Genomic DNA, 144179 nt, shown 5'->3' with positions numbered 1-144179 from the left:
AGTCTGTAGTGACGCCTCAAGCACTGAGATGCAGTGCCTTAGACCGCTGCGCCGCTTGGGATCCCATAATATATAATGTTAGAAACTTCTAGGATCTCACATCAAATAATACTTGCTTTTTAACCAATTCTCAATACACACAAATCTCTTCAAACATTTTCCCAACGGAACCAAAACCACAGACTGTAATTTCCCGGACACTCTAAAATAACCTCACAATCTTCATACCATTCCTTGATATTCTATGACTTAATTCTGTTATATATCGTAACTTCTTATCCTAACTTATATCAAATTATAATATCCATTTTTACAACTTATTATGCACCCCTAAGATTCAAATTACTTTCTGCTCTTTGTTCATAAAATAGCCCATGTTGTCCCATTCAATTACTTAACTTCGTTAGCTGACTTTTTCTCCTTATTACTTATATTTCCTTGCCATCATGCGCTCATTAAATCGCATGCTTTATACGCCTCTTTCATATAATGTAAATCGCATTTCGTGTTGCTTACGACAATATTGTCAATGATATTTTCGCGCTATTTGTAACTTGTCCCTTTTTTTTTTTTTTTACAAAAAACTACCTTACTCATGATCTATCCATGCTGATAAATCACCAAGATATGGTCCCACATTGAAAAACCCTAATTTACATTACTTTTACAAAATACTTATTCTAAATGCGGATTTGCCTGTAATAATTTTGTCATTTCCTGTCTCTCTCTTCGAGTTAAATGAAGCTCTGGTTTACTCTTGATGGTGACTGTGTTTTTTCTGATACCGGTCTATTAAACTTGCCATTCATTACTGCTATTAGTTCATGCATTATTAGTAATTAAATACTGAAATCAAATCCCCATCCTGATCTGTGTTAAAATGTTGTTTGCCTATTTTTATTGGTGCTATGATTCACTATGTTACATTGCATCTGCTCTGAGTCTTTCACAAAAAATTATTCTCTCCTAACCAAGGTATTCAAATCTAATGATGATACTACACATCAGAGGTCCGTAACCTATTTCTTTAATTGTATTTACCAAGGTATTAAAATTATGATACAACACATCAGAGGTCCGTAACCTATTTCTTTAATTCTCTTTACCAAGGTATTAAAAATGATGATACTACACATCTCTCTATTTCATGATGATACTACACATCCCAAATAGTTATTTCATGACTTATTTCATGATGATACAACACATCTCTCTTGTATTCTTTTTTGTCTTTGTACTCATTACTCTTAACACTGTGTTTTGAATCATAGCACCATGTTATTGTCTAATTTGATCATTATCCTTACATCTCTTACATAACTCAACACCACTCATCGTCCCCCTTAAAAATAGTGATTTTTTAAAACGTTCATTACAGTTTAGCTTTACCACAGATAAGCAGAACTTGACATAATCAAATAAATGAAAGTCTGCTTACCTGTTAGTTTGGCTGTAAACTGCATCCTGTTCGTTTAGATGCCAATCTGTTATGATGAGTTTCTCGGGAATCAAGTAATTAAGGATGTAAGGATATACTTAGAGACTTTTGATGGGGAGTTCATATAAGATATTTAATAGGTACCATGGTTTGTTATAACAGAAGACATAGCTTTGCCTCTTGCTATTCCAAACTCACTTAGAACAAAGACATCCTCTCAGCTTATATACAGTGGGGGAAAAAAGTATTTAGTCAGCCACCAATTGTGCAAGTTCTCCCACTTAAAAAGATGAGAGAGGCCTGTAATTTTCATCATAGGTACACGTCAACTATGACAGACAAAATGAGATTTTTTTTTCTCCAGAAAATGTCATTGTAGGATTTTTTATGCAAATTATGGTGGAAAATAAGTATTTGGTCATCTACAAACAAGCAAGATTTATGGCTCTCACAGACCTGTAACTTCTTCTTTAAGAGGCTCCTCTGTCCTCCACTCGTTACCTGTATTAATGGCACCGGTTTGAACTTGTTATCAGTATAAAAGACACCTATCCACAACCTCAAAAGAGTCACACTCCAAACTCCACTATGGCCAAGACCAAAGAGCTGTCAAAGGACACCAGAAACAAAATTGTAGACCTGCACCAGGCTGGGAAGACTGAATCTGCAATAGGTAAGCAGCTTGGTTTGAAGAAATCAACTGTGGGAGCAATTATTAGGAAATGGAAGACATACAAGACCACTGATAATCTCCCTCGATCTGGGGCTCCACGCAAGATCTCACCCCGTGGGGTCAAAATGATCACAAGAACGGTGAGCAAAATCCCAGAACCACACGGGGGGGACCTAGTGAATGACCTGCAGAGAGCTGGGACCAAATTAACAAAGCCTACCATCAGTAACACACTACGCCGCCAGGGACTCAAATCCTGCAGTGCCAGACGTGTCCCCCTGCTTAAGCCAGTACATGTCCAGGCCCGTCTGAAGTTTGCTAGAGTGCATTTGGATGATCCAGAAGAGGATTGTCCCAGACCTGCTGTTTTCAACTCTTAATGATCGGCTATGAAAAGCCAACTGAGAGACCTGAGCACCTAGGACCATACGCCGGGACTACCGGCCGTGGTGACTCCTTGCTGTCCCCAGTCCGCCTGGCCTTGCTGCTATTCCAGTTTCAACTGTTCTGCCTGCGGGTTATGGAACCCCTACCTGTCCCAGACCTGCTGTTTTCAACTCTTAATGATCGGCTATGAAAAGCCAACTGAGATTTATTCCTGATTATTATTTGACCATGCTTGTCACTTATGAACATTTTTGAACATCTTGGCATGGTTCTGTTATAATCTTCACCCGGCACAGCCAGAAGAGGACTGGCCACCCCTCATAGCCTGGTTCCTCTCTAGGTTTCTTCCTAGGTTTTCGCCTTTCTAGGGAGTTTTTCCTAGCCACCGTGCTTCTACACCTGCATTACTAGCTGTTTGGGGTTTTAGGCTGGGTTTCTGTACAGCACTTCGAGATATTAGCTGATGTAAGAAGGGCTATATAAAATAAAATTGATTGATTGATTGATTGATTGGGAGAATGTCATATGGTCAGCTGAAACCAAAATAGAACTTTTTGGTAAAAACTCAACTCGTCGTGTTTGGAGGACAAAGAATGCTGAGTTGCATCCAAATAACACCATACCTACTGTGAAGCATGGGGGTGGAAAAACATCATGCTTTGGGGCTGTTTTTCTGCAAAGGTACCAGGACGACTGATCCGTGTAAAGGAAAGAATGAATGGGGCCATGTATCGTGAGATTTTGAGTGAAAACCTCCTTCCATCAGCAAGGGCATTGAAGATGAAACGTGGCTGGGTCTTTCAGCATGACAATGATCCCAAACACACCGCCCGGGCAACAAAGGAGTGGCTTCGTAAGAAGCATTTTAAGGTCCTGGAGTGGCCTAGCCAGTCTCCAGATCTCAACCCCATAGAAAATCTTTGGAGGGAGTTGAAAGTCTGTGTTGCCCAGCGACAGCCCCAAAACATCACTGCTCTAGAGGAGATCTGCATGGAGGAATGGGCCAAAATACCAGCAACAGTGTGTGAAAACCTTGTGAAGACTTACAGAAAACGTTTGACCTGTGTCATTGCCAACAAAGGGTATATAACAAAGTATTGAGAAACTTTTGTTATTGACAAAATACTTATTTTCCACCATAATTTGCAAATAAATTCATTAAAAATCCTACGATGTGATTTTCTGAAAAAAAAATTCTCATTTTGTCTGTCATAGTTGACGTGTACCTATGATGAAAATTACAGGCCTCATCTTTTTAAGTGGGAGAACTTGCACAATTGGTGGCTGACTAAATACTTTTTTTCCCCACTGTACACTCTGTTACACGTTTCTTCACGAACATCTGGTACCCATCAGTGGACACTCCCTTCTTTGATGTTATTACCCTTTACCCCAAGTCAGTATATCCTGTCCATCAATCATTCTAAGATCAACATCAGTAATCTCCTTTGACATAAGGAATGCAGACTGTGGCACCAAGCCACTTATCTACTAACTCTAACCTGGTTTTCCACAACACTATAAAAACCTAATATCAGTACGCAAGTAAAACACCATGGGACCACGCAGCCGTCATACCGCTCAGGAAGGAGACGCGTTCTGTCTCCTAGAGATGAACGTACTTTGGCGCGAAAAGTGCAAATCAATCCCAGAACAACAGCAAAGCACCTCGTGAAGATGCTGGAGGAAACAGGTGCAAAAGTATCTATATCCACAGTAAAACGAGTCCTATATCAACATAACCTGAAAGGCTGCTCATCAAAGAAGAAGCCACTGCTCCAAAACCGCCATAAAAAAGCCAGACTACGGTTTGCAACTGCACATGGGGACAAAGATCTTACTTTTTGGAGAAATGTCCTCTGGTCTGAGGAAACAAAAATAGAACTGTTTGGCCATAATGACCATCGTTATGTTTGGAGGAAAAAGGGGAATGCTTGCAAGCCGAAGAACACCATCCCAACCGTGAAGCACGGGGGTGGCAGCATTATAATGTGGGGGTGCTTTGCTGCAGGAGGGACTGGTGCACTTCACAAAATAGATTGCATCATGAGGAAGGAAAATTATGTGGATATATTGAAGCAACATCTCAAGACATCAGTCAGGAAGTTAAAGCTTGGTCGCAAATGGGTTTTCCAAATGGACAATGACCCCAGGCATACTTCCAAAGTTGTGGCAAAATGGCTTAAAGAGAACAAATTCAAGGTATTGGAGTGGCCATCACAAAGCCCTGACCTCAAGCCTATAGAAAATTTGTGGGCAGAACTGAAAAAGCGTGTGCGAGCAAGGAGGCCTACAAACCTGACTCAGCTTTGTCAGGAGGAATGGGCCAAAATTCCCCCAACTTATTGTGGGAAGCTTGTGGAAGGCCACCCGAAACGTTTGACCCAAGTTAAAACAATTTAAAGGCAATGCTACCAAATACTAATTGAGTGTATGTAAACTTCTGACCCACTGGGAATGTGATGAAAGAAATAAAAGCTGAAATAAATCATTCTCTCTACTATTATTTCACATTCTTAAAATAAAGTGGTGATCCTAACTGACCTAAGACAGGGAATTTTTTACTATGATTTAATGTCAGGAATTGTGAAAAACTAAGTTTAAATGTATTTGGCTAAGGTGTATGTAAACTTCCGACATCAACTGTATATACGACTATGAATTATAAACTTCTTCATAATTATCAGTATTTGAAATGACCCTCAACTCGGTATAATAAATGACCTTAAATACATCATCCAATGTCTCTCAGCTTTCCAGTGTGGGTGATCAAATCACACTAGAAAGCCAGAACAAGAGGTCAGAGGTCATTCAAATCCTTCAATGAAGTGTTTCATTCTATAGTAGACTAATCATTAATAACAGTCAAAATATTTCATACATTTCGTATCCCAAGTGTACATTAAGTCCTTAGTACAGTTATTTTCAAAATAAATCACGTGTTTACTTAAAACTCACTCATAAAATAAAAACCTCAGAAAATTCCATGTGTGTGCCCGTTTAAGATATCTAATTTCTAACCCGTGAAAACCCCCTAAAATTAAAAATTAAAACACTATCCAACTAGGTGGGTTGTGTGAAAACCAAATGTAAATGGCCAGGCCTTATTTAATTTGGTAGCTCCCTTCACTGCCTACTCCGGATATCTTACTACTTATAAAACTGCCAAATTTAACTAACATCTCTCCCCAAGACCACATACTCGGGAACATCTGAAAAAAATAATGAAACCCCCTTCTCCTGTAAGAAAGAGTATACATATTGATAACATTCACTCTTAATCAGTAACAATCATGACGACGATAATTCCACTATCTTCCCTCACATCTTAATTGATGTTTAAATTGAATTCCTCGTTTCTACTCCAGAATAAGATGACCTAAAATCTCTCACAAGTTGAAAACCACCCAAGGTTCTCTGATTTTGCAATGAGTATTTTTTATTGATCACCCTTTAGACTCCACTGTCCATAATTCACACAAGGATTATTCAACCCCAAAATTGGCTCCATTTGCTCCCATGTCAAATTATCATGGTATCGTTACTGGATCAACAAAATAGGAAATAGCTGTTTCGCCTTAGATTGTTCCTGTCAACCCTCTACATGTCATATTTTATCAGCCGCCAATATAATAAATTACTACGCTTAAGGAATCAGTGATATTTTATCCAAGGCATCTATTAAAAATTGTTTGAGACTTTGTCTCCTACTTTTCCCTCAACATACATACTATAGGGGACTTCCATCAAACCTGGAAGAGAGAATCGTATTTCGTGTTGCTTACGGCGATATTGTCAATTATATATTTTTGCGCTGCCTGTAATTTATCCCTTTTAAAAAATACCTTCTGGAGGATACTCATTATCTGTCCATGCTGATAAATCACTGAGATATGGTTCCACAGAGAAAAACCCTAATTTACTTAACATCCATTCGCGCGGTGTCTGATTTTTGATAAAAAAAAAAAAAACATGTTTAAAATGTGGATTTGTCTGTAATACTTTCGTCATTGCCTTTCTCTCTTCTAAGTAAATCAAGCTCTGATTTATTCTTAATTGTCATTGTCTTGCCAGATACCGGTCTACTGAGTTTACTCCCCATTATTTTTTATTAGTTCATCCAATATTTGTAATTAAATATTTGAATCAAATCCCCACCTTGATCCTAATAAAAATTTTGTTTGTCTATTTATTCATTGGTGCCATGATCCAATAGACTTAATTGTATCTGCTCGATTCTTTATGCCGTATGAGTTATTGTTCTCTCTCTCTCCTGAACGTTTTGAGTAATTCACAAATGACTAATTATCTCTTATAGAACTTTTACAAAGGACTCTAACCTTCAACCAACACATTTAAGGCACTCAAAATCCACACTTCATAATGTATTTTTACACATTAAAGGACTCAAACCTAACACTTTATGATGATTCTACACACCAAAGGACTCAAACCTTTATTTTCCTATCTTTATAATGTCGTACACATTAAAAGGACTCAAACCTAACACTTTATGATGATTCTACACACCAAAAGACTCAAACCTATATTTCTTTATCTTTATAATGTCGTACACATTAAAGGACCCTGCGCCCAATCTTGTTAAACCCACTCTCCTTCTCCTCTGTTGTTTTTACTCATTACTCTGAACACACCCTGTTTTGAATCATAGCACCATGTCATTGTCTAATTTGATATTTCTCCCTACATCTCATTAAATAACTCAATACAACTAATCTTCCCCCTTTTAAAATATCGAATTTTAAACATTCTTTACAGCTCAGCCTTACCACAGATAAGCAGATTTGAACACAATCCCAAAAAATAAATAAAAGTCTGCTTACCTGTCGGTTAGGCCATAAACTGTATCCCATTCGTAGACGCCAATCTGTTATGATGAGTTTCTATGGTATCAAGTAATTCAGGATGCAAGAAGATATTTAACACTTAGATGGAGAGTTGATACAAAGTATTTAATACATACGGTACCGGGTTCAGCATAACAAATGGCACGTGCGTTGCCTCTTGTCATCCGAACTACTAGACAAAGAGATCTCTCAGTTTATATACTTCAGGGTAAACAAGTTCTAACCAACAGCTGACAACCATCAGTGGAGGACATTCCCAACCCCGATGGTATCAACCGGCACCCCCAGTATATTCAGTATATTCCATCGATCAATCATTCTAAGATAAACACCAGTAAGCTCCCCCGACATACTGGAATCCTTGTCATTCAGACTCTGTGGCACAAAGAGTGACCTATCTAATGGATTTCACCTCATTCCAAAAACACTGTGAAAACACCTCATATCAGGAACGTAACAAAATGGGGGCTCGTCCGGGATATTGTTTCGCATGAGTATGGTAGTCGCTCTAGTCACCTACTCTGAAGCTTGGCTCTGCCCAGATATTTGAGTGTTCAAAATACACTTGTGGTAGAGTTTCTGTCACTGACCTCCACCCTGAGGTTGGTGGAATAATTTTGAAAGTTGCAGAAAAACACAGCTTCTCAAGCAGTTAATAAAATTAAAATAAAGCCATGGACTTTAAATTGGAAGCATTTGTGTAAAACCCTACATGGGAGATGCTAGATAAATGTACGAAGGTCGAATCTGCTCATCATTGCAGTTTTTTTGTGTCCGCCAGTTTGTCATTACTGCCGAGAGAAAGGACACATTGTCTCTGTGTCCTAAGTTGAAACTGAAAAATGAGAGAGAGAAAAAGCTGTTTCTTCTTGTGGGAGCACTCCAGCCCATTAACTCTCTGGTTGGGATTGGAGTATTTCTTAAACATGATTTTGGATCAGATGTGTATGAACCCTTTGTTTCAAACAGGTTCTGTTTCTGCAGAGTGGCGATGCTGTTAAGCAGCTGGTGAAGATACAGCGAGACTCTGGGGCAGCCAAGTCCTTCATTTTGGAGGGTTTTTTGCCTTTGTCTGACACTTCAGCAACTGGTTACAGTGTGTTAGTACAAGGCGTGTAGATAGGTTGCATTCAAAAGCTTGTGAGTTTAAGGTAACTATAGAATAAAAAAAATATGTATATTTTAGAACACCTACTCATTCAAGGGTGGTGAGCAAACTTGTCCAATAAAAATATAGGATATACAATATTTGTTGTCTTAAGGGGGAAGGTGTTTTTTTATTATCTATTTAAAAAAAAAAAAATCTTAGGGGTAGATCAGCTTTAATATTGCAGATAGATTGTAACTTCCATCAATGTAATTGTCTGCATCACTTCCAATCCCCCATATGTTTTTTTTCTCTCGCAAATATATATATATCTATACATACATACATACATATACACATACATATACATTTCCTTTTTAAAAATATATTTCCCTTTATTACTTTCCAACCCCACCACTCCTTCCCTAATTGGAGTAAACTAGTGAACAACAATGCTTAGGCCTCTACTTCCAGCTTATACATACTATATACATTTTATGGACACAGTCAATTTACAATAATTATATTTTGTTTGTTTTTACTCCTGAACTTCCTCTACCCTCAACCTCTCCGATCATTTCCATGATGTCCATCCGGTTTGCTTCTATATGCCATATCTTTGTTTGTAAATTGAAAATATATTTTTTTGCTAAAAGTATTATTATATTATTGATCGATTGACTATGACTTTTCAGATCACCCAGTAATACTATCTGCAGGGTTAGTTCCAGGTAAATATTGCAATCCTTTAGCCATTCCTGGACCTGTGTCCAGAAACAAGCTACAAATTGACAGTACCAAAACAAATGATCTAATGATTCTGTCTCTTCGAAGCAAAATCTGCAGAGCTGGGAAGATTGTATCCCCCATATAAATAACATTTTATTGGTAGCAAGAATTTTATATAATAATTTAAATTGAAAAATTCTAAGTTTAGAATCTGGCGTCGTTTTGCGTATCAGTTCATAAACACTATGCCATGGGATCGGTACATCAAAAATCTCTTCCCAACTATTTTGCAATCTATATGGGACGGCTGTCAATCCTTTGGTCCTTAAATGAAACTGGTATACTTTTTCATTTATCACAGTTTTCTTTAACCAATTATGTTCTTTAATGCAAGGCCGACAGACAAGTTCCTATACTTTTTCCCCCTTCCACTTTCCTCTTCCATTTTTGCGGTAATGCTGCAATTATTTGGTTGTAATTTTGGGTAGAGCAGACATTTCCATATGTTTTTGTTAGCTGCATGTGCGACATAACTCCACCAGTAATACTGATGATATCATTTACAAAGATTATACCTTTTTTAAACATTTTGTCAAAAAAAAAGTTTCTTTTATCAATTAGTATATTTGAGTTTAACCACAATATTTGTTGCATTATTTGTTCTGTTGTTTCTGGAGGATTAAATTGAAATTGCAACCAACTTTCTATGGCTTGTTTTAGAAATAGTGATATTTGGGAGATGATTTCCTTTTCAAATAACTGAAAGTGTGAGGTTGTAATCTGAATAAAGGGAAAAAGGCCATTCTTGAACATTGGGTGAGACAATCTTACTAATTTGCTAGAGAACCAGTTCGGATTTAAGTATAACTTTTGTATGACTGAAGCTTTTAGTGATAGATCTAATGATTTAATATTTAATCATTTATGTCCTCTGAATTCATATTCATTACATAAATAGGCCCGTTCCAAATCAAATGGAATATTTTTTTCTCATATAATTTAAAAAAGTATTCGCTAGGCGTAGGCAAGACCATAAGCAAATAGGTAAATTGGGATAATACTAAAGAGTTAATCAAGGTGATTTCTCCACAAATTGACAGGTATTTACCTTTCCATGGTAGCAAGATCTTGTCTATTTTTGCTAACTTTCTATTAAAATGTATTGGAGTGAGATCATTTATTTCACTTGGGATATGTATTCCGAGTATATCCACATCACCATCATACCATTTTATTGGTAAACTATATGGTAATGTAACATTTTTATTTTTTAGTAATCCAATACGTAATATAGTACATTCATCATAATTTGGTTGTAATCCAGAGAGGTTAGAAAATGTATCTACATCCTCTGTGAGGCTGTGGCGGGATTCAAGTTGTGGATTTAAAAGAAAACATGAATCATCAGCGTACAATGACACTTTTGTTTTTAAGCCCTGGATTTCTAAACCTTTGATATAATTGTTGGATCTGATTTTAATAGCTAACATCTCGATGGCCATAACAAATAGATATACCGATAGTGGACAACCTTGTTACACTCCTCTTGACAGTTTAAAACTTTCGGAGAAATAGCCATTATTTACTATTTTACACCTAGGGTTACGATACATGATTTTAACCCATTTTAGAAGAGATTCTCCAAAATTGAAATGCTCCAGGCATTTATATATAAACCCCAATCGTACTTTATCAAATGCCTTTTCGAAGTCTGCTATGAATAGCAGGCCTGGTTTCCCAGATTTTCCATAGTGTTCTATTGTTTCCAGTACTTGCCTTATATTATCTCCCATGTATCTTCCATGTAAAAAACCTGTCTGATTAGAATGAATAATGTCCGACAATACCTTTTTCATTCTATGAGCTATACATTTTGCTAGAATTTTTTAATCACAACACTAAAGTGTAAGGGGCCTCCAGTTTTTTTTATGGATATTTGTATTTTCTACTTGAGTGTCTGATAATCTACCATTTACATAGGAGTTGTCACGATCATCGACTGATGAAGCGGACCAAGGCGCAGCGTGATAAGCGTACATTCTTTATTTGTACTTACACGAACCAAAACAATAAACAAACGATACGTGAAGTCCTAGGTTACAACACAAACCTCTACGGAACAAGATCCCACAAAACGAACATGCCAAAAGGCTGCCTAAGTATGGTCCCCAATCAGAAACAACGAGCTACAGCTGTCTCTGATTGGGAACCACCCTGGCCAACATAGATATAAACGATCTAGAACGAAAAACATAGAAAACTAAACAATGAAAATCCACACCCTGGCTCAACATTTAAGAGTCCCCAGAGCCAGGGCGTGACAGTACTCCCCCCCAAAGGCACGGACTGCGACCGTGCCAACCAAACACAAGAGGGTAGGGGCCGGGTGGGCATTCCGCCTCGGAGGCGGATCCGGCTCCGGGCGTGACCACCACTCTCTCTCTACCCCCCCGTAGCGCCCCTGGTCTGGCCCCGCTGGACACCGGTGGAGCGGATTACTCTGGCTCCGGTGTGGAGCAGCTGACCGGTGCTGGACCAAGCACCGGTGGAACAGGCACGGACCGTGCCGGACTGACGACGCGCACCACTGGCTTGGTGCGGGGAGCAGGAACGGGCCGGACCGGGCTGGCGACGCGCACCACTGGCTTGGTGCGGGGAGCAGGAACGGGCCGGACCGGGCTGACGACGCGCATCACTGGCTTGGTGCGGGGAGCAGGAACAGGCCGGACTGGGCTGACGACGCGCACCACTGGCTTGGTGCGGGGAGCAGGAACGGGCCGGACCGGGCTGACGACGCGCACCACAGGCTTGGTGCGAGGGACAGGAACAGGCCAGACCGGGCTGGCGACGCGCACCACAGGCTTGGTGCGAGGGACAGGAACAGGCCAGGCTGGACTGTGGATACGGACTGGAGGTCTGGAGGGGAGAGCTGACACAACCCGTCCTGGCTGAATGCCTATTTCCACACAATCTGTGTGAGGTATCAGCACAGGACGTACAGGGCTGTGCACTCGTACTGGCACTACAGCACGTGGCACTGGCGCAGGATATCCGGGACCGAGGAGGGGTACTGGAGGCCACGAGCGTTGAGCGGCACACTCCGTCCTGGCTGCATGCCCACCTTAGCACGACACGTGCGTGGTGCTAGCACAGGGACGTACGGGACTGTGCCGGAACACTCGCGGCACAGTACGTGGCTCCGCAGAACATGGAACCTGCCCAGTCTCACGCTGCCTAGCCTGAGTACGGGGAGTTGGCTCTGCTCTACCTCCAGGCTCCGCCAACCACCCTTCCAGCCCCCCAAACCTGATGGCCTCCTCTCCTAGTCCGCCGATTCGCCCTGTAGCTGCCTCCAGCAGCCCCGTCGTCCACGCCGTGTGCCCCCCCCAAAAAAATTTTCTTGGGTTTGCCTCTCGCGTGTCCGTCGTCGGCACGGTTGGCGCCGTTTCTCCTCTCCTGCCTGGGCATTTACTTTTGCCCATGGCCCGCGAATATGTCCTCCCAAGACCAACATTGGCCCACCTGCGACAACGCCATACTCTCCTCCTGGGCACGCTGCTTGGTCCTCCTTTGGTGGGATCTTCTGTCACGATCGTCGACTGATGAAGCGGACCAAGGCGCAGCGTGATAAGCGTACATTCTTTATTTGTACTTACACGAACCAAAACAATAAACAAACGATACGTGAAGTCCTAGGTTACAACACAAACCTCTACGGAACAAGATCCCACAAAACTAACATGCCAAAAGGTTTCCTAAGTATGGTCCCCAATCAGAGACAACAAGCTACAGCTGTCTCTGATTGGGAACCACCCTGGCTAACATAGATATAAACGATCTAGAACGAAAAACATAGAAAACTAAACAATGAAAATCCACACCCTGGCTCAACATTTAAGAGTCCCCAGAGCCAGGGCGTGACAGGAGTGGTTAAAACATGCTAATAGCAGTCCTCTGAGTATATCAAAAAAGGTTTGGTATACCTCGACTGGTATGCCATCCAACCCTGGACTTTAATTGCATCCAGAAGTTCCTCCTCTGTAATTTCACCTTCACATGAGTCTTTCTGTATGGCAGTTCATTTTACATTATCAATATAATTTTTTTTTCCACAATTAGCTTCAGTTAGAGGAGATGGAGGCGACTGAAACAAAAACATATGCTTAAAGTACTTTGTTTCCTCCTTCAAAATATAATTTGGTGAATCATGGGTGACTCCGTCATTTGTAACCAGTTTCAGTAAATTATTTTTGTTTAACATTCCTATGCTCAAGATTAAAAAATAATTTCGTGCATTTTTCCCCATATTCCATCCAGTTTGCTTTATTTTTATAATATATTACACTTGATCTTTCTTGAATAAGTTTCTCTATTTCGTTTTTCCTCTAATTTATTCTGAGCCTCTATGTTACAGTGTTTATTGCTATCTGTTCTGTTAGACCTATTTCCTTTATTAGTATGGACTCTTTTGACCTAAATTGCTTTTGTTTTCGAGGTGAGTACTGAATTGCATGGCCTCTAAAGGCACATTTAAAGATGTCCCATACAATAAGGGGATTTGCTGTACCTATGTTATGTCGGAAAAAATCAGTTATAAATTCCTCTGTCCTAGTTAAAAACAAGTTATCATCCAATAGGGTTTGATTACATTTCCAAATATCCTCGCCCACGTGGAAATTCAGTAAGAGTAATGTATATGCCAATTATATGATGGTCCGACTGCGTTCTGTTCCCTATCAACACTTTTTAAACTTTTGGTGCCAACGAGAATGACATAATGACTGTCACGATCGTTGACGAACGAGAAGGACCAAGGCGCAGCGTGATATGCATTCATGTTTATTATATATAGAATAAACACAACTAACAAAGACAATAAACTAACGATACGTGACGTCCTAAGGTACACACAACAAACCTCACACGGAACAAGATCCCACAACCCACTAGTGCCAATAGGCTACCTAAGTATGGCCCCAATCAGAGACAACGAGCTACAGCTGCCTCTGATTGGGAACCACACCGGCCAACATAGATCTACACATTCTAGATCTAAACATAGACAATCAACATAGCACAACACGACACAGAAAATACACACCCTGACTCAACAAATACGAGTCCCTAGAGTCAGGGCGTGACAGTACCAAAGGTGCGGACTCCGACCGCGCCACATAAACATAACAGGGTAGGGGCCGGGTGGGCATTCCGCTTCGGAGGCGGATCCAGCTCCGGGTGTGACCACCACTTACTCTCCACCAGTGGCGGCTCCTGAAAAAATTCTCAGGGGGGGCAATTTTTCTGATGATTTAGGTGACCTACACACATTTAAAAAAAGATATGTCCAGCAACAACATGAAGACAGGGGCAGCATATACAGTGGGGCAAAAAAGTATTTAGTCAGCCACCAATTGTGCAAGTTCTCCCACTTAAAAAGATGAGAGAGGCCTGTAATTTTCATCATAGGTACACGTCAACTATGACAGACAAAATGAGAAAAAAAAATTCCAGAAAATCACATTGTAGGATTTTTTATGAATTTATTTGCAAATTATGGTGGAAAATAAGTATTTGGTCAATAACAAAAGTTTCTCAATACTTTGTTATATACCCTTTGTTGGCAATGACACAGGTCAAATGTTTTCTGTATGTCTTCACAAGGTTTTCATACACTGTTGCTGGTATTTTGGCCTATTCCTCCATGCAGATCTCCTCTAGAGCAGTGATGTTTTGGGGCTGTCGCTGGGAAACACAGACTTTCAACTCCCTCCAAAGATTTTCTATGGGGTTGAGATCTGGAGACTGGCTAGGCCACTCCAGGACCTTGAAATGCTTCTTACGAAGCCACTCCTTCGTTACCCGGGCGGTGTGTTTGGGATCATTGTCATGCTGAAAGACCCAGCCACGTTTCATCTTCAATGCCCTTGCTGATGGAAGGAGGTTTTCACTCAAAATCTCACGATACATGGCCCCATTCATTATTTCCTTTACACGAATCAGTCGTCCTGGTCCCTTTGCAGAAAAACAGCCCCAAAGCATGATGTTTCCACCCCCATGCTTCACAGTAGGTATGGTGTTCTTTGGATGCAACTCAGCATTCTTTGTCCTCCAAACACGACGAGTTGAGTTTTTACCAAAAAAGTTCTATTTTGGTTTCATATGACATTCTCCCAATCCTCTTCTGGATCATCCAAATGCACTCTAGCAAACTTCAGACGGGCCTGGACATGTACTGGCTTAAGCAGGGGGACACGTCTGGCACTGCATGATTTGAGTCCCCTGGCGGCGTAGTGTGTTACTGATGGTAGGCTTTGTTACTTTGGTCCCAGCTCTCTGCAGGTCATTCACTAGGTCCCCCGTGTGGTTCTGGGATTTTTGCTCACCGTTCTTGTGATCATTTTGACCCCACGGGGTGAGATCTTGCGTGGAGCCCCAGATCGAGGGAGATTATCAGTGGTCTTGTATGTCTTCCATTTCCTAATATTTGCTCCCACAGTTGATTTCTTCAAACCAAGCTGCTTACCTATTGCAGATTCAGTCTTCCCAGCCTGGTGCAGGTCTACAATTTTGTTTCTGGTGTCCTTTGACAGCTCTTTGGTCTTGGCCATAGTGGAGTTTGGAGTGTGACTGTTTGAGGTTGTGGACAGGTGTCTTTTATACTGATAACAAGTTCAAACAGGTGCCATTAATACAGGTAACAAGTGGAGGACAGAAGAGCCTCTTAAAGAAGAAGTTACAGGTCTATGAGAGCCAGAAATCTTGCTTGTTTGTAGGTGACCAAATACTTATTTTCCACCATAATTTGCAAATAAATTCATTAAAAATCCTACAATGTGATTTTCTGGAATTTGTTTTCTCAATTTGTCTGTCATAGTTGACGTGTACCTATGATGAAAATTACAGGCCTCTCTCATCTTTTTAAGTGGGAGAACTTGCACAATTGGTGGCTGACTAAATACTTTTTTTCCCCCACTGTAAGTCAATACTGCTATACACATTACTTGCTTCAAAAAGGCCTCATGGTTGAATTGGAAATATGTGCACCTGAGCATAATTCACAACAAGCAAGCAGGAGCTTTTGATAGAGGCTACTGAAAACATTGATGCAAGTTATTGGTAATAAGAAATTTTTATAGACTTCCATATTCTGCCCTCTTGTATAGATTTGTGAAAATGAACAGTGATAGACATTTTGCCTGAAAACAGAATTTGAAAATAATGTCTAGAAAAGGTAAACACAGCTATCTGTATGGCTTTGTAAAAATGAACAACCATATTCTGGCCAATTGTATAGATTTGTAAATATGAACAACCATATTCTGGCCAATTGTATAGATTTGTAAAAATGAACATGAACAGATTTTTTTTTTTTTTTTACTTTTTTAAAAATGAAAAATAACTATTTTAAACAACATCAACTGTGAACTGATTTGGGTGTGTGTGTGTTAAAGAGACAGACAGGGAGGGACAAAGAGAGAGAGAGGCTACATTACTTGTACTGAAACTGTTCTAGCTTGCTGCATGATCAAATTCAGCTGATGCGCATAGCAATGCACGTAATGGGCATTCTTGAAATGCTCACGCACCTTTTGCTGCACACCAGCCTTCTCTCCCCTCATCACACTGGCTCCATCGTAAGCTTGCGCAATGAGTTTGACTTTCTCGTCGTCGGCAAAAAGACCGTTCAGTCTCTCCAAAAGCACACTGGCGATTGAGACTGAGGTTGATTCCGAGATGGGAAGGAACTCAAAAAAGCGCTCCTGCACTTTGTGGTTGCTATCTATGTACCTCAGCACAAGCACCAGCTGTGTCTGTGTAGAAACGTCCGTGGTCTCGTCAGCTTGGATAGCTACGAAGTTCGCCGACTTCACCTCCTCCACAATATGTTCCCTCATGACCGCTAGCATACACTCCAGTAGCTCGTTTTGAATGGTCTTTGATGTGCCCTTGAAAACTTTAGCATTTTTAAGATGGTCATCAAACACCTCATCTAATTGTGCCACAAAGTTGACAAGTCCAAGAAAAATACCAGGGTTGGTGGAGCCCTCAGTTTCATCTTTGCCTCGCAAAGCTAGCCATCTTGACAGTTGTACGTGAATTGATTGACGCTGCTACCCGCTCTTTTCTTAGTTATGTTCATGGTTACTTATGTTACGTATGACGGAAAGCGCGTAAGTGCAAGCCCTCCCCGGAACCCATAGAGATTGTATTGAAAGCTCTGATATTTGAAAACAAAAATATTTTACATGATAGTCTATGAGAGACTCCTGGGCGATTTTCAACCTGACTGAAATCGCCCCAAAAGGCGGGGCCATTTGAAGCACGACTTTAGCCTGATTGGACATTTAGTGGCAGATCAGACGTCTAGATTAGAACACTGATAACTACTGTTGCCGTGATATAATTGATTAGAAAAAAAATCCCTTCCTTTTCCCGTTTGGCAGTGCGTCGCCCATATCGCCCTAATGAACACACTGCCCCTGCTCTCCACCTCCCTGTTGCGCCCCTGGTCTGGTCTGGACCTCGGCACGCTGCTTCCCCTCTCCTTCCTCCCACGACGTACCAAGCCCTGTCTGGACCCTGGTGTGGGAGACCCCGAACCTGGAGAGGGGCTGACGTCTGGGTCTGGACTGGAACCGCTGACTGGAGCTGGATCAGGCACCGGTGGAGCGGACTGCTCTGGCTCCGGAGTGGAGCCGCTGACCGGAGCTGGACTGGACCCCGGTGGAGCGGATTGCTCTGGCTCCGGAGTGGAGCAGCAGGCACCGGTGGAACAGGCACGGGCCGTGCCGGACTGGACACAAGCACCACTGGCTTGGTGCGAGGGGCAGGAACAGGCCGGGCCGGGCTGGCGACGCGCACCACTGTCTTGGTGCGAGGGGCAGGAACAGGACGGGCCGGGCTGGCAACGCGCACCACTGGCTTGGTGCGAGGGAAGGAACAGGCCGAACCGTACTGGGAACACGCACCACTGGCTTAGTGCGGGGAGCAGGAACGGGCCGGACCGGACTGGCGACACGCACCACTTGATTGGTGCGAGGAGCGGGACTGGGTTCCTTCATCAACCCCCGCTCCTTCTGCTGCCTAACCAGCTCCTCTCGCCGTGCCTCTACACTTTCCTTCTGCTCCCTCTGAACCAATGGCCCCCCTAATCTGGTGGTCTCTTCTGCTAACCAGCGGAACCGCCCTATCGCGGCCTCCTGCTGCCTCGTCGTCCACACCGTGTGACCCCCAAAATTTTTTGGGGGGGATTGTCTCTCCCCCGTGATCATGGCCTCCATCCCTCTTGCCAGCCTCTTGCTCATCTCCTCCCAAGTCCATCCTCTCTCCTCGGCACACTGCTTGGTCCAGGTCTGGTGGGATCTTCTGTCTTGATTGTTGACGAACGAGAAGGACCAAGGCGCAGCGTGATATGCATTCATGTTTATTATATATAGAATAAACACAACGAACAAAGACAATAAACTAACAATACGTGACGTCCTAAGGTACACACAACAAACCTCACACGGAACAAGATCCCACAACCCACTAGTGCCAATAGGCTACCTAAGTATGGCCCCCAATCAGAGACAACGAGCTACAGCTGCCTCTGATTGGGAACCACACTGGCCAACATAGATCTACACATTCTAGATCTAAACATAGACAATCAACATAGCACAACACGACACAGAAAATACACACCCTGACTCAACAAATACGAGTCCCTAGAGTCAGGGCGTGACAATGACGACTAGCTTGATTGAGTCTCCGCCATGTATATCTCACTAGATCAGGATATTTAAGCCTCCATATATCTACTACAGTGAGAGAGAAAAATTATTTGATTCCCTGCTGATTTTGTACGTTTGCCCACTGACAAAGAAATGATCAGTCTATAATTTTAATGGTGGGTTTATTTGAACAGTGAGAGACAGAATAACAAAAAAATTATCCAGAAAAACGCATGTCAAAAATGTTATAAATTGATTTGCATTTTAATGAGGGAAATAAGTATTTGACCCCTCTGCAAACATGACTTAGTACTTGGTGGCAAAACCCTTGGCAATCACAGAGGTCAGACGTTTCTTGTAGTTGGCCACCAGGTTTGCACATATCTCAGGAGGGATTTTGTCCCACTCCTCTTTGCAGATCTTCTCCAAGTCATTAAGGTTTCGAGGCTGACGTTTGGCAACTCAAACCTTCAGCTCCCTCCACAGATTTTCTATGGGATTATTGTATGAAGACTGGCTAGGCCACTCCAGGACCTTAATGTGCTTCTTCTTGAGCCACTCCTTTGTTGCCTTGGCCGTGTGTTTTGGGTCATTGTCATGCTGGAATACCCATCCATGACCCATTTTCAATGCCCTGGCTGAGGGAAGGAGGTTCTCACCCAAGATTTGACGGTACATGGCCCCGTCCATTGTCCCTTTGATGCGGTGAAGTTGTCCTGTCCCCTTAGCAGAAAAACACCCCCAAAGCATAATGGTTCCACCTCCATGTATGATGGTAGGGATGGTGTTCTTGGGGTCATAGGCAGCATTCCTCCTCCTCCAAACACGGCGAGTTGAGTTGATGGCAAAGAGCTCGATTTTGGTCTCATCTGACCACAACACTTTCACCCAGTTCTCCGCTGAATCATTCAGATGTTAATTGGCAAACTTCAGACGGGCCTGTATATGTGCTTTCTTGAGCAGGGGGACCTTGCGGGCGCTGCAGGATTTCAGTCCTTCACGGCGTAGTGTGTTACCAATTGTTTTCTTGGTGACTATGGTCCCAGCTGCCTTGAGATCATTGACAAGATCCTCCCGGGTAGTTCTGGGCTGATTCCTCACCGTTCTCACGATCATTGCAACTCCACGAGGTGAGATCTTGCATGGAGCCCCAGGCCGAGGGAGATTGACAGTTATTTTGTGTTTCTTCCATTTGCGAATAATTGCACCAACTGTTGTCACCTTCTCACCAAGCTGCTTGGCGATGGTCTTGTAGCCCATTCCAGCCTTGTGTAGGTCTACAATCTTGTCCCTGACATCCTTGGAGAGCTCTTTGGTCTTGGCAATGGTGGAGAGTTTGGAGTCTGATTGATTGATTGCTTCTGTGGACAGGTGTCTTTTATACAGGTAACAAACTGAGATTAGGAGCACTTCCTTTAATCGTTACCTGTATAAAAGACACCTGGGAGCCAGAAATCTTTCTGATTGAGAGGGGGTCAAATAATTATTTCCCTCATTAAAATGCAAATCAATTTATAACATTTTTTACATGCTTTTCTCTGGATTCTTTTGTTGTTATTCTGTCTCTCACTGTTCAAATAAACCTACCATTAAAATTATAGACTGATCATTTCTTTGTCAGTGGGCAAACCTACAAAATCAACAGGGGATCAAATACTTTTTTCCCTCACTGTAGTTCTAATGTATCCATGACATTCATGATTTCCTTAAGAGCATGAGGGTGATTGTTTGTAGTGTGATTTCCTTTACGGTTCATTGAGCTATTTAAAATGGTATTATAATCTCCCACCATAATAATAGAGTCTTGAATTGCTTGCAGGGTTGATAATGTATTATATATATTGCCAAAGAAGTGTGGATCATCATTATTTGGTCCGTAAAGGTTAATGTGCCAAATCTGTTTATGGTCCAATAACATATTTAAAATAATCCATCTACCTTGCATATCTGTTTGGACAATTTGCACATTTGGATTGAAATTACTGTTAATTGATATCAACACCCCTTTTGAGTTTCTTTGGCCATGGGAGAAGTATATTTCACCCCCCCCCCCCCATTCCTTTTTCCACGCAACTTCACCTAGAATTGTTGAATGAGAAAAAAAGAGCAGAAGTAAAATAAAATAACAGTAGGGAGGCTATATATACAGGGGGGTACCGGTGCAGAGTCAATGTGCGGGGGCACCGGCTAGTTGAGGTAGTTGAAGTAATATGTACATGTGGGTAGAGTTAAAGTGACTATGCATAAATAATTAACAGAGTAGCAGCAGCGTAAAAAGATGGGGTGGGGGGTGGGGGGCAGTGAAAATAGTCAGGTTAGCCATGATTGGCTGTTTAGGAGTCTTATGGCTTGGGGGTAGAAGCTGTTGAGAAGTCTTTTGGACCTAGACTTGGCACTCCGGTACCGCTTGCCGTGCGGTAGCAGAGAGAACAGTCTATGACTAGGGTGGCTGGAGTCTTTGACAATTTTGAGGGCCTTCCTCTGACACCACCTGGTATAGAGGTCCTGGATGGCAGGAAGCTTGGCCCCAGTGATGTACTGGGCCGTACACACTACCCTCTGTAGTGCCTTGCGGTCGGAGGCCAAGCAGTTTCCATACCAGGCGGTGATGCAACCAGTCAGGATGCTCTCGATGGTGCAGCTGTAGAATTTTTGAGGATCTGAGGACCCATGCCAAATCTTTTTCAGTCTCCTGAGGGGGAATAGGCTTTGTCGTGCCCTCTTCACGACTGTCTTGGTGTGTTTGGATCATGATAGTTCATTGGTGATGTGGACACCAAGGAACTTGAAGCTCTCAACCTGTTCCACTACAGCCCCGTCGATGAGAATGGGGGCGTGCTCAGTCCTCTTTTTTTTCCTGTAGTCCACAATCATCTCCTTTGTCTTGGTCACGTTGAGGGAGAGGTTGTTATCCTGGCACCACACGGCCAGGTCTCTGACCTCCTCCCTATAGGCTGTCTCATCGTTGTCGGTGATCAGGCCTACCACTGTTGTGTCGTCGGCAAACATAATGATGGTGTTGGAGTCGTGCCTGGCCATGCAGTCATGGGTGAACAGGGAGTACAGGAGGGGACTGAGCACGCACCCCTGAGGGTCCCCTGTGTTGAGGATCAGTGTGGCAGATGTGTTGTTACCTACCCTTACCTCCTGGGGGCGGCCCGTCAGGAAGTCCAGGATCCAGTTGCAGAGGGAGGTGTTTAGTCCCAGGATCCTTAGCTTAGTGATGAGCCTTGAGGGCACTATGGTGTTGAATGCTGAGCTGTAGTCAATGAATAGCATTCTCACCTAGGTGTTCCTCTTGTCCAGGAAGGGAAAGGGCAGTGTGGAGTGCAATAGAGATTGCATCATCTGTTGATCTGTTGGGGCGGTATGCAAATTGGAGTGGGTCTAGAGTTTCTGGGATAATGGTATTGATGTGAGCCATGACCAGCCTTTCAAAGCACTTCATGGCTACAGTCGTCAGTGCTACGGGTCAGTAGTCATTTAGGCAGGTTATCTTAGTGTCCTTGGGCACGGGGACTCTGGTGGTCTGCTTGAAACATGTTGGTAATAGACTCAGTCAGGGACATGTTGAAAATGTCAGTGAAGGCACTTGCCAGTTGGTCAGCACATGCTCGGAGTACACGTCCTGGTAATCCGTCTGGCCCTGCGGCCTTGTGAATGTTGACCTGCTTAAAAGTCCTACTCACATCGGCTACGGAGAGCGTGATCACATAGTCATCCGGAACAGCTGGTGCTCTCATGCATGCTTCAGTGTTGCTTGCCTCGAAGAGAGCATAGAAGTGGTTTAGCTCGTCTTGAAGTCTTGTGTCACTGGGCAGCTCGCAGCTGTGCTTCCCGTTGTAGTCTGTAATAGTTTTCAAGCCCTGCCACATTCGACAAGTGTCAGAGCCGGTGTAGTATGATTCAATCTTAGTCCTGTATTGACTCTTTGCCTGTTTGATGGTTCGTCGGAGGGCATAGCGGGATTTCTTATAAGCGTCCGGGTTAGAGTCCCGCTCCTTGAAAGTGGCAGCTCTACCCTTTAGCTCAGTGCAGATGTTTCCTGTAATCCATGGCTTCTGGTTGGGGTATGTACGTACGGTCACTGTGGGGACGACATCATCGATGCACTTATTGATGAAGCCAGTGACTGATGTGGTGTACTCCTCAATGCTATCTGAAGAATCCCGGAACATGTTCCAGTCTGTGCTAGCAAAACGGTCCTGTAGCTTAGCATCTGCGTCATCTGACCACTTTTTTATTAACCAAGTCACTGGTGCTTCCTGCTTTAGTTCTTGCTTATAAGCAGGAATCAGGAGGATAGAGTTATGGTCAGATTTGCCAAATGGAGGGCGAGGGAGGGCTTTGTATGCGTCTCTGTGTGTGGAGTAAAGGTGGTCTAGAGTTTTTTTTCCTCTGGTTGCACATTTAACATGCTGGTAGAAATGAGGTAGAACAGATTTAAGTTTCCCTGCATTAACGTCACCGGCCACTAGGAGCGCTGCCTCTGGATGAGCGTTTTCCTGTTGATTTATGGCCTTATACAGCTCATTCAGTGCAATCTTAATGCCAGCATTGGTTTGTGGTGGTAAATAGACAGCTATGAAAAATATAGATGAAAACTCTCTTGGTAAATAGTGTGGTCTACAGCTTATCATAAGATACTCTACCTCAGGCGAGCAAAACCTAGAGACTTCCTTAGTTTTTGATTTTGTGCACCAGCTGTTGTTTACAAATATACACAGACCGCCACCCCTTGTCTTACTGGAGTCAGCCGTTCTATCCTGCCGATGTAGCGTATAGCCCGCTAGCTGTATGTTGTCCATGTCGTCGTTCAGCCACGACTCGGTGAAACATAAATATTACCGTTTTTAGTGTCCCGTTGGTAGGATAACCAACCCATTTATTCTCAAATGATTGAAGATTGGCTAATAGAATTGATGGGAGAGGCAGTTTACTCACTCGCCGTCGGATCCTTACAAGGCACCCGACCTACGTCCACGATATCTCCGTCTCTTCCTCATGCGAATGACGGGGATTTGGGCCTTGTCGGGTGTCTGTAGGATATCCTTCGCGGCCGCCTCGTTGAAGAAAAAATCTTCGTCCAATACGAGGTGAGTAATCGCTGTCCTGATATCCAGAAGCTCTTTTTGGTTGTAAGAGACGATGGCAGAAACATTATGTACAAAATAAATTACAAATAACGCGGAAAAACACACATAATAGTACAATTGGTTAGAGGGCTGTAAAACGGCAGCCATCTTCTCCGGCGCCACTATAATAATTATATATGTTTGTAAATTTACCAATAGAAAAATACCATAGTGATTGAGTGTCCATATACAGTGGGGAGAACAAGTATTTGATACACTGCCGATTTTGTAGGTTTTCCTACTTACAAAGCATGTAGAGGTCTGTCATTTTTATCATAGGTACACTTCAACTGTGAGAGACGGAATCTAAAACAAAAATCCAGAAAATCACATTGTATGATTTTTAAGTACATAATTTGCATTTTATTGCATGACATAAGTATTTGATACATCAGAAAAGCAGAACTTAATATTTGGTACAGAAACCTTTGTTTGCAATTACAGAGATCATACGTTTCCTGTAGGTCTTGACCAGGTTTGCACACACTTCAGCAGGGATTTTGGCCCACTCCTCCATACAGACCTTCTCCAGATCCTTCAGGTTTCAGGGCTGTCGCTGGGCAATACGGACTTTCAGCTCCCTCCAAATATGTTCTATTGGGTTCAGGTCTGGAGACTGGCTAGGCCACTCCAGGACCTTGAGATGCTTCTTACGGAGCCACTCCTTAGTTGCCCTGGCTGTGTGTTTTGAGTTGTTGTCATGCTGGAAGACCCAGCCACGACCCATCTTCAATGCTCTTACTGAGGGATGGAGGTTGTTGGCCAAGATCTCGCGATACATGGCCCCATCCATCCTCCCCTCAATACGGCGCAGTCGTCCTGTCCCCTTTGCAGAAAAGCATCCCCAAAGAATGATGTTTCCACCTCCATGCTTCACGGTTGGGATGGTGTTCTTGGGGTTGTACTCATCCTTCTTCTTCCTCCAAACACGGCGAGTTTAGACCAAAAAGCTCTATTTTTGTCTCATCAGACCACATGACCTTCTCCCATTCCTCCGCTGGATCATCCAGATGGTCATTGGCAAACTTCAGATGGGCCTGAACATGCGCTGGCTTGAGCAGGGGGACTTGCGTGCGCTGCAGGATTTTAATCCATGATGGCGTAGTGTGTTGCTAATGGTTTTCTTTGAGACCGTGGTCTCAGCTCTCTTCAGGTCATTGACCAGGTCCTGCCGTGTAGTTCTGGGCTGATCCCTCACCTTCCTCATGATCATTGATGCCCCACGAAGTGAGATCTTGCATGGAGCCCCAGACCGAGGGTGATTGACCGTCATCTTGAACTTCTTCCATTTTCTAATAATTGCGCCAACAGTTGTTGCCTTCTCACCAAGCTGCTTGCCTATTGTCCTGTAGCCCATCCCAACCTTGTGTAGGTCTACAATTTTATCCCTGATGTCCTTACACAGCTCTCTGGTCTTGGCCATTGTGGAGAGGTTGGAGTCTGTTTGATTGAGTGTGTGGACAGGTGTCTTTTATACAGGTAACGAGTTCAAACAGGTGCAGTTAATACAGGTAATGAGTAGAGAACAGGAGGGCTTCTTAAAGAAAAACTAACAGGTATCTGAGTCCCGGAATTCTTACTGGTTGGTAGGTGATCAAATACTTATGTCATGCAATAAAATGCAAATTAATTACTTAAAAATCATACAATGTGATTTTCTGGATTATTGTTTTAGATTCCGTCTCTCACAGTTGAAGTGTACCTATGATAAAAATGACAGACCTCTACATGCTTTGTAAGTAGGAAAACCTGCAAAATCGGCAGTGTATCAAATACTTGTTCTCCCCACTGTTTATATCTATTTAAAAATATATATCTATTCAAATATCTTGCATATCTTATTTTCCAGCATTATCAATTAATATGCGTAATAATGTCGGCAGTTCATGCATAGGATTTTAACCTATCACCCGGATTGCCATTGTATTACATTACATTTTTGACAAGCAATTATTATTTTAGCAGACGATTATTGTGGTTCATCCTATATTCTCCCTATCATCCTTACCCCCCTTGCAACAGATGTGGGATAAACACACACGCACATACTCTAACACACTCAACCCCTTTCCTCCACAACCAACCATAAAATCAGATGCTCAACGGTTGTTACATCCCAGAGCCCAACTCAAGAAAGGACCTGATTTACGAATGCATATACGAATGCATATACAGTTACAGCTGTTTGAGAAAGCATGCAAGATTGAGCAAAAATTGACAACAATGTGAGATTTGATTAATCTATTTAATCTATGTCAAGTCCTAGGTGATGGAGATCAGATCCACTCTCTTCACCTGAGACACAAACACTCTTGCCCCCCATTGTAACCATTTTCCCCAAGCATCTCAGTGCAGTCAGACCTTTGATTATTTTGTGCCACCTGGGCCACAATGATAAGCCCCCTCTCTGATTTTCAGAGTGTGAACCCCTCCCCATGGGTTACTGCAGCCAGTGTTGCCAGCACTCCCACTACCTGGGTGGGGGTACCCCACCGGAATCCCCACCGGCTAGGTACAAGGTCGTCAAGGTTCTCATTAGCAGCTTTGAGAATTTCCTTGTATATTATGCTCTCCCATCAGGGGGCTCTGGCTTTGTAGGACCAACCCTGCCAGGCAGGCTCAGAATCTTGAGGGGGCGGTGCTGCTCAAGTAGGTCTCTGACCGCATTTATTTTTCTGTTTTGGCTGCATATAATCAACTCACAGCAGGTCCATAAAACAGATGGGGACTTCTCATTGGTGTATGGGTCGCTCAGGTGGGTGTCTAGGAGGGGGAAGGTGTTACAGGCTTTGGTTTTTCCATTTCTGTTTTGAGGTTGTACTTTAGCACGTATAGCTCGTTAGCACGAAGGGCGCACCGATTGGTGTCACCTCGTTAGTCAGTATGTGTTACACCTGTGCTGTTTGCTATCTCGTTAGTGGGAAGGTGTTTCACCTGTGCTGGCCCAGGCCGTAGTTAAGAGTGGCTGGCCCAGTGTCCCAGTTGTCTTGATAGATGCAGAGGGTTGACACCTTTGGTTGGCTTGCCCTAGTTTGAGTTCTAGGCAAACAATCCTTTGTCCGATCTTTCATGTTTTGTACCATCTTTTTGGTTTGCTTCCTGTCATTAAGTTTGGTGTGGGTTTTTGTTTTGTTTGCCTTTTCTTGGGCAAATTTAGTGGGTGCTTATGGTGTATGTCTTTTAAGTTCGAGTTGTTGTTGCTAGTCAACTTTCAGTGGACACCCCCATGAGTGTCTTTCAGAATCTCTCCTAAAGCCCCACCTGTTTGGTTTTGGTTTTTGGTCAGTGACACTTTGTTAGTTCCCTCTTCTGTTTGTGTGACATTTTTGGTTTTCTTGCCGGGGAACGTAAGTCATTACACTTATCAACTCTATTAAATAGATCAACAACAAGCTTCAAGTTACATCTTTGGGAAGGTAGGGTATACTACTTGATCATAGCTCCAACTAACTCTCTGCCTGTAGCTCAAGTTAATTTCAAACCTTCAATCAAAAACCCAAAGCCAACATTAACTATTTAACCAAACATTAACATTAGCCCTAACCTTTGGTTGAACATTAACTGACAAGCTCTAAAGCAAACCGTCGTCTGTGAACCAAGATGTTTGGTTAAACTCTGAAACTTACTTTTGCAGTATCAGCGTCTATGTGCACACCCACAGCCCAGTGAGTGGCGGTGTAACTAAGTACTCTGTGAGCCATGCCTCTTGAAATGGGCTCCAGTCCAACAGAGGATTGTAATGAAACTCAGAGGGCGATGTCTGCCAGTCTAGATAGAGGATTTCTAGTCTAGACAGGAGATGTAGAATCAACTCACAAAAATGCTAATTGAGATGGAAGCCATTTTGAACAACCAGGAAGAGAATGTTATCAAGGTCACACCACGTGATATCATTGAATCAGAATGTCTTCTCAAAGGTACAACAGGACACAGTGGCATGTATGGCCTCAGAGATAAGGACCAAAAACGAATGTCCATTAGAGTGGATAAAATTAATTGCAGGGTCTCTGAGGACATGACAGTAGCTGGCCTAGTCTGGAAATGTAAGGGTTACAGTCGCTGACAACTCATCCCTCTAGCTAGCAGCATGTGACAGGGCCATGAGTATTGACCGCCAACAAAGGCTATGCATCATTGAATAGGGATGAGCGCTGACCCATTCCAATACAGAGACGGGACTGCAAGTGGAATGGTCTTAGAACCACTTTGTTCGTAAATGTGCCTGCATTATCCTTAGGTAATGGTAATGCAACCTTTTCCTAAAAGCGCTGCCATTTTCCACCATGAGGGTTGAATAGCTCCCTCTGAAATCTGCTGTATTTGGGTTTATGGGTCTGCAGTCAGAGGTTCAGGATAATTCATACAGACTTTTGATGAGTGACTTTTCTTTCTCTCTGTCTACCCACACACTCCAGTGCCTAAGCATCTAATCAAAATGTCACAAACACACAGGAGCACTCAAGTACTGTAAAGTGCAGGTGAGGACATACAGGCGGATTAAAGTGTGTCTCTTTTCTCATTGGCTGTGGTGTATTGATGCCTTCTCTTACTCACCCTCTCCATGACTTGTGTGTGTGAGAGGAGCTGGCTGACACATCACGTCACATTATTTTCACAGATCTAACAGACCGGTGACAGCGAGAGACACCCACACTCTTCCCCCTCCCTCCCTCGTCACACTGCAGTGTCTCCCTCGGCAGCCCAACACCCACATCCACATTGTGTGTGAGAGGCATCTGTGGGCTTATTTACATGTGTCCACTGGGCAGATTTAGAACGTATCATATTAATATCTGAATAGCAGGCGCTGCCAGGTCGTCTGTTAGACAGGCTTACCACGCTAGTAAATGAAGGCTGAACGGGGGGTTGTCCTCTACCACGGGTGAGAGGACAGAGTTCAAATCAAATCAAATTTTATTTGTCACATGCGCCGAATACAACAAGTGTAGACCTTACAGTGAAATGCTTACTTACAAGCCCTTAACCAACAATGCAATTTTAAGAAATAATACCAAAACAAATACCAAAAAACATTAAATAAAAAAAATAAGAAATAAAAGTTACAAATAATTAAAGAGCAGCAGTAAAATAACAGTAGCGAGGCTATATACAGAGAGTACCGGTACCGAGTCAATGTGCGGGGGCACAGGTTAGTTGAGGTAATAGGTACATGTAGGTAGAGCTATTAAAGTGACTATGCATAGATAATAAACAGAGAGTAGCAGCAGCGTAAGGGATGCAATGCAAATAGTCTGGGTAGCCATTTGATTAGATGTTCAGGAGTCTTATGGCTTGGGGGTAGAAGCTGTTTAGAAGCCTTTTGGACCTAGATTTGGCGCTCCGGTACCGCGCGAACAGTCTATGACTAGGGTGGCTGGAGTCTTTGACAATTTTTAGGGCCTGGTATACATTTACATTTGAGTCATTTAGCAGACGCTCTTACCCAGAGCGACTTACAGGAGCAATTAGGGTTAAGTGCCTTGCCTAAGGCCACATCAACAGATTTTTCACCTAGTCGGCTCTGGGATTAGAACCAGCGACCTTTCGGTTACTGGCACAACGCTCTTACCCACTAAGCTACCTGCCGCCCCAAAAACCCATTGAGGTCCTGGATGGCAGGAAGCTTGGCCCCTGTGACGTACTGGGCCGTACTCACTACCCTCTGTAGTGCCTTGCGGTCGGAGGCCGAGCAGTTGCCATACCAGGCAGTGACGCAACCAGTCAGGATGCTCTCGATGGTGCAGCTGTAGAACCTTTTGAGGATCTGAGGACCCATGCCAAATCTTTTCAGTCTCCTTAGGGGGAATAGGTTTTGTCGTGCCCTCTTCACGACTGTCTTGGTGTGCTTGGACCATGTTAGTTTATTTGGTGATGTGGACACCAAGGAACTTGAAGCTCTCAACCTGCTCCACTACAGCCCTGTCGATGAGAATGGGGGCGTGCTCGGTCCTCTTCTTTTTCCTGTGGTCCACAATCATCTCCTTTGTTTTGATCACGTTGAGGGAGAGGTTGTTGTCCTGGCACCACACGGCCAGGTCTCTGACCTCCTCCCTATAGGCTGTCTCGTCATTGTCGGTGATCAGGGGGTACAGGAGGGGAGTGAGCACACACCCCTGAGGGGCCCCCATGTTGAGGATCAGCGTGGCAGATGTGTTGTTGCCTACCCTTACCATCTGGGGGCGGCCTGTCAGGAAGTCCAGGATCCATTTGCAGAGGGAGGTGTTTAGTCCCAGGGTCCTTAGCTTAGTGAGCCTGGGACTAAACTAGCCACCAGATATTATTGACTTAGTGATTAAGGCTCTCAAATACCATGTCATTCTCTCACTCTCACCATATCTGCATAACGTAGGCCTCCTGTAGCTCAGTTGGTAGAGCATGGCGCTTGCAACGCCAGGGTTGTGGGTTCGATTCCCATAGGGGGCCAGTATGAAATAATGTATGCACTCACTAACTGTAAGTCACTCTGGATAAGTGTCTGCTAAATGACTAAAATGTAAATAACGTGTTATGAAACGTGTTCAACGGGATTTGGAAATGGCATACTTTACCCTTGAAAAGGTCAAAACATGAATCATACCAGGTATAATCAATCTAGCCACGAGACCTTCAACACCCACCCATCTGAATATAACCACAGAGGATTTGTCAATGCATCAACATCTTACAAGTTACTGTCATATTTGAACTTTTCACTGTAGAAGAATGTTGGTCATATTCCAGTCATATTTCAACATCAACAAGGTTATTTCCAGTTCCTTTTTCGACACTGTTTTCATTCCACGTGTTCTTCCCTGATTGAAGGTTACATCACAGATCTGGTCCATATGCTTTACAGTAATGTGTCTCTGTGCTGAGAGTCATCCTGAGGGAGATATTAGTCTGACCCTCAGTTCTCTGCTCCCCAGGGCCAGGATCTCATCCAGACAGAACTCTCAGCTCCGACGACACTCTAATTCACTCAGTTAAGATCGTCCCTTTGCTCAGTGGACTGTTTCCCTCATTTATTAGTTTCGTTTAGTCAAGCGGATCATTTAATGAGGCTCTACAGGTGGCAGGGACAGAGTGCCTGATCAGTGGCCTGCGAGGATACGGGTAACCTCCGGCCCCCAGGGCCCACTACATTTAAATCCATCTCTGCAGAATGGCTGGGAGACTGGCTGTGTGTGCAGGCTGACTGTGGCCCTTGTTGGGCAGTAGCAGACAACGTGGGAGGTATCACTGGGGGTTTGCTTATTAGACAGACAATGGAGAGGGAGGGAGGGAGGAAGGGAGAGGGAGGGGATACAGAAAGAGTTGAGTGTGGCTCTGCTGGAGGGGGGGGAAGAATAATGAAAACAGTTAAATGCATGGGGGTGATAATTGAGACACCTGGTGATTATGCACATTCATCATGCATTATGCATATGTGAGTCAGAGTTAAAGGGCTGTTTTCTCTTTCCTGGAGAGCCATGCAGAGCCAGAGCCAGCTTGGTGAGTGAGTGAGAGAGAGCAGAGAAGAGAGACAGAATGAAAGAAGCCGATGGAAGGGGAAAATAGCAGCATTGGGCTCAGTAACTGCTCCTGAGGGATTCACGCCAGGGCAAGCCCTTCTGTGAAGATGAGCCCACTCCACAGCGCTCTCTCTCACTCAGCACAGGACTGGGACCTCGCTGAAAACTCACGTCTCATTTTCTCTCTCTCTACTTCCTGTATCTTTTCTTTTAACCCTATTCTAGCCTTTCTGTCTGTCTCTTTATGTGGCATTCTATCTTTGTCCTGTTTTATCTCACACCTTTATTTTTCATATTTATTTTTAGCTTTCCTCTATTTGCCTTTACCTTCTCTCCTCCCCACACACTGTCCTCTTCTCTCCTCTCCTCCCCTGCTGTGTTGGGGTGATGTTTATTGCTGTGAGGTTATTTAACTCTCAATCTATCAGTAGCCAACTCTGGTTTCACCAGTGCTGCCAATCTCACTCTGCATGGCCACATCATGGCCCTTACCATAATTTGACTCTGCATTGTCACATCATGTCCCTTACATTAATCTCACTCCGCATGGCCACATGTCCCTTACTATAATCTCACTCCGCATGGCCACATGTCCCTTATCATAATCTGTTTCTGCATGGCCACATCATGTCCCTTACCATAATCTGACTCTGCATTGCCACATGTCCCTTAGCATAATTTCACTCTGCATGGCCACATGTCCCTTACATAATCTGACTGCATGGCCACATAATGTCCGTTACCATAATCTCACACAAATGGTTATTGCGCCAAGCCTCGCGACCAATAATGCTTTTATGTAAGGCTCTTAAAATATTTTAATTAAAGCAAAAATTAAAGCATCATTTGGAGTGGTTGTTAAAAAGCAGATAGCTTTTAAACAGAATGGGAGCGCCGGGATGCTATTTCTACAGGATTCATAGCCCCGTTGTGTAGCAGTGATATTTAATCACAGTCAAATAACATTAGAGTAAAGGAGACTAAACCATTAACTGACGGTCACGCCCAAGAGCAATCAGTCTTCCCTTTTACACAATGCATCACCAAACAAATCTAATAACACATGACAACATCTCTCCTAATGATTACGTTGCATAAGATGTTGCGTTTACTGTAAATACAGCTACTATGTGGATACATTAGTGGTCTATGAGACCTGGCCTCTCAGTTCCCTTTATCTGTAGTTGTTGTTCCCTGCCTGGCGCTGTGTGTGGTATTTCTGTGCTTTAGACTACCTGGTGTGTTTAGAACGGAACACTCTCTCCCCGCACCATTCACAACTCCATTCCTTTAATGAGTTTAATCCTCGGTCCCTCACAGACAGTCCCTCCTCCACCCCGCTTCCCCTCTCCACCCCAGACTCTGCTGCTTAATTATGGGCCCATTTGGAGGACACCTCAGCCACATTGCGAGAAATGGTATCATCAAAAGTTCACCTCTCATCTGACTCCATATCATTAGGATTCATTAGATCCGATAGGTTGGATTGTTCACCAACCAGAGGTGGGAGACGGCTTGACACTGTGGTCGCCACCTCCTTGACTCATTAAACGCTTTAGGAGACGTTCAATATTGAGCCCACAAATCTCTGTCCACATGTCTGATTTGCCCGCTCTTTTCTTTTCCAACCTACTCCACTCAGGGCAGTGAATGTACTAAGACGTTCTGCTGTAGACGCTCTCCCTATATCTACATGCCGTTCAAAGATATTACTGTGATCTTTACGGCCCCTGAGACTCCCAGGATATCTGTGTTACATCTTGGCTTCTCGCCACCTCTTTTCTGTCCCCTCTCTTTAAGAGACAAACACACTCGCACTCACACAAACACTCATGCATGTGCACATTCTCACTCCCACATGCGCGCGCATACAGAAACGCGCACTTGCACACACACACACGTCTCTCTCTTCGGGGCCCCTTTCCTTCCAGTCTCTGTCTGTATTTACTGAGAGGTTTTGGGAGGATGAGAAGCTGTTTTCGGTAGATAAACTCTGAAATCACAGGAGTCATTGTCTGCAGAATATTATCCTAACTCCTCTCCTAATCCATCAGATTAAGGGTCATATTAACCTATCGTTCATATTTGTTTATTTTCATTAATTCCTGGGGAAATAAGGAGACAATCTAAAGAGAGGAATGGGATTTCAAGAATGAAGTCAATACATCACTGTCTCAAATGTCCTTGAAGTCTTTCAAAGAGACAAACTAAATGACTATTCCAAAGCAGTATTCCCTGTTATATGACATGGAACTATTGCATAATGTTTTATAATGGCAATTTTTAGGGATCTGTGTCAATGCCATTTGGTATGTTTGAAAATGTGATATTTTTTAGAACATTTATGGCAGGGATGTCACGCCCTGACCTTTGAAAGCCTGTTTTCTTTAGTTGGTTTGGTCAGGGTGTGAATTTCTATGTGTATATCTATGTTGTGTATTTCTATGTTGGCCGGGTGTGGTTCCCAATCAGAGGCAGCTGTCGATCGTTGTCTCTGATTGGGGATCATACTTAGGTATCTATTTTGCCTACCTATGTTGTGGGATCTTGACTCTTGTTTGGCTTGTTTGTGTGTAGCCATTGTGAGCGTCACGTTACGTTGCTTTTGTTGTTTTGTCGTGTGTTAACTTCGTTAATAAACATTTCACGCTGCACCTTGGTCCAATCCTGTATTCAACGAACGTGACAGAAGATCCTACCACCAACGGACCAAGCAGCGTGGCCAGGAAAAACAAAAAGCCTGGACATGGGAGGAGATACTGGAAGGAAAAGGATCATGGAGATGGGAAGAGATCCAGGATGGTATGGATCGCCTTCCTTGGGAGAAAAGACGGCGACTCCAAAATGCGAAACGACGAAGGAGACCCGAGAGGCAACCCCAAGAGAGAATTTTTGGGGGGCACACGGGGTGGTCGACGAAGCAGCAGGAGGCAGTGAAAGGGCTGACTGTGGAGGAGGTCTATTGTAGAGGTCCTCCAAGACCTGCGGATCAGCAGTATGAGAGAGGAGGCCGCCACATTACGGGAGCTGTTAGAGAAGAGGGAGCAGGAGCTCTCACTTCAGAAGGAGGCGTGCAGGAGGCCCAAAGGGAGAAGGAATTTGTGGATGCACGGAGAGAGGAGCTTGCCAGTCAACAGGAGGAGCTGAGAGAGGAGTTAACCCTCCAGCAGCAGAGAGCTCGGGCCTTAGAGCAGAGGCTGGCGGAGCCAGGTATTGCAGAGCCAAGTCCCCGCACTCGCTTTGAGGAGAGTGTGTCCGTGCAGGCACCAGGCTATGCGCCGGCTTTACGCACTGTGCCGCCAGTGCGCCTTCACAGACCGGTACGGCCCGTACCTGCTCCTCGCACCAAACCAGTGGGGCGCGTCTCCAGTCCGGCACGGCCCGTGCCTGCTCCTGGCACCAGACCAGTGGTGCGTGTCCCCAGCCCGGTACGGCTGGTGCCAGAGCAGTCCAGTCCAGCTCCGGTCAGCTGCTCCACTCCAGTGCTAGAGCAGTCCGCTCTACCGGTGCCTAGTCCAGCCCCGGTCAGCTGCTCTAGTCCAGAGCCAGAGCAGTCCGCTCCACTGGGGTCCAGTTCAGCTCCGGTCAGCAGCTCCACTCCAGAACCAGACGTCAACCCCTCTCCAGGGTCGGGGCCTCCCACACCAGGGTCTAGACAGGGCTTGGTGCATCGCAGGGGGATTGCCGGTCCAGGCCCAGATGTCGGCCCCTCTCCAGGGTCGGGGCCTCCCACACCAGGGTCCAGACAGGGCTTGGTGCATCGCTGGGGGATTGCCGGTCCAGGCCCAGATGTCGGCCCCTCTCCAGGGTCGGGGCCTCCCACACCAGGGTCCAGACAGGGCTTGGTGCATCGTGGGAGGACTGAGAGGGGAAGCATCGCACTGAGGTCCAGACCGGACCAGGGGTGCAACGGGGAGGCAGAAAGGGAGAGGACGTCACGCCCACCGAGGCTAGATGCCCACCTGGACCCTCCCCTGTTAAGTTAGGTTTGGTCCGCACCTTTGGGGGGGGGGGGCGTGTTTTCTTTAGTTGGTTTGGTCAGGGTGTGGATTTCTATGTGTATATCTATGTTGTGTATTTCTATGTTGGCCGGGTGTGGTTCCCAATCAGAGGCAGCTGTCGATCCTTGTCTCTGATTGGGGATCATACTTAGGTAGCCATTTTGCAAATTAAGATAGAGTTTAAAAATTGGATGAAATGCCTACCTATGTTGTGGGATCTTGACTCTTGTTTGGCTTGTTTGTGTGTAGCCCATTAGAACTTCACGTTACGTTGCTTTTGTTGTTTTGTCGTGTGTTAACCTCGTTAATAAACATGTATGCATTCCACGCTGCACCTTGGTCCAATCCTGTACTCAACGAACGTGACAAGGGATGGACAACACACGCACATTGCGATCAAAACATTTTAGTGGCCCCCTTCTTGACAGCGGAGATAAATCTTTTACGTATTCTTTTGCAATTCTACCCATTTTGCCATAGGGTGTAGGGAAATCTTTGCAGTTTTTCAAATGTCTGAGGAAGACTGACTAACAAAATCAAAGGGGGCCCCCCAGCCGGTAAATCGACCATGATACCAAGTTTAGATTGCTGGCCATTAAACTAACTTTGCTATCTAAAACATGTTAGCTGACATGGGTTAATATCAGTGACTGACATAACAAGAGAAAAACTGCTGATGCACATTCAAATTTTGAAATTGCACTTTGTGTATTCTACTATCCTAACTCTCAACAGTAAATTGAGTTCTTTGATGGACATATTCTAAACATCTGGTTACTGGGCATAGACAGCCACTCACACTAACGTTACATACACATACTGTACACTTAACCTCTCTCTCACACACACACACACACAAACGGCACTCAGGCCTCAACCTAATTACCAGGCGGTCTGAGTAAATACCAAAGAATGAAAATGATATCTGCAGGAGCTGACCTGGAGGTCATGGACATTATAAATATAATCTCTACAACCAAAAAGAGGCTGATATTCCACATGGTTACATAATGCAGGAGGAATTACTGAAGAATACCTCCTGTCATTTGTGTGGAGCAGTGATGGAGAGAGAGATGAGGAGAGAGACAGAACAAGGCCAGCTGTTTGGACGTGTGCGTGCATGTGTGTTTGTGGCCCCCCCCCAATGAAGGGGGACTCAGGGAAGGGATGTCCATATTTGTCAGGGAGATCTGGGGGTCCTTTGTGGAGTGTAATAGCTTTGGAAAGCAGATCAAGGTCGCACTCAAGCCGTCGTCTATGATGAGAGCCACAGAGACAGACTGAGAGACACAACATCCCTGCAGCTACCTTGAAAACACAAACTCCTCTAACAACACAAATATTCATCCACCTTTCTCTCCATCTCTCTCCCTCTATCTCTCTCCATCACAACACATAACAGATGCTATTGGATCCAACAAACAAACATTGCATTTTTTAACAACATTGCTAACGTTAATCAGAAATGAATGAAAGCTCCCAACATTTGGTAACAATGTGCCCAACCTTACATCCACAAAAAACTCACTTAGTTTTCATCAGGGGTAACTGTATTAGACCATTGATAGAGAGAGATGAAGAAGTACTTGAAGTCTTGGCAATGTGTGTAATGTCTTCTCCATCTTTATGAGTCTGCATAAAGTGCTGCATGCACACAGAGACACTGTAGGAGGATCAGATAGGACATAGGGGAACATATATTTCCTGTTTCCTGCATTACCCCTGCTCCCCATGGAGACTGCAGGAGGTTTACTGTCACCTGTCAATCAGCCGCTGACAGAGGGTGACCTTGCTCCCCATTCATGAGAAGTAATGTAAATCGACCTCGCATTTTCAACTTCCTTCCACTGCTGGTTTCCGTGGTGATTGCCTTGTAAAAGAGGTGCATTGCCAAATAAAATGGAAGTGTGGCCGATTTTACGCTCAATAACAGATGTGCTACCCATGCAAGATAAACAACGATGACAAATACGATAACACGATGGGTGGGAGCTTTCCTTCATGAGCCTCTTAACTGTAGATACTGCATCTATATGTTTAATGTTAATGACCAACTAAGCAATTTCTCCAGGATGGGTTCACCCAGGAACCGTGTGTGTGTGTGTGTGTGTGTGTGTGAGAGAGAGTGTGTGTGTACTGGATGGATGTTGCGGACCGGGCTTGGAGCACCAGGGCCGGTGGGGGGGATGAGGGGGAGGCTGTCTAACGCAATCTGTCCCTGGTCGAGTATCTGTCACGGATAACGTAAGCCAGCAGCCTCAAGAGAGAGCGATGCGCACCTTAAGCACTCGTTTTCCTCTGTTCACACAAACTCTCTCTTTCTCCACCTCTCTCTCGCTCCCCCCTCTCCGCCTCTGAAGGACAGTCAGATGGATGGGGCGGGAGCGCGACAGAGACATTGTAGCTCCTCGTAGAACGTTAACTGAGGAGAGAGGTGGCTGCATGGTTTCTCTCTCCTCAGTCTCTCTCTGCTTCTCTCTTTCTCTATTCTTCTTCTTCCCATTCCCAGTCGATCTCATTATCTCTCTCTCTCTCTCTCTCCCTCTCTCTCTCTCTCTCTCTCTCTCTCTCTCTCTCTCTCTCTCTCTCTCTCTCTCTCTCTCTCTCTCTCTCTCTCTCTCTCTCTCTCTCTCTCTCTCTCTCTCTCTCTCTCTCTCTCTCTCTCATGAATGTCACCTCTGCTGATGGTTGTGTGGAATTCACACACCACTCTCACACTCACTCGCTGGCTTTGGGTGGGGGGGTGGGGTGTTAGTTGAGGGCTGTGTGGAGAGAGAGCATGCCAGAAGAGGCGGAAGAGAAATCTCTCTCTGTCTATCCCTCTGTTCCGTTCCCGGATTCATTCTTGCGAGTCCATCACTATTCCGCCTGCTGTGCTGCCTCTGGATCTAAGTCTGCTGGATTACCGCTCTATTTCTCCGCTTATTATTCCTGACGCCTGCATTTCCACGGCAGGCAAAGTTGGGCATCCAGAGACTATATGTTGACTGCCTGTTCATTTTCTCTTGCATTTGTATGCTGTTTGAGCTTCAAAATGATTTCACTCTTCACTGGAAGAAGTGTGATTTTTACATGACAGAGATGGTTTACTTACAGGATAGGTTAGTGGTTTTGCTATATTTTGAACTTCGTTGTCGCTGGTGATTTGGTCGTGAGGGACAAGATGAGTGGGGAGGGAGGTTAGAAATGTAGGAAATGTCGATGTCTTTAAATGTTTTATTTTTATCAAACAGAGAAATTCTAACCTCACTCACCCGTCTTTATTTTTTACTGAAGATGTGACGTTACTGGTCTCTGTTTTTTAGTGTTGGTGTATTTATTTCTCGTCACACTGGAGGGTCCCCTTTGGATGTGTGACTGCACTTGAACTCTCAGCTTCCCCAGCTCTTCCCTTTTCCAGGGGGCTCTTAACCTAGACCCTCTCTCTGTAACCTCGCGTAAAACCCCTCTCCCCTCTCTGGGGGCTCTCCCTGGACCTTCCGACCGTTTTCTGCTGCTTGAGGACACATACAGCCCCACCAGAAGAGGGGCTGTTAGGTAGGAAGACACCCCCCTCCCAAAGGTGAGAGGGGGGGGAAGATGGCAGCTCTCGCCAGCTCTCTCATCAGACAGAAACGGGCGGTCAAGGACGACGGACAAAACCGACCGGTAGCCAACAAGAGGAAGCCCTGTCCCAAGAGCAACAAGTCTCTGTGCCAGAAACAGATTCTAGTCCTTATCTCTAAAGTACGGCTATGTGGGGGTCGAAAAAGTCTCAAAGAAAAGAGACCAGGTAAGTCATCTCTCTCTTCTTCCTCCTTTGCCATCTCCTCCCTTTCCTCTCTGACAAGTCATTGATTAGTTGTTGGAATGGTGGTCACATGTAAACACAATATACACTTTGAGGGGTAAACTTTTAATATTTTTTACTTTTATTCATAAATAGAATGTAACACTTGGGCATGTTCCTGTTGGAATTATATAGCAGAATGTTGATGAATGATTGATTTGAGAATGAGAAGATATGTGAGAATATAGAATTTGTTGGTTTTGGGTCAGTTCATGTCAGAATAAAAAGGGGCGCCATATTCTGAGCCCCTTGTTGTAGTATGTATTCCCTAGTCCTAGATAGGGAGGATACATAGAGCGACAACAGAGCTTAATGAGCAGTAGTGAGAAGGAGTCTCCCCTCACACTGCAGTCAGCCTTTCCCTAAGCCTTAGAGTTCCCATTCTGGGTAGTACACAGCTGCTGGGTTCCCACAGACACAGCATTAGAGTTCCCATCATGGGTAGTGGCTAGTTGGATAGTGGGTATGTCATGTGAGGTGGGTTATTACTCTGTCTGACCAGGACCACATGTTGTAGTAGACTACATAGAGAAAGCTCACATCCCACATGCATACATTATTCTTAGTTCATTGCACCTTTTAGACCCATCTTTGAGGAGGTAATTAGAACCACTTATTACAGTGTGTGTTTTGTGTATATTCCAGGTGTGTTGGTAATGTGCACTGTAACTACACCTACTGTTAATATTCAATTATATGTTGAAGACCCTTCAACCCTTTCCTCCCACACTCCAGAGATGATTAATGCATTTCAGATTGAGAGCAATCTAACCTGTGTTCTAATCTACGTAACCTTGCCACTGGCAAAAAATACAATGATCACAACATTGTTATTTTCAATGTCCATTTGGTGGCATTTAAAATGGCTGGTTTCTGTGAATTCTTCTGTGCTTCTGGATAGTGAAGAGTTGAATGTAAAGGTTAATAGCAGCTGCCATATTGAGAATATAACCCGTAGTGTATTTCCTACTTTAGTCTCTCTATATAATCCCTGTTTGGAGGAGAATCAATTTTCTACAAAGGCTAAAATGTCTCCTACATGACATTGCTATCTACCAGATGTTGCTGTATGGTGTTGCAGAGTCAAGAGGTGGTGGTTTGGGACACAGTAAGGAAATGTCAGACAGGGCTCACAATAGAATGCTCTATGTAATCCTTGTTACTTCTTGTGGCCATTGGCGTTGCATTATCAGAGATGTTTATTTTGCTCTGGCATCTCATCTGTTGTGTCAGCTTTAAGTTATTATACGTGACATGCATTGTCTGTGTGTCTTGGTGAGTGTTTGTAGATCAGAATTTACATGCAAGTGTGTTGAAGAATGCTTTTATTTGTGTGTGTGTGTGTGTGTACACACGTCTGTGTATATACTGTATACACACTGAGTTTACAAAACATTCAACTTCCTAATGTTGAGTTGCACCCACCCCCATTTTGCCCTCAGAACAGCCTCAGTTCGTCAGGGCATGGACTCTACAAGGTGTCGAAAGCGTGTCACAGGGATCCTGGCCCATGTTGACTCAAATGCTTCCCACAGTTGTGGCAAGTTGGCTGGATGTCCATTGGATGGATGACCATTCTTGATGCACACGGGAAACTGTTAAGCGAGAAAAACCCAGCAGCGTTACCCCGTTCAAAGGCATTTCAATGTTTTGTCTTGCCCATTCACCCTCTGAATGGCACACATACACAATCCATGTCTCAATTGTCTCAAGGCTTAAAAATCCTTCTTTTAACCTGTCCTCCCCTTCATCTACACGGATTGAAGTGGATTTAAAAATTGACATCAATCAGGGATCATAACATTCACCTGGTCAGTCTGTCATGGAAAGAGCAGTTGTTCTTAATGTTTTGTACACTCAGTGTATGTGTGTGTTTGTGGTGAGTGCTTGCCTACCATATGTATTTGTATGAGTTTATGTGTGTGTTTATGCCTCTGTGTGCCAGTGTGTAAAATCCCTGAGTAATGGATGATAACAACCTCTCCATGAGCCTGAAATAGCACAGTGCTGTATGCCTATTCCTTCAGTGGCTACAGAGTACACTGCTGCCATGCCTCATAGCTTTGTTATTTTAATGTATATTGGTGTTGCAACTGTGAGTGACATTGTAAACAACAGTGAAAAACAACAGGAAAACTCAGATGCTCTCACATATGACTGCGTATTTGCATAACACAGCTTCAGGCCACTAAATGTCTCGTAGTTGGGTTCACTTTAAGGTACTCACTTTGTTTCAGTGTTTATCTTTCATTTTGGGGGTGTGAGGAGAGTGATAAGTGATCCTTCGTCACTTCCTCCATTGTAAATGCATGATAGTTTATTCTGCTATCAAGCCATCAGTATCGGCATGGTAATACTTTCATATTTTTATAATCACATAAGGATATATATTTACTAGGGTCATGAAAACAAAGGATGAAAGTTAAGGATGTCATGTTACCATCAACCATGTGTGATAGTTGCAGAATGCAGCATCAGCCTCTGTTCCCACCTTGCCTCCACCTCTTCCTGTCCTGGTCCCTTTTAAGATGGCTGCCGCCGGCCCACTAGATGAAAGCTCTCTCCCACTGTCAGTGATCTGCAGCGATTCTCCCCTCTCCGTTCGATCCATCTCATTAATTGATACTGATTAATCAATAATCACCCTCTTTGTTTGTCCAAGGAGGAATCTGACCTGGGAAGGGTGGGATATCGAGCAGTGACCCCCTTCTCCCCTCACACACACCCTCTAACTTTCTCTCTCTCACTCACACACACACACACACGATCTCACACACACCCACATGCCATGCACACACGCATGAATATGCACACTCACACACACCTAACCCAGCCGAATGACACCTGGGCAAGATGAGACAGTAATATGAACCGAAGCTAAAGAGGAGTGTATGATCTGCAGTCACGCAGAAAGGAAGTGTAGTATAGTCCCAGACGTCTTCTAGTGCAGAGGTGGTAGGGTATGAGCAGGCATCAGTAGGGCCAATGGACTGCACTTGGGAAAAGTGCTTTGGATCGCAAATCTGGGCCGCTGTCGGAGAGCAGGAGACGAGGTCACGAGGTGAGATCCAGATGAGGATAGCATTAAGCTGACCACAAGCGCTCAGGGCCCTAAAGTCGCTTACTAGACAACATCTGATCACACTGAGCAGTGTAAGGTAGCCCTGCGACAGGGGTCGGAGAGAGAGAGAGAGGGGGTAGAAGGAGGGAGGAAGACAGAGAGAGAGAGGGGGAGAAGGAGGAAGGAAGACAGAGAGAGAGAGGGAGGGAGAAGGAGGGAGGAAGACGAGAGAGAGAGGGAGAAGGAGGGAGGAAGACAGAGAGAGAGAGAGGGAGAAGGAGGGAGGAAGACAGAGAGAGAGAGGGAGAAGGAGGGAGGAAGACAGAGAGAGAGAGGGAGAAGGAGGGAGGAAGACAGAGAGAGAGAGGGAGAAGGAGGGAGGAAGACAGAGAGAGGGAGAAGGAGGAAAGATAGACAGAGGAAATAGAAAGGGCAGTACAAATACAGTGCAAAGAAGAGACTGAGTTAGACCAGGGGGAGGATGGAGGATATGGGGATGGTGATCTGAGTTAGACCAGGGGAAGGATGGAGGATATGGGGATGGTGATCTGAGTTAGACCAGGGGGAGGATGGAAGATATGGGGATGGTGATCTGAGTTAGACCAGGGGGAGGATGGAAGATATGGGGATGGTGATCTGAGTTAGACCAGGGGAGGATGGAGGATATGGGGATGGTGATCTGAGTTAGACCAGGGGAGGATGGAGGATATGGGGATGGTGATCTGAGTTAGACCAGGGGGAGGATGGAAGATATGGGGATGGTGATCTGAGTTAGACCAGGGGAGGATGGAGGATATGGGGATGGTGATCTGAGTTAGACCAGGGGAGGATGGAGGATATGGGGATGGTGATCTGAGTTAGACCAGGGGAGGATGGAGGATATGGGGATGGTGATCTGAGTTAGACCAGGGGGAGGATGGAGGATATGGGAATGGTGATCTGAGTTAGACCAGGGGGAGGATGGAGGATATGGGGATGGTGATCTGAGTTACACCAGGGGGAGGATGGAGGATATGGGGATGGTGATCTGAGATAGACCAGGGGGAGGATGGAGGATATGGTGATCTGAGTTAGACCAGGGGGAGGATGGAGCATATGGGGATGGTGATCTGAGTTAGACCAGGGGGAGGATGGAGGATATGGGGATGGTGATAGATAAAAAGGGAATCGACAAGGGAGAGAAGAAGAAGAGAGAGATAGCTTGGTTTGATAAAGGAGAAGGGGGGAGGAGAGAGATGTGAGTGATCCTGTTATAGAGAGGGCATGTAGAGATGTTTTTGAGAGAGCGAGACCATGGCGTTGAGAGCTAAGGGACCACGGTTACTAGAAAAATAACGTATTTCTACACGCTAAGTGTAGACAGACTGAAGCTTTACAACAAGCACAATCACATATTTTCTGACAGTAGTACAGTCTACAGTCTATTGTACATCCAACAGGCTGTCATGATAGCCATCACATCTGCACAATGATTAAAATGATTACGTGCTTATATCACCAGTGGACCGTATGCAATCCTGTTTTTAAGCTTGGTGTTTTATTTGAGATTTAAAATGTCTTTAGCCATGAGAAACAAGGTTTAAAGAGAACATTTTGTATCTATTTTCAGAGTATGGAATAAAACCTAGGGAAAGAGTCGACACCCAGCAAGTGTCTGTCTGTCTCTGGGCAAAACAATGAGTAGAGGTTACCTTGGCTTTGTCCTACCAATTTCTGGGGATTTTCAACTTTGTACATGAACAACCCCTGTTTCGTCACAAGGCCTACATGACCATTTAGCAAATAGCATCCAAGGACCAGGATGCTGGTATCCATGCATAACCATATTGGATTAGTTTAGGAACAGAGGGAGAATCAATTGCTCTATTCCAGTGTTTGAGAATGAGAATGCTCAAGATGCAAGCATCAGATTACAGCCTTACGCAACAACAAAGATTTGGGGCCGTTCCATAATCTTTTAGGATTGTTGTTTTTGTTCAAAAGGAAAAAAGACAATTAGAAGTGAAGGGTTTGATGTTTTTGGTTTAGAGGTTTAATTTTCTGTCCCTAAAATAAGTCTCCAGGCTGGAGCTTCTAACAGATACAGTGTAAAGTAGACGGAAAGCTTCCAGAATCATGTTGAAATAAAAAAAATGCAGAATGCATAAATCAGATTATTATCATTCTCTTTGAATCGGATCAGGGGAAACGTGGCCTTTGGCCAAACACACAGCAATATTGGAGTACAGTAGCCTTCAGCTGTACTGGCAGTAATGAAGATAGGGGCTGTTGTGGTAATGCTGTTATGGTTTACTCAGAAGGTACATAGTAAAATTGTATTTAAATTATAAGAATAACTGTTTTTCTCATTTCATTAAAATAAGCACCATTACCATTTGGCATCAGGTTGTGTTGAACTGATTGAAGTAAGTACCAGATAGTACTATTACTTCATAATGTCTTACTAAATACTAAATCCCTTTGCAAACGGGAATGTAAAATAAAGTCTGGTCATATATTTGTATTGTGCAGTGCTAAGAGTTGACACTGTGGCTATGCTGTGTGACCCTGACTGTGCACTGTGCTGAGGGTGAGGGTGAGGGTGAGGGTGTTTGTGTTGCCGCTGGCCCTGAGGCTTATTAACTGTCACCCATTTCAGCTGAGGCAATATGTATGCACAGGAAACACCTTTTTGCCTTCTCTCTCCCTAAAGATATCGCAAATGACAAAGAACGCTATCGTAGCCTCCCACATATAACAGCTGAAATTGAATTTGTGGATACTTTGATTAAACCTGACAAGGACAGATTGAGTTTAACCTCTAACAAGAGAAAGACAGAGAAAGAGGGGGGTGGGGGTGGATGACAGACAGAGAGATAAAGATGGAGGGGGTGTGAGAGAGAGAGAGAGAGAGAGAGGGTGTAAAGACATATGGGACAGTTATACAACCCTTGTATGACTGCATCTATGTATCATTCCTGTCCATCTGGATTACGGTAATCTACAGAAAAAAATGTGTGCATTAGCAATGTGCCGTGTGTGTGTGTGTGTGTGTGTGTGTGTGTGTGTGTGTGTGTGTGTGTAGACTCCTGAGTGGCGCTGCGCCTGAGTGGCGCAGTGGTCTAAGGCACTGCATCGCAGTGCTAACTGTGCTACTAGAGATCCTGGTTGAACAGGCTCTGTCGCAGCCGGCCGCGACCGGGAGACTCATGGGCGGCGCACAATTGGCCCAGCGTCGTCCAGGGTAGGGGAGGGAATGGCGGCAGGGATGTAGCTCAGTTGATAGAGCATGGCGTTTGCAACGCCAGGTTGTGGGTTCGTTTCCATGGGGGGCCAGTATAAAAATAAAAAAATGTATTCACTAACTGTAAGTCGCTCTGGATAAGAGCGTCTGCTAAATGACTAAAATGTAAATGTATATATGTGTGTGTGTGTGCTTGCATTTGTATGTGTGAGAGTGTAATTTGAAGGAGTCAGGCGCAGGAGGGTAAATCACAGAATACAGAGTTTATTCCGTAGTACACAGTTACGCTGGATAGCATCAACAGTCCAGGCACACAGGGAAAAATATACACCGGCAATACAAAGTACAGGTAGCTCCGCTGAGCTACACTCATCTCACATGAAACAATCACCCACAAGGACAAGGGGGCAGAGGGAACACTTAAACACATACTAATATGAACCACGTGTGTGTAATTGACAAGACAAATGGAATGATGAGATATGGAGCGGCAGTGGCTAGAAGGCCGGTGACGACGAACGCCGAAGCCTGCCGAACAAGGAGGGGAGGCAGCCTCGGAGGAAGTCGTGACAGTACCCCCCCTCCAGCAGCGTGCCGACCCCGGCCTCGTGGACGGCCAGGAGGACGCGGAGCAGGGCGAGCCGGAGGACGACGGTGGAAATCCCGCAACAGGGAGGGATCGAGGATATCCCTCAACGGCATCCAGCACCATTCCTCCGGACCATACCCCTCCCATTCCACGAGGTACTGAAGGCACCCCACCCGACGCCTCGAATCCAGGATGGAGCGGACGGAGTACGCCGGGGCCCCCTCGATGACCAGAGGGACCTCCCACACCTCAGACTCCTGGAGCGAACAAGCCACCACTGGCCTGAGAAGAGACACATGAAACGAGGGGTTATTACGGTAATCAGGGGGGAGTAATAACCTATAGGTAACCTTGTTGATTCTCTTCAGGACTTTGAACGGCCCCACAAACCGCGGGCTCAGCTTCCGGCATGGCAGGCGGAGGGGCAGATTCCAGGTCGAGAGCCAGACCCGATCACCCAGTACGAAGACCGGGACCTCACTGCGGTGGCGGTCAGCGTTGGCCTTCTACGACGCACGGCACGTTGGAGGTGGACGTGGGCAGCGTCCACGTCTCCTCCGCACGCCAAAAAACAGTCATCCACCGCAGGAGCCTCGGTCTGGCTCTGGTGCCACGGTGCCAGAATCAGTTGGTAACCTAAAACACATTGGAATGGCGTTAGGTTAGTGGAGGAGTGACGGAGAGAGTTCTGGGCATATTTGGCCCATGGCAAGAACACCGACCACTCCCCCGGCCGGTCCTGGCAGTAGGACCGCAGGAACCTACCCACATCCTGATTTACCCGTTCCACCTGCCCATTAGACTCGCAGTTTGTAGGGCCGTGGGGAGACCGGGCAGAGGAAGGAGGCGGCAGGCCTTGGAAAAGCGGTCCACAACGACCACGATGGTGGTGTTACCTAAGGAGAGGGGAAGATCGGTAAGGAAATCAATGCTCAGGTGAGACCATGGTCGTTGTGGAACTGGTAAAGGTTGTAATTTACCCGCTGGGAGGTGCCTAGGTGCCTTAATCTGGGCATACACCCTTACGTCCTTAGCCAAGGTAGGCCACCAGTACTTTCCGGTCAGGCAGCGCACTGTACGACCGATACCTGGGTGACCAGAGGAGGGTGACGTGTGCCCAGTAGATCAGACAGTCACGGATAAGAGCAGGCACGTACTGCAGCCCATTTGGACACTGAGGTGGAGATGGCTCTGTGCGTAACGCCTGCTCTATATCCGCGTCCATTGCCCATACTACCTGCGCCACAATGCAGGAGGCCGGGAGTATGGGAGTGTTGTCTCTGGGCCTCTACTCTGTGTCATACAACCGTGACAATGCGTCTGCCTTCACGTTCTTCGTACCGGGGATGTATGATAGTTTGAAATCAAACCGGGTGAAGAATAGGGCCCACCTGGCCTGGCGAGGATTCAGCCTCCTCGCTGCCCGGATGTACTCCAGGTTATGGTGGTCCATCCAGACGAAGAAAGGGTGTTTCGCCACTTCGAGCCAATGCCTCCACACGGTCAGGGCTCGGACAACAGCCAATAGCTCCCGATCACCAACGTCATAGTTCTGGTTCGCCGGGCTGAGCTTCTTAGAGAAAAAGGCACAGGGGCGGAGCTTGGGTGGCGTGACCAAGCGTTGAGACAGGAGAGCGCCTATCCCTACCTCGGACGAATCCACCTCCACTACGAATGGTAGTGATGGATTGGGGTGGGACAGTACCGGGGCTGAGGTGAACAGACCCCTCAGGTTACTGAAAGCCCTGTCAACCTCAGCAGACCAGCGGAGCCGGGACGGCCCACCCTTCAACAGAGATGTGATGGGAACTGCGACCTTGCCAAAGCCCCAGATAAACCTCCAATAGTAGTTGGCGAAGCCAAGAAAGCGCTGCACCTCCTTAACTGTGGTTGGAGTCAGCCAATTACGCACGGCTGAAATGTGATCTCCCCCCATCTCCACACCTGAGGTGGTAATGCGGTATCCGAGGAAGGAGACGGACTGCTGGAAAAACAGACACTTTTCTGCCTTGGCATAAAGGTCATTTTCCAACAGTCGGGTCAGCACTTTGCGAACCAGGGACACATGCTTGGCGCGCGTAGCGCAATACACCAGAATGTCATCGATGTAGACCACTACACCGCGACCAAGCATGTCCCGAAACACCTCATTCACAAAGGACTGGAAGACGGATGGAGCATTCATCAAACCATAGGGCATCACCAGGTATTCATAATGCCCCGTGGTTGTGCTGAATGCTGTCTTCCACTCATCCCCCTCTCGAACATGCACCAGGTTGTACGCACTCCTGAGATCTAATTTGGTGAAGAAGCGCACCCCATGCATTGACTCGATCACTGAAGGAAAGAGGGGGAGAGGATAACTAAATCTTATCGTCTCCTTGTTCAGTGGTCGATAATCAATACAAGGGCGCAGACCGCCGTCTTTCTTCTACACAAAAAAGAAACTCAAGGAGGCGGGTGAAGTGGAACGATGTATATACCCCTGGCGCAGGGACTCGGTGACGTATGTTTCCAAAGCCTCCGTTTCAGCCTGTGACAGGGGATACACATGACTCCTGGGAGGCAGCGTCTACCCAGAGGTTTATCGCGCAATCCCCCACCCGATGAGGTGGTAACTTGGTTACCTGCATTTTAGAAAACGTGTGCGCCAAATCGAGGACTTTCCACCGTGGTTGCACCAATGGAAACACCTAGACACCTACCCTGACACTCTCGCGACCACCCCGTGAGAACCCTCTGCGGCCATGAGAAGGTGGGGTTGTGGAGTGCTAACCAAGGGATACCCAATACCACAGGGAAAGCAGGAGACTCAATAATAAAAAAAGTGACTTGCTCGCAATGAGTCTTGTGGGTAATCATGGTGACTGGTGCTTTAACTTCCCTAACAAACCTGGACCCTAATGGTCGACTGTCAAGTGCTCTGATGGGGAGTGGAATGGATAGGGGAACCAATGAAATGCCTAAACTGTGTGAGAATGTCCTGTCCATAAAGGTACCAGCTGCGCCTGAATCGACTAGCGTCTTACACTGGGGAACCACCATGTGATCAGGAAAGTAGATGGTATGGTACATTGCGCAGCAGAGTGCTCTGAATGAGTGTGGGTGTTCGATACCTGGGGTGATGCGAGAGTGCCCTGCCTGCCGCCTCCAGACCCAAAAGAACGCTGACGACAATGTGCGGTGTAATGTCCCTTCGTGCCACCAGAGTGACACTGGTGCTGTCGTCCTCCGCTCTCTCGGATCGCGGTTCCACCCAGCTCCATCAGCTCGGGATCCGAGTCGGCCGGGACGTCCTCTGGCTGCCAGCAGGTTGTCCAAACGGATGGCCATGTCCACCAGTTGCGTGAAGGACAACATGGTGTCCCGGCAGGCTAGCTCCCTTCGGACGTCCTCCCGCAGATGGCACCGGAAGTGTTCGATAAGGACCCACTCGTTCCACCGGACCCAGCTGCTAGAGTCCGAAACTCCAAGGCGAAGTCCTGCGCAGTCCTCGTCCCCTGCCTCAGGTGGACCAGCCGCTCGCCCGCCTCTTGACCTTTGGGCGGGTGATCGAAGACAGCCCGAAAGAGGCGAGCGAACTCCCCGTAGTTGTCCAACACCGCTCCTCCTTCGTTCCAGACCGCGTTGGCCCACTCCAGGGCTTTCCCCGAGAGGCAGGAGACGAGGGCGGACTACTTCTCCCGCTCCGATGGGGCCGGCCTGATGCTAGAGAAGTAGAGCTCAAGTTGGAGGAGGAATCCTTGGCAGAGAGCAGCTGTCCCGTCAAACTCCCGTGGTCAGGATATATGGATCCCTCTGGGTGCTGGGGTGTGGGTGGCTGGATCCGGTTGCCCAGCTGGTCTTGACAGATCGGGTCCTCTCCTCTCCAGGCGTTGGACGACCTGAAGAACCCGATCCATGGCTTCTCCCAAGCTGGCTAGCATCGTTGAATGCTCCTGGACCCGTGTCACGACTCCAGGCATGCGCTCCTCTCCCGCTGACTGCATTTCGGGTGGGTGATTCTGTGAGAGTGTGATTTGAAGGAGTCAGGCGCAGGAGAGAAAATCACAGAATACAGAGTTTATTCCGTAGTACACAGTTACGCTGGATGGCGTCAACAGTCCAGTGCGCAAAACAGGCGCATTGGAACAAATACAGGCACACAGGGAAAAATATACCCCGGCAATACAAAGTACAGGTATCTCCACCGAGCTACACTCATCTCACATGAAACAATCACCCACAAGGACAAGGGGGCAGAGGAAACACTGAAACACATACTAATGAGGGAAATATGAACCAGGTGTGTGTAATTGACAAGACAAGACAAATGGAATGATGAGATATGGAGCGGCAGTGGCTAGAAGGCCGGTGACAACGAACGCCGAAGCCTGCCTGAACAAGGAGGGGAGGCCACCTCGGAGGAAGTCGTGACAGTATGTGTGTGCAATTGCATGTGTGTGAGTACATAAGTATGCCCACGCACGTGCGCGCACGTCTATGTGTGTGAACTGTACTTGTGTGTGGTTATGTCACGACTTCCGCCGAGGCTGCCTCCACTCCTTGTTCGGGCAGGCTTTGGCGTTCGTCGTCACCGGCCTTCTAGCCACTGCCGCTCCATATCTCATCATTCCATTTGTCTTGTCTTGTCAATTACACACACCTGGTTCTTATCCCCTCATTAGTCCCTGTATAAGTGTTCCCTCTGCCCCCCTTGTCCTTATGGGTGATTGTTTATTTGTGAGAGTAGTGTAGCTCGGTGGAGCTACTCGTACCTTGTTATTGCCGGGGTAGATATTTCCCCTGTGCCTGTTATTGTTGGAGCTACGGTTACCTTGTCTTGCCAGGGTAGATTTTCCCCTGTGCCTGTTTAGTTTGTCGCTATCCAGCGCTATTTTGTGTACGACGGAAGAAACTCTGCATTCGGTGATTACCCTCCTGCGCCTGACTCCTTCTATCACACTCATCACAGGTTAGTATTTATTGACTTTGTGTCAACTGTACTCTATCTCAGGCAATGTTGGGCTCTCCCCAGGGATCCAAGGCAACACCAACACAAAACCAACACAAAACTCTTCTTATACCACAATGCTAGTGCTACCACAATGTTGTCACACTACTTCAGTTTCTCTATATGCTACAACAATCCACACCTAGAAAACGATATACCAACTCTAGTACCAACCTGCATTCTTCATGATGTTATTTTAATGTACATTCCACCATATACACTGGCCTATTGGCATGATATTCTGCTTCGAACATTAAGGCCCAAACTCCTGACTGAACACAGTCCTCCAGGGCACCAAGGTTAATGCAACACCCCAGTTCTCCAGTTGACAGATTGTTCCACTTACACACCACACTGAGCACTGCTGTAGAGGGACGAAAACCTTCCTTCTCTAGTGAGTAGGAACACCCATGGGACAGCATTTCTCTTCTCTGGTACATCAAATAGAGGCTGAACTTGTGTGGGAGTGCACACGTGTGTGTGTGTGTGTGTGTGTGTGTGTGTGTTGGGCGGTTCAAGGGAAAGTACACAGTAGATGAGGTTTGAGGGTCATAGGAAGCTGTTTGATAGGACTCGAGAGAGTGAAGTGTGTGTATGATGTTGGACAGTTCTCCTGCTGCTTTGCATGGGTTCTCTTCACCTGCCTCAGGTCCTTATTTCTCCAAGTAAGCAGGGTGAGGCATTAAAGTCTGCAGCTAGTTGTTATGGAGAAAGGAGAAAAGAAACCACGGTGTATTGATGTAGTAAGAGCACAGTCTGTGGGGTGCACTAATGTGCTCCCTTTCTTTCTGAGCTGACAGCTCCTCAGACAGTCTTCAGATGACAACTTTATTACTAATTACTAATGACACGGACCTGTCATAATGCCAATGAGGCAGATATTAAATATGTGCATATTTACTAGGGAATAGGTAGGAGTTCTATTTGCGCCGCTGTGTGTTTGACATGTCCTTGTCAACGTCATTAATAAGCAGTAACTTTCGCCTGCCTGCCTTGTTGGCAGGCTTGGCTTGGCTGGCTTCCTGGCTACCTGGCTGGATGGCTGGATGGCTGCCTGGCTGAATGGCTGGCTGGATAGCTGCCTGGCTGGATGGATGGATGGTTGGCTGCCTGGATGGCTGGATGGATGGAATGATGGCTGGATGGCTGCCTGGCTACTGTGTGTGTCATGTGTAACAGTTTTACCATGGCATAATTGAAAGTGAGAGGGGAGTGTTTGATTGGCAAATGAAAAGGTAATTAACAATGCCTTTCTCACACTAATACCGCATGATTTACCCAATCTACCTCTCTCTTTGCCTCTCTCTTCCTCCTAATGTTTCATCCTTTCTGTTACCCTCTTCTCCTCCTCTCCATCTTTTACTTTCTTCATCATTCCCTGCTTCCTTATTGTTATCTGGTTCTCTTTCTCACACACTTTCTCTCTCTCTCTCTTTCCTCACGTAGCATTGATAATTACTAGCGACACTCCAGAGCGCATTGCTCAGTTTGGAGGGAAAAACTTCATTTGAAGTTTGACTGAATACTCCACCACACACACTCACAAATTCACTCCCAATCTTGTTGAAAGAGGAAGACCGAGAGCGAGGACTTGAAAGAGAGAGGGGGAATAATGAGAGGTAGGGAGTCCTTCAAATGAAAGGAGAGGGAAGCCCCTGCAGTTTGGCCCCGGTCACAGAGCAGAATGAGAAATGCCCTTGGCTCCTCAGTCAAGCATTGCTTGTGATTACCCTCCACATTTATCAAGATGAGGTAAGCCACAGAGAACCCCAGAAACCTACAGCTCCCAGGGAGCAAGACAGTAAAACAGCGTGGCAGACACACACTCACAAGGACACTTGCACACACCCCAATCAACACACTACAGTAGTTATGAAACACATACAACAAACATGTTAATTCTACAGGGGTTCATTAATCCCCATTATGTGGAAAATGCTTTGCTACCTCACTGCACCCCATCCAACTTGACTTCAGCACAATGGGTTTTTCTGAGTAATAACATTATTGTACTGCCAGTACTTAAAGTGCCCTTGATGTCCTCTTTTGAGCACTGTACCTGCATTTGTGCTAGTGTGAGTGTGTCTGTGTTTACCGTTTTTTACAATAACTTTGGCACTAATTTCAGAACCTTGACGTCATTTTTCAAAACTCTAGACAAAACTGTCATCACTTGTAACACAGGCTGTCCAATGTTCAAAACATTGCGCATTCATATCGTTAAATAAATCTTGCACAATCATTGGTTCAAAAAACAAATTTATTGTGAAATACCAATGAAACATTAATTTAGATCACCCACACACAAGCAAACGATAGTTTCACTGTGTCATTGTTCGTCCAATCATTAAATATTGTAGTACAAAATAGGTGATACATGTTTCATTATGGTACTACATGTAAATACATCCCTGTAAAAGTACTGCAGTAGTAGAGAGAATACTACAGACACAGTGGAATCATTGAACAAAATCTGAAATATATTGATGAAAACAATACAGTACTGTAAAACATCAAATGCAGTGTTCCTCAACTTGCTTGCTTGTACTGTAAAAAGCAAAACATAGGAGTGATTACTGTACTTCTACATTTTCATCAACTCTTTCTTGTGGATTTGGCCACAGGTTATCATCTACATCACAATGGATGTTTTCATTAGCCAAACATCTTGGAAAAAACCTTCGGGCATGGCGAATCCAGGCCTGACACTGGTCTGCCGTGATGTCATTGCATGCGTCATCCATGGCCTGGAGAAGAGTGACTTGTTCATGAGGGTGCCTATCATAAACCTTCCATCTCCATGTGGAGAAAAATTCCTCAATCGGGTTAAGGAAAGGAGAGTATGGGGGTAAATACAGGGTGGTAAATTGTGCATGAAACCATGCTTGCACCATATGAGCATGGTAGAACCTGACATTATCCCACACAATGACATTGTTCACGCCATCAGCTCTACAGACCTGATTGAGCTCATCAAGGAAGGTTAGAAGGAGAGCTGCATTATATGATCCAATATGAGGTCTAAGTCCCACCACACCATCTTCTGATATAGCCGCACACATGGTAATGTTGGCCCAACGTTGTCCAGGTACTTGGATGGTTGCCCGCTGGCCAATGAAATTCCGACCTCTCCTCCTTGTCTTGGCCAGGTTAAAGCCTGCCTCATCCAAATATATGAATTTGTGATGGTTGTCATCAGCATCCAGCTCCATCACCCTCTAAAAATACATTTTGGAAAGAGATTTACTGATTACTGTACAATGTAGAATTATTAGGGGATTTTATTACAACAGCCATCTTGAAATTGAACATACCTGAAAATACTCAGTCCTCATTTGCTTCACTCTGTCTGCATTTCTTTCAAAAGGCACACGGTATAGTTGGTGAAAAGACACCTGGTGCCTTTTCAGCATGCGTGCAATAGTCGGCAAACTTATGGATTCCACATTGTTAAACATGTCTTCATTGTCCAAGATATGCTGGCGAATTTCTGTAAGGCGAAAATCATTTCTGGCCCTGAACCAAATCGACCACAGCCTGCTCTTGTTGGTCAGTCTGAATTTTGCCTCTGCCTCCCCTATTTGGCCTAGTCTCAATTCTACAGGGAACATTACAGTAAGAAGACACTTGGTCACATCACCTACTCTGTGATACACATTGGTATGCAGTCATTTGACAATTGAGAGTAGCATAATGTTTAGTGCATGCTGACGACTTACCAGTTCTCATTGCGAAAAGTTCTGATTATTGAGGCCACTGTCACGGTTTCGGCCGAGGCTGCCTCTCTCCCTTGTTCGGGCAGGCTTCGGCGTTCGTTGTCTCCGGAATACTAGCTGCCACCGTTGTATGTTTCATGTTCGTTTGCTTTTGTCTGTTTGTTGTCACACCTGTTCTCGTTTAGCGTAATTAGTGTCCTATAAGTTTCTCGTTGTGTTTGTCTAGTGTTGTGTGTTATTGATTTTGGTCTGTCGTGTGTAGGGCTTCATTTGTGATTTCGCTCGGTTGAGCTTCCCTCCACTGCGTTGGAGTGTTCGCACCTGTTTTGTGCGCTTTCGTTTTGTTTCGCCTTCGTGCGTAATTTCGCCTTCGGGCAAGAGTTGTTTTATTTCCTTGCTGGAGATTACTAAAGTCTGTTGGACTATACTTCGGTGTCCTGCGTTTGATTCCACCACTATACCCACCTACAGCACGCGTGACAGAATAACACACCTAAGAATGGAATCAGCAGGAGCCGCAGGAGCCTCAGCAGCCCAGGCGACGCTGGAGGACAGGGTCCGGGAACAAGGTGACCAGATCCTGCAGATGGGGACCGCACTGCAGGAGGTGATCACCACCATCCGAGGCTGGGGGACGCCGCCACCGCCACCCTCCCTGCCAGCACCATCGGCCAGTCAGCCCATTCCCGCACCGGAACCCCGAGGAGTCCGACTCTCGCTCCCGAGGGCTTACGATGGGACCGCGGCCGGGTGCCAGGGTTTCCTTCTCCAGGTGGAGCTGTACCTGGCCACCGTGCACCCGGCGCCCTCGGGACATGAGAGCGTGTCCGCCCTGATCTCCTGCCTGTCCGGGAAGGCGTTGGAATGGGCCAACGCGGAGTGGAGGAGGATCGACGCGGACACCATAACTTACGACGAGTTCTCCCGCCGCTTCAGGGCGGTGTTTGACCATCCCCCGGAGGGGAAAGCGGCGGGGGAGCGTCTGGTCTTCCTCCGGCAGGGGAGGAGGAGTGCCCAGGAGTTCGCCCTCGAATTCCGTACTCTAGCGGCAGATGCAGGGTGGAATGATCGGGCTCTCGTCGATCACTACAGATGTAGTCTACGAGAGGACGTCCGTCGGGAGCTGGCCTGTAGGGACACCAGCCTCACGTTCGACCAGTTGGTCGACATGTCCATCAGGCTGGATAACCTGCTAGCTACCCGCGGACGTCCCGAGGGGGTCCGTCCATTTCACCCTCCAGCGCCTCCGAGCCGTGCCCCATGGAGCTCGGGGGCGCTGGCGCTAGAGAGAGGAGGGGTCGGCTTACTAGGGTTCCATCCCCTGCACCAACTGTGGTCGGGGAGGACACACCGCGGCTAGGTGCTGGGGATGGCCTCCTAGGGGAGAGGACGACAGGTCCCGCACTGGGGATTCCTTCCAGGTGAGTAGGCGCCCCACTCACCCAGAGCTCTCTGTTGCACATTTCTGTATGCCTGTGAGTTTTCCACAGGTAGCACCTCATTCCCAGCATAAGGCGCTGGTAGATTCAGGCGCGGCTGGGAATTTTATTGATAAGAAGTTTTGTTTAGCTTTAGGGATTCCCCTTCTTCCTGTTGATGTCCCTTTCCCCGTTCATGCCCTAGATAGCCGTCCGTTGGGTGCGGGCTTGATCAGGGAGGTCACTGCGCCACTTAGGATGTGTGCGCAGGGGGGGTCATCAGGAGATGATTCAGCTATTTCTGATTGACTCTCCTGCGTATCCGGTGGTGCTGGGCATGCCCTGGTTGAGTACCCATAACCCATCTATTTCGTGGCAGGAGAGGGCTCTGATGGAGTGGTCTGCCCAGTGTGTGGGTAGATGTTTAGGCGTTTCCGTAGGGGCTACCTCGGTGGAGAGTCCAAACCAGGTGCCCGCATTGCACGTTCCCCCTGAGTATGGGGATTTGGCTATTGCGTTTAGTAAGTCGAGGGAGACGCAGTTGCCGCCCCATAGGCAGGGAGATTGTGCGATAGACCTCCAGGCAGGAGCTGCGCTCCCACGGAGCCATGTGTATCCTCTGTCTCAGGAGGAGAAGAAAGCTATGGAAACTTACATAGACGAATCTCTGAGACAAGGATACATACGGCCTTCCACTTCCCCTGCGTCCTCGAGTTTCTTTTTTGTGAAGAAGAAGGATGGTGGTTTGCGCCCGTGCATCGATTACCGTGGTCTCAATCAGATCACGGTGAAGTACAGTTATCCACTCCCACTGATTGCGACCATGACTGAGTCCTTGCATGGGGCGCGTTTCTTCACTAAATTAGATCTCAGGAGCGCGTACAACTTGGTGCGCATCAGGGAGGGCGATGAATGGAAGACAGCCTTTAGTACCACCTCGGGCCATTACGAGTATCTTGTCATGCCATACGGGTTGATGAACGCTCCGTCAGTTTTCCAATCATTCGTGGATGAGATCTTCAGGGACATGCAGGGGCAGGGGGTCGTGGTGTACCTAGATGACATTCTCGTGTACTCGCCTACCCGTGTCGAGCATGTGGCCCTGGTGCGCAGAGTGTTGCGGAGGCTGGTGGAGCACGACCTGTATGTTAAGGCAGAGAAGTGTCTGTTTTTCCAGGAGTCGGTCTCCTTTTTGGGGTATCAGTTGTCTGCGTCAGGGGTGAAGATGGAGGTAGACCGGGTGTCAGCCGTGCGTAATTGGCAAACACCAACCACTGTGAAGGAGGTGCAGCAGTTTTTGGGGTTTACGAATTACTACCGGAGGTTTATCCGGGGTTTTGGACAGGTGGCAGCTCCCATCACGTCTCTCTTGAAGGGGGGCCCGGTGCGTCTGCAGTGGTCTGCCGAGGCGGACAGGGCGTTTGGGAGGCTGAAGGACCTGTTTACCTCGGCTCCAGTGCTGGCGCATCCGGATCCCTCTTTACCATTTCAGGTAGAGGTGGACGCGTCTGAGGCCGGTATTGGAGCCGTGCTTTCACAACGGTCAGGCGCGCCACCTAAACTCCGCCCCTGTGCCTTCTATTCCAAGAAGCTCAGTCCGGCGGAGCGAAACTATGACGTAGGGGACAGGGAGCTGTTAGCCGTGGTACAGGCCCTAAAGGTGTGGAGGCACTGGCTTGAGGGGGGCTCAACACCCTTTCCTCATTTTGACGGACCACCGTAACCTGGAGTACATCCGGGCAGCGAGGAGGCTAAACCCTCGGCAGGCTAGATGGAATATGTTTTTGACCCGGTTTACATTTAAGATCACGTACATCCCTGGGTCACAGAACGGTAAGGCAGATGCGCTGTCTCGGCGGTATGACACGGAGGAGAGGTCCGTGGAGCCCACTCCCATACTGCCGGAGTCGTGTCTGGTGGCACCGGTAGTGTGGGAGGTCGATGCTGAGCTCGAGCGGGCGTTACGCACCGACCCTAGTCCACCACAATGCCCGGAGGGTCGGAAGTATGTTCCGCTCGAGGTTCGGGATCGATTGATCTATTGGGCTCACACGTCACCCTCCTCTGGACACCCGGGTATCGGCCGGACAGTGCACTGTCTTAGTGCCAAGTACTGGTGGCCCACGTTGGCAAGGGATGTGAGGGTTTATGTTTCCTCCTGCTCGGTGTGCGCCCAGTGTAAGGCGCCTAGACATCTGCCTAGGGGTAAGTTACTACCCCTGCCCGTTCCACAACGACCATGGTCCCACCTCTCGGTGGATTTCCTTACTGACCTTCCTCCTTCACAGGGGAATACCACTATACTGGTCGTTGTGGACCGGTTTTCTAAGGCCTGTCGTTTGCTCCCCATGCCGGGTCTTCCTACCGCCCTGCAAACTGCCGAAGCCCTATTCACCCATGTGTTCCGGCACTACGGGGTACCCGAGGATATTGTGTCTGATCGAGGTCCCCAATTTACCTCCAGAGTCTGGAGAGCTTTTATGGAGCGGTTGGGGGTCTCGGTGAGCCTCACCTCGGGTTACCACCCGGAGAGTAATGGGCAGGTGGAACGTGTGAACCAGGATGTGGGTAGGTTTCTTAGAACATACTGCCAGGACCGGCCGGAGGAGTGGGCAAGGTACGTTCCCCTGGGCCGAAATGGCCCAGAATTCCCTACGCCATTCCTCCACTAACCTAACCCCTTTCCAATGTGTGTTAGGGTACCAGCCGGTTCTGGCACCTTGGCAGCAGAGCCAGATCGAGGCTCCTGCGGTGGATGAGTGGGCGCGGCGCTCGGAGGAGACATGGAACGCTGCACACGTCCACCTGCAGCGGGCCCTCCGACGTCATAAGGCGAGCGCCGATCTCCACCGCAGTGAGGGACCGGTGTACGCACCTGGTGATCGAGTCTGGCTCTCTACCAGAAACCTGCCCCTCCGCCTGCCCTGTCGGAAACTGGGTCGGCGGTTTGTAGGGCCATTTAAAGTCCTGGGAAGGTTGAACGAGGTGTGTTACAAATTACAACTACCTGTTGAATATAAAAGTATTAACCCCTCGTTCCATGTGTCCCTTCTCAGGCCGGTGGTAGCTGGCCCACTCCAAGAAAGTGAGATCAGGGAGACTCCTCCGCCCCCATTGGACATCGAGGGGGCACCGGCGTACTCCGTGAGGTCCATCTTGGATTCGAGACGTCGGATGGGGGGTCTCCAGTATCTAGTGGAGTGGGAGGGGTACGGTCTGGAGGAGCGGTGCTGGGTGCCGAGGAGAGACATTTTGGACCCGTCTCTCCTGACGGAATTCCATCGTGGGCACCCGACGCACCCTGCTCCACGTCCTCCGGGTCGTCCCCGAGGCCGGAGTCGGCGCACGTCTGGAGCCGCGCGTCAAGGGGGGTACTGTCACGGTTTCGGCCGAGGCTGCCAGGCTTCGGCGTTCGTTGTCTCCGGAATACTAGCTGCCACCGTTGTATGTTTCATGTTCGTTTGCTTTTGTCTGTTTGTTGTCACACCTGTTCTCGTTTAGCGTAATTAGTGTCCTATAAGTTTCTCGTTGTGTTTGTCTAGTGTTGTGTGTTATTGATTTTGGTCTGTCGTGTGTAGGGCTTCATTTGTGATTTCGCTCGGTTGAGCTTCCCTCCACTGCGTTGGAGTGTTCGCACCTGTTTTGTGCGCTTTCGTTTTGTTTCGCCTTCGTGCGTAATTTCGCCTTCGGGCAAGAGTTGTTTTATTTCCTTGCTGGAGATTACTAAAGTCTGTTGGACTATACTTCGGTGTCCTGCGTTTGATTCCACCACTGCACCCACCTACAGCACGCGTGACAGCCACGGTTGACCTTCTGAGGTTTGGTTGTATCATTGTAGCCGCCTCAGTCATTGTCATGCCATGATTTATGACATGGTCTGCTACTATTGCTCGGATTTCATTGGACACTCTTTGCTGTTGCTGCCGCTGTCTTGGTCCGTGGCCTTGTCCTCTACCATGTTCCCCCACACCTCTCAAACGAGGCCCACGACCACCTCTCAGAAGGAGTGCTTGTCCCCTGCCATTCCTTTGACCAACACGTCTTCCTCCCACCACTGCTTGACCTCTATTCTGACCTGGATCACCTGCCGGCTCCATGTTACAGTACGTATCGCTATGTTGTTGCAAGTGGATCCCAATCAATTCTTTATATACTCGTTCCACAATGTGAACTCAATCATCAGTAATGAGTTGGCAGAATTGGACAAGCAATTACAAGGGCCTGCATCCATACAGTGCAGTACTCTCAATACTGTAAATAGTCTGAAAAGGTGGTACATGGGACCATAGAAACGGTGTCTGATAAAGAATGATGATGAAATATTACATCCATAGATAATGTCGTCTAATTGGTTCATGCTCCACGCTAATTGGTGACAATGAATCTCGTTATCTTGAAACTTTCATGATCTAAACATGGAATATTGTTTGTCTGTTTCCATACAACTATGCATTAAGAGCAATGCAACAGTTACTTATCATTTTGAGCAGTTGTATCAATTGATAGTTGGATAATTGTAATGAAATGAATAGACACTCATCTGAAATGTAATGTGTGAATTGCCTTTTGAAATAGTAGTACTTTGATGTTAAGTTGTCATATTGAACAGGTGATTTTTGTTAAATGAACAAATGATCTTAGTTTTATGTGTATTGTATCCAAGCAATTGAAAAAAGTGTTAGAATTTTGAAAAATGTGCATTTTGATCATTGGTTGTGAGTTTTGTGTCGAGAGTTTTGAAAAATGACATCAAGTTTCTGAAATTAGTGCCAAAGTGATTGTAAAAAACTGTATAAAGGATGATCTTGTGGTTGGGTTGTAGTGTCTCAGGCTTGGGTCATGAGCCATAAAGATGGTATATCTATAAGTGTCACGGTTTCGGCCGAGGCTGCCTCTCTTCCTTGTTCGGGCAGGCTTCGGCGTTCGTTGTCTCCGGAATACTAGCTGCCACCGTTGTATGTTTCATGTTCGTTTGCTTTTGTCTGTTTGTTGTGACACCTGTTCTCGTTTAGCGTAATTAGTGTCCTATAAGTTTCTCGTTGTGTTTGTCTAGTGTTGTGTGTTATTGATTTTGGTCTGTCGTGTGTTGGGCTATTTTCGCTATTGCGCTCGGTTGAGCTTCCTCCACTGCGTTGGAGTGTTTCCGCACCTGTTTAGTGCGCTTTTTGTTTGTTCGCCTTGTACGTAATTTTCGCCTTCGGGCAAGTTCGTGTCGTATTTTCCTTGTGGAGATTGACTAAAGTCTGTTGGACTATACTTCGGTGTCCTGCGTTTGATTCCACCACTACACCCACCTACAGCACTCGTGACAGAATAACACACCTTTTAAAGAATGGAATCAGCAGGAGCCGCAGCAGCCCAGGCGACGCTGGAGGACAGGGTCCGGGAACAAAGGGACCAGATCCTGCAGATGGGGACCGCACTGCAGGAGGTGATCACCACCATCCGAGGCTGGGGGACGCCTCCACCGCCACCCTCCCTGCCAGCACCATCGGCCAGTCAGCCCATTCCCGCACCGGAACCCCGAGGAGTCCGACTCGCTCCCGAGGGCCTACGATGGGACCGCGGCCGGGTGTCAGGGATTCCTTCTCCAGGTGGAGCTGTACCTGGCCACCGTGCACCCGGCGCCCTCGGGACATGAGAGCGTGTCCGCCCTGATCTCCTGCCTTTCCGGGAAGGCGTTGGAATGGGCCAACGCGGAGTGGAGGAAGATCGACGCGGACACCATCACTTACGACGAGTTCTCCCGCCGCTTCAGGGCGGTGTTTGACCATCCCCCCGAGGGGGAAAGCGGCGGGGGGAGCGTCTGGTCTTCCTCCGGCAGGGGAGGAGGAGTGCCCAGGAGTTCGCCCGAATTTCGTACTCTAGCGGCAGATGCAGGGTGGAATGATCGGGCTCTCGCCGATCACTACAGATGTAGTCTACGAGAGGACGTCCGTCGCGAGCTGGCCTGTAGGGACACCAGCCTCTCGTTCGACCAGTTGGTCGACATGTCCATCAGGCTGGATAACCTGCTAGCTACCCGAGGACGTCCCGAGGGGGGTCTGACCATTTCACCCTCCAGCGCCTCCGAGCCGTGCCCCATGGAGCTCGGGGGCGCTAGAGAGAGGAGGGGTCGGCTTACTAGGGGGTCCATCTCTGCACCAACTGTGGTCGGGGAGGACACACCGCGGCTAGGTGCTGGGGATGGCCTCCTAGGGGAGAGGACGACAGGTCCCGCACTGGGATTCCTTCCAGGTGAGTAGGCGCCCACTCACCCAGAGCTCTCTGTTGCACATTTCTGTATACCTGTGAGTTTTCCACAGGTAGCACCTCATCCCAGCATAAGGCGCTGGTAGATTCAGGCGCGGCTGGGAATTTTGTTGATAAGAAGTTTTGTTTAGCCTTAGGGATTCCCCTTCTTCCTGTTGATGTCCCTTTCCCGTTCATGCCCTAGATAGCCGTCCGTTGGGTGCGGGCTTGATCAGGGAGGTCACTGCGCCACTTAGGATGTGTGCGAGGGGGGTCATCAGGAGATGATTCAGCTATTTCTGATTGACTCGCCTGCGTATCCGGTGGTGCTGGGCATGCCCTGGTTGAGTACCCATAACCCATCTATTTTGTGGCAGGAGAGGGCTCTGATGGAGTGGTCTGCCCAGTGTGTGGGTCGATGTTTGGGGCGTTTCGTGGGGGCTACCTCGGTGGAGAGTCCAAACCAGGTGCCCGCATTGCACGTTCCCCTGAGTATGGGGATTTGGCTATCGCGTTTAGTAAGTCGAGGGGCGACGCGGGTTGCCACCCCATAGGCAGGGAGATTGTGCGATAGACCTCCAGGCAGGAGCTGCGCTCCCACGGAGCCATGTGTATCCTCTGTCTCAGGTGGAGAAGAAAGCTATGGAGACTTACATGAGACGAATCTCTGAGACAAGGATACATACGGCCTTCCACTTCCCCTGCGTCCTCGAGTTTCTTTTTGTGAAGAAGAAGGATGGTGGTTTACGCCCGTGCATCGATTACCGTGGTCTCAATCAGATCACGGTGAAGTACAGTTATCCACTCCCGCTGATTGCGACCATGACTGAGTCCTTGCATGGGGCGCGTTTCTTCACTAAATTAGATCTCAGGAGCGCGTACAACTTGGTGCGATCAGGGAGGGCGATGAATGGAAGACAGCCTTTAGTACCACCTCGGGCCATTACGGTATCTTGTCATGCCATACGGGTTGATGAACGCTCCGTCAGTTTTCCAATCATTCGTGGATGAGATCTTCAGGGACATGCAGGGGCAGGGGGTCGTGGTGTACATAGATGACATTCTCGTGTACTCGCCTACCCGTGTCGAGCATGTGGCCCTGGTGCGCAGAGTGTTGCGGAGGCTGGTGGAGCACGACCTGTATGTTAAGGCAGAGAAGTGTCTGTTTTTCCAGGAGTCAGTCTCCTTTTTGGGGTATCAGTTGTTCGCGTCAGGGGTGAAGATGGAGGTAGACCGGGTGTCAGCCGTAGTGTAATTGGCAAACACCAACCACTGTGAAGGAGGTGCAGCAGTTTTTGGGGTTTGCGAATTACTACCGGAGGTTTATCCGGGGTTTTGGACAGGTGGCAGCTCCCCATCACGTCTCTTTTGAAGGGGGGTCCGTCCGTCTGCAGTGGTCTGCCGAGGCGGACAGGGCGTTTGGGAGGCTGAAGGACCTGTTTACCTCGGCCCGGTGCTGGTGCATCCGGATCCCTCTTTACCATTTCAGGTAGAGGTGGACGTGTCTGAGGCCGGTATAGGAGCCGTGCTTTCCCAACGGTCAGGCGCGCCACCTAAACTCCGCCCTGTGCCTTTTATTCCAAGAAGCTCAGTCCGGCGGAGCGAAACTATGACGTAGGGGACAGGGAGCTGTTAGCCGTGGTACAGGCCCTAAAGGTGTGGAGGCACTGGCTCGAGGGGGCTCAACACCCTTTCCTCATTTGGACGGACCACCGTAACCTGGAGTACATCCGGGCAGCGAGGGAGGCTAAACCCTCGGCAGGCAAGATGGAATATGTTTTTGACCCGGTTTACATTTAAGATCACGTACATCCCTGGGTCATAGAACGGTAAGGCAGATGCGCTGTCTCGGCGGTATGACACGGAGGGAGAGGTCCGTGGAGCCCACTCCCATACTGCCAGAGTCGTGTCTGGTGGCACCGGTAGTGTGGGAGGTCGATGCTGAGCTCGAGCGGGCGTTACGCACCGACCCTAGTCCACCGCAATGCCCGGAGGGTCGGAAGTACGTTCCGCTGAGGTTCGGGATCGATTGATCTATTGGGCTCACACGTCACCCTCCTCTGGACACCCGGGTATCGGCCGGACAGTGCACTGTCTTAGTGCCAAGTACTGGTGGCCCACGTTGGCAAGGGATGTGAGGGTTTATGTTTCCTCCTGCTCGGTGTGCCCCCAGTGTAAGGCGCCTAGACATCTGCCTAGGGGTAAGTTACTACCCCTGCCCGTTCCACAACGACCATGGTCCCACCTCTCGGTGGATTTCCTTACTGACCTTCCTCCTTCACAGGGGAATACCACTATACTGGTCGTTGTGGACCGGTTTTCTAAGGCCTGTCGTTTGCTCCCCATGCCGGGCCTTCCACCGCCCCCTGCAAACTGCCGAAGCCCTATTCACCCATGTGTTCCGGCACTACGGGGTACCCGAGGATATTGTGTCTGATCGAGGTCTCCCAATTTACCTCCAGAGTCTGGAGAGCTTTTATGGAGCGGTTGGGGGTCTCGGTGAGCCTCACCTCGGGTTACCACCCGGAGAGTAATGGGCAGGTGGAACGTGTGAACCAGGATGTGGGTAGGTTTCTTAGAACATACTGCCAGGACCGGCCGGAGGAGTGGGCAAGGTACGCTCCCTGGGCCGAAATTGGCCCAGAATTCCCACGCCATTCCTCCACTAACCTAACCCCCTTTCCAATTGTGTTAGGTTACCAGCCGGTTCTGGCACCTTGGCAGCAGAGCCAGATCGAGGCTCCTGCGGTGGATGAGTGGGCGCGGGCTCGGAGGAGACATGGAACGCTGCACACGTCCACCTGCAGCGGGCCCTCCGACGTCATAAGGCGAGCGCCGATCTCCACCGCAGTGAGGGACCGGTGTACGCACCTGGTGATCGAGTCTGGCTCTCTACCAGAAACCTGCCCCTCCGCCTGCCCTGTCGGAAACTGGGTCGGCGGTTTGTAGGCCATTTAAAGTCCTGGGAAGGTTGAACGAGGTGTGTTACAAATTACAACTACCTGTTGAATATAAAAGTATTAACCCCTCGTTCCATGTGTCCCTTCTCAGGCCGGTGGTAGCTGGCCCACTCAACAAAGTGAGATCAGGGAGACTCCTCCGCCCCCATTGGACATCGAGGGGCACCGGCGTACTCAGTGAGGTCCATCTTGGATTCGAGACGTCGGATGGGGGTCTCCAATATCTAGTGGAGTGGGAGGGTACGGTCCGGAGGAGCGGTGCTGGGTGCCGAGGAGAGACATTTTGGACGCGTCTCTCCTGACGGAATTCCATCGTGGGCACCCGACGCACCCTGCTCCGCGTCCTCCCGGGTCGTCCGAGGCCTTAGTCGGCGCACGTCTGGAGCCGCGCGTCAAGGGGGGTACTGTCACGGTTTCGCCGAGGCTGCCTCTCTTCCTTGTTCGGGCAGGCTTCGGCGTTCGTTGTCTCCGGAATACTAGCTGCCACCGTTGTATGTTTCATGTTCGTTTGCTTTTGTCTGTTTGTTGTGACACCTGTTCTCGTTTAGCGTAATTAGTGTCCTATAAGTTTCTCGTTGTGTTTGTCTAGTGTTGTGTGTTATTGATTTTGGTCTGTCGTGTGTTGGGCTATTTTCGCTATTGCGCTCGGTTGAGCTTCCCTCCACTGCGTTGGAGTGTTTCCGCACCTGTTTAGTGCGCCTTCGTGCGTAATTTCGCCTACGGGCAAGTTCGTGTCGTATTTTCCTTGTGGAGATTGACTAAAGTCTGTTGGACTATACTTCGGTGTCCTGCGTTTGATTCCACCACTACACCCACCTACAGCACTCGCGACAATAAGAAAGCTCCTCCACATTATGCGGAGCTTCAAGTTCCTCGGTGTCCACCACTAAGAATCTATCATTGTCCAAACACACTGATATGAGGTTTTATAGTGTTATGATGTCATGTCATAGTATCGTGGGGACCAGGTTAGAGTTACGAGATAATTGGCTACATCACTGGGGCCAAGTCTCCCTGCCATACAGGACCTCTATACCAGGCGGTCAGAGGAAGGACCTAAAAATGGTAAAAGACTCCAGCCACCCAAGTGATAGACAGTTCTCTCTGCTACAGCACGGTAAGCGGTACCAATGCACCAAGTCTGGAACCAACAGGACCCTGAACAGCTTCTACCCCCAAGCCATAAGACTGCTAAATATTTTGTTAAATAGTTAACCAAATACAGTGGGGAGAACAAGTATTTGATACACTGCCGATTTTGTAGGTTTTCCTACTTACAAAGCATGTAGAGGTCTGTAATTTTTATCATAGGTACACTTCAACTGTGAGAGACGGAAAAATCCAGAAAATCACATTGTATGATTTTTAAGTAATTTATTTGCATTTTATTGCATGACATAAGTATTTGATACATCAGAAAAGCAGAACTTAATATTTGGTACAGAAACCTTTGTTTGCAATTACAGAGATCATACGTTTCCTGTAGGTCTTGACCAGGTTTGCACACACTGCAGCAGGGATTTTGGCCCACTCCTCCATACAGACCTTCTCCAGATCCTTCAGGTTTCGGGGCTGTTGCTGGGCAATACGGACTTTCAGCTCCCTCCAAAGATTTTCATTGGGTTCAGGTCTGGAGACTGGCTAGGCCACTCCAGGACCTTGAGATGCTTCTTACGGAGCCACTCCTTAGTTGCCCTGGCTGTGTGTTTTGGGTCGTTGTCATGCTGGAAGACCCAGCCACGACCCATCTTCAATGCTCTTACTGAGGGAAGGAGGTTGGCCAAGATCTCGCGATACATGGCCCCTTTCCATCCTCCCCTCAATACGGTGCAGTTGTCCTGTCCCCTTTGCAGAAAAGCATCCCCAAAGAATGATGTTTCCACCTCCATGCTTCACGGTTGGGATGTTGTTCTTGGGGTTGTACTCATCTTTCTTCTTCCTCCAAACACGGCGAGTGGAGTTTAGACCAAAAAGCTCTATTTTTGTCTCATCAGACCACATGACCTTCTCCCATTCCTCCTCTGGATCATCCAGATGGTCATTGGCAAACTTCAGAAGGGCCTGGACATGCGCTGGCTTGAGCAGGGGGACCTTGCGTGCGCTGCAGGATTTTAATCCATGACGGCGTAGTGTGTTACTAATGGTTTTCTTTGAGACTGTGGTCCCAGCTCTCTTCAGGTCATTGACCAGGTCCTGCCGTGTAGTTCTGGGCTGATCCCTCACCTTCCTCATGATCATTGATGCCCCACAAGGTGAGATCTTGCATGGAGCCCCAGACCGAGGGTGATTGACCGTCATCTTGAACTTCTTCCATTTTCTAATAATTGCGCCAACAATTGTTGCCTTCTCACCAAGCTGCTTGCCTATTGTCCTGTAGCCCATCCCAGCCTTGTGCAAGTCTACAATTGTATCCCTAATGTCCTTACACAGCTCTCTGGTCTTGGCCATTGTGGAGAGGTTGGAGTCTGTTTGATTGAGTGTGTGGACAGGTGTCTTTTATACAGGTAACGAGTTCAAACAGTTGCTGTTAATACAGGTAATGAGTGGAGAACAGGAGGGCTTCTTAAAGAAAAACTAACAGGTCTGTTAGAGACGGAATTCTTACTGGTTGGTAGGTGATCAAATATCTGTCATGCAAAAAAATGCAAATTAATTACTTAAAAATTATACAATGTGATTTTCTGGATTTTTGTTTTAGATTCTGTCTCTCACAGTTGAAGTGTACCTATGATAAAAATTACAGACCTCTACATGCTTTGTAAATAGGAAAACCTGCAAAATCGGCAGTGTATCAAATACTTGTTCTCCCCACTGTAGCTACCCGGACTATCTGCATTGACCCTTTTTACACTCACTTTTTTGACTCATCACATGCGCTGCTGCTACTGTTTGCTATCTGTCACTTATTCCTAGTTATATGTACATATCTACCTCAATTACCTCGTATCCCTGCACATCGACTCGGTACTGGTAGCCCTTGTGGATAGCCAAGTTACGTTCCTCATTGTGTATCTATTATTACTTTTATTTTATTACTCTATTTTCTTTCGCTCTGCAATGTTGGGAAGGGCCCGTAAGCATGCTTGTTGTTTACGAAGCATGTGATGAGTAAAATTTGATTTGATTTGAACATACAGTGCCTTCAGAAAGTATTCAGACCCCTTCCCTTTTTCCACATTTCGTTACGTTACAGCCTTATTCTAAATGGATTAAATATATTTTTCGCCTCATGAATCTACACACAATTCCCCATAATGACCAAGCAAAAACTGTAAAAAAATAAAAATGGTAGCACATTTTGGATTTTTAAAAAACAGAAATACCTTATCTACATAAGTATTCAGACCCTATGTTATCAGACTCAAAATTTAGCTCAGGTGCATCCTGTTTCCATTGATCATTCTTGATGTACTCCTGAGTGACGCAGTGGTCTAAGGCACTGCATCGCAGTGCTAACTGTGCCACTAGAGATCCTGGTTCGAATCCAGGCTCTGTCGCAGCCGGCCGCGACCGGGAGACTCATGGGCGGCGCACAATTGGCCCAGCGTCGTCCAGGGTAGGGGAGGGAATGGCCGGCAGGGATGTAGCTCAGTTGATAGAGCATGGCGTTTGCAACGCCAGGGTTGTGGGTTTGATTCCCACGGGAGGCCAGTATAAAAAAAAAAAATGTATTCACTAACTGTAAGTCGCTCTGGATAAGAGCGTCTGCTAAATGACTATGTTTCAGTAATGTAATGTAATGTTTGTTTCTACAACTTGATTGGAGTCCACCTGCAGTAAATTCAATTGATTGGACATGATTTGGAAAGGCACACACCTGTCTATATGAGGTCCCACAGTTGACAGTGCATGTCAGAGCAAAAACCAAGCCATGAGGTCGAAGGAATTGTCCGTAGAGCTCCGAGACAGGATTGTGTCAAGGCACAGATCTGGGGAAGGGTACCAAAACAATTCTGCAGCATTGGAGGTCCCCAATAACACAGTCATTTTGGGGTATTGTGTGTAGATTGATGAGGGGAAAAAACTATTTAATCCATTTTAGAATAAGGCTGTAACGTAGCAAAATGTGGAAAAGTCAAAGGATCTGAATACTTTCAGAATGCAGAACCATAGCGATCCTATCAATATTCCTTCCTATGTGCGGAACACACTGGGAGTTCTGCAATGTACATGATTGTCAGCCTGTTTAGCTCGAAGGTGACATCGGCATCCATGTTTGATGATAGCACATGCTCTGGATGACTGCCGTCACCCTGGACTGGACCGGTGTGGAATGGTGATGGAGTAGTGATGTCTCAGTCTATAGGTGCCAACGAGGGGAGCGGTATGAGGAACATGCATCCGGAGTGTTGGTTTCCTCTTTAATTGGCTCACACTGGTGAAGCAGCGAGAAGGAAACAAAATGAAACAGCAAGAAAATCCCTCAGCCAATCATATTAATTAAAGGGTATTGATGCATGAGATTAAATTAGACAGAGCCAGTGATGAAAATAAGATTATTGTGGGTAGAGAGTGTGTATGTTTGTGCGTCTATATATGTTTGTGTATGTATGTGAGTGTTAACCTGTCTGATGAGTGAAATGAGCATGGCTCTAGTACCGTGGTGACTCTGGCTGTGTCCAAATACCCAGACTTGCATTCTAAATAGTAGGCAACTTGGGTATGCAAAAATAGAACCTTTTAAAGTACGTGAAATTTCAAATTTGAGAATGCTTTAAATGCCAGGATGTCATAGTCGTTTCACCTATTAATGTAGTTCAAATTCGCTGCATGCTATTGAGGAAGATAATCATCTTTTCAGATCCACGTGTGTATGACAGCAGCTGATAATCAACTGATAATGAGATAAGGGGTTGCGCTGTAGGAAAGAAAGAAGGGTGGAAACAACACAACTGAGCATTAGATTATGTATTCACAGTATACTGTAAGTGAGTCTGATATGTTAATAGTTGTTGCTTACTGCATACATATTTACCAGACAGTATGTTCTAAATAGCATGTAGTAGGAAAGACAGACTTCGAATATGGACAGTGTGACTTGTCTGTTGTGGCACTGGGGCTCTCACCCCTACCCGTATGGAGAGAGAGAGAGAGAGAGAGAGAGAGAGAGAGAGTTTGTTCATGGTAATGTAGTGCATGGCTGCAGTATCCTGTGACATGGAGTACAGGGAGTCAGTGTTGTGACTCTGCACTATATAGTCTGCTGTCTGTTTGACTCTCACATCAAGCCATAAGCCCAATCAAATGTCTGTGCACGCATATATCTTTGTGAAACAGCGAATGCTGATGCCGTAAAATGGCTAATGATCTTTGAGGCAACCATATTCAGGGACGGCTCTAGCCTTTTGGGGGCCCTAAGCGAGATTTGTTTTTTGTGGCCCCCCTTTTGACATTGGAGAGAAAAATTACATTTTCTGCAATTCTACACATTTTGCCATGGGGCGTAGAGAAAATGTTGCAATCTTATAACACATTTCATAGAATTCTACTCACTTTGAAAAACAAACAGAAGTACTAAGAACTCTCCCAGCCATCCCTTCTGGTTCTGCTGCCTCCAAGCCATTCCCTCTCCCCTCTGGTCATGCTGCCTCCGAGCCATCCCCTCTAGCCTCTGGTCATGCTGCCTCCCAGCCATCCCCTCTAGCCTCTGGTCCTGCTGCCTCCCAGCCATGGGGTAGAGATTTTGCAGTAAAATAAAAATCACAGATTTTGCCAGGACTTTAGTCATGTTAATGATATCTGAGTGAGAGTGACTAACAAAATCAATGGCGCCCCCCCTGGAGGTCAGGGTCCCTGCGTAATCGGCCATTTTTACAACAAGTTTAGATAACTGTCTTGACTAACTTACCAATCAAAACATTGTTAGCTGTACTTGGTTAATTGAGTGACATTCATTGACTGACAAAACAAGAGGAAAACTGCTGATGCACAACCACATTTCAAACTTACACCTTGTGTATTCTACTATTCTAACTCTCAACAGTAAGTTGAGACTCCAGTTGAGTTCCAAAAATATATATGTTTTGGGGGGGGGGGGGCCCAAGTGACCGGGGGCCCTAAGCGACCGCTTATGTCGCTTATGCCTTGAGCTGGCCCTGACCATATTGGTGGACATATTGGTAGAAGGTAATTGGGAAGATAACATGTGTGCCTACACTGAGATAAACTAAGAAGTCTCCCAGCCATCCCCTCTCCCCTCTGGTCCTGCTGCCTCCCAGCCATCCCCTCTTGTGTCTCTCCAGGGTTGCTCTGCTCGGCTCGGCTCTGGGGGAGAGTGAGTTGTGACATAATGGCCATCTGTAACAGGCCTGCCTTGGATTGGACACTCACCGCGACACAGCCTACCCCACACTCATCTCTCTCTCTGCTGCCCAGTAAAGAGCTCCATTGGGACTGCTCTTTCTCTAGCCCTAACTCTCCTTTCTTTCTTTCTTTTCTTTCTTTCTTTTCTTTCTTTCTTTTCTTTCTTTCTTTCTTTCTTTCTTTCTTTCTTTCTTTCTTTCTTTCTTTCTTTCTTTCTTTCTTTCTTTCTTTCTTTCTTTCTTTCTTTCTTTCTTTCTTTCTTTCTTTCTTTCTTTCTTTCTTTCTTTCTTTCTTTCTTTCTTTCTTTCTTTCTTTCTTTCTTTCTTTCTTTCTTTCTTTCTTTCTTTCTTTCTTTCTTTCTTTCTAGCTAAAGCATAAAGATGTAGAGCATTAGCAGAACACACAAGCGCCCTAATGGCGCCTGGGAGATACCCAGTGGTACTTCTAATGGTTGGTAAAGGCCACAGTGGCAACTCTACAATGTCTCGAAAGCATTCCACAGGGATGATGGGTCAAGTTGGCTGGATGTCCTTTGGGTGGTGGACCATTCTTGCTACACACAGGGTGAAATGTTGAGCGTGAAAAACCCACCAGCGTTACAGTTTGTGACACACTTAAACCGATGCACCTGGCACCTACTACCATGCCTGTCTGGTATATACTGAGTGTACAAAACATTAGGAACATCTGAGACAACAGCCTTGAGACAATTGAGACATGGATTGTGTATGTGTGCCATTCAGAGGGTGAATGGGCAAGACAAAATATTTAAATGCCTTTGAACGAGGTGTGTGTCAAGAACGCTGCTGGGTTTTTCACGCTCAACCGTTTCCCATGTGTATCAAGAATGACACAACTGTGGGAAGCATTAGTCAACATGGCCCAGCAACCCTGTGGAACGCTTTCGACACCTTGTGGAGTCCATGCTCTGACAAATTGAAGCTGTTCTGAGGGCAAACTCAATACTAGGAAGGTGTTCCTAAAATGTATACACTCAGTGTATATCTGGTATGATGAGGAGTGGTTATGGCTCTTGTCTTCCATTTGTTAACAGCAGCCTGTGTGTACATTACGGTATGTTGGGACAGTGGGCCCTGTTCAGTGTAGGAGTGAAACATCAGATCTATTGGCCAAGACAGACATCAAGCAGTGGTGATGATTAGTCCCATCTTGCATGAGCTGTCTATTGAATGTCTGTTTATTCAGCACACATACAGCCAACTGTCCTAATGAAATGACACTCATCTCTCTCTCTCTCTCTCTCTCTCTCTCTCTCTACGATCCCTTGCCCCACCCCCCCCCCCCCCCCCCCCCCCATTCTCTTACACACACATCCGCAGGGACATATAATGAACGCCTGCTCTGATTGGGTGATGTATGGTGTTATTGGGTAGGATGAAAGCCCACATAACTCAAAGGATATGGGATAGAGTGAGAGAGAGAATGGGGGAGTGATAAAGAGAAAAAGAGAGATTAGTGGGAGAGAGGGAAAAAGAGAGAACCTTGTAGCTACACGGTTGTAACCATGGGAGTCTCTGTCACATTGTTACTGATGTCCTGACCCTGGCTCTGTTCCTATTGGAAATAATAGCCCTTCAAATCACATACCTGCATAGTGAGTACACATACACAAACACATAGAGAGACAGACCATCTCGGGTGCTTTATCAGGATCTGTGTATCGATTCGGATCCTGTGCCCGGTCCTGAGTGTGAGGAAAAAGGCGAGCGGATTGCGCAGTGCCCTGCCTGCCTGGCTCTCAGGGGAGGCTGGCAGAGGAGGAGGAGGTTAGAGACATGGGAACTCCCATCTGACCCTCAGTCCTCCAAAGGGATCCTCACAAACCCCTATCTCATTCATGTTTCATCTCTCTCATTAAAGCTGAATTCTGGAGGAGAGGCAGCCTGCTAGCTGGGCCTGACAAGGCTGTTCTCTCTGACTGAGAGTGACTGAGCATTAAGGCACGGCACAATGGCACCTGCAGTCTCCTGCTGGGAGATTGTCAACTAGGAGCCCCACAGAGCAGGGGGAGGGAAAGTGAGGAGTGGAACTTAGATTTGGAAAGGAGGAGGGTGATGGAGTGAACCGGACCAGACTCAGCTGGCTGCATGCCTCCGAGCTGCAAATATTCTTTTTCTGTCGGTTTCTTAAATGAACACAAAGTAGACCACAGGGACCCTGCTCATGAAACATTCAGTTATTCTATTCCTCCTCCTCCTCCTCTTCTCTTGCCCATCACAGATAAATGTGTGATGCTGATGTATCTTTTATGGAGCAGAAGACAGGCTCGTTCTCTCACTTGACTTAATCCTCCAATGACCCAAAACCTTGCTAAAAATACCATTGGCAAAGACAATGGGCAGAGAGAGATAAGGTGCTGGCGAGTGATGGAGTGCTGCATCAGAGGACCTGGCCTCCACAATCACCCGACCTCAACCCAATTGAGATGGTTTGGGATAAGTTGGACCGCAGAGTGAAGGAAAAGCAGCCAACAAGTGCTCAGCATATGTGGGAACTCCTTCAAGACTGTTGGAAAAGCATTCCAGGTGAAGATGGTTGAGAGAATGCCAAGAGTGTGCAAAGCTGTCATCAAGGCAAAGTGTGGCTACTTTGAAGAATCTCAAATATAAAACATATTTTGATTTGTTAAACACTTTTTTGGTTACTACATGATTCCAAATGTGTTATTTCATAGTTTTGATGTCTTCACTATTATTCTACAATGTAGAAAATAGTAAAAATGGAATGGTACCCTGGAATGATTAGGTGTGTCCAAACCTTTGACTGGTACTGTATATACACCTGATATATACATATGTGTGTGTATATATATATATATGTGTGTGTGAATGGTGTGTATAGACAATATAAATAGACCCCAGGAAGAATAGCTGCTGCTTTTGCAACAGCTAATGGGGATCCTAATAAAATACCAAATTGAAAAGGTGCATGCAGTAGTAGTTATTTATGATGAGAACTGGAGAACCCTGTGGTTGTGGGCGGTGCAGTTGCCGTACCAGGCAGTGATTCAGCCCGTTTCTTAGAAAAAATGGTTATTTGAGGTTCTATTTAGAACCTTTTGGTTCTTTGGACAAGATTAAAGAACCCTTTACTAAAAAAGGTTCTGACTGTACATGCTCTTTCCATGACATAGACTGACCAGATGAATCCAGGTGATGGCTATGATCCTTTGTATTTTATTAAGGATCCCCATTAGCTGCTGCCAAGGTAGCAGCTACTCTTCCTGGAGTCCAGCAACATTAAGGCAGTTATATACAATTAAAAATATTACATGACATTACATTTTCGTAACACTTTTCACAACACATTGTGATCCCTCAGGCCACTACTCTACTATCACATACAGTGGGGGAAAAAAAGTATTTAGTCAGCCACCAATTATGCAAGTTCTCCCACTTAAAAAGATGAGAGAGGCCTGTAATTTTCATCATAGGTACACGTTAACTATGACAGACAAAATGAGAAAAAAAATCCAGAAAATCACATTGTAGGATTTTTTATGAATTTATTTGCAAATTATGGTGGAAAATAAGTATTTGGTCAATAACAAAAGTTTCTCAATACTTTATAAACCCTTTGTTGGCAATGACACAGGTCAAATGTTTTCTGTAAGTCTTCACAAGGTTTTCACACACTGTTGCTGGTATTTTGGCCCATTCCTCCCTGCAGATCTCCTCTAGAGCAGTGATGTTTTGGGGCTGTCGCTGGGCAACACGGACTTTCAACTCCCTCCAAAGATTTTCTATGGGGTTGAGATCTGGAGAATGGCTAGGCCACTCCAGGACCTTGAAATGCTTCTTACGAAGCTACTCCTTCGTTGCCCGGGCGGTGTGTTTGGGATCATTGTCATGCTGAAAGACCCAGCCACGTTTCATCTTCAATGCCCTTGCTGATGGAAGGAGGTTTTCACTCAAAATCTCACGATACATGGCCCCATTCATTCTTTCCTTTACACGGATCAGTCGTCCTGGTCCCTTTGCAGAAAAACAGCCCCAAAGCATGATGTTTCCACCCCCATGCTTCACAGTAGGTATGGTGTTCTTTGGATGCAACTCAGCATTCTTTGTCCTCCAAACACGACGAGTTGAGTTTTTACCAAAAAGTTATATTTTGGTTTCATCTGACCATATGACATTCTCCCAATCCTCTTCTGGATCATCCAAATGCACTCTAGTAAACTTCAGATGGGCCTGGACATGTACTGGCTTAAGCAGGGGGACACGTCTGGCACTGCAGGATTTGAGTCCCTGGCGGCGTAGTGTGTTACTGATGGTAGGCTTTGTTACTTTGGTCCCAGCTCTCTGCAGGTCATTCACTAGGTCCCCCGTGTGGTTCTGGGATTTTTGCTCACCGTTCTTGTGATCATTTTGACCCCACGGGGTGAGATCTTGCGTGGAGCCCCAGATCGAGGGAGATTATCAGTGGTCTTGTATGTCTTCCATTTCCTAATAATTGCTCCCACAGTTGATTTCTTCAAACCAAGCTGCTTACCTATTGCAGATTCAGTCTTCCCAGCCTGGTGCAGGTCTACAATTTTGTTTCTGGTGTCCTTTGACAGCTCTTTGGTCTTGGCCATAGTGGAGTTTGGAGTGTGACTGTTTGAGGTTGTGGACAGGTGTATTTTATACTGATAACAAGTTCAAACAGGTGCCATTTATACAGGTAACGAGTGGAGGACAGAGGAGCCTCTTAAAGAAGAAGTTACATGTCTGTGAGAGCCAGAAATCTTGCTTGTTTGTAGGTGACCAAATACTTATTTTCCACCATAATTTGCAAATATGTGATTTTCTGGATTTTTTTTTCTCAATTTGTCTGTCATAGTTGACGTGTACCTATGATGAAAATTACAGGCCTCTCTCATCTTTTTAAGTGGGAGAACTTGCACAATTGGTGGCTGACTAAATACTTTTTTCCCCCACTGTATCTACAATACAAAATCCATGTGTACGTGTGTGTAGAGTGCGTGTCTTATCAAGTGTATGTGTAAGCGTGTGTCTGTGCCTATGTGTGTGTGTCTCTTCACGGTCCCCACTGTTCCATAAGGTGTATTTTTATCTGTTTAAAAAAAAAATCTGATTCTACTGCTTGAATCAGTTACCTGATGAGGAATAGAGTTCCATGTAGCCATGGCTCTACGTAGTACTGTGCGCCTCCCACAGTCTGTTCTTGACTTGGGGATTGTGAAGATACCCCTGGTGGCATGTCTTGTGGGGTAAGCATGGGTGTCCAAGCTGTGTGCTAGTATTTTAAACAGATACCTCGGTGCATTCAGTATGTCATCACTTCTTACAAAAACAAGCAGTGATAAAGTCACTCTCTCCTCCAATCTGAGCCATGAGAGATTTACATGCATATTATTAATGTTACCTCTTCGTGTACATTTAAGGGTCAGCCATGCTGCCCTGTTCTGAGCCAATTGTAATTTTCCGAGGTCCCTCTTTGTGGCACCTGACCACACGACTGAACAGTAGTCCAGGTGCGACAAAACTGGGCCTGTAGGACCTGCCTTGTTGATAGTGTTGTTATAAAGGCAGAACAGTGCTTTATTATGGACAGACCTCTCTCCATCTTAGCTACTGTTGCATCAATATGTTTTGACCATGACAGTTTACAATCCATGGTTACTCCATGCGGTTTAGTCTTCTCAACTTGCTCAACTTCCATATTATTTATTACAATATTTAGTTGAGGTTTAGTGTTTAATGAATGATTTGTCCCAAATACAATGCTTTTAATTTTTTAAATATTTAGAGCTAACTTATTCCTTGCCACCCATTCTGAAAAGAACTGCAGCTCTTTGTTAAGTGTTGCAGTGATTTCACTCACTGTAGTAGCTGACGTGTATAGTGTTGAGTCATCCGCATACATAGACACACAGCCTTTACTCAAAGCCAGTGGCAAGTCATTAGTAAAGATTGAAAAAAGTAAAGGGCCTAGACAACTGCCCTGGGGAATTCCGGATTCTACCTGAATTATGTTGGAGAGGCTTCCATTAAAGAACCCCCTCTTTGTTCTGTTAGACAGGTAACTCTTTATCCACAATATAGCAAAACAAAACAGCTCCTACATATTTGTATCATAGATTTCTCTCAGCCAATCATCGGTCATTTGTGTAAGTGCTGTGCTTGTTGAATGTCCTTCCATATTAGCATGCTGAAAGTCTGTTGTCAATTTGTTTCCATTAAATGGCATTGTATCTGGTCAAACACAATTTTTTCCAAAAGTTTATTAAGGGTTGGTAACAGGCTGATTGGTCGGCTATTTGAGCCAGTAAAGGGTGCTTTACTATTCCTGGGTAGCGGAATTACTTTATCGATGTCACCACTTCAATCAGTGAAGATGAAGGGGAGGAGACAAGTTAAATAAAAAAATTTAAGCCTTGAGACAGTTGAGACATGGATTGTGTATGTGTGCCATTCAGAGGGTGAATGGACAAGACAAAATATCGAATTGCCTTTGAACGAGGTGATAGGCTGTTCTGAGGGCAAAAGTGGGTGCAACTCAATATTAGGAAAGTGTTCATAATGCTTTGTACACTCAGTGTATATACCCAGTGAAGGCAAAGAACCTTGAGGGTTTATCCCTACCCCAGAGTGTAATGGGGATTTTAGAAATCAACAGCTAACAAAAGCTAACCCAGTCACATCAAACACTGAAATGAAAGCTAACATTCACTTTTAATTTGTTTGAGGTGTTTTCCATTGACATTTAATCCGTATTAATGATGCTGCTGCATGATTTCAGAAAAATCCCTAGCTAATGTCCGACACCGTTATTTCTCTATGCAAGGGGAAGATTGAATTGCAACATTGTTGCCGAGGTCTGAGTGGAAAACAGCAAGGTTCATACAAACCTGTGCTGTTGCAAACTAAATGCTAGCTAGAAGCAAGAGGAAATAATGTGTTTAATAACAGCATATACTCTTAGATAAAAAAGGGGTTCTATATAGAGCTTTTTGGTTAATTCAAAATGTAACTGCCATTCCGATTTAAAAAAACAACTGCCAATCCATTCCACCATGATGACACGAGGATGGTGGCTGAACTAACTTGCAACTAGCCTATAAGCATGTTATTTTTCAATGTATTAAGGTCAGCAAAGATGAACATTTAATTCAAATACATGAAGCCAAAGTCATATGATAAACTTTAGGCTATTAGAATATAACGTTATTAGAATTTGAGCACTTTTGTAAGCTAACTTAGCTAGCTAAACATAAAAAGCTAGGCTACTTTGATTAGCCACTTTACAAGCTAGCCAGCTACAGTAACCCTTTCAAATAAACATTATTTTATATTATGGGATATGTCAAATAGAGCTACAGACCCAGCCTGACATTGGCAATTAGCCAATTTTCTTTTATTTCAGTTTGGAGTCAATTGAGGGGACTAGCCTATGTTTCATGAAGCCATTAGAAGACTGTTGCTGACTGAGAGGAAGTAAGTTATGTATACATTATTTATAATAGCCTAGTTAATCATTACATTACTTTTAACACACTATTTATGTTTTTCTCAAGTCTGGCAGCATCCCAGAACTATCAGAGGCAGAGGATCTCTCTTTCGGCTGCTGCTGACGACAACTGCATGTAAATTGTTCTTCTGCATCATGATAATTATATGTCTGCATAGCATTTTGTATGCAGATTAGCTTGTGCTTATTTCTGAAGATTAACTCATGTTTTGGCTCCTTTTTTCTTCTCCTCTGGAGCCAGTCATGCAGGTAGCCCAGTGGCTAAAGAGTTGGACCTGTGGGCGAAAGGTGGCCAGTTCAAATCCAGGGGCGTGCGTCAGGATAAAAACGGGCGGAGTTGATCTGACAAATTGAGGGCTGCTGGGTTCACATCCCCAAAACATTCCCCTACTGTTTTGCCCTTGAGCAAGGCCCTTAACACCACAACATGCTCTTAATCCAAGGGCGCTGCATGTGGCTTGAACCTGCGCTCGTCTCAACTGTATGTGGGAGGGGGGTATTGTAAAGAAGTCCACCAGAGTTGATGTGGGCCATCATTCAAACAAAGAGATGCCTCCCTGGCCACCAGTGCATATTTCCAAACTATGAAGCTTTTTACCCTCTCCACTGTGACCCGTTGATGTGGATGCTGGCGTGCTCTCTCTGCTGTCTGCTGTAGTCCACAATCAGCTCCTTCATTTTATTGACGTTGAGGGAGAGGTTATTTTCCTGGCACCACTCTGCCAGGGCTCTCACGTCCTCCCTGTAGGCTGTCTCGTCATTGTTGGTAATCAGGCCTACCACTGTTTGTCGTCAGCAAACTTGGTGATTGAGTTGGAGACGTGCGTGGTTACTCAGTCATGGGTGAATAGGGAGTACAAGAGGGTGCTGAGCACACACCCCTGTGGGGGCCCCGTGTTGAAGATCAGTGTGGTGGAGGTGTTGTTGCCTACCTTCACAAACTTGGATCGGACCGTCAGGAAGTCTAGGACCCAGTTGCACAGGGAGGGGTTCAGACCCAGGGCCCTGAGCTAAATGATGAGCTTGGAGGGCACTATGGTGTTGAAGCCTGAGCTTTAGTCGATGAACAGCATTCTTACATAGATATTCCTGTTGTCCAGGTGGGATAGGGCAGTGTGCAGTGCAATGGAGATTGCGTCGTCCATGGATCTGTTGAGGCGGTATGCACATTTTACTGGGTCTAGGGTGTCGGGTAAGGTGGAGGTGGTATGATCCTTAACCAGCCTCTCAAATCACTTCATGGTGACAGAAGTGAGTGCTACAGAGTGATAGTCATTTAGTTGAGTTACCTTCACTTTGTTGGGTACAGGAACAATGGTGGACATCTTGAAGCAAATAGGGACAACAGACTGGGATAGGGAGAGATTGAATATGTCCGTAAACACTCCAGCTAGCTGGTCTGCACATGCTCTGAGGATTGTCAGTAATGAAGGCAGATCTTTTTTTTTGTATAGTCTGTTTACAACTCACACAACCAAATTTGGCTTTTAAAAGGATATACAAGTGATTTAGTTGTCAATGCAATAAAGCACACACAGATTATAAAGCCTTGAGGGTTAACACGCTTGAATGTCTTACTCACATCGGCCGCGGAGATCAGGAGGACACAGTCCTCGTGAGCGGCGGGGGTACATGTCGGTGTTGTTTTCCTCGAAGCAGGCGAAGAAGGTGTTTAGCTTGTCCGGAATAGAGGCGTGTCCGCGATTTGCCTGGCTTCCCCTTTATAATCTCTGTGTGTGCTTTATTGCATTGACAACTAAATCATTTGTATACCCTTTTAAAAGCCATATTTGGTTGTGTGTTGTAAACTCAGACTATCAAAAGTATTTTTCTGCCTTCCTTACTGACACGCTCCTATTAATCCTTTCTGTGCAATTTCAAGTTCCTCTCGCCCCTAAATATTTATTACACTACTATTCTATCTGTCCCTGTCCATGAGCCCTGTCTAATAAAGCTGTGTGTTGACTGTTTCCTCTGCAGAGCCCAAGTTGAAAGGCATTGTGACCAGGCTGTACAGTCAGCACGGATACTACTTGCAGATGCATCCGGATGGCACCATGGACGGCACAAGGGACGAAAGCAGCTCCTTCTGTAAGTGTGTATAGTGTGTGTGTGTGTGTGTGTGTGTGTGTGTGTGTGTAGCATGGTTAATGTGCAGTGTGTAGTGTGTGTGTGTGTTTGTATCATGGTTGGTGTGTGGTGTGTAGCGTGAATGAATGAATGAATGAAATTTTATTTTCATGCCAATTGGCAACCCATCCCTTAAGGATGAATTGACACATAAAGAAACATTACGATCATTCCCAGGGATAATTCAGTGATAATTATTCCGGTGTTCTGCGCACCGCATAAATAATTAAAAAGTAATCAATACATAATAGTAGATAAGGTAATCCAAGCAATAATAAGAGCAGTAAAATAAAAAGGTAAAAAAGTTTTTTTTTAAATACTGATAAATAAATACAGATAAAAATGAAACGGAAAGCGTTTAAACCTGGTCTGGTACAAAGAAGATTCAAGCGTGAGACATAGAGGACTACACACAATTTATATACATACGTGCACTTTGCTATATGTCTGGATTTAATTTAATTATCGGTCACCCTTTTTATTTTATTCCAGGCTTTATAAAAAAATCGGCAAACGGAAATACACAATGGACAAAATAACATTTCAATTTCTCTTCATGGCTCAGCCACATAATGCCAGGGTATATCTTGTGGGCTTTCTGGAATAAGGACAAGCGTATATCGTGGTAGAAAGGGCAGTAGAGGATACAATTAATTTAATTGTCTATCTCTTCAAATCAAATCAGATTTTATTGGAGCACATACACGTGTTTAGCAGACGTTATTGCGGGTGTAGCGAAATGCTTGTGTTTCTAGCTCTGACAGTGCAGTAATATCTAAAAAGTAACATCTAACAATTTCACAACATATACCCAATACACAAAAATCTAAGTAAAGCAATGGAATTAAGAATATATAATAAATATATGGATGAGCAATGTCAGAGTGGCATAGACTAAGATACAGTAGAATACTGTACAGACCCTACACCCAAATGAGGGCACTACGTTCATCCACCTCTGGCCAGCTAGCCCCCCTACCTCTACGGAAGCACAGTTCCCGCCCAGCCCAGTCAAAGCTATTCGCTGCTCTGGCACCCCAATGGTGGAACAAGCTCACCCACGACGCCAGGACAGCGGAGTCACTGACCACCTTCCGGAGACACTTGAAACCCTACCTCTTTAAGGAATACCTGGAATAGTATAATAGTAATCCTTCTACCCCCCCTTTACTACCACTGTCTTTTGTCTAAACTAACACCTGACTTATTTCACCTGCTAGCACTGACTTGTTTAAAGAAATGTACTTATTTTGATCGAGATGTAGTTGTCCCTGATTGCACTGACTTTGCTCACAGCTGCTTGTTTGCAGAAGTGTACTTACTGTGATCAAGATGTGGTTGTCCCACTGGCTATCCTAAGTTGAATGCACCAATTTGTAAGTCGCTCTGGATAAGAGCGTCTGCTAAATGACTTAAATGTAAATGTAAATAGTATAGAATACAGTATATACTGTACATATGAGATGAGTAATGCAAGATATGTAAACATTATTAAAGTGACTAGTGTTCCATTTATTAAAGTGGCCTGTGATTTCTAATCTATGTATATCAGGCAGCAGCCTCTAATGTGCTAGTGAAGGCTATTTAACAGTCTGATGGCCTTGAGATAGAAGCTGTTTTTCAGTCTCTCTGTCCCAGCTTTGATGCACCTGTACTGACCTCGCCTTCTGGATGATAGCGGGATGAACAGGCAGTGGCTCGGGTGGTTGTTGTCCTTGATGATCTTTTTGGCATTCCTGTGACATCGGGTGCTGTAGGTGTCCTGGAGGGCTGGTAGTTTGCCGCCGGTGATGCGTTGGGAAGACCGCACCACCCTCTGGAGAGCCCTGTGGTTGCGGGTGGTGCAGTTTCCGTACCAGGCGGTGATACAGCTCGACAAAATGCTCTCAATTGTGCATCTGTAAAAGTTTATGAGGGTTTTTGGTGCCAAGCCAAATTTCTTCATCCTCCTGAGGTTGAAGAGGTGCTGTTGCGCCTTCTTCACCACATTGTCTGTGTGGGTGGACCATTTCAGTTTGTCAGTGATGTGTACGCAGAGGAACTTGAAGCTTTCCACCTTCTCCACTGCGGTCCTGTCGATGTGGATAGGGGGGTGCTCCTGAAGTCCATGATCATCTCCTTTGTTTAATTGACATTGAGTGAGAGGTTATTTTCCTGGCACCACACTCCCAGAGCCCTCACCTCCTCCCTGTAGGCTGTCTCGTCATTGTTGGTAATCAAGCCTACTACTGTTGTGTCATCTGCAAACTTGATGATTGAGTTGGAGGCGTGCTTGGCCACGTAGACATGGGTGAACAGGGAGTACAGGAGGGGGCTGAGCACGCACCCCTGTGGGGCCCCTGTGTTGTGGATCAGCGAAGTGGAGGTGTTGTTTCCTACCTTCACCACATGGGGGCGGCCTGTCAGGAAGTCCAGGAACAAGTTGCACAGGGCAGGGTTCAGACCCAGGGCCTCGAGCTGAATGATGAGCTTGGAGGGTAATATGGTGTTGAATGCTGAGCTATAGTCAATGAACAGCATTCTTACATAGGTATTTCTCTTGTCCATATGGGATGGGCCGTGTGCAGTGTGATGGCGATTGCATCGTCTGTGGATCTATTGGGGCAGTAAGCAAATTGAAGTGTGTCTATGGTGGCAGGTAAGGTAGAGGTGGTATGATCCTTGACTAGTCTCTCAAAGCACTTCATGATGACAGAAGTGAGTGCTACAGTGCGATAGTCATTTATTTCAGTTACCTTTGCTTTCTTGGGTACAGGGACAATGGAGGCCATTTTGACGCATGTGGGGACAGCAGACTGAAATAGGGAGAGATTGAATACGTCCTTAAACATGCTCTGAGGACGCGGTTAGGGATGCCATCTGGGCCGGCAGCCTTGCGAGGGTTAACACGCTTAAATGTCTTACTCATGTCGGCCACGGAGAAGGAGAGCCCACAGTCCTTGGTAGCGGGCCGCGTTGGTGGCACTGTATTATCTTCAAAGCGGGCGAAGAAGGTGTTTAGCTTGTCCGAAAGCAAGACGTCGGTGTCCGCGACGTGGTTGGTTTTCCTTTTGTAGTCCGTGATTGTCCGTAGATCCTGCCACATACGTCTTGTGTCTGAGCCGTTGAATTGCGACTCCACTTTGTCCCTGTACTGATGTTTTGCCTGTTTGATTGCCTTGTGGAGGGAATAACTACACTGTTTGTATTCTACCATATTCCCAGTCACCTTGCCATGGTTAAATGCGGTGGTTCGCGCTTTCAGTTTTGCGCAAATGCTGCCATCTATCCACAGTTTCTGGTTAAGGTAGGTTTTAATAGTCACAGTGGGTACAACATCTCCTATACACTTCCTGATCAACTCAGTCACTGTGTCAGTATATACGTCGAGGTCACAATAGTTAGTTACATAGTCTTTCCTCTTCCATTTCACCATTATACCGACCTGTCTCAATACACATGGGCAATATCCCTGAACTTACTTACCTGTGCACATAGCGATTGTCAAGGTGCGATGTGTATGCGGCGAGTGAAGTCAAGCGCAGGACACAGAGATACTAGCAGACTTACTTTACTGAATGTAAAGCACAAAACAAAACCTCCGAACCTGGAGGGAAAAACACCATACACGTAATATGGAAAATACAGCAATGCCGAATACCGACTAGACACAAAACAATAACACACAAATACCAAACGTGAGACAAGGGTAATTATAGGCTATACAATCAAACATAATAGACAACAGGTGTAACTACTCAAGACAAAACAAGACAAACAACGAAACATCGATCGGCAGTAGCTAGTACTCCGGGGACGACGAACGCCGAAGCCTGCCCGAGCAAGGAGGAGGAGCAGCCTCGGCAGAATCCGTGACAGCGATCTCTTGCTTTTAGGTAGGTTGTACATAATTTATCCCTTACACACAAATTCACCCTTAATCAAACAAAAGGTTCTCAATTTGGGTTTATGATTAATATCCTCCACCCATCTCTTTTTATATTGCATCGTCAGTTGTTTTTTAATAGCATCTATGTCTCCCTTAATTTGGTTTCAAGGTCAGACATTTCAGTTGCTGAGGCTCCCCGATAGAGAGATCCCATTGAAAAACTTTGCTGGCAATTGGCATATCCATCAGTCTATTCCAAAGTCTCACCATGCAGGCCTTCCATCTCACCTCACATTGTTCCCAGCCCATGTCACCAGCTATTGCCAATATAGGTGCAAACTTGTGGATACCTAAAAAAAGTACGTATTGCTCTGTTATGGGCATGTTCGTTTTTGAGATACCTCTTAGCAACCCCACACTCCTGCTGAATAGTTAATAACAGGACACACGCACGTCTGATACAGTTTGGAATACGTGGCATAACCAATATATTTGAGTGTTTTTGTTTTTCCTACAACTTCCTCAAGAGCTCTATTTACTGAGTCGGCCAGGGCAGATGTGCCATATAGAAAGGTCATATTTTCATCAAAATAAATAAATATATTATAAATATTTATAATTGCTAGTAAACTCAAGAATTTCTTCACCAAAACAAAACTGAAAAAAATACTAATTTGAGGTAAAAAAGGAGTTGGAGCACTCGACAAAAAAAGGCAGAGATTTATTTATTTTTGCTCACTTTAATCGATTGTACAGGATGCGAACAGATGACTGATGTTTCAACATCAAGCTGATGTCTTCCTCAGAATTAGTCATTTTGGAAGTTTTTGTTGGTAAGCCATTCTCATTGTTGCTGCGCACCCCTCCTTTATTTTGTTCGCTGAAGCGCGAAGGCCCACCTGAAAACTGAAAAACACTTATTTTAGTACCAGGTTTTCTAAAATGCATTATCTGTGGGTTTTTCCTGATTTGTGTCACGACTTCCTCCGAGGCTGCCTCCTCTCCTTGTTCAGGCAGGCTTCGGCGTTCGTCGTCACCGGCCTTCTAACCACTGCCACTCATCATCTCATCATTCCATTTGTTTTGTCTTGTTTATTACACAAACCTGGTTCATATCCCCTTATCAGTACATGTATAAGTGTTCCCTCTACCCCCTTGTCTTTGTGTGTGATTGTTTATTGTGAGGATAGTGAAGCTCGGTGGAGCTCCTTGTATTTTGTATCGCCGGGTTATTTTTCCCCATGTGCCTTGTTGGTTCCAGTGCGCCTGTTTTGCACACTGGACTGTTTTGACGCTTTACTGCGTAACTCTGTATTCCGGAATAAAGCCTGTTATTCTGTGATTTACCCTCCTGCGCATGACTCCTTCAAATCACCCATCACAGATTGATCATGAGTCTCCATCTTTTGCAGCAATTGACTATATATAACATTTTCTGCAGGTCTTGTTCAGTTTCTACCATCAAAATAATATCATCAGCATATAAGAGTATACTTAACATTTAATCATATCTTTATTCCAATATTTAACTGTTTAATTTATTTTGCCAAATCATTAATAAACATAGCACACAGAGTCGGTGATAAGGCGTCTCCTTGTTTTACACCCGGGGGTGTGGGAAACCAATCTGTAGGATATTCGTTAACACGCACACAGGCATTTGGTGCTGTGTAGAGGACTAGATTGCGTGAAAAAATGTATCATCAACCCCTGTCTTTATCAAACTATGGGCTAAAATATCCTAATTTTCTGGAAATCAATGCAACATGCAAAAGTAGGCTTATTTTCCTGTAATCTATTTCTGACTATTGTGCAGACCGAGAAGATGCGTTCGATACAGGCTCTGGATTAGAAGATGCGTTCGATTTATTCAACTTATGCCTCCATAGTTCAGTGGCACAATACTTTTGAAGATTTGGGAATGGGATTCACTATAGACTTACTGTATACCAAGTGGATGCCAGTATACTGTATACAAAACCATTTAGAACATCAGTTAATTTAGGGGATTTTATAATGTCATTAGGCAGTTCATCATTAGGCCGTCATTGTAAATAAGAATGTGTTCTTAACTGACTTGCCTAGTTAAATAAAGGTAAAATAAAAAATAAAATTGCCAAATGCTTTCCCATTTTTTGCATCGTCAATCGCCTTCTTAACTTCTACCACGGACAACTCCTCACTTAGGTACGGGTTACATATATAAAAGGGTTCTGACATTTTGTTTTCAAGTTTAGTTTTCAGGGAATGTGTCTTTATACACTGGGGCCTATGCTCTTACAGCGATACTAGATATTGGTATACTGCTGGGCCTACTGAAATATTTACACCTTACCCACATACACACCACACAACACAATGTATCACCCATCACTCCATTCACACCAATTCATGCTATACATATACTATTCTACCCACGTATTGTTCAGATATACTATATTCTATCCACATACTGTCCATGTCTAAACATCCCATCAAGTACTGTATACATATACAGTTCCAGTCAAAAGTTATTTTTACTATTTTCTACATTGTAGAATAATAGTGAAGACATCAAAACTATGAAATAACATATGGAATCATGTAGTAACCAAAAAAGTGTTAAACAAAAAAATATTTTATATTTGAGATTCTTCAAAATAGCCACCCGTTGCCTTGATGACAGCTTCGCACACCACTCTTGACATTCTCTCAACCAGCGTCACCTGGAATGCTTTTCCAACAGTCTTGAAGGAGTTCCCACATATACTGAGCACTTGTTGGCTGCTTTTCCTTCACTCTGAGGTCCAACTCATCCCAAATCATCTCAATTGGGTTGAGGTCGGGTGATTGTGGAGGCCAGGTCATCTGATGCAGCACTCCATCACTCTCCTTCTTGGTCAAATAGCCCTTACACAGCCTGGAGGTGTGTTGGGTCATTGTCCTGTTGAAAAACAAATGATAGTCCCACTAAGAGCAAACCAGATGAGATGGCGTATTGCTGCAGAATGCTGTGGTAGCCATGCTGGTTAAGTGTGCCTTGAATTCTAAATAAATCACAGACAGTGTCACCAGCAAAGCACCCTCACACCATCACACCTCCTCCTCCATGCTTCACGGTGGGAACCACACATGCGGAGATCATCTGTTGTGGCAAAATGGCTTAAGGACAACAAAGTCAAGATATTGGAGTGGCCATCACAAGCCCTGACCTCAATCCTATAGAAAATGTGTGGGCAGAACTGAAAAAGCTTTTGCGAGCATGGAGGCCTACAAACATGACTCAGTTGCACCAGCTCTGTCAGGAGGAATGGGCCAAAATTCACCCAACTTTTTGTGGGAAGCTTGTGGAACACTACCCGAACCAAAAATCTCATATTTGGACTCATCAGACCAAAGGACAGATTTCCACCGGTCTAGTGTCCATTGCTCGTAATTCTTAGCCCAAGCAAGTCTCTTCTTCTTATTGGTGTCCTTTAGTAGTGTCACTGGTGTAGAGAGAAGTAGGCAGGAGGCAGTCGCAGGTTTAGAACTACTGAATTTATTTAAGCACCATAGATCAAAGTGGGACGAAACCCAAACGCTGTTGTGCTCAAAATATATCTTCATAAACGAAAAGGTACAGGGCGAACCCAAAGTGCAAATATAAAGTACTCAGGAAATAGTAGGAGAGATTCCTCTCAGGAAAACAAATAACATTTACAATGACCGACAAAGACAAATGGCAGAGGGAGTATATATACAGTGATAGAGTGGGGATTGGAACCAGGTGTGTGTAATGATGACGAGACAAGTCCGGGGTTGATGAGCGAAGGGCATTTGCCAGTAGTAGGTTCTGCAGCAGCTAGATGGCCGGCGACGCCGAACGCCTGAGCTGGACAGGAAGGGGAGCCAAAGCGAAGACTGGTGTGACAAATGGTGGTTTCTTTTTAGCAATTCGACCATGAAGGTCTGATTCACGCAGTCTCCTCTGAACAGTTGAGGTTGAGATGTGTCTGTTACTTGAACTCTGCGAAGAATTTATTTAGGTTGCAATTTCTGAGGCTGGTAACTCTAATGAACTTACCCTCTGTAGCAGAGGTAACTCTGGGTCTTCCATTCCTGTGGCGGTCCTCATGAGAGCCAGTTTCATCATAGCGCTTGACGGTCTTTGCGAATGTAAATTTTCCTGATTGACTGACCTTCATGTCTTAAAGTAATAATGGACTGTCGTTTCTCTTTGATTATTTGAGCTGTTCTTGCCATAATATGGACTTGGTATTTTACCAAATAGGGCTATCTTCTATATACACCCCCTACCTTGTCACAACACAACTGATTGGCTCTAACGCGTTAAGAAGTAAAGAAATTCCACAAATTAACTTTTAAAAGGCACACCTGTTAATTGAAATGCATTCCAGGTGACTACCTCATGAAGCTGGTTGAGAGAATGCCAAGAGTGTACAAAGCTGTCATCAAGGCAAAGGGTGGCTACTTTGAAGAATCTCAAATATAAAATATATTTTGATTTGTTTAACACTTTTTTGGATACTACATGATTCCATATGTGAAATTTTTCATAGTTTTGATGTCTTCACTATTATTCTACAATGTAGAAAATAGTAAAAATAATAAAGAAAAACTTGAGTAGGTGTTCTAAAACTTTTGACCCGTAGTGTAAAGTTGAAGTCGGAATTTTACATAAACCTTAGCCAAATACATTTAAACTCAGTTTCACAATTCCTGACATTTAATCCTAGTAAAAATTCCCTGTCTTAGGTCAGTTTGTCACGTTCGTTGAGTACAGGATTGGACCAAGGTGCAGCAAGGAATGCATATATGTTTATTAGCAAAGTTAACACATGACAAAACAACAAAAGCAACCTAACGTGAAGCTCACAATGGCTACACACAAACAAGCCAAACAAGAGTCAAGATCCCACAACATAGGTAGGCAAAATGGCGTCCTCTCCCTTACTGCATCCCCGTTGCACCCCTGGTCCGGTCTGGACCTTGGCGCGATGCTTCCCCTCTCAGTCCTCCCACGATGCACCAAGCCCTGTCTGGACCCTGGTGTGGGAGGCCTCGACCCTGGAGAGGGGCTGACGTCTGTGCCTGGACCGGCAATCCCCCCGCGATGCACCAAGTCCTGTCTGGACCCTGGTGTGGGAGGCCCCGACCCTGGAGAGGGGTTGACGTCTGGTTCTGGAGTGGAGCCGCTGACCGGGGCTGGACTAGGCACAGGTAGAGCGGACTGCCCTGGCACTGGAGTGGAGCCACTGACCGGAGCTGAACTGGACCCCGGTGGAGCGGACTGCTCTGGCTCTGGACTGGAGCAGCTGACCGGAGCTGGACTGGGCACCAGTGGAGCGGACGGCTCTGGCACTGGAGTGGAGCCGCTGACCGGAGCTGGACTAGACACCGGTGGCGCGGACTGCTCTGGCACTGGAGTGGAGCAGCAGACCGGAGCTGGACTGGGCACTGGTGGCGCGGACTGCTCTGGCACTGGAGTGGAGCAGCTGACCGGAGCTGGACTGGGCACCGCTGGAGCGGAATGCTCTGGCACTGGAGTGGAAGCGCTGACCGGAGCTAGACCAGGCACCGGTGGAGCGGACTGCTCTGGCACCAGCCGTACCGGGCTGGGGACACGCACCACTGGTCTGGTGTGAGGAACAGGCATGGGCCGCACCGGGCTGGGAACACACACCACTAGTTTGGTGCGAGGAGCAGGCACGGGCCGTGCCGGACTGGAGACACGCACCACTGGTTTGGTGCGAGGAGCAGGTACGGGGCGTACCGTGCTGGCAACACGCACCACTGGTTTGGTGCGAGGAGCAGGTACGGGCCGTACCGGACTGGATACACGCACCACTAGTTTGGTGCGGGGAGCAGGTACGGGGCGTACCGGGCTGGCGACACGCACCACTGGTTTGGTGCGAGGAGCAGGTATGGGCCGTACTGGACAGGATACACGCACCACTGGTTTGGTGCGGGGAGCAGGTACGGGCCGTACAGGACTGGATACACGCACCACTGGTTTGGTGCGGGGAGCAGGCACGGGGCGTGCCGGGCTGGCGACACGCACCACTGGTTTGGTGCGGGGAGCAGGTACGGGCCGTACTGGACAGGAGACACGCACCACTGGTTTGATGCGAGGAGCAGGCACGGGCCGTGCTGGACTGGAGACACGCACCACTGGTTTAATGCGAGAAGCAGGCACGGGCCATACCGGTCTCTGAAGGCGCACTGGCAGCGCAGCGCGTAAAGCCGGCGCATAGCCTGGTGCCTGCACGGACACACTCTCCTCAAAGCGAGTGCGGGGAGTTGGCGCTGCTAATCCTGGCTCCGTCAGCCTCTGCTCTCAGGCCAGAGCTCTCTGTTGCTGGAGAGTTAACTCCTCTCTCAGCTCCTCCTGTTGCCTGGCCAGCTCCTCTCTCCGTGCATCCACTAATTCCTTCTCCCTTTGGGCCTCCTGCAGCGCCTCCTTCTGAAGTGAGAGCTCCTGCTCCCTCTTCTCTAACAGCCCCCGTAATGTGGTGGCCTCCTCTCTCATACTGCTGATCCGCAGGTCTTGGAGGACCTCAACAATAGCGGCCTCCTCCTCCACAGTCAGCCCTTTCACAGCCTCCTGCTGCTTCGTCGACCACCCCGTGTGCCCCCAAAGGTTTTTTCATGGGGTTGCCTCCCGGGTCTCCTTCGTCCTTTCGCATTTTGGAGTCGCCGTCGATCCGGACTCCAGCCCTCCTCCATTACCTCACTGTAACGGACGGATTCCTCCTCAGTAATTTTCCCCAAACTGAGGAGGACATCTACCAATGTTGCTTCCCGCTGTGTCCAGGGTGTTTGATCCTCCTGGGCACGCTGCTTGGTCCGTTGGTGGTGGGATCTTCTGTCACGTACGTTGAGTACAGGATTGGACCAAGGTGCAGCGTGGAATGCATACATGTATATTAGCGAAGTTAACACACGACAAAACAACAAAAGCAACGTAACATGAAGCTCACAATGGCTACACACAAACAAGCCAAACAAGAGTCAAGATCCCACAACATAGGTAGGCAAAATGGCTACCTATGTATGATCCCCAATCATTTATATTTTTACATTTTAGAGACAACGATCGACAGCTGCCTCTGATTGGGAACCACATCCGGCCAACATAGATCTACAATAACATAGAATGTACACATAGAAATTCACACCCTGACCAAACCAACCAAAGAAAACCGGGCTCTCAAGGCCATGGCGTGACACAGTTAGGATCACCACTTTATTTTAAGAATGTGAAATGTCAGAATAATAGTAGAGTGATTTATTTCAGCTTTTATTTATTTCATCACATTCCCAGTGGGTCAGAAGTTTACATACACTCATTTAGTATTTGGTAGCATTGCCTTTAAATTGTTTGACTTGGGTCAAACGTTTCGGGTAGCCTTCCCAAGCTTCCCACAATAAATTGGGTGAATTTTGGCCCATTCCTCCTGACAGAGCTGGTGTAACTGAGTCAGGTTTGTAGGCCTCCATGCTCGCAAACGCTTTTTCAGTTCTACCCACAAATGTTCTATAGGATTGAGGTCAGGGCTTTGTGATGGCCACTCCAATATCTTGACTTTGTTGTCCTTAAGCCATTTTGCCACAACTTTGGAAGTATGCTTGGGGTCATTGTCCATTTGGAAGGCCCATTTGCGACCAAGCTTTAACTTCCTGACTGATGTCTTGAGATGTTGCTTCAATATATCCACATATTTTCCTTCCTCATGATGCCATCTAATTTGTGAAGTGCACCAGTCCCTCCTGCAGCAAAGCACCCCCACAGCATAATGCTGCCACCCCCGTGCTTCACGTTCGGTGTTCTTTTGCTTACAAGCGTCCCCCTTTTCCTCCAAGCATAACGATGGTCATTATGGCCAAACAGTTCTATTTTTGTTTCATCAGACCAGAGGACATTTCTCCAAAAAGTACGATCTTTGTCCCCATGTGCAGTTGCAAACCGTAGTCTGGCTTTTTTATGGCGGTTTTGGAGTAATGACTTCTTCCTTGCTGAGCGTCCTTTCAGGTTATGTCGATATAGGACTCGTTTTACTGTGGATATAGATACTTTTGTACCTGTTTCCTCCAGCATCTTCACAAGGTCCTTTGCTGTTGTTCTGGGATTGATTTGCACTTTTCGCACCAAAGTACGTTAATCTCTAGGAGACAGAACGCGTCTCCTTCCTGAGCGGTATGACGTCTGCATGGTCCTATGGTGTTTATACTTGCGTACTATTGTTTGTGCAGATGAACGCGGTACCTTCAGGCGTTTGGAAATTGCTCCCAAGGATGAACCAGACTCGTGGAGGTCTACAATTTTTTTTCTGAGGTCTTGGCTGATTTCTTTTGATTTTCCCATGATGTCAAACAAAGAGGCACTGAGTTTGAAGGTAGGCCTTGAAATACATCCACAGGTACACCTCCAATTGACTCAAATGATGTCAATTAGACCATCAGAAGCTTCTAAAGCCATGACATCATTTTCTAGAATTTTTCAAGCTGTTTAAAGGCACAGTCAATTTAGTGTATGTAAACTTCTGACGCACTGGAATTGTGATACAGTGAAATAATCTGTCTGTAAACAATTGTTGGAAAAATTACTTGTGTCGTGCACAAAGTAGATGTCCTAACCAACTTGCCAAAACTATAGTTTGTCAACAAGAAATTTGTGGAGTGGTTAAAAACGAGTTTTAATGACTCCAACCTAAGTGTATGTAAACTTCCGACTTCACCTGTTATATATTTATTTATTTATACTTCAGACTCTGACAGTGCTTGTCCTAATATTTCTATATTTCTTAATTCCATTCTTTTACTTTTAGATTTGTGTTCATTGTTGTGTATTGTTAGATATTACTGCATATTACTACACCTGCAATAACATCTGCTAAATATGTGTATGCGTCCAATAACATTATATTTTATTTTATTTGATAGTACATGGGTATGGTAACAGAACACAACACAGACACTTCCCACTGGGCACAGACGTCATTTGATGTAATTTTGGTTGAGTTGTCAACTAACATCAATTCAACGTGAAATCAACAAAGAACATTCACTGTGTCATTGGATTTAGGTTAAAAGTTGGGTGAAAAAAACATGAAATTCCCTTACGTTGATGACTTTGCTAAATTCAACGTTATCATATCAATCCATTTTTGCCCAGTGGGTTAGCACACAATTCGAAACACTGAAACATTCAGTGTTACACACGATGCATGACAAGTTTAACATGACAAGGTGCAAAAAAGTCATTCAACCATGGAATCCTACATACAGTGATGTCATGTGCAGAGAAGACAGAGGCAAGTATAGAAAGAGAGAGAGATAAATGGATCAGTAGAGCAATAAAGAAATAGAGATGACGAGAAAAAGAGGGGGAAGGGGGGGAAGGGAGGGGCAGAGAGAGGGATGTGTGTGTGTGTGTTAGAGATGACTGGGCCTGTCCTCAGCTCTCCTCCGGCCCAGCTGTCGGTCTGTGTGAGGAGCAGAGTGGAGCGGAGCGTGTGGAGCAGATAGACTGGTCTTTGATTGGGCTGGAGGCTCTCAGAGGGTTTGGTGCCGTGGCGACTATGACACTACAGAGTGATGAGTATGAAAGAGAGTGGACAGTAGCACGGCGAGGTAGACATCACAACAACAGAGACGTATAGATATGACTACTTTCTTGATATACGATGACACCATTCTACAAGAATATAGTGGTTATGCAATAGGTAAGTAAATAACCACTTGAGACATCCTCAAGGACCACTCACTTTGCAAGTTTTCATTACTTGATTGTATTGTTTATTGACTACAAATATGGATTTTTATTATGTATTGACTTTCAATATTAAGTATTTATTTGACAAACATCTTATTCAAGTATATTTAGAGATTGGGAAGCCAGATGCCCCCTCACATACAGCAAGGTCTGTCAAATGTTGACAAAGACGTTGTGCTTCTTATTGCAATGGGTATAGGTTTCAGAATAGGTGTGCATTTGATAATGGTATTTAGGTGGCACATTTAAAAGTATATGGAAGCAATAATTGTTCCTTTTTCTCTCTCATCTCTACCATCTCTTTTCCCCCCTATCTGTCCTCTAATATCTCCTCTCTGTTCTCCTGTTCTGATGGTTGCGTTGGTCTCTTTGTAGAAGAGCTCAGTAACACTCCTGAAACCCAGAACACCTCGGAGAGAGTGAGAAGAGACAGGCTTGATAGAAGATAGGCTTGTCCGGTCTCCTCCTTCTTCCCTTCCTTCCTGCCGTCTATTTCTGCCATCTGTTTGTCATTCCATCCTCTCTGTTGTTCAGGCTCTCTTTCATCTCGGAGACATTCTCTCCTGTTTTCTCCCGCTATCTCTCCCACACGCTTTCATTCTCTTCCTTTGTGTTTCCCTTACCTTTCCTCTTAGCTTTCTTTAGTGAGGTGTTGCACCCTGAGTAAAGCTGAAGTATGGTAAACTTGAGGTGACATGATGACAGCACATCATTCCAATAACACTCCACATCAGCCACATAGCTCATGTCACTCTGGTTTAGGTTCAGCGAGGTCACAACCTTTTAGTCTGGGAGGGTTATCCAGAGGTGACACATATTACTTCCTATAGAAGACAGCCTGGGAAGCTCTGTTTGCTTCTTTCTGGATTGGTCTAATGTCAGTCTCATGTTCTAACGTTTCTCTCTCCTCCCTCCCTCTTTCTGTCCCTCTGCAGCACAGTTCAACTTGATTCCTGTGGGTCTGAGGATCGTGGCGATCCAGGGGGCGAAGACAGGGCTCTACCTGGGCATGAACGGCGACGGGTACCTTTACACCTCTGTGAGTCCACATGCTCAAAAATACATAAACTAAAAGCAATACTGGACAAAACGTCTCCTATGGTTATGTTTAGGAAATGACTGTGTGGCAATGGGCCAGCGCCAGTAATCGAGACACTCAGTGAAGCTTTGAGTTGACTCTCTCAATGACAGTTATAATGACCATGTAACGGCTGGAGCAACCATATCAGGAGTCGGACGCTGTTGCTAAATCTCCTCAATTATGGTCTGTGTTGTTGCTGTCCATGGTGCTGAAATTGACTTCAATCTGGAGTTGCATATCCTGTGCCATGGGCTTGGATTCTGCAGTTTTTTGTGCTTCATGTCCCTGTAGCCTGCAGGCATACATTTGTGTTGAATCTGCGATGTACAGTTTTATGGGGGTTGAGGATAGTGTGTATAGCAGTGGAGGCTGCTGAGGGGAGGACGGCTCATAATAATGGCTGGAACGGAGCCAATGGAATGGCATCAAACACATGGAAACCATGTGTTAGATGTACTTGATACCATTTCACCAATTCCGCTCCAGCCATTACCTGGAGCCCGTCCTCCCCAATTAAGGTGCCACCAACCTCCTGTGGTGTATAGTACAGGGTCTGTATACACACTGAGGATGTAATGTTCAGTGTTGAGTCTCTTTACCAAGCTGAGTACCTGGGTAATAGGGTATACTGTAAGCTCAGTGTGTGTGGAAGGATGGAAGGATCCTGTGCCCTGAGCGTCTAGACTGCCACACAACATAAAAACATCAGAATAATAACAAGAGAGTAGAGAGAGAGAGTAGAGAGAGAGAGTAGAGAGAGAGAGAGAGTCTTTCTTTAATGGTACATCCTCATTTCATTAAACCCCCCCCCACCACTCCCTAAAATAAAAAATTACCAATATCCCCTGTACTGCATACTCACCTTTCCCCACAATACAAAAACAACACCACACATCACAATAACCCAAACCTCACCACTTCTACAACCGTATATCCAGACCATCTTCCCCAGCTATACAGACAGCCCCCCCAACACACCATATCTCTTGAAACATCTCCACACTTTTTATAATTTTATAGAACTCAAATTCCACCCTAAGGCGCACAGAGACCATCCCATTAAATAATAGTAAAGGGTCTGTTATCTCTCCACCTTTGACCCTGTTCATCCTTGTTATCCAAATAGCTAACTTTGCCTGAGCAAACATAAAATTCAACAACACACATTTAGCCTTTTCCTTATTTGAATACCTGTACCCCATTATAAACATCCCGACAGTTAACTCCACCCCAAACCTCTCACACAGACATGCCAACAGAGACATTAAAGGCATTAACCTGGCGCACACAGAAAACACATGAATCACAGTTTCACTCATGACACAGAAAGGACACCCCTGTCCGACTCCCAGTTCAACCCGTGCCAACCAGCTGTTAGTGGCCAGGGCTCCATGTAAATCCCTCCACTGGAGGTCCCCTGACCTCTTTGGTACTGGAAGTTTGTAGAGCCCCCTCCATCTAAACCCCACCATACTCTCCGCCCCACATACCCCCTGCCACTGATGTGCCTTCACTCCTGTTAGGCTCCTGATGTTCCTTACCTTAAAACAGAGGTTATAGAGGGCTTTACCTCCTACCCCTTCAAACTCCCCCAGGCTCGGAGTGTTAAAATCTAACAAGTCCTCCCGACGCCCTTGCCAGTGCCCAGTCTCTGCCGTCACGTGCAGTGGCGGAAACATTGGTGGCCCCTCCCCCTTTGGCCGCTCAAACACCCCCTTTACCGGCTCAGACAGTACCTCCTGGACTTCACCCAGGAATCTCTCCAGCAGCCTAAGAGATGTTAGTCCTGTTTGTTGTGCTAGGACTTCTGGGGTTTTCCACCCCTCCTCTCCCAGCAGTCGCAGGTCACCCAGCCTTAGTAATCCCGCTGCCATCAGTTGCCTCTTCAGGGTGGCCGACTGAACCGATCTCAAAAGGATGGCTGGGTTGTGGAAGATAGGCTCCTCCCACACCCACAGCCCAGGCTCCACACCCCCTTCTCGTCTGGGCCTTAGTAGCTGCCAGGCCCTCAGCACCACAGAGTTTTAAATCAGAGAGACCTGCTGTCCTCAGCCCCTCCAGCCTCATGAGGAATAGCTGCCGGTCCAACCCTAATCTGCCAGCTCTCCTCAGCAGTGCGCATGCTGGCTCCCTCCATCCGACATCAGTATGGTACAGCAGTCTCTGCGCCGCCTTTAGTCGGAATGCAGCCACCCTGCTCTCCAGTTCCACCAGGCCCTGTCTGCCTTCATTTACGGACATATACAACACTGCCGCCCTCAGCCAGTGATGGCCTGACCAGAATAAATTCACCAGCTTGCGTTGCAGGTCTGTGAGCAGACCGGCGGGCGGGGGTTGAGGACAGCCAGTTTATGCCACAGGGAAGATGCCACCAGGTTGTTGATTATCAGCACCCTCCCTCAATATGACACTTGGGACTGGAGCCACCTCCACCTGGCCAGTCTTGACACCACTGCCTGTGACAGCCCCTCCCAGTTCCTCCTGACCCACCTCTCCGAGCCCAGGTACACCCCCAAAATGTTAAGCCCTTCACAACTCCACTGCAAACCCCCTGGAAGCAGAGGAGGGGCCATGCCCCACATAACAGAGCTTTGCTCTTGCCCCAGTTTACCTTAGCTGACGAAGCTCCCTCGTACACCTTCAGACTATTCTCTAGTGCCTGCATATCCTGACCATCCCTGACCGTCACAGAAACGTCATCTGCATACGCTGACACTGCTATGCCTGTCCAGCACACTCCCTGCAGTCTCCTGCGTAGCAGGCCCAGAAAAGGCTCAATGGCTAGTGTATATAACTGCCCTGATAGAGGGCATCCTTGTCTAATGCCCCGCATCACCCAGACTGGCCTACTGAGCCCCCCACCCCACCACCTTAACCATACATGATGCCCCTGCATACAACATCTTCACATAGGCCAAAAACCTTTCCCCAAACCCAAACACAGACATCACATTAAACAGATACTCATGGTCCACTCTATCAAAAGCCTTCTCTTGATCTAAAGAGACCAACATGTCCCTGATTAAGAACAAGTTGTCCGTGATTGAGCGTCCTGGTACGCAATATGTCTGATCCTTGTGTACTATAGAGTCCAGATGGGACTTCAGTGTGTTAGCGAGGACCTTGGCAAATATCTTGTAGTCCGCACAGAGCAATGCTACATGCCTCCAGTTCTTTTTGTCCCCTTTTTTGGGCAGGAGAGTCAGAGCCGCCCGCCGGCAGTTCATCGGCAACTCTCCTACCTCGACGTACTCACGCAACATGCAAAAGAAGTCCAGTCCAATTATTCCCCGGAAATTTTTATAAAACTCCACTGGGAGTCCATCGACCCCCGGTGCACGGCCGGGGGACATCTGGATTACCGCCTCTGCCAGTTCATGGTACAACAGGGGAATGTCAATTTCATCCCTCTGTACCTTAGAGAGCTTAGGGAGTTCGGCAAACAAAACCTGAGCACACATAGGATCACACAGTTCTGCCCTAAACAACTCAGTACTAAAACTCCACAGTCCGCTCCCGCATCTCCCCCACCACAGAGGTCACCCGCCCATCCGAAAGCCGTGGACAAAGCATACCCTTGACTTCACCGCTCTGTCTTTCCAAACCAAAGAAGGAGGAGCTGGGAGCATCCATCTCCTTGAGCATGGAGACTCTAGCTCTTACAAGTGCTCCCTTTTCTTTAACCTGGAAAAAACTGCCCAGGTCCCTACATAGTTCAGCTAAATTAGCCTGGAGGCCTACATTGCCTTGCTCCACCAGCTCTACCTCCATCTCACTAATACTACGCTTGAGTTCCCCCAATACTCTCCTAGCCTCTGAGGATGAGAGAGCTGTATACTGTTGGCAGAAAAGCCGAATTTGGACTTTTCCCACATCCCACCATTGACTCAGAGACTCATACTCCTCTATTCGCTGCCCCCACCTTTCCCAAAAATGTCTGGAAACCTGAGCAAAAAGTGGCATCTTGTAAGAGCTTTACATTAAACTTCCAATAGGATGCCTGCCGAGGCCCTGGAGAAATAGACAGCCGAGCAATGGTTATGTGATAATCCGAAAAACCCAACCAGGAGAATGGTAGCCCCCAACAGCCTATTGCTCTGATTCCTGGACATTTACAATCGATCAAGCTGGGCTGCACTCACCCTAGCCCCAAAGACCTTCACCCATGTATACTGTCTTGTGTTGTGATGTCTAGTTCTCCAAACATCCACTAGGTCAAACTGATTAATAATGTCCCTTAACACCCCCACTGAACCTGAATGAGGCTCCTCCCCATTTCTGTCTTTCGTAAAATCCATCGTACAGTTCCAGTCCCCACCGACCACCAGCGTCTCCTCAGGCGATATCTGTGAGTTCCTGTCTAAGAGACCCAAATAGAAGCCCCCTCTCTCTCCCTGTGTTAGGCGCATACACATTTATAAAGACAAAACCCCTGTTGTTAATTTCTGCTTTTACTACAAGCAGTCTACCCCTACACACCTCTTTTGAGGAGCAGATTTTTACAGACAGACCCGGTACAAAAAGGACTGCCACCCCTGCACTAACATTTGTCCCATGGCTCAGCACACTTGCCCCTTTCCACCAGAGCCCCCAATCAACTTCATTCACCACATCGCTATGCGTCTCCTGCAGAAACAATACCTGTACTTTTTCTGTTTTACATATTCACACAACACACTCCTCTTTCCCGCATCTCTGGTGCCATTAATATTAAGCGAGCCTACCCAAAGAGTCTCCATAAGAAGTGGGAGAAAAGCCAGCAAAGAAAGTGACCAATAGCAAAGCTCAATAAGCCCCAGTGCCAGAAAGAAAACTTTCATCTAAACCATGTCTGAAGGTAGACCTTTACGCACGGTTGTAACCCACTTCCTCAACCTAAACCGTTTCCTGGGTGAGAGGACACCATGCCCCTCATTTTTCATAGCATGTTGGACTGATCTTACAAACTTTCCCAGATACTTTTTTCCCCTTAGTCTCATTCAGGAAACTTGACAGTTCCCTCACCGTGTACTTTGACCCCTCTGACTGACTGGCTGTCAGCTCTGGACCCATTGAGGAGGAGTCTGAAAAGAAATCCTCCTCATCGTCTTCCTCCTCAGACTCATCTTCCTCCTCCTCGTCTCCATCTCCCATCCTGACCACCTGCTCTTCCTCTCTAGTGGGGGCCTGCCCCTCAGCACCAGGCAAAGGTTCCTTGGTGCCTTTCACCAGCCTCTGCCCTCACACCTCCTTTCTTGTCCCCCTTTTTCCTCTTCCGCTTGACACCCTCCTCCACCCCCCCTAGTCGCTTACCCTTCCCCACTATACTCTCCTCATCCACTAGCATAACCTGACTAAGCCCAGCCTCATCTACACCACCATCCATGACATGACTAGACCTCGTCTCAGCTACACCACCATCTATAACATGACTAGACCCAGCCTCATCTACACCACCATCCATAACATGACTAGACCCAGCCTCAGCTATACCATCATCCATAGCATGACTAGACCCAGCCTCACCTACACCACCATCTATAGCATGACTAGACCCAGCCTCCTCTACCCCACCATCTGTAGCATGACTACGCCCAGCCTCTGCTGCCTGCGTTTCATGGCCCCCTGCACGTTGACCTTGATTTCCCCCACTGGTGCTTGAACCCTCACCTTGTCTACGGCCTTTATGTGGGCACGCAAAGCTCTTATGCCCCAAATCCCCACACTCAAAGCACCGTGGACTATCTGTGCTGGCAAAACCTGCGTAGAGCCCCTCCCCATGCCTCACTTTAAAATGCACATTTAACTGTTGCTCGTTGTTATTCAGAAACATGAACACTTGCCTCTGGAATGAAACAACATGCTTGACGGCATCTGCCTGAAAACCTGCCGACAGTACACGAAAACCACTAGCAAACTTACCAAAACGACTCAACTCCTTCCTGATTTGATAATCCGTAATAAACCGAGGCAAATTTGCAACTACCACCCTAGTCGAAGGGGTAGAAAGAGGAGAAATTGGCACCAACACACCCCTTACAAATATTCCACTAGAAATGAGCCTACCCACCAAATTTGCTCTTTTCATGAACACAACCACAGCTTTGTTCATTCTGGATGCGGAATGTATAAATTCAGCTCCTACCTGTGTTTTCATGCCACCGTTTCATGAGTGTGTGATGTATGCTGATGATGTGTAACCTTAGGTGTGTGGTGTGTGTTACAGTCACACACTGGTAAGCTGGTGTGTGTGAGTGAGGATGAATATGTCATGTATTTTGTTGAGTGATTGTGTGTGATGTAACAGCTGGAGACAGAGGGGGGTGGCACCTCAGGAGAGTGCATGACAGTGCAGACAAATGTTCTGACCGGTGACAAACAAGCTCATCACTGTCACTCTCACAGAGGCTGAGGTGAGTGACAACAAGAGACACAGAGGACACTGCCATTGGGGAAAAACCTCTGCAGGGCTCTCTCTCTCTCTCTCTCTCTCTCTCTCTCTCTCTCTCTCTCTCTCTCTCTCACCCTCTCTCTCTCTCTCACCCTCTCTCCCCAATCCTCTCTCTCTGACTTTGATATGTTGTCCTCTTCTATTCAAGTCAGCTGTGCATTGCAGTAAAAACGTAATCAGCCAGCCTTGTCAGGCTAGTGAAGTGCACATAGAGCCCAGGAGAACAGTAACGAGCTAATTACAAGGGGGAACTCCAGGACACTGCTCTATTGTCTCAGCCATGAGCCTTAGCCTCAGCTTCCCTATACCTGTAGGAGACTCGAGGAAAATGGCTTCCTTCCTGGTAAAAAAAATAGTGGTGAGCTCTGTCCTGACCCATTTTATTATCTGTGTGCTCTGGAAAACCCTCCTGGGCCATGAGAGGGGGGAGATGTGTGAAGAAATGGTGTGGAGTGTGTGTGTGTGTGTGTGTGTGTGTGTGTGCGTGCGTGTGTGAAAGAGCGAGTTAGTGAGTTGTGTGAGGAAGTGAGTGAGCAAGAGAGAGTGAGACAGACAGAGAGAGAGAGTGAGAGAGGTGGGAGGTGACACAATTGAGAAATTCTAGATTTTACAGATGCAGTTTCCATGCATGCCCATCAGGCCTCTGAAATGAAACGTGATGAATGCATTTTTAATGAGTGTGTTGATGTTTGCATAGTATACAGGAAATTGCTTGTGTGCACACCTTGAATTATAATGTCTGTGATGTTCCACATTACAAAATGCTATAGTACGCTATGGTATAAATACTGTAGTATTCACTGTAGTGTTTTTGCAGACTTTACTGTAGTTTTCACTGTATTGTTTTCACTGACTAAATTCTGTAGTATTTTCTGTAGTGTACTGTAGTATACTGAAGTATTTACAGCTAACTATAGTATAAATACTGCAGTAAAAGAAAACTCTAGTATATGCTATGGTAATTAATGTAGTGGTTTTTTTGGGACTGCAGTATACTGTAGTATTTACTGTAGTATTTTTGTTTTATTCATCTTTGACATAGAAGAGGAGGCTTTCTCCTATAGGTAGGTAGGTAGGGTAGGTACAGTGGGGGAAAAAAAGTATTTAGTCAGCCACCAATTGTGCAAGTTCTCCCACTTAAAAAGATGAGAGAGGCCTGTAATTTTCATTATAGGTACACGTCAACTATGACAGACAAATTGAGAGAAAAAAATCCAGAAAATCACATTGTAGGATTTTTAATGAATTTATTTGCAAATTATGGTGGAAAATAAGTATTTGGTCACCTACAAACAAGCAATATTTCTGGCTCTGACAGACCTGTAACTTCTTCTTTAAGAGGCTCCTCTGTCCTCCACTCGTTATCAGTATAAAAGACACCTGTCCACAACCTCAAACAGTCACACTCCAAACTCCACTATGGCCAAGACCAAAGAGCTGTCAAAGGACACCAGAAACAAAATTGTAGACCTGCACCAGGCTGGGAAGACTGAATCTGCAATAGGTAAGCAGCTTGGTTTGAAGAAATCAACTGTGGGAGCAATTATTAGGAAATGGAAGACATACAAGACCATTGATAATCTCCCTCTATCTGGCGCTCCACGCAAGATCTCACCCCGTGGGGTCAAAATGATCACAAGAACGGTGAGCAAAAATCCCAGAACCACACGGGGGGACCTAGTGAATGACCTGCAGAGAGCTGGGACCAAAGTAACAAAGCCTACCATCAGTAACACACTACGCCGCCAGGGACTCAAATCCTGCAGTGCCAGACGTGTCCCCCTGCTTAAGCCAGTACATGTCCAGGCCCGTCTGAAGTTTGCTAGAGTGCATTTGGATGATCCAGAAGAGGATTGGGAGAATGTCATATGGTCAGATGAAACCAAAATATAACTTTTTGGTAAAAACTCAACTCATTGTGTTTGGAGGACAAAGAATGCTGAGTTGCATCCAAAGAACACCATACCTACTGTGAAGCATGGGGGGTGGAAACATCATGCTTTGGGGCTGTTTTTCTGCAAAGGGACCAGGACGACTGATCCGTGTAAAGGAAAGAATGAATGGGGCCATGTATCGTGAGATTTTGAGTGAAAACCTCCTTCCATCAGCAAGGGCATTGAAGATGAAACGTGGCTGGGTCTTTCAGCATGACAATGATCCCAAACACACCGCCCGGGCAACGAAGGAGTAGCTTCGTAAGAAGCATTTCAAGGTCCTGGAGTGGCCTAGCCAGTCTCCAGATCTCAACCCCATAGAAAATCTTTGGAGGGAGTTGAAAGTCCGTGTTGGCCAGCGACAGCCCCAAAACATCACTGCTCTAGAGGAGATCTGCATGGAGGAATGGGCCAAAATACCAGCAACAGTGTGTGAAAACCTTGTGAAGACTTACTGAAAACGTTTGACCTGTGTCATTGCCAACAAAGGGTATATAACAAAGTATTGAGAAACTTTTGTTATTGACCAAATACTTATTTTCCACCATCATTTGCAAATAAATTCATAAAAAAATCCTACAATGTGATTTTCTGGAATGTTTTTTCTCATTTTGTCTGTCATAGGCCTCTCTCATCTTATTAAGTGGGAGAACTTGCACAATTGGTGGCTGACTAAATACTTTTTTCCCCCACTGTAGGTAGGTAGGTAGGTAGTGTCAGGATAAACGTGTATGCGGTAAACGAAGTCAAGCGCAGGACACCGAGAGACTGGCAGATGTACTTTACTAATAAACGTAATGAAAAGTACAAAACAACAAAACCTCCAAAACAGGGAGGAACAATAATCGCAATACACAGTCCTGCCGAAAACAAACGGAGAACAATCACACACAACAAACGAATAACAGACAGGGGTTATAAAGGGAAACCATCAACACTAATGGGAAACAGGTGTACACAAAGCAGACCAATCTAGATGATTGCTGGAACCTAGATCGGTGGCAGCTAGTACTCCGGTGATGACGAACGCCGAAGCCTGCCCGAGCAAGGAGGAGGAGCAGCCTCGGCTAAATCCGTGACAGGTAGGTAGGACTGGGGTCTGAACGGATACATCAGAGCTTCTGCTCTTTTCTATAACCTGTAGGGAACACGATGTATGGTCTATACTTGACATGTAGGTTTCTCACTTATGGGTGTCACAAATTGGGATATTGGGGAGGCGAATGGGCAGGGTATATGCAAATTAAATACTGTAGTATTAACTAAAGTAAAAAAAAAGTGTAGTGTTTTTGCGGATATTACTGTAGTATTTACTATAGTATTCTAGAGTATACAACAAAAGTACTACACATGATCGAGGGATACTACAGTGTGTAGTATAGTATTCTACAGTATACTACAGTTTACTACAGAATTATATAGTAAGTACTGTAGTATTATGTAGTAAAATGTAGTATTTTTTCATGTGGGGTACTACACACTGAGTGAACAAAACATTAAGAACACCTTCCAAATATTGAGTTGCACCTCCCCCCTTTTGCCCTCAGAACAGCCTCAGTTCGTCAGGGCATGGACTCTACAAGGTGTCGAAAGCGTTCCACAGGGATGCTGGCCCATGTTGACTCCAATGCTTCCCACAGTTGTGTCAGGTTGGCTGAATGTCCTTTGGGTGGTGGACCATTCTTGATACACATGGGAAACTGTTGAGCGTTAAAAACCCAGCAGCGTTGCAGTTCTTGACACAAACCGGTGCGCCTGGCACCTACTACCATACCCAGTTCAAAGGCATTTAAATATTTTGTTTTGCCTATTCACCCTCTGAATGGCACACGTACACAATCCATGTCTCAAGGCTTAAAAATCCTTATTTAACCCGTCTCCTCCCCTTCATCTACACTGATTGAAGTGGATTTAACAAGTGACATCAATAAGGGATCATAGCTTTCACCTGGATTGACCTGGTCAGTCTATGTCATGGAAAGAGCAGGTGTTCTTAATGTTTTATACTGTCAGTGTATGTTTAGTGCTTTTGTGTAGTGGTTGTTGTTGTGTGTGTGTGTGTGTGTGAGAGAGAGAGAGAGGCGCTGTGTAGTCCATTTGTCACCTGTGAGGGTTGCATTGAGATGCAGGACAACACAGATACCATCATCTCCATCACAATGGGGGAGAAAGAACAGGAGAGAGAAGAAAAGGGATGAGGTAGAGAGAAATGGAATATAATGATACAGAGGGAGATATGTTGCCAGCCAGGCAATTAAGTGCACTTAGCTGGTAGAAGTAATACTGTGTGCAGGCAGGGTTCCTTCTTTCTACTCATTTATCATTAGCCCAGCACCAATGCTCTCTGCTAAGATAGTAAGTACTACAGTGGGTTGCGAAAGTATTCACCCCACTTGGCATTTTTTGTATTTTGTTGCCTTACAACCTAGAATTAAAATGGATTTTTTTGGGGGGGTTTGTATCATTTGATTTACACAACATGCCTACCACTTTGAAGATGCAAAATATTTTATATTGTGAAACAAACAAGAAATAAGACAAAAAAACAGAACTTGAGCGTGCATAACTATCCCCCTCCCCACAGCATGATGCTGCTACCACCATGCTTCACTGTGGGGATGGTGTTCTCAGGGTGATGAGAGGTGATGAGAGGTGTTGGGTTTGCGCCTTGACATAGCGTTTTCCTTGATGTCAAAAAGCTCAATTTTAGTCTCATCTGACCAGATTTCCTTCTTCCATATGTTTGGGGAGTCTCCCACATGCCTTTTGGTGAACACCAAACGGGTTTGCTTATTTTTTTCTTGAAGCAATGGCTTTTTTCTGGACACTCTTCCGTAAAGCCCAGCTCTGTGGAGTTTACGGCTTAAAGTGGTCCTATGGACAGATACTCCAATCTCCGCTGTGGAGCTTTGCAGCTCCTTCAAGGTTATCTTTGGTCTCTTTGTTGCCTCTCTGATTAATGCCCTCCTTGCCTGGTCCGTGAGTTTTGGTGGGCGGCCCTCTCTTGGCAGGTTTGTTGTGGTGCCATATTCTTTCAATTTTTTAATAATGGATTTAATGGTGCCCCGTGGGATGTTCAAAGTTTCTGATATTTTTTAATAACCCAACCCTGATCTGTACTTCTCCACAACTTTGTCCCTGACCTGTTTGGAGAGCTCCTTGGTCTTCATGGTGCCGCTTGCTTGGTGGTGCCCCTTGCTTAGTGGTGTTGCAGACTCTGGGGCCTTTCAGAACAGGTGTATATATACTGAGATCATGTGACACTTAGATTGCACACAGGTGGACTTTATTTAACTAATTATGTGACTTCTGAAGGTAATTGGTTGCACCAGATCTTATTTAGGGGCTTCATAGCAAAGGGGGTGAACACATATGCACGCACCACTTTTCTGTTATTTTATTTTTTTTATTTTTTATCATTTCACCAATATGGACTATTTTATGTATGTCCATTATATGAAATCCAAATAAAAATCCATTTAAATTACAGGTTGTAATGCAACAAAATAGGAAAAACGCCAAGGGGATGAATACTTTGCAAGGCACTGTAAGTACTAAGTAAGAGATGTAGACTTGGCTGCAGCCTGCAGCACCAGTGACATCCGTTGTTCTAGTCTTTGTGATAGTCTCAGGTAAATTACACAGCCCTGATACATCTGTCAGCAATGCTCTTTGTTCACAACACACACACACACACACACACACACACAAACATACAGACACACACACATACATACACACTTATAAACCCAATACACAATGTACACACTTTTTTTTATGACACACAGAGACATCACAAGGACAATATCTCTCTATCCTTCTCCCGCTCTCGATCTCCCTCCGTTCTCTCTCTCCCATAAAGGGGACATTGAGCTGGGGATGACAAATGGAGGAGTAAAGGGATAAGAGGTGGGCGTGTGGTCACCTCTGTCACTGGGGGTCACAGCTGCCACTACCCTCCGACGTGAATCACATCAACAGAGACTCTCCACATGTCAACCAACCCATAGACGGCTGTACAGTAGATTAGGCAGAAGTCATCACAACACATCCCCTAGCCCCACCCACTCTGCTCAGCTGTCACACACATCATACCATCATACCAGGCCGTGACATCATAAACCATTGGAGAGGGGCCATGTGGTTATGGTGCCAGACTGCCCACTGCATGCCTCAGCCTTGTTTAAGCCCTTTTAGGTCTAAGCCCTTAGACCACAATATCTACTAAGCTAACATATGGAATTGTTTTAAGCTGGTCATAAAATTGATCATGTAGCCATTTTATTTGGAATTTTAGGACCCCTGTAGGTATATAAAATAATATATATAAATAATGTGGCCTTTACTGCTATAGCCCTTAGAAACGCATTGAATAACACATTTGTAAATTGCAAAACAAACAGTCCAAAAAGAATACGGTTTTGAAGTGTCTGTCCTATATATGAGAGATATAACAAAACTGTAGATGTTTGAGCACGTTATTCTTGGAACTTTTTACCCCCTATGCACGTTCTGCCATTTTTACAGCCCGGTACTGGGTTACCTTCAGACGACTCCCATGAAACTTGTATGAGTCGTGGAGCAAAACAACCGAGAGTCTCATCTTTCGATGGTGGTGAATTATTCGTTTGTAGCTCAAACGGTTCGGGTTTTACAGACGTTTTCGTAATGATTTTCTTGTCCGGATCCTCTCGTGTAGAACAGGCAGCTATTCAGTATTCAAAATGGCGTAAACTTGTGATGCACGGGTGCGTCAAACGACTCTAGGGGTTAAGCTCCTGAGTGGCGCAGTGGTCTAAGGCACTGCATTGCAGTGCTAACTGTGTCACTAGAGATCCTGGTTCGAATCCAGGCTCTGTCGCAGCCGGCCGCGACCGGGAGACTCATGGGCGGCGCACAATTGGCCCAGCGTTGTCCAGGGTAGGGGAGGGAATGGCCGGCAGGGATGTAGCTCAGTTGATAGAGCATGGCGTTTGCAACGCCAGGGTTGTGGGTTCGATTCCCATGGGGGGCCAGTATAAAAAATATATATAAAAAAAACTGTAAGTCGCTCTGGATAAGAGCGTCTGCTAAATGACAAAAATGTAAATGTAAATGTAAATGTTATAAGTGCATCCATGCCTTATTGACTTATGTAATGTGCCATGTCACAGAACATCTGCACCTGGTTCTAAAAGCATCAATAACATGTGCAGGTGTCCCCCGCCTCTGCATACTTCGAAACACACACACGCGTGCACTCATGCTCTCTCACACTCCCACACACACATTCACACACACACACACACAGACACACAGGCACACACACACACACACACACAGACAGAGGAAGACCCATTAGGAGATTCAGTGAAAGTTATGATTTGAAGGGGGTTGCTGCTGCAGCGTTAATGCAGCACCATGGAAATATGGCGGGATTACTGCAGTTAGGCAGATTTCACAGCATCTCCTAGGCCTTTTCTTAATTGGATTTGCTCAACTCCTGTGTCCTCTCTACTCCGTCCTCTCTCGCCTCCTTTTGAAAAATGTCAAAGGTAATTGAGGAGAAGCGGCGAGGAGAGGGAACGTGGGCAAAAATGTGCTTGTATGAAATCAGGTAAATTAAGTTTACATTGGTGGATCCCAAAACAAATGTGTAAAGTGATAAAAGCAAATTAATTTGTTAACATTTTATAGATAAAACGATAAGTAGCATATTGTTTTTAAACATCTACATGCGTTTCTCCTACGACAAAACAAAGCTGATTCAAAGGGGTTTTAAAAACTCTCCCGCGAAGGACTTAGGTAGGATACACATGACTATCCTCGAAGAAAAGTTGGCTATCGAGGAGGGGAGGACACTCTTCCATTTGCCAACTAACTAATTGACATCTCCTTGACCACTCGACCAATTATCGGTTTCCGGGTCACAGAGGAGAGAGGACAGAGGAGACAGGGTGGAGGACTGACTTTTTCCAAAAGTTGAAAAGGCCTTAGATTACCCAGGGACTGCTGGGGAAGGTCAACAGACACAGGCAGGTCTGCCTAATGTGTCACTACGACCCCTGCTGGCAATACAGAGGACTACACCATGGAAACTACCTCAGTTTTACTATTAGCTAGGGAAGGGGGATTTAAATAATTTCACTATTTGAATAGTGAAAAACAGAAGGAAAACGCTGCACACTGCTGCTCATGCTCCCAGGTGATATTTATTTATAACAACGTTTCGACCCTTAAGCCTTCATCAGGCATCCATATCCTAGGTGGGGATGGAAGGTCCTTTTTATAGGGGCAGTACTCAGTGACATCACTTCCTGCAACAGGAGGTAAACAATTTATAACAGGTTCACAACATTAACATTCAATGTATCAATATATATTATCATATACAAGGAATGCAATCAATATTTACAGTAATATACATACAATATTCATACAATGTTCAATTAGGATTTTTTTTTAACACACAATTTGGACATATTGAAACTAAAAACAGTTTCAAGTCAAACTCCTCGTTAAGGCCAAGAGGAGACAGTGTGTTGAGCCTGTGGATCCAGAAAGATTCCCTTTGAAGAAGTTTCCTCTTGGCCTTAACGAGGAGTTTGACTTGAAACCGTTTTTATAGTTTCAATATGTCCAAATGGTGTTTGTTTTTTAAATTGATTTTAAAATTTTAAAACTTCTTCAAAGGGAATCTTTCTGGATCCACAGGCTCAACACACTATCTCCTCTTGGCCTTAACAAGGAGTTTGACTTGAACCCGTTTTTATAGTTTCAATATGTCTAAACAATGTATGAATATTTTATGTATATTACTGTAAATATTGATTGCATTGCTTGCATATGATCATATATTTTGATACATTGAATGTTAATGTTGTGAACCTATGTTATACATTTTTTACCTCCTGTTTCAGGAAGTGATGTCACTGAGTACTGCCCGTATAAATAGGACATTCCACCCCCACCTGGGATATGGATGCCTGATGAAGACTTAAGGGTCGAAACGTTGTTATAAATAAATATCACCTGGGAGCATGAGCAGCAGTGTGCGGTGTTTTCCTTTCTGTTTTTCATGAATTTGCGCACAACTCCAGCACCTGCGGAAAGTACCTGGATGGGCCTATGTTCTTCAGCTTTTGTACTATTTGAATAGTATGATACATTTCTGTTGGATATCTAGATATTCAAAATACATGTTTTTTTTTAACATACGTTTTTAACCTGAGCACTGCTGCGCGAGGGAGAGAGGCTGGCGCTCTATTGCTGCAGTTGCGGAGGGGCCGGTGTGTGTGAGATGGGAGGAGCCAAGGCAACTCGGCTACAGCCAAGACTAGCTAACTTGTAGCAGCCACAATGTTTTTTTATCATCCCATACAGTATAACAGTGCCTGTCTTGACTGGAGAAGCCTAGAGAAGCTAGCTAGATAGCTAGCTAAGCTAGCCAGCTATAGCTAGCTAGGCTAATTGAGGCTACATGCTGCGCTTTATCCTCAACCCCATTCAGATAAAACAACATCCTACTTGTTGGTTGCTTGTTGTAGCCTGCTCTTTCTCATTTCGCAAACTTTTAATTCTGTAATTTTATTCCATGTTGCATTGCATTAGTGAACTCTCACTCTACTTGCTACACATTGAGCCTCTTTGCCACTTTGATTGGCCAACATAAACAACAAGCTACACATGTGAAGGCTACCAAGCGGCTACCGGTCTTTTAATGTGGCGCATGTCATAAAAACTACATTGAAAGGTTTGTTGTTTTATTACATTTGGTATATCCTTGTATCTAATAATGTCACATGGATATTTTTATTTAGTGTTAAAATAGGCCTCAAATGAATACTCACATAAGCATTCGAATACTAACATCCGTTCGGATATTCAAATATTCCAATAACCATGCATATCCCTACTATAAATAAGACTATTAGCCCAACACATCATTTACTCACAAGTCATTACTAAGCAGTGGCACACATTTGTGCATTGTTTTTCTTTATCAGAGAATAACAGACAAAATATGAAGCGACAAAAAGTGCTTAAGATGACATTTTGTGACTTGAAAAGAAGGGGTGTGAAAGTAAGAAAGTGGCATACAACTCCCGCACTATGAATCCGTATGAATGGCCCCAACTGCATGGGTGAGGAAGAGGTACCAGTTACACCAATTGATCTGAAAGGTTGTGTAAACATTGTTGGGTGTAGCTAGTAGCTACCTGGTGTGATAGCCCCTGGCCTGAGTCCTTGGCTTGATTATTGTTCCAGGAGAGCAGCGCAGCGTAGCATATGGTGGCGTAAGGAGTTAAGCTTCCTGGAGCAGGTAGAATAGATGTAATCAGACACGAGGGCTAGCTGAGGGAGAAGGAGGTAGAGGAGGAGGAGGAGAAAGGGGGAGGGGAAGGTAGGGATACCGCTTTGCATGATAAAGAGGTTCTACCCATCCTCAGGATTCTCTGCATGGACGCTGGATATTACCTCTCTCGCCGGCTTTCATTACAATTCATTCTGGCTGGAGATGCAGCGAAAGGAAGCCGCCTGAGTCAGTCAATAAGTCACCAGTGAAGGATGAGATTTTTATTTCATTTTATACTTTAGTCTAAGCACTCATCTTTAAATGAAAATGTCTCCCTTCTTCACTTAAAAAGGGTTTAGGAATTATTTACTCAACTGGTTCTAAAGGTGGGCTCAAAGGTAGAGGCTAAATCAGTGGAAGTTTGAAGGTCATGTCGTGGGGAGTCCTCTACCATCCTGCAAAGACAGATAGTGGGTTACCTTGAGGCTTACTCATGGATTAAAGGCATAGTAATTACAGAAACTAGGCTATGTGAGTTTAGATATACTGTAGCAGCCATGGTAGCTGAGTTCGGGGTTATCAGGATGATTAGTTCAGGGGTTTAGCGGTCGGTTATGATCAGGGTAATTCCTCTCTGCTGACATCTTGCCAGGAATCCTCAGGAGACGTCCTGTTAAAAAATGCTGTTAGATAGACGTCATAATGAGGAAGTGGGTTATCGTAAGGCTCATTCCACAGAATTCATCAAGGATTATCGTCATGGTAATGTTCAGAAGTACAATTTGTGGATTATCGGCAGGATCATTTCAGAAGTCGCCTTGTGGGTTTTCTTGAAGGTATAATTTCAGAGAACAAGGTTTGTTACCATGAGGGTCATTTCAGAATTTAAGGTAATCTAGGGCTTAGTGATGGGTTATCCTGCCTAGTGATGATTCAGAGGTTGAGTTTTGGGTTATGGTGACACAGAGTTCAGTGGTGGGGTCCTGGGTTATGGTGATTGGAGACTCATTGAAAAGTCCTTGGTGCCCCGCTTTCCCCTGCAGGTCCTGTGGGAGAACCAGGGGAGCAGGCCTCTCTCGCCCAGACCCTCGCTCTCCCTCTCCCCCTCTCTCTCTCCCTCTCCCTACCTCTCCCTCTCTCTCTCCCTCTCCCTACCTCTCCCGCTCTATCTACCTCTCTCCCTACCTCTCCTTCTCTCCCTATCTCTCCCTCCCTCTCTCTCTCCCTACCTCCCTACCTCTCACTCTCTCTCTCCATCTCTCCCTACTTTTCCCTCTCTCCCTCTCTTTCCAGCCTGATTAATAATGAATGAAGCAGATCATCTATCGATCTCCTGTGTGTGTGAGTGCAGCTTAATATATCAAACTTGTCAGAAGATCTATAAATAACTATGTGATGTAGAGGTGAGATTTGCCTATAGGTAAGCAAGGCTGGGGTGGTACCGGGGTACGATAGAGAACAGTGTTGGGGCTTCGGTGGTACCGGGGGTACGATAGAGAACAGGGTGGGGCTGGGGTAGTCTGGAGGTACAATAGAGAACAGGGGTGGGGCTGGGGTAGTACTGGGGGTACAATAGAGAACAGGGGTTAAGCAGGGGTGGTCTGGAGGTACAGTAGAGAACAGGGGTGGGGCTGGGGTAGTACCGGGGGTATGATATAGAACAGGGTGTGGTTGGGGGGTACCGGGGGTACGATAGAGAACAGGGTGTGGTTGGGGGGTACCGGGGGTACGATAGAGAACAGGGGTGGGGCTGGGGTCGTACCGAGGCTACGAAAGAGAACAGGGGTGGGGGTGGTCTGGAGGTACAATAGAGAACAGGGGTGGGGCTGGGGTGGTACCGGGGGTATGATAGAGAACAGGGGTAGGGGAGGTAAGTGAGGAAGGATATGAGGCCGGGGCGGGGGTATGGTACCATGCGGAGATGCAGCACGTGATTGGCTTTCCCAGACATGCACGCCACAGCACCTTGAAGGTGAGAGGTGATGATCTGTGAGCGTGTGACCATGGAGCTCCTTCATCCCTGATGAGTCCACTACTGACTCCTTAATGCCCCTCTCATTACCGACTCGTCCTCCCCCACCCCTCCTCCATCTCCCCCAGTCTCCCTAAGTCTCAGAGAAAGTATCCAGTCAGCTGTTTCTGCCCTGCTGCTCTCACTAAATCAATCGTGCAGATTGGGTTTGCTCTCTGACAGGGGAAGGACCCTGACGGTGACTAAGAGAGATGTATACCTGTCGCTAGTGGTTACAATCACCAGGCAACATTCTGCAGGGTTTAATGGTCCTTATGTTAGTGCTGGAGGTAGGGGGGTTAAGCACTGGTATGGGTACTGGGGATATGTGCTAACAGCCAATAACTGGGTTCTAACTGTTGGATAAGCTCCAACTTCGGAGAGGGTGGGTGCTGCTATGTGTTCACTTTCAGCTAGTAGTACAGTGTGAATGCTCTGTATTAAGTTTATAATTTGAAGGTTGAAAGGGACTTCCATTTGAACCATTTGTTCTGCCTCTGAACTTCCATGTACTTCCAAAATAACTTAATGTATGTGTATTTGTTCATTTGCATACTATGTGTTTGTATTTGTAGGTGTGTGATAATCTTTTGTTTATGTGGATATCCCAGTGGTTTCTCTCATCCTCTGTACCTTAGGGGGCTGTTCTAAGTTTGTACCACTGATGCTATAATGTAATGCCTCACTATGAGTGAAATCACTCTACAATCTTCTCCCCAAAGACCAGGATGTTCTCGCTTTCAAAGAAACATGAATACACATAGAATCCTAGCCTTCCCTTTGATTCCCCTTAGACACAACTTTCATAATTAATGTTTTTCACTGAGCTTGTGCGTGCATGCGTACAGTATGTGTGAGCACATACTATGCCTACATTTGAATAAATGTCTGTGTTTTGGGGTTGGCTGAATGTGTATAGCAGTTCCTCTCATGAGGTTTGTTTTAGTTGGCTTGTTTGTTTGTTAATGTGACAGTCTCTTTCTCTCTCTCTATCCTTCTCTTTAGGAACACTTCACTCCAGAGTGTAAGTTCAAAGAGAGTGTGTTTGAGAACTACTACGTGACCTACTCCTCCATGCTCTACCGCCAGAGCCAGTCGGGCCGCTCCTGGTATATCGGCATCAACCGCGATGGACAGGTCATGAAGGGCAACCGGGTGAAGAAGACCAAAGGTGCTGCACACTTCCTGCCTAAAGTTATAGAAGGTTGGTCACGTGCCCTCCTGTCCATGCTGTGCTGAATTTTTGCCAAGACAGGGATATATCAGAAAAGTATTAAGTTATTCTAGATGTTGCATGATGCTTATGTTCACCATTGAATACTCTTCAACTGTTTCTCTTATCTTCCCCACAGTTGCCATGTATAAGGAGCCATCGCTACACGAGCTAGTCAATGAACAGAAAGAGAAAGAGAAAGAGAAAGAGAAAGAGAAAGAGAAAGAGAAAGAGAAAGAGAAAGAGAAAGAAGGCCCTGCCCGGAAGACAGTGAAGACGTCAGAAGAACGTCATGAAAGAACATTCTCCATCAAGAACTGCAGGAAAGAAAAAAAAGCCCCCAAGGCTGATGCCTCGTAGCACAGGGGACCGAGTGTGGGGGAGGGGCAGCAGTGACACTGAGAACTCAATAAGGATTCAATCGTCCATCATGCACTTGGGCTGGCTGGAGGAATGGCCCTCATGGGCCCCCTTCGCCAGAAGTGCACTGGGCTGCACCATGATGAAGGGTCAGGGGTCAACAGCCCATCAGGTCTGGGTCTCGGAGGAATTCCTCTCACCTGCCACCAGAGAGAGAGGGGGATAGACTAGGGCCCAAGTCAGCACCACCACCCTTCCTCCCTGTCAATCACCTTTACCCCTTCTCCTCTAGCGCACTCACTACCAAAGGCACAGCCTGTGTAATCTCTCTGTCATTCATCTACTGCCCTCCCATCACCAGTCCAAGTTTCCAGAAATCACCTCCACTCGTGCACAAACTTTCATTTCTAATTGTTGTATTTTGATGTGCGAGTGTGTGATTGTGTCTGTGTGTATATGGGAGAGAGAGGTGTGTAAAACGAATCACTTCATGTAATCATAATCACTATTCTCGAGTCAACTCTTCTAATTAATGGCAATCACCATGGTGACAGTGTGACTATGCCTGGCCTCCACCATCTGCCCACCTGCAAATCACACACCGCACAGCTGGAGGCGGGCCATCAAAATGATGTTTTATTGGACAACATCGGGGGGATCTATTTCTATTTGATAGCAGGGCTGTCTGTTGAATTGCAGTCAGCAATTCAATTTCAAAAAAGCCAAATCTTCTGTTGAAAGAGACAAGTCAAGCAAGCTTTTTTTTTTTTTTACATTTTAGTCATTTAGCAGACGCTCTTATCCAGAGCGACTTACAGTTTTAGTGAGTGCATACGTTTTTTTCATTATTTTTTTATACTGGCCCCCCGTGGGAATTGAACCCACAACCCTGGCGTTGCAAGCGACATGCTCTACCAACTGAGCTACACGGACAAGCTCTTTTGGGATCACAGTTATATCTACAGGCTACAGTATAACCTGTTCAGTGAGCGGCCTTTTCTATCTCCCTCTTTCAAAGTTTATTTCTCTAACGATCAATCACAATGAGGAAGGTAATGATGGAGGGAACTGAATCAGTTTTTAATAATAAATTATGAGGATGATAACGATGATGATAATTACAATGGTTACGGTGATTATGGTGATAATGATGATTCTACTACTGTATAACTTTGCAATAATCTCACAGACAGAAATGTCAGGGTATTCCATTATCTGAAGTGAATAGCCATTTGCCCTTCTGGAGCCATGAAAGCACCATGTCCAAATTACTATGAGAGCCCTGACTCGTACATGACTGCCATGTCTGGCACACATAACAGTAGCCTGACAGAGATAATTTCAGTTTGTGCTCAGCAGGCTGACTGAGCATATGAGAGAGTGATGGAGCTAAATACCCTCTGGGCCCAAAATGAGGCTATGTTAGTATGATGTAACTCTTTGAAGGTTCTTTCCAGGGGATTTTATGGAATAGAACCATTGCTTGAATTATTCACCTACATTTATGTAAAAGGTTCTAACTAGTCTCTGCAATATTGGTACAGTTTTAAGTCTCTTTCAGAGCTGGGCTGTGTTAAAAAAGAAAGAGTCATCTTTTTTTGCAAGTGCGTGAGATAGTGACTGAGTGAGTGGTTATGAATGTGCATGCAAAAAATCTCCCAATTTGCCAGCCTCCCTAACTCACCTTGTGGTGTTCTTTTCTGTTGACCATAATGCACTAAAATACAGTATTTCAGAGAAATGTTAAGGATTGGACATAAAGGATTGCTACTGTGTTAAATCTGATTAGATTCTCTGTCACTTGAATGGTAATGCCAGTGATTGCTGAGTATATCCTTTGCTTGGCAACTGTTGTCGACATAAAGCCGAGTTTAAAGCTGACATCAAAGCCTGAGGAGGCTGAGCTGGAGCACCTACTTACTATTCTAAAGACGTCTCACTGCTTATCCACTCACCAGCCTTATCAAATCACGACAGAGGAATCCACCCGCAAATATGGATTTCTTTGTGTGTGTGGCTGTTTGTGATTGTGTTCTTCCCCCAGTGTAGCGATGTTTGTGGGAATATGTGAGTTTATTTTGGGAGTGCATTGTGTGTGTATGCCTGTGTGTGCGTGCGTGTGTTTGTGTGTATGTTGAGTCGGAGGTGACTTCTGCAATGTCCTTCATACTGGACACAGGGCACTGGGAGGGCTCTCTTTGTGATGTCCTTCTCTGGGGAGATGACATTTGGGGGGAAATGGCCACTTTCCAAACACAGCACTGTCACTGCATTGTTATTGGCCTGACAGTGCTGAGATCAACCAAGAGCCGAGAGGAGAAAGGCCTGACAATGGGCAATAACATCTAAAACAAATAATGGACAAAAGGCACAACATACACAGGAACAGCCCGGTGTACAGAAGGTTGCTTTTCTAGGCATGGGATATGTATAGTAAAATGTCTAAAGGCATTGCTGACCTTGTACATAGCAGCGTAGCATGTTCCTGCCATGGCGACTGTGCTGTTAGAGTGAGCTAGCATGCCATTGTATATTACAGAGCAACACTGCACTGACCTCCTTTAATATCCTGCCAATGTGGAGATTTATACCACAGTCTCTTAGAGAATTCCACTTAGAAAAAGCCAGTCGCAGTGGACTGCCTGTAAATATGTTGAACAACATTACAGAAGATATAGAATGCACACAGAGAGAGAATACATAAGAATGTTACAAAATGTTCCCAAAATGTACAGAATGTGAGAGGGATGTTTTGTTGCATATTATTGAGGATGAGATTAATTCTGAGATGGTCTAGATAATGTTCTAAGAGGATCAGAGTATGTAGGCAGTCGTTGAGATATGGTAATGTTTTAAAATATCAAGCTTGTTTTGGGGGTGATGTAGATTATCTGAGAAGATTCTGTGGTTAGGTTTAATATTTGAGACAGAGGGTTATTTTTTGAGTTCTAATGTATAAGGAAGAAACTTTACTAGTTCAGAGATAGAATGTAAGGCAGAGAGAGTTTACAAGTTCTGAGATAGAATGTGAGGCAGAGAAAGTTCAATAGTTCTGAGATAGAATGTGAGACAGAGAAAGTGGTGAGAAAGTGAGACAGAGAAAGTTCTGAGATAGAATGTGAGACAGAGAAACTTGTGAGAAAGAAAGTGAGATGGAGAAAGTTAAGAGATAGGATGTGAGGCAGAGAAAGTTCTAGTTATGAAATAGAATGTGAGGGAGAGAAAGTTCAATAGTTCTGAAATGGGATGTGAAGCAGAGAAAGTTCACTAGTTGAGGTAGAATTTGAGACAGAGAAAATTCCCTATTTCTGAGAAAGAATGTGAGGCAGAGAATGTTCCGTAGTTCTGAGAAAGAATGTGAGGCAGAGAAGTTCAAAAGTTATGATAATGAATGTGAGAGTATGCCAGAGAGATCTTACCTGGTTGAGGCAAAAATAACACACCGGTAGCTTTTGCCGGCTTAGAGAACTTAGCATCTCTGAACAGACTGCCAGACGTAATTTGCAGAATGCAAACATGTAGAATCGCTGACTGCCGCCCCTTAGCAGGTGGTCCGTAAAAACAAACCTCTGAACGAACGGCGAAGGAACGGCAGATCGACTTTCGGTGAGTGCCTAAGACAGAGCAGGTCCCACTAGGGGAGGGGTAGTGATGTTGAGAAAACGAGGACGGATGTGGTTCACACAGGCCCTCTCATGTGTACTTGGAAGTCACGCTCCATTTACCGCGCAATCTCCCCAACTAGTGTTCTATGTGTCTACTCTCCATTAACCTTCCCTTTAACACACTGTGTGTGTGCGTTTGTACATGTGTGTATGTGTAGGTGTGTGAAAGAGTGACTGAGTGAGTGTAATGACCTACCTGTATGTGTGTATGAGTGTGTGAGAGAAAAAAAGAGAGAGGAAAAGATAGAAAGAGAAGTCATGAGAGTGACGATCAATAGACTCAATAAAAGCCAAACTCGGAGCAATAGTCTAGCGTTGAGAGCAATAATTTCCCTTAGGTGCAGTGGGGGGAGCAAACCATGTTTGTTGATAATGAACTCAGAGCAGTGTTGTTCGATTCCAACCTGTAAACTGGACAAAGTGGCCTCTTTCACAACAACTGTGGGGGGAGATATTCTCCCATCTTATGGCACACTTTAGAGACCAACAGCCCAATATAACTGGGACCCATACAACTGGCCAGTGTGATCTGGCCATGCACTGAGCTGCCTGGGTTCTCTGTACTTTACCGTCCTTTTCTGAGACTGTGGGGACTAGGGTTGCAAAATTCCGGCCACTTTGAATAAATTCCCTGGTTTTCCAGAAATCCTGGTTGGAGGATTCCGGATTTCCTGCATATTCCTGATTCCGAGAACCTCCAATCTGGGGATTTTGGGAAAACCAGGGAATTTATTCAAAGTTCACTGCTGTAGAACTCTACTAGAGTGCACTCTAGATGTTTGAAGGACCTTGATCTTAGGTTCTAATCAAAACTGGGGTCAGGGAACACCACTCTCATAATACAAAGAGAAAAGAGTGGCTAAACGTTATAATAATAATGAATATTTATAGGATTCTTATGAAGGGACTTGACGGTACTGCCAAGGCCAAAGTCTGGCTTAACCATTGTGATTTAACAGCGATGTTTAAGGTATAGGGCTGTCAGTCTACTGTACACAAATTGTTTGGATTTACAACAAACTTACCCTTTGAATGGTGCTCTCCTGGCTCATTGTTTCATATAAATATTACTATTTAGCTATGTCCTTTATATATAAAAAAATATCTGAAATGTGTGAGGTCTTGTGATGATATATTTTCAGAAAATATCTTGAAGAATGAACGTAATGAAAATGTTTCTTGTTGTGTTTTCTTTTGTTCTGCTTTGTCATGTTTTTCTGATGCAGACTCTTGGGAGGGAGATTTTTGCTTTCCTCGTACCAATCCTCCCTTCAGTGTGGTTTTGTAGGTGAACAACAGTGTTGTGGTGGGTTGAAGTGGTAAGGACACTGGTTCATCATTCCCACAGAATGCTAAATGATGCACTCACTGAATCCTACAGTGTGAATGAGTTACACAGGATGCAAGAGATTTAACACTAAACTGTAAATGTAGTCAGAGCAAAATAGTATGTGGAAACATGCAAAGGGCCAGATAGATCTGTCCTCCTAAAGCCAGCACCTGTCTGTCAGTCCCTCCCGGATTCCGAGATTCTGCGATCGCAAATTTTGTTGCAAAATAAACAATTCCCCGCATATTATTTGACCAATCACAGCATTTCCGCATAAAGCAGTCAAATCATCGCATTATTGCATAAAACGGACACATATTTCAACCAATCACTGCACATTTACCACATAAAGTTCAATTAAGCTACACGTCAACAAACTTTTTCCCTCGTTAGCGCATTTTCACAACAAATTGGACAAAATCATTGCATATTGCCATGCAAAATGTCTGAATTGTCGCAGCAAAATAAAACATTTCCCCCTGCAAATAATATCACAAAACATCCCTGCGAAATCCTGGAGGGACTGGTTTGTCAGTCAGTTATGACCATTCCCAGCAATTACCAGACTGTCCCAGCACCCACTGGGCTCAGGGTTATGGTTACACATGTCTTCCAAAAACTAACCACGCCCTCTCCTTTCTCCTCTCGGCTCTTGGTTGATCTCAGTCCTTTCCTCTTGTCTTCCAAAAGTTACAGACGTCTTCCAACAAGAGCCATATGTAATAAGACGGGCCTTGGCACAGATGGATCCAATGAAAGAAGAGCTGACTCCTTTGACCCCTCCCACTGTTCCCGGGGGACAATGAACACAGTGTTACTGTATGACTCACCAGGTGCGACTCTACATGGTGATAGGGCCAAAGTGAGCAGAGATGGATCTACTAACTCTGCAGCCACAACAAAAAGACTAGAGTGTAATAGCGTGTAATAACAATGCAGCGAGGACTAACAATCTGCCATGGGGACAACCAACTTGCAAGGACGACAAACAGTCTTCAGCAAGGATTAACAGCCAGCAAGGAGGACTAACAGGCTGCTAAACAGTCCAGCAGTCTGCAATAAGGACAACAAGTCCAGGTTGATATGACATTTTTTTCATAGCATGCATGCACCACCATTTACCAACTCCCATGATAAGGGATGACTCATCCTCTTCAGTAACTGGAGACACACAGGCCCTTCTCCTTACCATCAGACCTGTGTACATTTCTATAGTAAGTCACACCTGACTTGAGAGGAGATGTCTTAATAAAACAAAAATATATATTTGTATAATTGTACGTATTGTCCCTTGGTGATTCTTGTTGTGACTCTGGTGAAAAGATGTTATATGTTGACATGTGTTTTTGATTATGTGACAGAAGCTCCTCCTGGCTGAGCACTGAGCAGGGTGGCCCTGGAAACCACACAGCCCATCATCACAGCCACATCACCCTGCTGAGTCTTGTTCTCTCTTACACACACACACACACACACACACGCACACATGCCCAAACACACACACACAAACGTGCACATGCCCAAACACGAACACCACATATCACAGTGACTTTACATTTATAAACTCACAACCAATTAAATGTACACAATAACAATTACTCATACAAGAAGAAGCACAGACAACATACACAAACACAGCCTCATACACACCTCAGACACACACACGCACCTCAGACACACACACACAGCCTCTCACACACACAGCCTCAAACACACCTCAGACACACACACGCACCTCAGACACACACACACAAACACAGCCTCTCACCACACACACACACACACACAGCCTCACACACAAACACACATACATACACACACACACACACCTCAGACACACACACACATACTTTAAACCCCTATAGAAAACAAAACTGACGTGTGGGCAACTATGGGGCAAAACAGACGGGACTGGCTCAGACTGTTGACAACATGTAAACCATATTTAGTCTCCAAATGATTATTGAAAACATAAATACATTTGCACAATCAGCTCTTGTTGTCTCTCTCTCTCACATACTCACACAAACACACACACACACTCTCACACACTCTCACAGCCTCATTCATATATATTTTTATGTATTATCTTTATTTAACCTTTATTTAAGCAGGGAGTCATGCTGAGAAAACAGTCTCTTTCGCAGATGAGCTCTGCATGAACACATCAATAAACAACAATTACACTATTGTTATGATTACACCCTTACAGAAAACAGTGCAAATATGGACCCAGCGGAGGCAGCACAGTATCGCAGCGCATTGGCAACGCAGGGAGCTATGCTGACCCAACACGACCGCAGCCTGCAACTGTTCACCGAGAATCTCCGCCAGCTGACAATTGCCGTGCAGAGCCGGGTGGACACCCGACCAGCCCCGGCAGCCAGCGGAGCAGAAGCCGTGGCAGCGGCGTCTCCAGTCTCGCCTGCGACATCGCGGGAACCCCGCCTACCACCTCCGGAGAGGTACGACGGATGTCCAGAGGGCTGCAGGGAATTCCTCACCCAGTGTTCCCCGGTATTCAGCCTACAACCCTCCTCCTTCCCGACGGAGCAGGGCCGGGTGGCCTACATTATCACTCTGTTGACGGGTCGGGCCCTTTCCTGGGCTACCGCAAAGTGGGAGAGCCAAACTCCGGCGTGCTCCAAACTCCTACCAATTCACTGGGAGCTACGCAAGGTGTTCAACACTTCTCGGGTGGTGTCTGGACACGAGGCCAGGAGGCGCCTCACGGCCTGTCGGCAGGGTGACGTTTGATAGTGGACTACTCCTTGGAGTTCCGGACCCGGGCTCGAGAGGCAGGATGGGAGGAGGCCGCCCTTGTCGTCCTTTACGCACAGGGGCTATCGGAGGGGATGAAGGACGAACTCTCCTTCAGGGAGCTGCCTGAGCGACTGGACGGCCTCGTCGACCTCTCGGTGCGGGTAGACAATCGGCGTCGTGAGAGGGCGCACGAGAGAGGGATGACGCAAGGCGCGCTTGTCTAGGATGGAGAAGCAGAGACGTCTGTAGCAGGTATGTTGCCTGTACTGCGGCCAGGCAGGTTACCACTGCGACTCTTGCCCGGAGAAGCCGGGAAACGGGAGGGCTCGCTAATATCAGGAGGGGTGCTAGCGAGCCGGAACCAAAACCCCAACCCCAGAGACTCCCAGACTTTTCTCCCCGTCAGGAATCAGTGGGTCCGCGCTGCGCGTTGGCCGCATGCATTGGTGGATTCGGGGGCCGCGGGAAACCTGATGGACGTGGGCCTGGCTTAAGGGTGGAGCATTCTGTTACTCTCCCTCTCCGAGCCAGTTCTAGTCATGGGCCTGGACGGCCAGCCGTTGGGGTCGGGCTTCATCACCCGGCGCACTGTCCCTGTGCGTGTCCGGGTGGCAGGGGGGCTATGGGAGGATATCCAGTTTTTCATTGTGGACTCTCCGGAGTGTCCCTTGTCCTCAGGAACCCCTGGCTGGTTGCCCACAAACCCCGGATAGACTGGTCCACGGGGCGGCTCATCCTGGAGGGAGGCTCCGCCTCCGTCCTGTTCCGGTCTCCACCGGTCACTCATCAGCCCAAACCACAGTCCCAGACCACCTACCAGTCCTCACCTCAGGTCCCGCACTCCGAACTGCCTACCGCCCTAGCGGCGGTTGCCACCGGGAGGATGGTGGCTACAGACTCCGTCACCAGCCCAGACCTGGCAGGCATTCCCCGAGAGTATTGGGAACTGGGGGAGGTGTTTAGTAAGAGGCATGCCAAGGGCCTACCTCCTCACAGGCCATACGACTGCGCTATCGATCTCCTGCTGGGCGCCATGCCCACACGAGGTTGATTGTTTTCCTTGTCCCGGCCGGAGACGCTGGCCATGAGGGAGTATATCAACGAGGCACTCGTCGAGGGTCACATCCATCCCTCTACCTCTACCGTGGGTGCGGGCTTCTTCTTCGTGGGGAAAAAGGACGGTGGGCAGTGGCCGTGCATTGATTACCGGGCGCTCAATGACATCACGGTTAAGAACAGCTACCCACTCCCCCTGATGACAATGGCATTCGAGTCATTGCAGGGAGCCCGGGTCTTCACCAAGCTGGACTTATGAAATGCCTACAACCTGGTGAGGATTCGGGAGGGGGACGAGTGGAAGACGGCTTTTAACACACCCAGTGGGCATTACGAGTACCAAGTCATGCTGTTCGGTCTAGCCAACGCACCTGCGGTGTTCCAGGTATTGGTCAATGACGTGCTCCAGGACATCCTCGACTACAGCGTCTTCGTGTATTTGGATGACATCCCACTATTTTCAAAGGACATGAGTGAACACCAGCATCACATTCGGCAGGTCCTCCAACGCCTTCTCCGTCACCAGCTCAAGGCGGAGAAGTGCGTGTTCCACACAGAGACAGTCTCCTTCCTGGGGTTCATCATCACCCATGGGGACCTATGGATGGACCCATCCAAGGTCAGCGCGGTACTGGATTGGCCCCAGCCCTCATCACTCAAGCAATGACAACGGTTTTTAGGGTTCGCTAATTTTTAAAGGCGATTTATTCGCAATTTTTGCTCCCTAGCCACTCCCCTGACAGCCCTCAGCCAGACGAGCGTGCGCTCCTTCGCCTGGACCCCGGAAGCGGGTAACGCATTTGATGCGCTTAAGCGGAGCTTTACATCGGCCCCGGTCCTAGGGCATCCTGATCCGTCCCTGCCATTCATTGTGGAGGTGGATGCTTCAGACATTGCGGTGGGAGCAATCCTGTCCCAGCGGTTCCTCACGGACGGTAAGACTCACCCCTGCGCGGTTTTCTCCCTTCGGCTGTACCCCGGCGGAGTGGAATTACGAACGTGGGGAACCGTGAGCTGCTAACGGTCAAGCTCGCCCTTGGGGGGGTGGAGGCATTGGCTAGAGGGGGCCGCCCATCCATTTGTCATATGGACTGACCATAAGAACTTAGCCTATATTCAGGGGGCCAAGAGGCTCAACTCGTGCAAGGCCAGGTGAGCATTGTTCTTCACCAGGTTCCGGTTCACTATCTCATACCGTCCGGGGTCAAAGAACACCAAGCCTGACACGCTCTCCCAGCAGTTTGACCCCGTGGACCTGGTGGAGAGGGACGACCCCATTGTCCCCAATGCCCTGATTGCTGCCCCAGTTTTGTGGGGAATCGATAGGCTGGTCAGAGCAACGCTACGGTGGGAGCCCGATCCTGGAGGAGTTCCATTGGGGAGGATGTACGTACCCAAGGCTGCACGCTCGCGACTGCTTCAGTGGGTGCACGCGTCCGACCTCACCAGCCATCCAGGGGGCGCCAGGACATTGGAGTTCCTGCGTAGGAGGTTCTGGTGGGCATCAGCTGAGGGGGATACGCGCGCCTTCTTGGCTGCTTGCCCGGTGTGCGCGCGCACAAAGATCTCATGTCAGCCCGCGGCAGAGTTGCTCCGACCCCTGCCTATCCCCAAGCTCACCTGGACCCACATCTTGCTGGATTTCATTTCCGCCCTACCCCCATCTGATGGATACACAGTCATTCTGGTCGTTGTGGACCGGTTTTCGAAGGCTGCCTACTTCATTCCCCTTCTCAAACTCCCGTCGGCCCGGGAGACGGCTAGGTTTGTGTTGCAGCACGTTTTCTGGGTCCACGGCCTTCCCCAAGATGTGGTGTCGGATCGGGGTCCTCAGTTCGCCTCCAAGTTCTGGAAGGCGTTCGCCACCTGCCTCGGTGCCTCCATCAGCTTGTCTTCCAGCTTCCATCCCCAGTCGAACGGGCAGACGGAGCGCGTCAGGATCTGGGGGGGTGCTGAGGTGCTACGCCTCCAGCAACCCAGCTACGTGGAGTCAGCGACTGGCGTGGGCGGAGTACGCCCACAACACCCTTCTCTGCTCGTCCACCGGCCTGTCCCCCTTCCAGTGTCAATACGGGTACCAACTCCTCCTATCCCCCGAGCAAGAGGAGGAGGCGGCGGTCCCATCGGTCCATGCCCACATCTGTCGCCGCACCTGGAGGCAGGTATGGGTGGCGCTAAGGCGGGCCTCGGTCAGGTCTCAACATCAGGCCAACCGCAGGCATCGCCCGGCCCTGGTTTTCGCCTGGGACAGAGGGTGTGGCTCTCCACGCGGGATCTTCCCCTCCGCGTGGAGTCCAGGAAGCTGTCTCCGCGGTTCGTCGGGCCTTTCAGAGTGGTCCGGCGAGTCAACCCAGTGTCCTACCGCCTGCAACTTCCCCCCACCATGCGGGTGCATTCCACGTTCCATGTGTCCCTCCTCAAGCCCGTAACCACCTGTCCCCTGGCTCCCCCTCCTCGTCCTGTTCCCCCGCTGCGTCTCGTCGGAGGGCAGCCGGCTTTTACTGTGGACCGGATCCTGGACTGCCGGCGGGTGGGGAGGGGTCTCCAATTTCTGGTGGACTGGGAGGGTTATGGGCCGGAGGAAGGACATTCTGGACCCAGGGCTGATAACAACATTCCATCGCCTCCACCAGGAGGTGCCGAGGTGAACGGCTGGGGCGAGTGTTACAGGAGAGTGTCGCAGTTCCGGAGTGACCCACTAGGTGTCATCCTCCAACAACCTTAGGCACCTCCTCACTCACAGTCTGGACTAATCTTTATCTTATTGGTGTCATCTGTGTCTACCTGTTCACCTGTGTATTTATGCCCTCACTTCCCTGTGTTCCCTTGCTCTTTCTCCGCTAGTTCTCGATGTCAAACAGTACTAATCAGTGTCTGATCGCGAGACGTATGTACAGGTACTTGAGAAGTGTTCTCCCTGTTTCATTGTTATTTTCAGTCATAGTTAGTATTTCGTATGTTTGCTGTCAGCCTGTTTTTGGAGACCAATTTGCTCCTCCTTTATTTTTTCGTGACAAGTCCGTTATTTTGTATCCTGGTTTTGGGACCACCAGTAAAGATCCTTGTTTCACCATCTCTGCCTACTGCCTACTGTCTATCCTGCACCGCACCTGGGTCACACCTCACACCAACCCTTACACACTATATATATCTACAGGATGTACACATCAGTTACACTATACATATCTACAGTATATACACATCAATTATACTATACATATCTACAGTATTTACACATCAATTATACTATACATATCTACAGTATATACACATCAATTATACTATACATATCTACAGTATATACACATCAATTATACTATACATATCTAGTGTATTTACACATCAATTATACTATACATATCTACAGTATATACACATCAATTACACTATACATATCTACAGAATATACACAACAATTACACTATACATTAAAAGCAAACACAAACACAAAACACAATCATATGAAACAAACACATTTTTCAGTAAAAAGGCTGTATTGCCCTAGAGGCACCAACTCCTCCAACTTTAAGGACTTTTTGAATACATTCCACATGAGAGGCGCAAAAAAACTAAAAGCTGATTTACCTAACTTGGTGGAGATTGAAGGGATCTCCAAGGTTAGTCATCCCTGAGTCCGTGTCTGGTAACTTATTGGCGTGGTAAACCATGTATGTTTTGGATGTGCTTGACTATTTAAATGTGACGATTTATGCAGGGTTTAATGCATGAGAGATGAGTAAATTAGCACTAATCCGTTGTCGTAAAAAAAAACGCTGAAAGTGTGAGATGATCCTCAGGGCTGAGATTAAACACACACTCATCTCCGTCTGATCAACTTTATAAATCAGCCTGCATTTCAAAAACCAGCAGATTATTAAGAAACACATCAGAGAGATGAATAGGAGCAATTATTTCTCTTTGGCTCTTTGGGTTGGTGAGACGGCCCATTCTCTCAGCTATAACTACGCTAACCGGATGACGGATTAGAAGCAGAGGGAGAAACAGTCATTATGTTTCTAGGCGTCTGGCAGCCCAGGTTGGGGATCTAGGCAGAATATTCAGATGAACTATCTCAAGTCAGGCCCTGAAGAAGGCACCGTGATGCCGAAACGTTGGTGGTTTTTTACCCAATAAATTACTGGGAGGTTATGTATATGGAGTGTGCCACTCTCTTTGTTTTCATAACTTACAATCAATGATTTTCAAAAATACTGAAAATGGCCTCTGACCTTTTGACCTCTGTCAGGGTCAGCTGTCCTCTGGTGACAGCTACCCAGGTGACTGCTGGGTAGAGCACAATGGGAAAAATGTTAAGCCAATGAGATAATACAGTAGCCATGTTTCAACAGGTTTAATCAAGCTGTGCTATGGTAGATTAATACAGTGAATATGGATTCAAGCATTTGATTACACATATGAGGCTATGGTCATTGGTCATAACCCATCACCAGAAATATTCATCTGCTGATAACACACAAGCTTCAAAGCAAAGCCATGACATATATACTCTTCAGGCTTTAAGTCATACTTTTGCCAATCTAAGAAATTCCATCTTCATAAATGCACACCCTGAGACATAAATACATAGTGGTTTTTCTTACCGCTGGCTTTGTATTCACTGTAGAGAAGCGATCTGTTAAAAGTAATGATTCATTCATAAATTATTCATAATTCCTCCATGGAGGAGGGGAGAGCGGGGGAGGGGGATATTGGTGTCAGGAGACACACCTTGCATGCTGCTGAGTTTCCTCATTACGTTAACCATCTGGACCCAGAGCTGGGGTTTCCCTTACAAACCATTCATTACACACACACACACACACACACACACACACACACACACACACACACACGCATACACACATTCCTCCACACACACGCACACGCACATTCTCACACTCAAATCGTTTACACACATCCCCACCTCTCCCCTCACAGATGTCCTTATCTTTTGACCTTGACGTACACTCACTGAGGCTGAAGACCCAGACCCTCTGTCTCAGATGGGTATTATCTCTCCATGTAACACACACACACTTACATGGACGCACACACACAAACACACAAACAGACACAGACACAGACATGGTTAGCACGCAGCACTCATCCCATGAGGTCCATACTGCAGTTGCTCATCCTTTTAATGAGATCGATTACCTCCTATATTGCTGTCTTCTGCTGCCCTCTTCTGGATTTATAAACACACCATCCGTTTCCTCAGAAACCAGCACTCTGGGTCAATTGCTGCAGTCAAGGTTGAAAGATGTTGAACTTAATTGGACAAACTTATGCATTAAGAGACTTGAAAGGCCATGCCCCAAGAGTCCATGGGGAGGAGAGAGAAAGAGACAGAGTGTATCTCAGGTCAGCAACAAAGAGAAAGAGAAAATGAATCTGAGACCCTTATATAACATTTGAGTTGTTTGGATTCAAAATCTGAGTTGTTGATCAATAGCAAGACTGTCGAGTTAACTTCCAATCAGATATCAGACCTACAGGATGTTATCACAACAGAACCTCTGCTTCACAGAGGTGTGACAGAATGGGTACGTGGAGAGAAACACAGAGAAGGCTGAATTCCTGGGAAGACAATAAAATCTCTTGCATTCAGTTGGTAAGAGTCACTTCGGGGGCTTGGCCGCCCACACACACACACACACACACACACACAGACACAGACACACACAACACAAACACAAACACACACATAGTTTTTCCCTGACAAATGTGTCACTGTTCATTTCACCTTTATCTCTCTCTAATACACTCTACCTCTCCTCTCCTCTCCTCTCCTCTCCTCTCCTCTCCTCTCCTCTCCTCTCCTCTCCTCTCCTCTCCTCTCCTCTCCTGTCTCATTCTCCCCATTTCAGATCATGTTCTCATTAGGATGTAAATGTGATTTATTGTTGAGCCCAGAGTGACTGACGTAGGGGAAAGAGAGAGGGAGAAGAGAGAAGAGAGAAGGGGTTACAGCTCATGGACACCGTAATGATGTTCGGCATTCAGAGACATGATAACAGCAGCAGTTTTACAAAGGACGTAGCATATCCCCCTCCCTCCCTCCCTCCCTCCCTCTCTCCCTCCCTTGAAGCTGGGATGTCCCTCCTACCATTTCATTCGCTCTTCCGACTGTCCATCAACTCCTGGCTGAACCCTATGTCACAGCCACTGACAAAGCACATGCCTGCAATCGTTACATCATAGTGCAGCAAAAAACAGAGTGGCTATAAATCAGAGATCGATTTATAGCCATTAATCAAAACTAATTCATAGATTTTAAACATAAAACACATTCTGTTTGTCATAGACGGACAAGATTAATATGAGATGAAATATGAGTTCCTAACTAGTTCAGGAAGCCAATCTATAGCTCTGTGAGATGTTCACATTGATGGGGGCTGGCATTTTGATCAAGAGAGACCTTTTGAAAACATGCACACTTTCTCTAACACTAAACACACAAATATGTATTTTACAGTTATAAGGAAGGTTAAATCTTATAGTTAGTCATTTTATAATTTTATAATACTATATCTAGAAAGCAAAAAATTAAGTAAATATTATTCTTCCACTCTGACGATCACATTTTATTATAATTACATACTTTCTGTCGTTATATAAACTTTCATCACTCATTTTGGGAAGTCCTTACATTGATCGTGGTCAACGACAGGGCCGGACTGGGACAAGAATTTGGCCCTGGCATTTTGTCCACACCAGCCCACATAATCCCCCCACACACACACACACACACACACACACACAAACATACACCCTACACCCTGACCCTACGAACCCTACTTAGACCCAGGCAGTAGTGCTGGCACATTACATTGGCAGTACAGTACACCGGTTTTCAAATATTTCTGTACCAGTGACTGGCGAGACATGGGCCTCCTCATCTTTTTTAAGCAGCTCATGTTTAAAACAAATACAACACTACTGGAGAAACAACTCACCACTATAACTGTGCCTCTGCTCTGGCCATTTGGTTTGCCTCCCTGTTGTCCTGTTTGTCTCAGCATCTTCTCTGCTGTCACGCTGTGATTCTTCTTGTTCTCTGTCTGTCTGTCTGTCTGCCTGTCTGAAAGCCAAGCTAATGACTTATATTACAAATTAGGGCCTGTCATATGTGTTCCCCTGAATCAACACCTACCCTAAGTGTTAATCACTACAGGGCTCCAGACTAACATTTTCCCCTGGTGTCACTGGTGCCGCTAACTTTTACAGTTGGCGGCACCAGCCCATGATATTGTCAGTAATCATCTTATGAAGTTATTCATAGTGCTTTATTAAAAAGTGTAATAAATAGACTACTGAGGTATTCAAGAAACATGTTGTTTCATCTAACACGTCCCAAGTACGAATGCATGACAAGATATTTTGATGTGCAAGTTAATCCAGTGTGTGTGTGTGTAAGCGCGAGAGCAAAATGTCTCACTCTCACGTGGCTGAATAGGTGTGAATATGTGTGACTGAGTATGTGAATAGGCAATAATGTGAGTATGTGTTTATATTTGTGTGTCATTGTTTCTGACTCCATGTTTCTGTAAGGATTCTGTAAATGTGTGTGTGGTAGGATTTCCATTGTAGTTTCCAGGAACTGCTTAGAGGCAGTGCTAAAATTACAAAGGTTATTCAGTAAACCTGTTTAACTGGTAACACCACTTCCTCCATAAGAGACTTAGCTAGCAAAAGGGGAAATGGCAGGCACTTAAAACCTAAGTGCAGTATGTAAACATGTCACAGAATGAATCATTTTCCTATTAATTTTACAAACATTTCACACATTGCAGTTGTTTCTTGTAAATGTATTTGCATTTTCTTAAATGTTTATGCCATACATAAAGTTATGCACAAATAACATACTCTTAGTGATATGATAAAACCAAGTCAGAGAGAGAGAGAGAGAGAGAGAGAGAGAGAGAGAGAGAGAGAGAGAGAGAGAGAGAGAGAGAGAGAGAGAGAGAGAGAGAGAGAGAGAGAGAGAGAGAGAGAGAGAGAGAGAGAGAGAGAGAGAGAGAAATAAGGTCAAAGCTCTGACTCCACCTGACTGAAACCTGAGTGTCATTCCAATAATCAAAGACTAGGTCCCGACCTCCCATACTCCCCTATACACAGCTAACTGTCATCCGAAAGCCTCTCTGCCTGCATGCCTAGCCCACCTAAAAAATAACACTCTACTCCCAGCTGCCTGGAAGAGACCATGTCTGCCATACTACAGTAGGCCTATTGCTCACTCAGATCTTAATCACTTCTGATCTGTACCCATATCCACCATCCAGTCAGGGCATAGGCATTTGCCTTATCAAGTATTCTAAAATGTGATGCTTTAGGCCTACACATGATTTTATTATGATTTCTGTATCAAGGGTATAGCCAATCCAAAATATATGCCTAAGTATATGAGCCAATTCGAGGTTTCAGTCATTTTTCCTAAGGAATTATGAATGTCCTTTTCAAATTATTTTCCAATCACAGCATGATATTTGGCATAGGCAAAGGGAGGGAAGACCAAATGCCTTCATCACCACTTTGAAAACAAAGAGGAACAGGAAGTAGAATAGTGTTTAACTTCCCACTACTATTCCACACTGTTCTCCCTCTGCACCGAAAACAATGCTGAGCACAGAGCGCTTCCCTTGTGATTGAAAGCTAGGGAATCTCCACAATTTCAACATAAACTGTAACTCATTAATCCTGACTTGGGGCAGCACATTTTTAGGGCTACTGAGTTGTAGCCCCCTGTGTGTTTGCCTGCTAAATGATTGTGTTTTGGATGGCAACAGCTGCCATGGTCTCTGCCTGTACAAAGAGCTCTTTGTTGCCTCAGACTTCACCAAGCTCATGTTATGAGAATATAAGATGTGAAGACACAAAACACCTGGCCACACTTAGTCAGGGAGAACCAGAACACCCTATATAGTAAAGACCACTATTGTTATCATAAAACATCTCAGCAAAGTAATTGACAATAGTAAACTGTAGGCATGGCCTACTCTTATATGCAAGTAACCAGCCTGGTCTCATAGACTAGACGTAACATAGTAAATGTAAATCCGTGACGCTTAATTTAGGCAAAACAAAAAGAAGGGTGGTTGTTCGGGATGGATAACATGAATGTCTAGCAACCCAAAGATGCGTGTTCGAATCTCATCATGTACAACTTTAGCATTTTAGCTAATTAGCAACTTTTCAACTACTTACTGCTTTTTTAGTTACTTTGCAACTACTTAGCATGTTAGCTAACACTTCTCCTAACCCTGACCTTAACCTTTATTGCCAACCCTTCCCCTAACTCTAACCTTAACCCGTGTTCTTCACAGCCTTTAACCTAACTCCTAACTTTAACCCTAACCTTAACCCTTACCCCTCGCCTAGATAACATTAGCCAGCTAGCTAACATTAGCTATAACAAATTGGAATTCATAACATATCATACGTTTTTCAAATTCGTAAGATAAGGTACATTTGGCAAATTCGTAACATTTAGAAAATTCGTAACATTTAGAACATTCGTAACATGTCATACAAATTATAATTCGTAATATATCATACGAAATGGATGATGGACATGCACAAATGAATCCATACCATACGAAACGTAACATATCATATCAAATTGAGTGTCTAGGATTTACATAAAGAATAATACAAAATCCTCTGAGACCAGGTTGGAAATAACACACCTTGCATTTGAATGTTGCGTTTGCTAGGTATTATTGCTACACTGTTGGAGCTAGAAACACAAGCATTTCACTACACCTGCGATAGCATCTGCAAATCTGTGTACACGACCAATAAACTTTGATGTGATTTGATTTGATTTAACATTAAAAAAGTAGATTGTGACACGCTAATGAGAAAGAGAGACATGCCGTAATGACAACAAACCAAATTACGCACCATGGTCAAACTAAACTAAACCAAACATAATAAAGCCTAGGCTACTATTTAACTCTTGTCCACCGATTCCATAGAGACTACATAAAATATCTTCACCATCTCCATCCATGTCGTTCTGTTGAGGCATCTTTCTTCATTCAATGCAGTGGAGTGAAAATACACATTTAATGGCCCATTTTAGGCCCTATATGCCAAATGCACATGCACACACACATTCAAATCAAATCCTATCAAAGCCATTTGATTAATTGTACTGGACTGTACGCACTACCCTCTGTAGCGCCTTACGGTCGGATGCCGAGCAGTTGCCATACCAGGTGGTGATGCAACCGGTCAGGATGCTCTCGATGGTGCAGCTGTATAACATTTTGAGGATCTGGGGACCCATGCCAAATCTTTTTAGTCTCCTGATGGGGAATAGGCCCTCTTCACAACTGTCTTGGTGTGTATGGACCAGGATTGTTTGTTGGTGATGTGGACACCAAGGAACTTGAAGCTCTCGACCCGCTCCACTACAGCCTCGTCGTTGTGAATGGGGGCGAGTTTGGCCCTCCTTTTCCTGTAGTCCACGATCAGCTCCTTTGTCTTGCTCATGTTGAGGGAGAGCTTGTTGTCCTGGCACCACACTGCCAGGTCTCTGACCTCCTTCCTATAGGCTGTCTCATCGTTATCAGTAATCAGAACTACCACCGTTGTGTTGTCAGCAAACTTAATGATGGTGTTGGAGTCATGCTTGGCAATGCAGTCGTGGGTGAACAGGGAGTACAGAACGGGACTAAGCACGCACCCAAGAGGGGCCCCCTTGTTGAGGATCAGTGTGGCAGATGTGTTGTTGCCTACCCTTACCACCTGGGGGCGGCTCGTCAGGAAGTCCAGGATCCAGTTGCAGAGGGAGGTGTTTAGTCCCACGGTCCTTAGCTTAGTGATGAGCTTTGTGGGCACTATGGTGTTGAACTCTGAGGCTGTAGTCAATTAACAGCATTCTCACATAGGTGTTCCTTTTGTCCAGGTGGGAAAGGGCAGTGTGGAGTGCAATTGAGATTGCGTCATCGTGGATCTGTTGGGGCGGTATACAAATTGGAGTGGGACTAGGGTTTCCGGGATGATGGTGTTAATGTGAGCCATGGCCAGCCTTTCAAAGCACTTCATGGCTACAGATGTGAGTGCTACGGGCGGTAGTTATTTAGGCAGGTTACCTTGCCGTTCTTGGGCACAGGGACTATGGTGATCTACTTGAAACAGGTAGTTATCACAGACTCGGTCAGAGAGAGGTTGAAAATGTCAGTGAAGACACTTGGCAGTTGGTCCGCGTATGCTCTGAGTACACGTCCTGGTAAACCGTCTGGCCCCGCGGCCTTGTGAATGTTGATCTGTTGAAAGGTCTTACTCACATTGGCTACGGAGAGCGTGATCACACAGTCATTCCAAAACAGCTGGTGCTCTCATGCATGCTTCAGCGTTACTTGCCTCGAAAGAAGCATAAAAGGCATTTAGCCCATCTGGTAGGCTCACGTCACTGGGCAGCTCGCGGCTGGGTTTCCCTTTGTAGTCCGTAATAGTTTGAAAGCCCTGCCACAGCCGACGAGCGTCAGAGCTGGTGTAGTAGGATTCAATCTTAGTCCTGTATTGACGCTTTGCCTGTTTGATGGTTCGTCTGAGGGCACAGCGGGATTTCTTATAAGCGACCGGATTAATGTCCCGCTCCTGGAAAGCTGCGGCTCTAGCCTTTAGCTCAGTGCGGATGTTGCCTGTAATCCATAACTTCTACAGATGCATCATTGAGAGCATTCTTTCGGGCTGCATTACCGCCTTTACGGCAACTGCACCGCCCTCAACCGCATGGCTCTCCAGAGTGTGGGTGCGGTCAGCCAAACATATTACTGGGGGCGCGCTGCCTGCCCTCCAGGACATTTACAGCAATCTGTGTTAAAGAAAGGCCAAGAAGATCAATAAAGGAAAACTCCACCCAAAAACTATCTTTTGGTATGTTTCATTAGTCCATTGTTGATAAAGTTCCAAAATGTTTAGCATGTTTGCAATCAAGTTTTCAAGAAATATAACTTTGAAAATACAGAAATACAGCCGGTATGATGCATTTTGCATCAGCCACCTGAGCCATGGGGAAGCAGTGCCACAACGCGTTATATTTTAGCACAAACGCCGCTCCTTCATGGAACTACCTGTCAGCGAAGTCTTTCGTTCACACGCACCGCACTCACCAATGCACCAGTAAACACATTGGCTGGGGAACACCTGTCTGGTGGCTCAGCAGGGAAACTCATTTACACCTGTCTCAAGGCTGATATACAGTAAAGGCTTATAGCCTTGTAGCCTTATTATAGTGATATTGCGCATTCGCTGCATTCTTCACATTCGTTATAGACAGAATAAATAAAACAGGGTTGGGCGAATAACGTGAAAAATGTAATCCAAAAGCCTAGTACATTAATAAATAAATACAAAAATGTGCACTCTAGCAGACAGAGACGGTACAGGTGCATCAGAGCCGGGACCAAGAGACTGAGAAACAGCTTCTATCACCAGGCCATCAAACTGTTGAACAGCCAACACTAGCCGGCTACCTACCCAGTGCCCTGCCATGCACCTTGAGACTAATGCCCCATGTGTACTGAACAAAAATATAGTAAGTGTTGGTCCCATGTTTCATGAGCTGAAATAAAAGATCCCAGAAATGTTCCATATGCATAAAAATCTTATTCCTCTCAAATGTTGTACACAAATTTGTTTACACCAGCGTTAGTGAGCATTTCTCCTCTGCCAAGATAATCCATCCACCTGACAGGTATGGCATATCAAGAAGCTGATTAAAAATCATGATCATTACACAGGTGCACCTTGTGCTTGGGGACAATAAAAGGCCACTCTAAAATGTGCAGTTTTGTCACACAACACAATGCCACAGATGTCTCAAGTTTTGACTTCAGGAATGTCCACCAGAGCTGTTGCCTGAGAATTGAATATTCATTTCTCTACCATAAGCCTCCTCCAATGTCATTTTAGAGAATTTAGCAGTACAGTCGTGGTCAAAAGTTTTGAGAATGACACAAATACTAATATTCACAAAGTCTGCTGCCTCAGTTTTGATGATTGCAATTTGCATATACTCCAGAATGTCAAGAAGAGTGATCAGGTGAATTGCAATGAATTGCAAAGTCCCTCTTTGCCATGAAAATGAACTTAATCCCAAAAAAACATTTCCACTGCATTTCAGCCCTGCCACAAAAGGACCAGCTGCCATCATGTCAGTGATTCTCTCGTTAACACAGGTGAGAGTGTTGACGAGGACAAGGCTGGAGATCACTCTGTCATGCTGATTGAGTTAGAATAACAGACTGGAAGATTTAAAAGGAGGGTGGTGCTTGAAATCATTGCTCTTCCTCTGTTAACCATGGTTACCTGCAAGGAAACACGTGCCGTCATCATTGCTTTGCACAAAAAGGGCTTCACAGGCAAGGATATTGCTGCTAGTAAGATTGCACCTAAATCAACCATTTATCGGATCATCAAGAACATCAAGGAGAGAGGTTCAATTGTTGTGAAGAAGGCGTCAGGGCGCCCAAGAAAGTCCAGCAAGCGCCAGGACCGTCTCCTAAAGTTGATTCAGCTGCGGGATCGGGGCACCACCAGTGCAGAGCTTGCTCAGGAATGGCAGCAGGCAGATGCGAGTGCATCTGCACGCACAGTGAGGCGAAGACTTATGGAGGATGGCCTGGTGTCAAGAAGGGCAGCAAAGAAGCCACTTCTCTCCAGGAAAAAAATCAGGGACACACTGATATTCTGCAAAATGTACAGGGATTGGACTGCTAAGGACTGGGGTAAAGACAATTTCTCTGATGAATCCCTTTCCGATTGTTTGGGGCATCCGGTAAACACCTTGTCCGGAGAAGACAAGGTGAGCGCTACCATCAGTCCTGTGTCATGCCAACAGTAAAGCATCCTGAGACCATTCATGTGTGAGCCCACTCCCTTGCTTCTCAGCCAAGGGAGTGGGCTCACTCACAATTTTGCCTAAGAACACAGCCATGAATAAAGAATGGTACCAACACATCCTCTGAGAGCAACTTCTCCCAACCATCCAAGAACAGTTTGGTGACGACCAATGCCTTTTCCAGCATGATGGAGCACCTTGCCATAAGGCAAAAGTGATAACTAAGTGGCTCGGGGAACAAAACATCGAAATGTTGGGTCCATGGCCAGGAAACTCCCCAGACCTTAATCCTATTGAGAACTTGTGGTCGATCCTCAAGAGGCGGGTGGACAAACAGAAACCCACAAATTCGGACAAACTCCAAGCATTGATTATGCAAGAATGGGCTGCCATCAGTCAGGATGTGGCCCAGATGTTAATTGACAGCATGCCAGGGCGGATTGCAGAGGTCTTGAAAAAGAAGGGTCAACACTGCAAATATTGACTCTTTGCATAAACGTAATGTAATTGTCAATAAAAGCCTTTGACACTTATGGAATGCTTGTAATTATACTTCAGTATACCATAGTAACATCTGACAAAAATATCTCATAACACTGAAGCAGCAAACTTTGTGAAGACCAATACTTGTGTCATTCTCAAAACTTTTGACCACGACTGTACATCCAACTGGCCTCATAACCCCAGACCATGTGTAACCACGCCAGCCCAGGACCTCCACAACCGGCTTCTTCACCTGCGTGATCGTCTGAGACCAGCCACCCAGACAGCTGATGAAACTGTGGGTTTGCACAACCATAGAATTTCTGCACAAACTGTCAGATTCTGTCTCAGGGAAGCTCATCTGCGTGCAGTTCGGCGTCATAACCGACTTCAGTGGGCAAATGCTCACTTTCGATGGCCAATGGCACGCTGGAGAAGTGTGCTCTTCAGGGATGAATCGCAGTTTCAACTGTACCGGGCAGATGGCAGACAGCGTGTATGGCGTTGTGTGGGAGAGCGGATTGCTGATGTCAATGTTGTGAACAGAATGCCCCATGGTGGTGGTGGGGTTATGGTATGGGCAGGCATAAGCTATGGAAAATGAACACAATTGCCTTTTACCGATGGCAATTTGAATGCACAGAGATACCGTAACGAGATCCTGAGGCCCATTGTCGTGCCATTCATCCACCGCCATCACATCATGTTTCAGCATGATAATGCACGGCCCCATGTTGCAAGGATCTGTACACAATTCCTTGAAGCTGAAAATGTCCCAGTCCTTCCATGACCTGCATACTCACCAGACATGTCACCCATTGAGCATGTTTGGGATGCTCTGGATGGTCGTGTACGACAGCGTGTTCCAGTTCCCGCCAATATCCAACAACTTCGCACAGCCATTGAAGAGGAGTGGGACAACATTCCACAGGCCACAATCAACAGCCTGATCAACTTTATGCGAAGGAGATGTGTCGCGCTGCATGAGGCAAATGGTGGTCACACCAGATACTGATCCACACCCCTACCTTTTTTTAAAGGTATCTGTGACCAACAGATGCATATCTGTATTCCCAGTCATGTGAAATCCATAGATTAAGGCCTAATGGATTTATTTCAATTGACTGATTTCCTTATATAAACTGTAACTCAGTAAAATCTTTGAAATTGTTGCATGTTGCGTATATATTTTTGTTCAGTGGCAGGTTGGCATTTATTGTCATGAATCTTGCCCTGGAGGCAGCTCTGCAGAATGGTCACTAGCTGGCACAGCCACAAAGTCATAAATCTGATTTGAAACCTATTCCTAAACTTAACCTTAATAACCCTGCTAACCCTTATGCTTAACCATAACCTTAAATTAATCTGTGGAACACTTTTGACATCTTGCAGATTCCATGCCCGACGAATTGAGGCTGTTCTGAGGGCACAAGACGGTGTAACTCAATATTAGGAAGGTGTTCCTAATGTTTTGTACACTCAGTGGATATTCTTTGTGAGAGTCACAGGGCTCTATGACGTTTTCAGCTGAAGCACCAGCCCATGATTTGCTGATTTTGGTCACACCAAAATGTTTTTGCAGGGTCACAAAATATAAACAAATTGTAGCCTAATCATCAATCACCAAGTCATTCAAAGTGTTTCATTAAGAAGTGCAGATGGTATGATTCAAGAAATAAATTGTTTAATCTAACATGTCCAAGCAGGAATGCATGATTCCAGATATTTTGATGTGCAACCTAAGCCAGTGATTGTCATACATTTTGGGTTCAACAATTAGGCAATTGTCCCGTACTCTATTATTTTACTGTAATAATAGGGTTTCAGAAGTTTTTTTTTGGAGTGGGTTCAATAGAGATTCATTTGTCTGCCTCTTTTGGGGCACGAAAGTCACATAGGCTAAATTAATTTGGGGCTCATTCACCACCTGAAGAAGTGGTTAGCTAGATTGCTAACTCTAATATAGCCTGATATTAAAGCTAGGCCTACTGAAAGTTAGCTGTGTATGATATCAGTAAATGTTATACATAGGCCTATGCACTCGCCTTGAAATTGAATGGCCCTTTGTTCAATATTAATAATTGATAAATAAAATCCAGACCTACAGAAAGCTGGGACCCTATTATTTTCTACAGTAAAAGAAAGACAGTGTTTTTCCCGCAATTACATTTTGTTTTTTATTGCGCAATCAGAAAGCATTTTTCTCTCCCGCTATGGCGCAAACAAAGGACAGAGAGAAAGTGCACTGCATCAAAGTAGCAAGCAGGAACTCTGTGGAGTACAGATGACTGTCTGATTGACCAGAAGGCTAGGTGAAAATGTTTTGGAAGTCTTGCCTATTCATTTAACCAGTTTGAATATAAAAGAAGCCATCCACCCTTGATGGGCGATCAACAGAAAAATAGCATCTTTGAGAGCATGTGAGAAGTCTTGAGGGTTTGGTAAATGACAGCAATGCAGACAAAGTTTTATAAATTTTGATATTCGATGAAATAATCCCACATTTAATCAGCTGTTTTTAAGAATGTGTCACGGAATCAGCCGAAGCTGCCCCTCCTCCTTGCTCGGGCAGGCTTCGGTGTTCGTCGTCCCCGGAGTACTAGCTGCCACCGATCTATGTTTCGGTGTTTGTCTAGTTTGTCCTGATTGTTTTCACCTGTTTCCCATTATGTTATATTGTATTCCCTTTATAACCCCCTGTCTCTCATTGGTTATTGTGTGTGATTGTTTTCCGTGAGGGTGTATGCGTATTTTGTTTCCTCCCTGTTTGGAGGTTTGTTTGTATTTATATTACTGTGCTAGTAAAGTTCGTCTGCCAGTAGCTCGGTGTCCTGCGCTTGACTTCGCTCACCGCATACACGTCGCCCTGACAGAATCACACACCATTCATGGAGTCAGCAGGAGCGGCGGTGCCAGCTGGATCAATGGAGGAACGCGTCGAACACCAAGCGGCCATGATCCAGGCTCTCGGCACCGCCATGGAACGGGTGGTGAACACTATTGGGCGATGGGAAAGAGAGGGTCTGCCTACGCCTTCTCCAACGATACCACCACCATCGGCGATGCCCATCGCTTCACCTCCGGGGTCCAGTGGGATTCTGCTCTCGCTCCCGAGGGCTTATGATGGCACAGCGGCCGGGTGTCAGGGTTTCCTGCTCCAGGTTGAACTCTACCTAGCAACCATCCACCCGGTGCCCTCGGGATACGAGAGCGTGTCCGCCCTCATCTCCTGTCTGTCCGGCAAGGCGCTGGAGTGGGCCAATGCCGAGTGGGGGGGAATAGACGCCGCTACTGTCAACTATGCGGAGTTCACCCGCCGCTTCAGGGCAGTATTCGATCATCCACCAGAGGGTAAAGCGGCGGGTGAGCGTCTATTCCACCTTAGACAGGGGAGGAGGAGCACACAAGAGTTCGCGCTGGACTTCCGGACGCTGGCTGCCAACACGGGATGGAATGAGAGGGCCCTCATCGACCACTACAGATGTAGCCTGAGGGAGGACGTGCGTCGGGAATTAGCCTACAGGGACACCAACCTCAGCTTTGACCAACTGGTGGACATGTCCATTTGTCTGGATACCCTGTTGGCTACTCGCGGACGTCCGGATTCAGGGCCGTCCATTCCATCCCCCAGCACTTCCGAGCCGACCCCTATGGAGCTCGGAGGTGCTGGTGCTAGGGAGACCAGGAGAGAGACCAGGAGGGAGGCCGTCCCCTGCACCAACTGTGGCCCGCAGAGGACACACTGCTGGTCAGTGCTGGGGAGGGTCTCCTAGGAATCGAGGCGGTAGGCAGCGCACTGATGAGTCATTCCAGGTGAGTAGGCACCCAACTCACCCAGAGCTCTCTGTTGCGCATATGTGTATTAAAGTTGTGTTTCCCGAGGTTTCTCCTCACTCCCAGCATAAGGCGCTAGTAGATTCAGGCGCAGCTGGGAATTTTATCGATCGCCAATTCACCTATAAGTTAGGGATTCCTATTGTACCTGTTGATGTGCCCTTCCCCATCCATGCCCTAGATAGCCGCCCTTTGGGGTCAGGATTGATTAGGGAAGTCACAGCGCCGCTCAAGATGAAAACGCAGGAGGGCCATGAGGAGATACTACGTTTGTATTTGATTGATTCTCCTGCGTTTCCCGTGGTGTTAGGGCTTCCCTGGTTAACATCTCATGACCCCAACATTTCATGGCAACAGAGGGCTCTCCAGGGATGGTCTGATCAGTGTACTGGGCGGTGTGTAGGTGTTTCCGTAGGGTCAACGACGGTGCAAAGCCCGAACCAAGTTCCCACCATGCACATTCCACCTGAGTATGCCGATTTGGCACTCACCTTCTGTAAAAAGAAGGCGACTCAATTACCACCTCATCGACAGGGGGATTGTGCGATAGACCTCCAAGTAGGCGCTGCGCTTCCGCGTAGTCATGTGTATCCTCTGTCTCAGGAGGAGACGGCGGCTATGGAGACATACGTCACCGAATCTCTGAGACAGGGATACATACGGCCGTCCACTTCCCCTGCGTCCTCGAGTTTCTTTTTTGTGAAGAAGAAGGATGGGGGTTTACGCCCGTGTATTGATTACCGTGGTCTCAATCAGATCACAAACAAATACAGCTATCCTCTCCCTCTGATTG

At 46.0% G+C, this 144179-nt stretch overlaps 1 protein-coding gene across 1 annotated transcript; it reads left to right on the top strand.

Annotated features, from left to right (window-relative positions):
- Positions 1 to 38299: 38299 nt before the first annotated feature.
- LOC121541791 (fibroblast growth factor 11-like) lies at positions 38300 to 117175 on the top strand. The gene is made up of 5 exons (XM_045208139.1): positions 38300 to 39296; positions 81322 to 81432; positions 96032 to 96135; positions 115833 to 116031; positions 116180 to 117175. Exons 1-5 carry the CDS (start codon positions 39104 to 39106, stop codon positions 116398 to 116400), a joined length of 828 nt encoding a protein of 275 aa, XP_045064074.1. The 5' UTR covers positions 38300 to 39103; the 3' UTR covers positions 116401 to 117175.
- Positions 117176 to 144179: the final 27004 nt, after the last annotated feature.

This window comes from Coregonus clupeaformis, chromosome 27, assembly GCF_020615455.1.
Source record: "Coregonus clupeaformis isolate EN_2021a chromosome 27, ASM2061545v1, whole genome shotgun sequence".
Classification (NCBI taxonomy): domain Eukaryota; kingdom Metazoa; phylum Chordata; class Actinopteri; order Salmoniformes; family Salmonidae; genus Coregonus; species Coregonus clupeaformis.
This window is presented reverse-complemented; position numbering and strand designations above follow the sequence as displayed.

Coding starts and splice junctions, on each gene's coding strand:
- LOC121541791 (XM_045208139.1), top strand. CDS start 39,104: ATGGCAGCTCTCGCCAGCTCTCTCATCAGACAGAAACGGGCGGTCAAG. Junction 39,297..81,321: donor TCTCAAAGAAAAGAGACCAG/GTAAGTCATCTC, acceptor TTTCCTCTGCAG/AGCCCAAGTTGAAAGGCATT. Junction 81,433..96,031: donor GGACGAAAGCAGCTCCTTCT/GTAAGTGTGTAT, acceptor GTCCCTCTGCAG/CACAGTTCAACTTGATTCCT.